At 38.0% G+C, this 113,661-nt stretch overlaps 7 protein-coding genes across 9 annotated transcripts; 5 read left to right on the top strand and 2 right to left on the bottom strand.

Moving 5' to 3' along the window:
* Positions 1–471: 471 nt before the first annotated feature.
* On the bottom strand, positions 472–7,332 carry slc31a2 (solute carrier family 31 member 2). Its single transcript, XM_053478003.1, has 4 exons — positions 7,021–7,332; positions 3,597–3,669; positions 2,078–2,342; positions 472–1,311 (listed from the first exon to the last, which is right to left on the bottom strand). Exons 2-4 carry the CDS (start codon positions 3,667–3,669, stop codon positions 1,140–1,142), a joined length of 510 nt encoding a protein of 169 aa, XP_053333978.1. The 5' UTR covers positions 7,021–7,332; the 3' UTR covers positions 472–1,139.
* Positions 7,333–7,713: 381 nt separating this feature from the next.
* Positions 7,714–22,363, top strand: si:ch211-282j22.3 (ER degradation-enhancing alpha-mannosidase-like protein 3). Its single transcript, XM_053479029.1, has 20 exons — positions 7,714–8,418; positions 10,109–10,154; positions 10,291–10,391; positions 10,491–10,530; positions 10,672–10,784; positions 10,871–11,024; positions 11,184–11,318; positions 11,453–11,558; positions 12,961–13,058; positions 13,150–13,275; positions 13,402–13,485; positions 13,614–13,697; positions 14,646–14,770; positions 14,992–15,157; positions 15,292–15,446; positions 16,323–16,443; positions 16,545–16,721; positions 16,811–16,976; positions 18,067–18,258; positions 20,619–22,363. Exons 1-20 carry the CDS (start codon positions 8,261–8,263, stop codon positions 20,843–20,845), a joined length of 2,574 nt encoding a protein of 857 aa, XP_053335004.1. The 5' UTR covers positions 7,714–8,260; the 3' UTR covers positions 20,846–22,363.
* Positions 22,364–25,454: 3,091 nt separating this feature from the next.
* npdc1a (neural proliferation, differentiation and control, 1a) lies at positions 25,455–49,949 on the top strand. Its single transcript, XM_053479008.1, has 8 exons — positions 25,455–26,093; positions 42,266–42,358; positions 42,756–42,941; positions 43,292–43,358; positions 44,301–44,385; positions 44,581–44,660; positions 46,070–46,169; positions 47,271–49,949. Exons 1-8 carry the CDS (start codon positions 25,988–25,990, stop codon positions 47,340–47,342), a joined length of 789 nt encoding a protein of 262 aa, XP_053334983.1. The 5' UTR covers positions 25,455–25,987; the 3' UTR covers positions 47,343–49,949.
* A 4,512-nt stretch (positions 49,950–54,461) lies between these two features.
* pou5f3 (POU domain, class 5, transcription factor 3) lies at positions 54,462–57,434 on the top strand. Its single transcript, XM_053478688.1, has 5 exons — positions 54,462–55,386; positions 55,538–55,649; positions 55,920–56,050; positions 56,381–56,545; positions 56,632–57,434. Exons 1-5 carry the CDS (start codon positions 54,622–54,624, stop codon positions 56,893–56,895), a joined length of 1,437 nt encoding a protein of 478 aa, XP_053334663.1. The 5' UTR covers positions 54,462–54,621; the 3' UTR covers positions 56,896–57,434.
* Positions 57,435–57,552: 118 nt separating this feature from the next.
* fut7 (fucosyltransferase 7 (alpha (1,3) fucosyltransferase)) lies at positions 57,553–64,571 on the bottom strand. 2 transcript variants are annotated; one of them, XM_053478690.1, is made up of 3 exons: positions 64,548–64,571; positions 60,521–60,629; positions 57,553–59,087 (listed from the first exon to the last, which is right to left on the bottom strand). In XM_053478690.1, the coding sequence occupies exon 3, from the start codon at positions 59,083–59,085 to the stop codon at positions 58,066–58,068; it is 1,020 nt and encodes a 339-aa protein (XP_053334665.1). In that variant the 5' UTR covers positions 59,086–59,087; positions 60,521–60,629; positions 64,548–64,571; the 3' UTR covers positions 57,553–58,065. The 2 variants fall into 2 exon arrangements, with proteins under 2 accessions (XP_053334665.1, XP_053334664.1); XM_053478689.1 differs by lacking the exon at positions 64,548–64,571 and adding an exon at positions 60,735–60,847.
* A 6,120-nt stretch (positions 64,572–70,691) lies between these two features.
* On the top strand, positions 70,692–76,708 carry clic3 (chloride intracellular channel 3). Its single transcript, XM_053478260.1, has 6 exons — positions 70,692–71,051; positions 71,362–71,471; positions 72,719–72,844; positions 72,969–73,075; positions 74,646–74,821; positions 76,132–76,708. Exons 1-6 carry the CDS (start codon positions 71,016–71,018, stop codon positions 76,294–76,296), a joined length of 720 nt encoding a protein of 239 aa, XP_053334235.1. The 5' UTR covers positions 70,692–71,015; the 3' UTR covers positions 76,297–76,708.
* A 2,312-nt stretch (positions 76,709–79,020) lies between these two features.
* pnpla7a (patatin-like phospholipase domain containing 7a) lies at positions 79,021–110,528 on the top strand. 2 transcript variants are annotated; one of them, XM_053478259.1, is made up of 35 exons: positions 79,021–79,166; positions 81,252–81,323; positions 81,514–81,601; positions 82,220–82,299; positions 83,581–83,669; positions 83,815–83,955; positions 84,753–84,912; positions 85,292–85,372; positions 85,531–85,659; positions 87,615–87,695; positions 88,534–88,672; positions 88,753–88,836; positions 90,684–90,769; positions 90,868–91,020; positions 92,001–92,078; positions 92,265–92,470; positions 93,077–93,208; positions 94,157–94,280; positions 96,335–96,448; positions 96,560–96,626; positions 96,802–96,951; positions 97,157–97,220; positions 97,419–97,587; positions 98,714–98,896; positions 99,806–99,924; positions 101,233–101,389; positions 102,810–102,926; positions 103,013–103,082; positions 103,184–103,300; positions 103,589–103,737; positions 103,834–103,986; positions 105,921–106,037; positions 107,147–107,231; positions 107,401–107,507; positions 110,055–110,528. In XM_053478259.1, exons 1-35 carry the CDS (start codon positions 79,098–79,100, stop codon positions 110,208–110,210), a joined length of 4,086 nt encoding a protein of 1,361 aa, XP_053334234.1. In that variant the 5' UTR covers positions 79,021–79,097; the 3' UTR covers positions 110,211–110,528. The 2 variants fall into 2 exon arrangements, with proteins under 2 accessions (XP_053334234.1, XP_053334232.1); XM_053478257.1 differs by having other exon boundaries at positions 90,681–90,769.
* The last annotated feature ends 3,133 nt before the right edge of the window (positions 110,529–113,661 follow it).

The raw sequence follows: 113,661 nt of genomic DNA, 5'->3' as shown, positions 1-113,661 counted from the left end.
TTAGGCTGCAATATCATGGCATTCCCTAGGCCCAATACTTGTGCTAGATGGACACGTCACTGCCAAGGACTACCGAACCATTCTGGAGGACCATGTGCACACGAACAAACTTTGTATCCTCGAGGCAGTGCCATGTGATTATTGCACCGCCTAGAGCACGGATTATTACTGCGAAACTGTAATAAATAATGAGCTCTTTTAAATCCCAAGGATGTGAAAGAAAACAGCTGTCTCATTTTTCTGTTTGCAGTTATGATTCCAGATCTCACATCACAGCGGCAGTGAACTCTGTGCTCTAGGTCTGTGTGGTCAGCTTCTTAACAATCTAGAATACATTTTAAATGAACAGAAACACACGCAAAATAATTTGCCAAACTAATTTAATTAAATTAAAAATAGAAAATTAGTGTAAAATAATAAAGAATAAAAAAAAAATAATCTGATTTTACTAATGTTTTGGTTAACTTTTTTTTTTATTTTTTTTAGCTCACATGATTTTCACATTGTTTTTTCTTACTATTACTTCCTGTACAGGAAAACAAAAGCCACTGACGTGAGTATCGCGTACGTGTGTGTCACAGGCTGTGAAAGCTATGCAACCGAAGGAGTTCACAATATTACTAAATCATTTAAGGAGGAAGTTAAATGATTACGGGTTATCACATGCTCCCTTTGTTGGACACACAGAGCAGAAGTTTCTGTGCACCTACACATTATGTGTATAACTGGATCTGACCTTACTAGCCATTATCAGGTCATCCGACACCAGCAGAACAGGGTGTCCAAGAGCTAAAGCCCTAAATTGGCATACGTAGAGCAAAATGATCATGTATGTAAAAACCGCATTTTTAATTCACAGTGCGATAAAACGTACCTTTTAAAAATTGCACAAAATTTGATGTTGCTTTATGATTAAGTTAATTAACAGGATGACATTATTTAAAAAAACAACAAAAAACATGTCTATGCAAATTTCCATGCACTATAAAAACATCTGACTTCTGCATACTGGCTACTAACACATGACCTACTCTGTCACTAGACCGGCAGCCCTTTAGTGTAACGTACAACTTGTCATTCTAGAACAAGAAAAAGGAAAGAAATCCCTGATTAGTAGCATCGACTTTCCCCCTGGTCAGTTACAACATATAACGTCCCAAAAGCGGGTAAGCAATGAAGTAGCCTAACAAAGAGCCAACAATCACTCCGAGGAATATCCAGACGTTGTAGGACATGACGCAGAGCATGAGCATGTATCCGAGAACCACCTGAACAATATGCAGTAGTGTCCTGACCCCATGAAGAAGCAACCTGTAATAGAGAGAGTCACGGACCATGTTAGTGAACAACGGTGCGTCATTTATAACACTAGTCCATTATTGACATTATTGTAACGCCTGCCATTATTGTACTGTTTTAAACGATCACAGTCAATCACTGCAAAAGGGTACACAATCTGTCCCTTGAGCAAAACAGGCTTAAATTGAGCTCTAAACTAAATAAAGACTAATCAAACAACTGGTCGATATAGACTAATTGGGGCCCAAGCACTATGACATCAGCACCCAGTGGATTTTGATGTACTCCTCCTAGGGGGTTTGTTCAATCGCCAACAAACCGGGCTCATTTAATCTCAATATATTGAGGATGCAAAATTGCGGAGGGATTTTTGATATCTCAAACGGGTCAGCCGTGACGACGCCTTAAACTTATGCTGAATAGTGGTTAATAACTTTTTTCTGTGGTTGGTTTTTCGGCTGCTCTCAGGAAGGGGTCGCCACACGGGACCGTCCGGTCCACACATACAAAAAAAAAAAAAAAAGCTTAGCACAGGTTTTACGCTGAATGCCCTTCCTGGTGCAACCCTCCATTTTACCCAGGCTTGGCACCTTTAAGTGAATGGCATCATATTGAGTGACATAATCTGATGCCTTTCTTCCAGCATCTGGGGCCTAAACATAAAATTCCCCCTCTTCTGAAATTGTCATATGCAGGTAGGCCAATGGCTTTCCCTGGTGCTGGGCCCGCTTTCCGTTGCTTGCAACTATATTTCTAATTTTGAGAAAATATTGCATACCTTTCAACAGTGGAAGTGCCGAGACCAGGGGTAGTTGTATTCTCTGTGGGAGCCAGAGAAACTTGGGAAGGACTGTTGGGTAATGAGGAAGTGCTCTCTGTATGTTTAAGCACTGGAGAATCTGAGCAGGGAGGAGTTGTGCAAGTGGCAGGAACAGAAGTGTCTAGAAGAGGTTCAAAACGTTTTACAAGAACCATACTCCACACCTTAAGGAACTCGTAAAATACCGTGAGCAGCAGTACCACCACGACTGAGAGAAACATTCCTGTAGACAGAAGAAAGCATATCGTTTGCTTTAAAAGCACATGGGTGGAAAAGTTACATTTAAACCATTAGCCATCAGGCAGGTTGAAGCCTGGGTTTATGGAAACCTAATTGCATACAAATCTTAAAAAGAAGGTGTCTGAAATAACATGTTTGCACCCAAAACATGTCTGTAAGCACTGGTGTTTACTCTCACAACACACCTTAAATATACTATGGCAGAACTGAAACGAATGAAAAAATGGGCATAACCTGTTTTTTTTTTTTATGTGCACTTGTCTGTAGAATAACTCATCTATACAAAGGTACTACTTAATATTGTCTCCATCGCAAGCCATGCATTTGCGCCACTGCTGATGCAACCATCTCATTTTATCCCGGCTTGGGACCGGCACTGCATTCAGTGGCTGGGGTTTGGGCATTGGGTGGGAATTGAACCCGGGCTTTCTGCACAGCAGGCAAGAAACCTACTATGACTGAGCCACCAATGCCCCATATCATCGTTAAGTGAACTATAATATTTAAGCTCATCCGTACCAAATAAAATAAAGTGGTATACTGTGTAGATCCTCATATTGCACTGTAGGGCTATTTGACTATTCGTCAGTATCTTTATTCGTGGCCTGACCTTACAAAATCGGTGGTTTTCCATGCCTTACATAGCACTGCCGTATTTTCCCCTAGCACTTCTGCCTTAGCTAATGACATCAGGGTGCGTCAGAGCCACAATTTTACACCATAGGGATTTATAGCAAAGATTGTTTAAATAAATGGGCTTACAGTAATTGTCAGCAAGGCACATTTAAATAAAAAAAAAAAATGCAATAATACTGACCCCTGAACCTTTATGTGCTAATCGCCTGGGTATGAATTTGTTCACCTTGACAAGCATGTATCTTGATTAGTTTGTCCATTGTTGACGTCACAGCGACATGAGAAAACATGTCATTTTACAAGGATCACAATCTTCAGGATTGTAGGTTAACTCAGGTTTAAGATTACAGTTAAATGCCCATGTGACTGTCTAGGTTCCCAGGTGTTTAATTACTGGGCAATAGCGTAATGGTTATGCATTTACACTGCCAGCAGTCATACATTGCTTGAAACTTGCTAGGTAATTTCTTTAAATTGGCTTCAATTTAAGCCCTTTATTTAGAAAAGGTGTTTAAAGGTGTGCATTTTTTTTAAATCCCATCTTAAACCTTGTTGCTTGCTAGCAATTTGAAATTTGTAAACTTTTACGAAAAGTGTATACCTCCAGGTCCATTAACACTCCAGAATTCAAAGAGCAAAGTGACAGTGCTCGAAGCTTCGAAGAACATCTGCATCTGAACAGCAGAAAGAGAGAGAGAAAGAGGGAGAGAGAGAAAAAAAATGGTTATAGTGAAAGTCACAAGATGCAAGCATTTCTCGGATGGAAAAAAAACTAAACGACAAAATGTGATTTTATTTTGCTCCTAAAATCTTACATGACCTTTACCTTTTACTGGTCAAATATAACATTCAGCGACTTTTTTGAATCTATAACGTCCTGACATCATGTTGATTAGAATGCCTTTCAATCCAGCTAGGATCATTTAGGGAATAACAACATTACTGAAGTTTTCCAGTCAGGTTCTATGGGAGTAAAAAAAACTTATTTGACATTATTTGCGTGACCAGATCCTGCCAACGTGTCAGGAAGACTAAATCCCTAATTTAGTCGTGGCCAATTCCTCCCCGTCACTAGGGGGCTCCCACATTAAGGCTACCATTCAGCTAGGAGGGCTGAAGACTATCACGTGTTTCCTCTGAACCGCGTGACGCCAGCCAACCGCATCTTTTTCGAACTGCTTGCTCACGCACCGTTAGAAACACACACTCGGAGGAAAGCGCTAGCCGCTCCTTCCGCGTGCACAAGCTCACAGACGCCCCCGATTGGCTGTAGAACCGTGATTAATGTGGTACCTCTCATCCCTCCCTTCTGAGAGAGCTCGGCCAATCAGCTCTCTCTAGGCCTCCGGCTGCGAGAGGTTGCAGCATCACCCGGGGATCGAACCAGCGATCTCCGGATGATAGGGCGAGCACTTTACCACTGCGCCACTTAGAGGCTCTTTCTTCATTTTCTATGAAAAAGACATTGCGTACAACAAATATTTAAAGAAAGTGAGTAAGTAAACAGCTAATCTATTTTAAACGTAATGTAGCTTTCTCACTAACAAGCTAGCATGACGAAACTAGCTTGCTAGATATTTCCAGAAGCAACATAAACCAACAGTAATCGAGTGAGCATTTGTGAAATGAGAATTAAATGTGTAACAAAAGAAAAGCTATGTGTGGTGCTCAAGCCAATCCGGGACTTTTGATGCAGAATAACATCAAAGGACTGAAACCTTCCTTTTATTTCTCTCTCTATATATAATCCCCTTCTACACTAATGCTCTTAACCCAGGGTTTCACTAGTGCTTAAAAGATGTCAATATACAGTAGGAAGTTTTTTCAGTACACCAGAGCCATGATCAGACTGCTCGCTCTTCACGGCTGAAATGCTGGCCTCCCAGGAACTCCTTTTATGACCGAGACATGTGGACGTGGCACGGAATGAGCTCCGGACTATATGAGGTAGTATGTGGTAACTCCCAGGCAAGTGGCCTTTATGAAAGCTTGTCTATACACTTTCTATAGATGGACGAATTTTCAAGGATCAGGTGGCTCCACTTAATGGGAACGACTGCAATGTGCTCTGAGACACCTCGACCGGGATCGTCATTCACGGACAAACGGCCTTCTTTAAAAAGTTTGCACTATTCAAATGTCTTATTGCGCGCCTTAGAGTCACTCACTAGAAATTCACTAGAAATGTCGTCCTGGTTATACCTGAATGCCTCTTGTACATTTTTTTGTTCTGGGATATTCCTCACCAAGCATGTACATTTAAGCCATTAAAATAACGCACAATGAAATAGAACTGTCACATTGTTTCTGCTCACATTACAAGCACAAAACCTTACTTGTCTATCAGAATGTGCGCACGGTGGTCATGCATCAGGAAAATTCCATGAAACCCACATAGGCTTCATTTGAATACACACTCATTGTTTCAACCTTTACCATATAGGTGTTTGTTGTGATTTTGTGTTCATGCAAGTTGCACTTGGTTCAATTTGGTTAAAACAAAGTAATCCAGTTCCCTACAGGGTTGAGATAAAGCCTCAGGATCGTTAACTGTTTTCCCTATGCCTGTATCCATTTCAGTGTGGCTGAAGCTGTGTTATCAAAAGGGCAGCATGGGTTTGCTTCTTTAAGTCATGTATATCTTGGAGCTTGACGCACTACAACTGTAAAGTAATTTCACCAACACCGTATGCAGTCTGTCCATTTCGGTTCTCTTAGACCACAGCTGTAAGTGAGAGTGTGCTTCCAGATACAGAAGACTTGAATCTCAGAATATTTTGACACGAAATATAAAACAAAAGATAAGATTTTTCATTAAAAAAAGGCTCAGAAGACTTAATGTACTTTTGTTGTGTGCTCAGATTAAAGTTTAAACAAAGAAATGCATTGGTGTCTCATAATAGAATCTTTGTCATATAGAGTGGCATGCAAAAGTTTAGGCACCCCTGGATAATTTTTTTTCTTCTGGTGATTATTTTTAAAAAATTACATCTATATTTATTAAAATATTAATATAATGTGTTATAATTGTTAATGAGGAATCGTATCATGCCAGACTTTGAATCCTTTTACTACTTTTATTGGTATTATTCAATGATTAAGGGAACAAAAAACCACTAAAGAAGAAGTGGAAAAAGTTCAAAAGGTCCAAATGCACACCAATTGTATATTCTACAATAGTAAGGTATGCTTATTAGGAAAATAGCCCGGTTTTTCAGACCTACTGTTGCTAAAACGCTTTTATCTTCAATAAACAAAAGATAAAAAAAGTACTGTTTGCATATGCAGTTAGACATAACTTGGAGCTTGGAGTCTTGCAGCTGACTAAGCTATACCACGGGTTCGCTAGTGTTAATAAGTCAGGGACGTTTCTTGTGTAAATGAATAATAAATAAAGATAATAAAAAAAGCTTTGATAATTATAAATAGGGGTTGACACCAGCATAACTAGTTAAAAATAATACTAATAAAATCACAGCATGCATATAGAGGGTTGCATGGGTCCCAGGAGACTTGGGTACAAGGCAGGGTACACCCCGGACAGAGTGCAAACCCATCACACACACATACACACATTCACACTCTACAGGCAATTCGGGAACGCCAATTAGCCTAATCTGCATGTCTTTGGACTGTGGGTGGATTCATTCAAATCATTATAATAAATTAGACTTCTTCATTGTTTTATTGGGGATTCTGCTAATGTAAGCAGCTTAGACTATTATTTCCTGTATACCGAGCGTGTAATTATGATCATTTCCAGGAGGAAGAATGAAGGCAAGCTGGTATGAGATCATGTTGATTATGCTTATGATCAAAATGAACAAAGTATGTCATCAAGATCCAATAGGATTTGGTCAAAATGTAACCAAGATCATTGAGTCTATCACTGAAAGAAAAGAAAAAAATCCTATATAACACTCCAGATCAAGCAGTGTATTCACTCACTGGCAAAAATATATAGTAATAATATTTTATGTATTTATTAATAATAATTATTACCATAATTAAATATAATAACATACCTCTGAGATGACTTCTGGATCTTGGAGTAAAAAAAAGGCTCTTAAATTCCAGTGTTTGTTGTGTGCTCGGTCAGCAGGAAGTTCTGTCTAAGAGCTGCATTTTATTATTAGCATTAATAATAGTATTATTATTATGAGGCTTATTTCTCACAAACTTAGGCAGCTGTGCAAAAACAAATCAAGTCCCGTTTACATTACGACGTCTAACATTTAAAACCTTATGCGATCAAAACTAGTACATATAAAACTTTTTGGTAAAATCTGTATAATAGTGTAAACAGGCTCTAGGGTGCCTTAATACTCCTAGCTGGACTTACTCACTCAGTCAGTATAAGGGAAGCTCACGCGGTATAAATAAACTTACTGATGGGGTGAATACAATTTTTTTTCTATTCACTAAATAGGTGTACTATTTAGGATATAAAGAATGCTTATAATGCGCCCTAAGAAATACACTATAAAGGCATTTAGAACACAACCGTTAAAGCACGTGACACTTTTAACGCCCTGCTACTTTTATTAGTCGTGCTTTTTATTTGTGATTTTGTTAAACAATTTTATTTAATGTAAAAATGTATTTATAAATTAAATAAAATACATTCTTAGTGTGTGATTTGTTGATATGTCACAAAAAGGCACGTATTATTGGTGTAAAAAAATACTAATAAAACAGCACTTCCGCCTTTCAGTAGCGTCAAGATGGCGTCAATGTAAATAAGTGAAGATTTGGGATTTGTGTAATTTTAGTCTCTGTATCAGAGAAGCCGAGCTTTCACGGAAATATGTGCAGATAAGCTGAGCTGGACATGGAGTGTTTCGGGTGTTCCATCCAGCTGAGGAAACTTCTCTGGAATATTCCTCCAAGAAGGACTTTTCTCACTTCTTGTGTTAGCTGTGAAGGTTCACGTAGTTAGCCTAGCCGGGCACCGGGTTAGCATAGCGAGCTAGCTAAGTGTCATAAATCAAAACTAAACTTCTTAAACTAACTTCTATTAGTTAGGCTAGGTTTAGATAGATATATTGTCTAGTAGTCGTGGTTTACTCTATTTTTAGTCTTTTCAAAATACTTTGTCTAGATTTTATTTAAAGCTTGAGGTTGTTGCTTGATAGTTGTGTTTAATTGTTCCTTGACAGACTAAAGGTTTACTGTTAAAGTGCTTTACTAAATTAAAGGAGAAAGTTAAGAGAAGGAAACACCAAAGGTTCTCATGGTCGGTGGAAGGAAATTTCATTTTCTTTAATGAGTAAAATAAGGTTAGTTGTAGGAGAGAATCCCAGCTCCAGCTGTCTGGTCATGGTGCTGCTGCTGCTTCTTGCTGTCTTTACTGGCATTTTGTGTGAAGTTTCTGCTGCTCAAGATGGCCAGGCCATGTCTTTTGAGGAAAAGTCTAAAATCAGGTACTTTAAAATATATACACACACATCACTAATTTTTTTTAGCATTCGACTCTCATTATTCTCAGAAATCACAGCATGCTACAGAAAGATATCAAAAACAGTGTATAAGCATCTGTCTATAGCAAAGGACATGAATTAAATGAAACGTCTACTTTGAACACACAAATTGTCCGCACTCTGGCTGTCTAATTTATTTTAATTAACTTTTAGAAACCCCAGCCACTGGATGCTTTGCTGGTCCCAAGCCCGGATAAAATGAGACGGTTGTGTCAGGGAGGGCAAGTTGCGGTTTGGATAGTCCGCTCTGTTAATCCCTTGGCGGGAGAGGCTGAAAGACCATTTTTAAATATAGCTTACCTTGCTTTTCAATACACTTTGTCTATCTGTCAACAAGCTTCTATATTCCCCCATTAAAAAAACATTTTAGGCTGTACCGCAAGCCAGAAAATGTACCACTCTCTTTGTTTTTTCATCAGACAGAAGTAAATCCTTGTCTTCATTTAGTAAAAAATTTGGGCAAAATTGTTTTTGTTGTTTCTTTAAGACGTCATGTACACCTTGCTGATGTCGCTTGTAATCCAGTGCTGTGTTTAAGCTGAAGCCGTATCTTGTAATTGTATGCTTTCAACTAGGTAAGGGGGGAACCACACAATAAATACCACATCAACTTAAAATTTAAAAGTCAGGGTAGTCCTAGTAATGCCCGATTCCTTCCCTGAGTAAAGGAATCAGATCAACATCCTGCTTATGATATGAACAGAGCAAAAATATTCTACTCTGAACAAATAGAAACGATTATAAGGCATAATAACAGTGACAGATTTTGCTTATAATACACATATTTCTATACCTACCGGCATATGTTTTCGTCAGCATATTCATGATTAGTTATTAACAAGGTTATAACACTAAATATTACAGTTTTAATCTTCAGGAGCAGTAGAAACTTTATAGTATATATAATATATCATATATATATATATATATATATATATCATATATATATATATATATATATATAAAATTTTTAAATTTTTTAGGTTCTTACAGTTTTTCTGTCTTATTGAGTATGTTTAAGTGTATAGTCAAGTCAAAAAGTTTCAGATTGAATTGAAAACATTTTTTTTTATTTCCATTAAAAAAATGTAAAACAAAGAAACGTTATCTAAACAAAAAAATCAAGATGATGTAGTTAATATTCTGCACTTTTAGATCACTATTGTTTTTTTCCAACCTTTGTATAGAAGGATGTTTTTCTTTGCATAAATTCTGATAATTAAAGTATTTCCACAAATTCTTGTAGATTTCTGGTCGCCACTATATTTAGAGTGAAAACATTCAACATTCCAGATAAACCTAAACTCTTAGAGGTCATTTTTATTAGAGGCTGTTTGTGAAAACACACATCACCTTTTGCTTAGCGTTTGCATTTCATTTGCTGTCAAGCACATCTCAATGTAGGTTATACGAACACTTTGTTTAAACCAAAAACACCTGCGCACATTGTGGGGACATGACCACATTATACGTTTTTGTACAAACTGAAACTTGTAATTGATGATTGATGTTTTTAAACATGCATATGGATGCAACCTGTTCATATCATATAAAATATTGTACATTTATTATTATTTAAACAGGGTAGCCATGCTGTATCAATACTATGTAATGTATCATTTTATGTTTTTAGGGAACAAATTTTGGAGATGTTCGATCATGCTTATGGCAGTTACATGGTAAGTAATAGTGGAAATTTTGTGATGTTTTTTTGATTGTTCATATGATACAAGCCTGACTCCCATGTGAGCTTTAGTTGTTATTGTAGTTTCCACATCAGTTGCTTGATTAATTTTCCTGTCACCCTTACTTTAGAAATATGCATACCCAGCTGACGAGTTGATGCCGCTGAGCTGCAGAGGGAGGGTTCGAGGGCTGGAGCCGAATCGTGGCGACATTGATGACTCTCTGGGAAAGTGGGTTTCACTTCCTACCATATGGACGTAGTAAAAGTCACTACAACACGCTGGTTTTCAACAACAGTAATTGTGTGTGTTTTATTTTCCTTTTTTCAGGTTCTCTTTGACACTGATTGACACCTTAGACACACTAGCGGTGAGTATGTTTATACTTTTATTTAAATGGAATTGCCAGCATTGAAACCTTTTTTTTTGTTTGTTTTTGGGGACAATAACATTGTTCACACCCCTGGCTTAACGTTGCTTAACCTTTCAATTTTTCTTTCATGTTGTGCAGCTGTTGAACAGGATGGAGGAGTTTGAAGAGGCTGTGAAGAAAACCATCACAGATGTTAGACTGGACAACGATATAGTGGTGTCTGTTTTCGAAACCAATATCCGTGTCCTGGGGTATGTGTTTGTTAGGGTGACCTGAGGTAAATTGTTTCTGGGGATTCTGTGTGCCTTGTTTATACCTTCTTGTGCTGTTCATTTAGGGGACTGTTAGGGGCGCATGTGATGGCTGACCTGCTAAAGCAGCGGGGAGAGAGGATGCAGTGGTACAGAGATGAGCTGCTGCACATGGCCAAAGACCTTGGCTACCGCTTACTGCCTGCCTTTAACACCACAAGTGGCCTTCCGTATCCAAGGGTAATTTGCCTGTCTAGTCCTTTCAGATGATTTGTAAACCTGCTACATACTGTAGAAAATAGATTTATTTATTTTTTCTTTAGTGGGATTAAATCTTTTCATGATACAGCATTAATATAAATGTATATTCTGAAATATGGTGTGTTGTCTTCCATCTAGGTGAACTTGCGCTATGGGGTTCTCAGCCCTCTGTCCCGTACAGGCACTGAGACGGACACCTGCACAGCCTGTGCTGGGACCATGATCTTAGAGTTTGCCGCTCTAAGCCGACTCTCAGGGGAATCCGTGTTTGAGGTGCTGAGCTCAAGCATTGTCTCTCACATCACTGTTGGAATAAGTAAATCCAAACCAGCTTTGCAAAACAATAGGTAGCAATTTTTTCTGTTTTTACATAGTGAAGTATGAGACTTGTTTTCTGTGCTCATCAGGAACATGCACGAAAAGCTCTGGATGTCCTCTGGGAGAAAAGGCAAAGAGGAAGTAACCTTGTTGGGACGGTTATCAACATCCATAATGGGGATTGGGTCCGCCGTGGTAAGTTTTCATGCTCCATTACGGTGTTATAGACAGTCGTATACAAATGCTTGAGCTCTCCTGGACCATTTACAGGGTTTTGTTAAAGAAAGAAAGAAAAGTAAATACCCCCCTCTGTAGAGAACAAACCTAAACTACACTACCGTGCAAAAGTTTGGGATCATTTGCAAATGAATTTAATTATTTTCTATATTCTTCAACAATATGGGGATTTCAAAACGATAGAATAACATATGGAACTGGGTAATTATGTAACGATTGTCTTGCAACAACTTGCCTTCAGCATTGATTTACAATGTAAAAAAAAATATATTTAATCAGGAACAATCATGGAATTAGTAATGCCAATATTTTGAGCAGTAGTGTATTTGCATACATTTAAAACAGACCAGTTTGTATAATATATTTTGACATAATACATCAACAAATCAGTGTCCAATGTGCCCAAGATAAGCAAATGTTTTGTCTGGACTATTATTTTTTTGTTTGTTTTTATTTGTCTGGCAATCATGCTATTGATTTCTGTTATACAATAAAAAAAAAAAAGTATGTTTAAATGCAAGGCACCTTATGGTCATCCAGTGCTCCTTGGCTGTATTGTGCGCTTCAGAATGCCACGAATGTTGCACTTTACACAACACCAGAGGCTTGTTATAACTGACTCTATACCTGTTTTTAATTGGTATGAACAGATGATGCCAAAAGCAAATTTATAATGGAACAAAATGCAGTTTTGTTGTATTATACTAAGAGGAGACCGAATCCGCTTGATATAATAAAATTATTATCTTTTCCCTAACTTAAGACACTTACTTAGGTGAGACTCACCAGTGCATAATATTTAGCACTGTCTGGCGCCTTGTAGCTCTAAAGCTGAGGGTTCTGAAAATCTGTCCTGTGTGCACGGAGTTTGCATGTACAGTTCTTGGTGGGCTTCCTCCAAGTTCTCTAGTTTCCTCCCACAGTACACACAAAAGACATGCAACGTAATGCAGTGACTGGGTGTGTGTGAGTGTGTGTGCTTGTGCCCTGCAGTGGGCTGGCTACACTTTCAGGGTGTACTGTTCCTTGTGCCTTGAGTTCTCTGGGATAGACTTCAGGCCTACCAAGACCCTACACAAAAGTTTTATAAATGGTGGATGGATGGATAAATGGATAGGCTCTAAGATGTTTTTGGGCAACCAAAAAGAAATGTATGTATTCCATAATGTATTTTTCATTTGTCCACACCAGCTTGGGCACCCGGTCCTCAGTAGCACCTTGTTTATTTATGGCCTTTTTGCTTTATGCATCAATTTATCGAAGATCACCTTGTATGGAATTTGTGTTTAATGGTATTGGAAAGTTTGTAGCCCTTTATTTATTTGATTTTTATTTATTTCCCTTTCCCCCCTCTCTGTAGATAGTGGTGTCGGAGCCGGAATAGACTCTTACTACGAATACTTAATGAAGGCGTATATTCTGCTAGGAGACAACGTATACCTCGAGAGGTTTAATACTGTATGAATCACACCATCACACTTTGACTTAAGATTTTTAGTTTTAGTTTAATTGCATGTAATTTGAATAATGTTGTTTGTGTGTGTGATAGCACTACAGTGCCATAATGAAATATATAAGCCAGCCTCCTCTGCTGCTCAGCGTGCACATGCACAACCCCACGGTGAACGTGCGCAGCTGGATGGACTCCCTGCTGGCCTTCTTTCCTGGACTGCAGGTCAGCTGGGTTACTATGAGTTCCAATTATACAAACTCAATAAAACTGAACTTCTTTTCTTTACTTAAATGAGACGATGCTGTCTATGTATGCGTGTAATTAAAACGTGTAATGTATTGCACACAGGTTCTAAGGGGAGATCTGAAGCCTGCTATAGAGACCCATGAGATGCTTTATCAAGTCACCAAACAGCACAAGTTTCTTCCTGAGGTATACAGCTGCTGGGTCATTTGACAGACTTCACAGTTTACTTCCAGTGCACATACTGGAACACATTATCCAGTAAGCTACTATGTGTAATCTTGTAGCCTTTAAACGACTGTGTTTTGCTTTAACAGGCTTTCACCACTGAGTTCAAAGTTCACTGGGGTCAGCACCCTCTGCGGCCAGAGTTTGCAGAGAGCACGTACTTTCTTTACAAGGTAAAAGCATGTGGATTGAAAATTACAGAATGAACACATTTACACACATGGTTATCAGCATGGTTTGAGGTATTAATTTGGATTTCCTTAAACCTGGAACCCAAAAAATTGGGATCTTCAGCACTTTTTCTTCTTCACCGTATGGAAAAAAGACTTGTCTTTATTTTTGGGTCAAAAGACAGCATGGTGTGTAATTTAAAAGCCTTAATAATCTATTAAACATTTACTAGAATATGACTTGACAGCTGACGTTGCAACCTGTAACTTTAAGTCATGAGGCACTATAACAAGCTATTGATGCAACTATTCAATTGCCCTTTGTCCCAAAAACACAGCTTCACCTACTGAAATTTATGATCCTGAAAAAACAACCAGCTTACTGATTGATGTGCGGACTCGTATGCAGCCGGTCAAAAGTTTGGACACGTCTTCTTATTCAATGTTTTTTGTTTAGTAACTTATTTTCTACATTCTAGAACAATATTAGATATTTCAAAAGATTTCAAATAATTTGAATATGTATAATTAAGTCACAACAATGACAGTCAGTTGTTATTTTAAGATATGAAGGTCAGCTGTTCATTTGCAAAACCCATCAAGCAAATTGGTTCTCATTAAGACCTTCCCAGAAAAGCAAGATCCAAATTTACCTCTGTTGCAGAGTTACCAGCTTTAAAAATCATCAATTAGCAAACAGCACCTTAGATTAGAGCTGTTATGAAAGCTTTACAGATCGTACGTAGCAGACACATCTCAATGTCAACTGTTTAAAGGAGATTATTGTATATTTTGGACGCCTTAAGCATTGTTTTACATTGTAGAAAGATATACAAATCAGGAAGTAGAAAGTGTGTCCAAACTTTTAACTGGTAACGTATACTTATAACTTTACGCAAAGCATTACAGATTGTCATGTAAATTGAATACCATTTTAATCCTCACTTTCAGGCTACAGGTGACCCGTATTACCTCAAAGTGGGCCAGTCTATAGTTGAGAAGCTGAACACTCATGCACGGGTCCCCTGTGGCTTTGCTGCAGTGCAGGACGTAAGAACAGGGACACATGAGGACAGGTGAGGAGACACACTTTCAGAGGAACGTCTGTATTAATAACAAGGACACCCAGAGGCACATTTGTAACTAAAACACCTATAATAATATGTTCGTTTTAAATTAACCATATACAAGAAATGCATTTAACCACGGTAATCAAATTAACCATGTTTAATCTCTACCTTGCAGAGTAGATGCCAATTACAGTGAATCTGGCTGACCAATTTTTTTCTATTTCCAGGATGGACTCCTTCTTCCTGGCTGAGATGTTTAAGTACCTCTATTTGCTCTTCTCTGAGAAGAGTCATTTGCCTTTCGATATCGATGACTATATCTTCACCACTGAGGCTCATCTGCTCCCAGTCTCTCTGTCTAATGCCAAGACGCCCTGTAAAGGCAACAACACGGTAAAAGGGGATGAGCATACCATCCCAAAATGGGATCTATTTATGAGTAGTTACATGAATGAGTAGTTACATTACTTTTTGGTTGGACCGTATTCCTGTTTTCTAGTGGCCTGATGTAATGTTGATGATTTCAGGGCCCTACCACTGCTCTGGTGGAGGACATGTTTACATATGCGTGCCCCAGTGCTCAGACCCTGTTCCCTAATAACCCCTCCTTCGCAAAGACAATCAGGGACCGTTACAAATACCTCACAGGGGTCGGCAGGCCACCCCATATCTCCTCTTTCAGGTAAGTCGTTCGATATTTAAATAGACATCTGCATACTCTTATATTTCTTACTGTTATCATTCAGTATATTCAGGTCATCAACTGACTTCATTTTATTGTCACATAACATTGCTGAGGCTCAACCAGAGCAACTGAAGTAACCCCAGATCATAACATGGCCTCAAGAGGCTTATACAGTCAGTGTTATGCATGATGGGTTGATTGCGTCATGTGCTTCTCTTCTTACCCTGATGCACCCATCACTCTGTTAGAGGGTCAATCTGGACTTACACCACATGACCTTTTTCCATTGCTCCAAAGTCAAATCTATGGAGGGAAATCCCAGGCATTTTTCAAAAGGAATTGAAAAAATTAAAAAATGTCCGGGATTTCCCTCCATACAAATCTTTATGCTCCCTAGAAGATTGAAGCTTTTTTTTCCTGATTAATCTCATTAACAGATGGTTTTCTTATGGCCACATAGCTGTCTTGTTTTAATTTTGGGGACGAGTCCTCATCACATGTGCAGTGTGCATATTTAAATGTTCTTGCTTTTGCTATTCAGCGTAGCTGTGGTTTTACTGTTGATTTTGCTTTTTTAAACCATGCAACTTGACCAAGTGTTTAAGTGATCTTCATTCATTATTATTATTTTTTCTTTCCAACCACATTTCTTCAGCACTATCCTTCCAGGTTTTTATAATGTGTTGATAAATTTGTCCTCTTAATTTAGTTCCAGTAAATGAAGGACTATGAAGGACTTTTCTTCGTTATCTCAAGGATGCTTAATTTGGCAGGAGACTTGAGATGATAGACATTGATAAAGAAGCAAACTTGGACTGTGTGAAATGGGAGATAGCTTTAATAAATTTTTTCTAACATCTTCTGCATGTTCAGGGGGATCGAGCTGCCTCTTCATGATACTGGAATTGAGCCGGTTGAGTTCCTGAAAAGCATGGGCATCTCTCTTACCCCTCTTGCAGAAATGGCAGCAGCCGGAAGTGGATTGGTCACCCATGTAGGTTCACACACTTTGCTTCATTTTGCTTTCTCTGTTTTCCTTTGTGATTACACAGCAAGCAAAATGCCTTAACGCCTTCGTTTTTACCTTTGCTTAAGGACACTGAGAAAGGTGTGTTTAGAGTAAAGCTGGTTGCCGAGGTCAGCCATATATCTGAAGAAGAGGAGGTGTTGCCACTTGTCGTGCAGCTCATCTCCCCTCCTTATTTGGGGAGAACAGTCTTAACGGCGGGACCAGCTAAATTTGGAATGGACCTCTTCAAGCAAGAGCATGGGGTGAGTGGGATCAGAGGTTAAAAGGATTGTTTTTATGTATTTATGCTACAATAAAATGTAATTTTTCTCTTTCTCTATCGCAAACTTAGGTTAAAGGAAGTATAGTAAAGAGCATTCCATACACAGCATGTGGACACATCGAGAATGCGTTGGAGCTGCAGGGCCACATAGCTTTAGCTCTGAGGGGAGGCTGCATGTTTGCTGCTAAAGCTCGACGGTTACAGCAGGCAGGAGCCATTGGAGTCATCTTTATAGGTGAGCTCATCTATTTGTATGATTATAACCCTCCCAATGTTCTCAGCACATATTGTATTAGTGCTTGAATTCCTGGGTTTTTTCTTTCCCCTACTGTATATTTTCTGATTTTTATTCATCAGATAATTCAAAATGATTCCTAGCAGCTTCAAAACAGTTCCTATGTCTTATCTGAAGTTACTGTTTACTTCAACATTGTTGATGTTTGAAATGTCCAAGTTAATAAAGACACATTTGTTGTTGTTGTTGTTTTTTTTTTGTTTTTTTTTTTACAAATGCATTTGGTATGATATTACAAATGATCATAAATAATGAAAAACTCAGAAAGAATTACAATTTTGTCAACAACATCAAAACCTATTTCTCAAGGCTTCATGTGCTCACTCGAGTCCTCTAGTGGTAAAAAAAAAATCGAATCCTTTTTAACGTGAATTATGTTTTTAGATAAAATTTGAACCAGTAAAAGGGGGAAAAAATTTAAACAATAGTCTGTGCTTAGCCTTGTCAAACCAAGGACACTTGAATGTGTATTATGGTTTTGTGGTATTGTATAAAGTTCATGTCTAGACTATAACAAAACCATAATACACATTTATCTTTCTGCATACCGATAAAGCTCAGTTGTGCTCAGTGAGGTGTTGCTTTTTTAGGTGATGAATGTAACCATAACTGGGAGAATGAATTTCTTTAAATGTGCAGTGTGTGTGTGTGTGTGTGTGTGTGTGTGTGTGTGTGTGTGTGTGTGTATATATATATATATATATATATATATATGTATATATATATGTGAGATTTAGCATATACCACCAAAACCCTGGACCTTTTTAAACTCAGGAACACAATGTAGTCATCGATACAGAGCTATAAGATCCACAGCTAAACTACATAGTGAACACAAAATAATTTTGCTTCACTTGTTGCTATATGATTTCTGACCTCATTGCTGTTTTTCCTGGCCTATATTGATCTGCTGACTCTTTAGGACATTCTGGAATTGTAAGACATCTGATCTGCCTAAACAGCAATCAACTGGCACTTTAAAACATTAACTCAATGTTCTGTTGTATGATGTTTCCTCTCTCTGTCTCAGACCAGCGTGAGGACAGCAGCAGTGCTGAGACCCCTCTGTTCCAGATGGTGGGCGATGGGGAGTCTACAGAGGACATCAAGGTGCCGCTGGTCTTCCTGTTCAGCCGAGAAGGGGCCATTCTCACCGCTGCCCTGCAGGAGCACCACAATGTAGATGTCCTCCTTCTGCCTAAGGAGAGACAGCTGGGGAAAGGTACAGAACATTTATTGTTTAAACCAAGAATTTCACAACTATTTCTATTAATTAACCATCAATTAATTGAGTAGGCAACAAGTTGTCCTTTGCATAGTAAAAGCAAAAACTGAATTAGTAAATGCACACACACACACACACACTGGAAAAAAAACTAGCGTGAGTTTAATTGTTTTTACAAAAACTACTATAAATGATGAAATTTGCAGCTAAGCCAACAAAGAAGTTAACACTACCTGGTTCAACATTTTACTCGTTAATCCAAATTATCCCACTGTGCTAAAAGTCGTGTTGATTTATTTTAAACCATTATTGTTTTTTTTTTTTTTGGTTTTTTTTTACAATGTGTAAAATGGACAAAATCATGAATTGTTGTAAAGTGCGTTGGTTCGCTCATTTCTCCTTGCACGGTGCATACATTGCCCTTATCCTCACACACGGATCTGTAAATAGTTTTGTGGCAAGTTGCTATAAAAAATTCTGAGACATGCCAACAGATGGCAGCACAAAGCTGCACGTGCAGTCCCATTGAGCACAGACCTTCAAAAGTCAGTGTGCCCAATAACATCGTCCTGTGTACATCGGGAACTGTGCAACTGGTGCAGTTGCAGACGTGAAAACACGTGTATTTCATCATGGACAGCAAGTTTAGACCAAAGAGCAAACATGAAATTCTGCGTGAAACTAGCCAAATCTGCCACAGAAATGTTTGACATGATTGGCCAAGTTGATGTTGCAGAAGAGCGGAAGAACATAACTGGAACACGACAGAGATCTGGAAGACCTTTAACAAACTTGAACCCTGAAAAAAATGTTGTCCATTCGGCAATTTGTACATGATGATTGTCGGAGAACAATCCACATTATTTCTGCCATTGTCGGTGTGTCATACAGAACAGTCCAGACAATCATTGTGTGATTTAAGACTGCTGACCCAGGAGCAGAAGGGACATCCCATGTATCAGCGTTGAAGACTGTTAGCGGTTGAGAAACTTGGGTGTTTTAAAACCCTCGTAAATTAGTCTCAAAACTTTTATCCATTAAAAAGCCATGGGCACATTAGTTTCAAAACGTTTGGCTTAAAACTTACGCTAATTGACAACTATGTGCCTGTTATTTCTCAAAACCTGAATGCATTATACTCTTTAACCTTGTGCACATTAAACCCCTCTGGTCAGCTGCCACCGCCTTTAGATTTGTGTTTTAAGGTTTCTATATCGATCAAAAAGAGTCTGCTCAGATGTCCAACAGCGCTCTCCTTATAGCTCCTGAGAAATTATAGTACATATACTGCACTGTGTTACCATGGTATTGTACATACTTTGGTAGAATGGTATATGTACTATAGTACAGTATAGTACTATGGAACACCTACCAGGATGCTTTGAAAATGCCATAATGGTCATATTTATCTCTGCAGTGGAATCTGAATTGTATTATAGTACTCTCCAATGGCTATCAAAGTTCAAGTATTTAATATGGTACTGCTTGTACTATACCACACAAGTAGTATTTATGTACAGTAGTCTTAGGAATATACAAATAAATGCTGTAGAGACAAGAAAAAAAATGTTTCTTTATTGAAATAAAACTATAAAAGCAATGAAGAGTAATTAATGAAAAAAGTCAATAATTGGTGTGACAACCCTTTGTTTAAATTATAGTCTCAGGAACAATTTGTGCAGCTTTATAAGATAATTAGCTGTTTAGGATTTCTGAACATCCTGCAGAACCAGATACAGTCCTTCTAAACACCTGCTTCTTTTTTCATGCATTCAAACCTCAGAAGGTTTGTACATACAGTAATATGCTGCTTTCTCTTCTGGCCTACAGATATTTTCCTGTATGATTGATTATTAGTAGATACCTGATAAATTGTGGGAGCCTCAGTTGTACCCAATAAGTACCATGGTATTCATCATAGTACTATCTCGGTACCCACTAAAGTGCCACATTACTTACATGCCATAATAATATCATGGTACTCTTTAATGTCCTGTGGTGCCTCCCATAGTAATGTCTGAAGTAACACACTTATATTATGGTGTGTACCATAGTAAACAGTAATGCAGAACAAGTGTCAAATTTCTTATGGGAGCTCAGCGACTAGCACGATAACAGGACGTTCACTAATAAGCTCCAGCTTCAGAACTGTTTGAAGTTGATTTTAACTGAAGTTGAATTAAAGTAATTGAAGTTATTTTTTGCTCATTCTCAATAGAATTTAGGGATTAGATGGGAACATGCAAAACTTTTTGATTAAGACATGAGCTCTTATCCATTTGCATGTGTTTACTAACACTGAAAGTGTGTATACATTGTATTTTTATTTAAATCTGTCTATCTCCTTCTTTGCACAGAAAAAACAGAAAAAGTGAACATCAAGTTCCGCCTAGCCAAAGAGGATGAACATGAGGACACGGCAGGAGAGAGAAGTACCATCAGACTAGTGCTGGAAGGAAAGATGGAGCCTGAGGTACAGCCTGAGCAAAACCCAGTGTCCCAATCCCAGTGCACTGTGTCCTCTGAAGGGGAAAACCAGCAGTCCTGCAATCTACAGCAGAAAAACCTCGAGAGTGCCCCATGATGCTAAAATCAAATTAATACCTTAAAACGGCCTCTTCGTTAATGCCCGGGCTGCTCCTCGCCTGTGGCTGATTCAGGATCAGAGACTACAGAAAGACCTGGTCCCAACTCATCGACTTTAGTATACACAGAGTCTAACATGGACCGGACCGGGTTCTCCTCTCTCATATTGAAGAATGAGGTTGACTCATGTAACTTTGTAGTTACCGGGACAATTTATGGTATAGAGCAAGTAGGAGCGGTATGCAAATCTATAGTCTTTCTTATCCACTGCCATGATTTACATGTACTGTAGTGATTGGAATTGATTCATCTGAGTGATTAACAGGTGGGGGGGGAAATGGTTAAGAGGAGCACAGAGGCCGTGAGCTACAGTAGGGCACACTCAGGCCACAACACTATTTGTTTTCATTAGCATTTATTAATTATTGTCTTTTTTTTTGTCAATCAAGTGACTTTAAAAGGAGTTTAATGGGAACAATAATTTGTTTGTTCAGTATTCTTTAAATGTTTACTCATTATAATTAAGACACTTGAAATCCATGCCATGACTCAGGTCGCCTCTGACCAAACCAGAATTTTCAGTGTTGAATATTTCAATATTATGTTAAATATTGGGAACATAATGGTTACACAGGGCAGAATGAACGTCGGTTCAACCATATATATATATATATATTTTTTTTTTCAATACTAAAATCAGGGAAATTAAAGTGCTAAGACTTGAACATGTGGATGTCCGTATGCATGCATGACGTCATGGTGTGTATATGTAAAGACTTCAATGTTCTTACCTTATTGTCTACCCTTGTGCCAGCGCTTGGTTTGTGTGTCATTGCCCATCGTTCATGCACCACAGATGCATTCGTTCCTTGTCACAGAATGAATAATGATAGACGTTTCTGATGTTCAGGAAAATCGATAATGTTTCTCTCATTTGTAGCAGATTTCAGAATTACACCTTCTATCCATATCTTTTAAATGTTCTCAAACACTAATCTGACTATTACGTTGATGAGACCTAGAAGTACACAACTAAAATCTGTAAAGATAAAAAAAATAATCTTTACTTAAAAAGGTCTGGTTCTGGTGGTGAGTAATGTTTTAATTATTATTATTGTTTTATTTATGGCTATAATTAAGACTATTTAAAGCTGAAATGTTTCTTTAAGTATTTAATTTTCTCTGCTGAAACAAAGTCGTGTCCAAATCCAGATCACATTCTCCTAGGGAACGACACACGGTCTGGACGACAGGAGTCGATTATTCGTTTACCATTCAGCAGCTTTTATAATTACACAGAGAACGGTCCTGCATTAACAATAGCTGCGTTTGATTGTGTACAAACATGCATGTGTGAAACTGAAAACGGAATAAGATCAAGTTTGTACATTTTGGAAGTAATACGTGTCCACTGTCTTGATTGTAACACAAAAAAAGCAGAAATTGTGTTTAAATACATGAAGGCAATAGCCTTTCTTGTTTCCTGCCTACCTGAGAATACAATACTACACCACCATTGTTGTGTGCTGTACATTATTTATTTACACTTACATTACACTTCCTGTATCGATGTGAGGGGATTCTCAGGGGGATTTGTTTCTGTAAAGGGCTTGATGACTAATTTACTACTCAAAGCTCAGGCATGACCTATTAAAGGAGGTATTTATTCCTTATATATATATATTTTTTTTTTTTTTGGAACGTATATCATAGACAACAATATTGTTATATGTATATATTATACATAGGGAAACGCTAATTTAAAGGGCAAGATTAAAAAAAATTCTCTTCTCCATCTTCCCAAGTCATTCATTAAATCAAGGTCAGTTTATAAGGGATATTTGTTTTAAAAGAGGAGAGAAATTAAATTGAATACATTATTTTAAAGAACCTTTTGACAGTTTGATTTCATTAAAACTGATTCTTTGCTATAAATACTTACAATGAGACCCATTTAAGTGCAGATTTGTTTGTTCTATCTTTGCCTTTTGATGCTTTTGATTTATAATCACATATAAAAGTATGCATTGTTGTTAAAACTTAAGAATCAGATTAAATTAGGCCAAGAATGTGGGTATCACATGGACACTAAATGAAGTGAGAAACAAGGTTGCTGATACAAGTTGTAGAGTAGATCAACCAACGTAACAAAGCTGGACCCAATTTAAATTTGAAACATTTTATTAGAACTCTGATTAACACATGAGACTAAGATATAAAGAATATCCATCTATCCATATATCTAGGAACCTCTGTAGTCCAACTTGGGACCTTGGAGGCCAGTGGTGACCTTTGTATTTATTCCCATTTGTATGGCCATAGTAGGACCGCTGGTCAACATTCACACACTACAGGGAAATTGGGAATGTTAATTAGCCTAATCTGCATGTCTTTGGACTGTGGGAGGAAATTGGAGAACCCGGGGGAAACCCACCAAGCATGGGGGAAAAAAAACTTGTGGATTAAATCCAATGAATTAAAATATTTCTGGTTAATTTTTAGATATAAATGCCAAATATTTTATGAGTAAGCCTAATTACAAAATTTAAAATGTTTTTTTTTATTTTTTTTATTTACATGTTACAAATGATCTCTCACAACCCACCTGTAGTACCTTTATGGGTCACTAGGGGGATGCAGCCCACACTTTGGAAAACACTGGTGTTAAGGAAGCATTGTTATTTAATGGAAACTAATAGATATAAATATAGATTGATATGACATAGATAATTAAACAAGTCTGATTAATTTAAAAAAGATGGTTTACTGATCAGAAGGTCAAAAATTTAACCCGCATAAACACAAAGCTGCCAGTGTTGGACCAAATGCTATGCATGCATTTATGCCGTTATTTCAAGTAAATCATATGCATTTAAATCTGAAGTGTTATCTACTTTCATTACCTTCACTAATTGTTTCTATACATTTGCTTACCTAAAACTTGGTTGGTCTGATGCCAAAGGTAAAGTCTTCCGAGGTGGAAGAAGGAAATCTCTAGATGAAAATATTAGAACTTAAATTCAAATATTCGACTTTTGTTTTTGAAAAAAATAAAGGCACTGTTATTATAATCCATAAAGATTAATGACAGAATATTTAGGACACAACCCATAGAGATTAATGACAGAATATTTAGGAGAAATAATAAATGTGGTATGCTTAAGGTTGTTTTTTATTTTAAACCTTTTATGCAAATATCTAAACAAAAATCCTAGATGCTTCATTCATCACAAATTGGTTGCCTTAGTTTTGCATTACATTTGTTAAATCAGAGAAGCATTTACCGTCGTTTGCCACAATGGATCCCAATGATGAAAAAAAAAGCTTGGAAAGCTTAGCGAAGTAATGCAAGGCACAGATGGAGAGGATGGAAAAAGGAATGGCTATCTAATGAAATAGGAGCTACTTTGGTTGACCATGGCCTTGAACATGGGATCTAAATAAAAGAGGCTTCAAAAGAATGCAGCCAAATTTAAGCCTCAACAATCCAAATGTTTAGTTCTGCAGTTGTTGCTGTGAACATACAGCGAGTGGAATGACTGATCCTTGAAAATCGACTTGACTGGTGTATCCAGATTGTGTGTGCAATTTTGGGTTTGCTTTTAGAGTTTTGAGAACATGTTGTATGGTATTAAAAAATGCATTCTATTTAGTACAGGTAGTATGTAGTTTATTTTTATTTAATGACAAATGGCTCATTATTGCCATAGTAAGCTAAATGTCCTAGTTTCTAATGATACGGTTGCTTATATAGTTCCAATCAACTCTCAGGCTAAGAATCCATACTTTGCACAGTTCCTAAAGATGTATTGAGCTTGTTTTATTAAAAATGTTTTACCCACCAAGATTTTCATGTATGCATGAAATTAGATACATCAAATGATTTTAATGACTGTAGTGATGTTATACAAACATATGAACATTTCTTCCCCCCCCAAAAAAAAAAATAAAAATAAAGTTTGCCCAAAAAGTCCAATTCGAACGACTTGCTGTATTTGCATGAAACCCAGAAGTATTGTGGAAGATTTGTTTAACTTTTGTAAATTGTGTAAAAATCATCAGACTGCTGTCCTGTGTAAACTCTACTTGTGTAAATGTTAGTGAACATTTAGCAAATAAAAAAAAAGGTTTTTTCATATTTTAACATCATTTTGGGGGCATTTATCATCTACTGCATATTTTCCACCCATCCATCCATCTAGAAACCTCTGTAGTCCAACTAGGAACTGTGGAGGCCAATAATGAATACCATTGTATTTATTTTCGTTTTACGACCATGGTAGGACCTCTGGTCAACATTCCCATGTGCAGTCACACACTACGGGCAATTTGGGAACACCAGTAAGGCTAATCTGCATGTCTCTGGACTGTGGAAAGAAACCCACCAAGCATGGGGAAAACATGCAAACTCCATGCACACCGACCAGAGGTGGGAATCGAGCCCAGTCCCTGGAGGTGTGAGCCCACACTCAACCACTGTGTCGCTTATGCACATTTGAATCATTGTTTATTAATTAAAATATTTTGTTATTTTTTAATGTATGAATTAATTGATTAATGAATGAATTCATCAGCCATTAAAATTATTACACATTATTTGTTCTTTAACACATGTTGAAAATGTAGCTGTTGACAGCAACCTCTCCACCTCTTACCTGAGGGCACGCCCACTTCTACGTCATCGTCTTACGTGTCCCGCCTTCTAAAACTTTACGTACGTACCGTAATTGTTCTTTAGATTGTTCTTTTGTCTGATGAGAAGGCAATTATCTTCATGATGAGGGTAAATCAAAGTTCATGTTTAGAGCAAAGGTGAGGTTTTAAAATGTACAATTTAAGACAGAGATGCAAGCTTTTTTATAAGCATTTCAACAGGTGTCTTGTAAATACTGTTTTGTAAGTAAGCTAAGCATGCAGCGTGTCATCTCCCCAAGTCAATCAAGATTGGCCCCGCCCACCAGGTCGCGCCTCTCTGTAGAGCGGCTAACCGCGGTGTAGACTGTGACAGTTTCAGCGCAGAGACAGCGCTAGTGGATGGTACACTGGAGAGTTTCCCGTTTATGCCGCGCTACAGTGTGTTTCAGTCCGAGGAGGATGGCGGAATGACACCGCTCCGTTAACGTGAGAAGTGGACTCGAGGATGCTGCTGGTTGTTGTGCCCCGGTGGACGGAGCGGCTTCCCGCCGCGCTGCCGCTGCTGCTCTCCGGCGTCCTGCTTCTCTCCGCCGTCACCGCGAGAACTCCCGGTAAGATCCGCCTGCACCGCGCTCACATATGGGAAGATTTCAACAAGCCACAGGAGTTTATTTTTGTTTGATTTAAAAAAAATAATAAACGTTACTGATTTTTGGCAACATTAAAGAACCCCTTCGGATCCTAAAATTAAACTTTATTATACGAGTGTTTGCTTTCCTCGAATGCATTTCAGGAGTCTAGAAAAAGAAAGTTTTTTTTTTTCAGGAGAAAGTACGCACGTTCAAGCCAGGTGACGTCATTTATTAATTTGTCTTTGCCTGAAAAAGGAAGAGACTAGAGTTAATAAATAATATACAGATACTTACAAACTTAGTTCATGCATCCAGTACTGTGCAAAGATTTTTATTTGTTTATATTAAATTAAATAAAAAGATGCAAATTAAATTTAGATGTTTTACTGCGACAGGCTGCCAAGTGCTTAAAGATGTAATTCCAAAAAAAAAAAAAAAAAAATTGTTGTTTTTATACCAACCTCAGCAGCAACCTCATTTCCTCTCTCTTCCAGCCACTCAGCATCAGTAGAATACTTAATCACCAGCCTGATTATCTACACCTGTTTCCCACTGGTTCATACTTTAATTTGGGTGTTTTTTAAGGCTTGAATGATTAATAGGTCACGGTGTGGCTTAACAAGCAAAAACATTCTTCTGAGACTGTTGAGGTACTGGAACTAAAGTAAAAAAAAATGAGAGGCAAAAAAGTCCTTCAGGAAGCCCGATGAACTATTCCTCACTCACTCACTCACTTATCGTCTATACCGCTTTATTCTGTACACAGGGTATGTGAGGGCCTGGAGCCTATCCCATGAGACTTAGGGCATGAGGGTGTTACCAATCCATCGCAGGGAATACACACATACACACACACACATGCTCATTTACACGCTGTGCCAATTAGCCTAATGTGCATGTCTTTGGACTGTGAGAGGAAACCGGAGTACCCGGAGGAACCTCACCAAGCACAGGGAGAACATGCAAACTCCATGAACACAGACCCGAGGTGGGAAGCAAACCTGCACCCAGGAGGTGCGAGCTGACAGTGCTTACCACTAAATCACCGCGTTGCCGCCTGGGGAAGTATTACTCAAACTACATAAATAATACAGGAAAGTCTCGCTTTTTGGAAGCAAAATTTAAAGAAAATTTGGGAGCTCAGTACTTTTTCACAGTACTGTACTGTATATTAAAAGGCAGCCTTGGAGAACTCCACCTCATTTCGTACACGTTTACAAAATACTAAAAAATGTATATAAAGAACTTAGACAAAAAAGGAACACTGGCAGTGAGCATTTGGGAATTAAACTAAAGTAATGTTTATAATTAGAATTATTATTTATTATTAAATAATTATTAATTATTATTATTATTATTAAAGAGCACAGTGGATTGCTTGAATTTAATTGGACGGAAGGTCTGCTTTTTTGGTCTAAATGTTGTTATTTCTACAGTATGGGCTCATTCACAGGGACATGTACAGCATATGCTCCATATAATCTAAGACTAATAGTAAACATTTGACTAAGTAATTCTTATAATGGTTGACGTGGTGACATCCATTAGCGTATATTTAGCAAACGGGCCTCGGTTGTAAGCCCTTTGTAAAAGTTTCACAGCTCAGCAAAGATTTCTTTTCTTTCAGTTTAACGTTAAACAGGTTTTTAAAAGCTATATATATATATATATATATATATATTAGATAGATAGATAGATAGAGAGAATGATTGTTTAATATAAGTGAGAACTTGTCTGTTGGATTACATTAGATCTTACTATAACTGGATAAAATGTGTAACGTGTCATTTAATAATAAGTAGTTTGTAAGCAAAGGGAAATCACTATGATATAAGAGGAATAACTACAAATAGTGCTGTTATGTCAGGAGGAATGGGTATGGAAGTGACACTATGCTGGTGCGTTATGCTGCATCACCCACCCATTCTTTATTTTTAGATTCCTGTTGCCCACCCCTAGTTGATATGATGAGAGTTTTTTTCTCCAAAGAGACATTTATTTTGCATTTTTGTAAGGACTTTCTAGTGTTAGAAGAGTTTTCTGACATGGGAAAGTCTTTGCAACGGGTTCTCAGTAACTTTGTTTTTTTGTATTATTAACTTTAAACTGGAGGAAACAGTGACTGGTGAGGAAACGCATGTCTTAGCTTTATTTATATAATACATTTGCGTTATGTAAGAGTTGTGGAACTAAATTAGTAATAAATATAATAATAATTGAATACAAATAAGTAATTATTTTGGCAGTAACATTTTTGTCACTAACAGATTTCCATTCTAAATAGTCCATATTGTTGATATTTAAATTAATGCTTTTATATCTGAACACCTTAAAGATATTTAAAGTGAAGTTTAATTTAATTTCTTTTGCTTCATTAACAAGAGAACATTTTGCATTTCATATAATCAGTGTTCTGTTCTCCGCGATGTGATGAAGATTAACAGACAAAAGCTTACCCTGAGCTGTTCAGCATTTTATTTAATTTTTTCGGGTTCTGTTTAGTTTTTTCAATGCGCACCCCCTCTGTTAATCTTCCTAAGCTTTAACAGATGTTTTTTTCCAGTCATTTCTGCACCATCTGTCTTTTCATTTGCATCCTTGACTTTTAATTCAGAGCAGCCAGATTGAAGCGAGATTACATTAACCTTAATAAGAAAAAAAAATCCTCCACTTTTTCAAAGAGTCAAAACATGACGTTCGCAGCACAAAATGTTCCTTCTGTCGGAGTGGATGATTATCTTTGTTTAATATTTTCCCAACAAATAAGGACTTAAGGAAGCTCCAGTGTTGGATCTTTTGTTGAAAGAAAGGTTGATAATGTGGTCGTTAATTAAGTTAATTTTAATTGATATTCAACATGATAATGGTTGGATGAAAAATTCAAAAATTTCATGTTACCAATTCTTACTGAAAAATACTTACAGATATAAAAAATATATATATATCTGTTGGTTAACAGCTGAAAGTGAAACCAGCATTTAAATGGACAATAATAGACTTAGCTTCCTAAACTATGAAATAAAATATAAAAACTTTTTTTCCTAGATGTGTTACAGCATTGGTGTTCTTAATGCTAAGTAACAGATGCAAACTGATCTAATCTAGTCTAACTGCCGAACTGCGCCAATTTAGATTTCATTTCTGAGATTGTGCGTTTACTTCTTCAGGGTTTCCTGAACTCCTTAGAATTTTACTTGGAGCTGTTTTGTAGCTAGAGTACACAATATTTCTTCAACCCGATTAAAATGATCACGATTTCGAGATTGCAAATTAAGTGTTTACGTGGATGAGTTTATATCAGAGTATAACTCTTTATACTTTTTGTGAAGCGTCTAATCTGTCTCTTATATATTTCTTTAACTTTGAGATTAGGTTAGGATTTCTGTGTTTTTGTTTTTGTTTTTTTGCGGATATAGCCTACTTTCTGCATTATGAATGATTACGCGAATTTAGTCTCATCTGTGATCGGTTAGATGCTTTATGACATAATGAAATGGCTAGCCAATCAGTGTCCCTTAGCCTGCCAGAGGCGAAGGTGATGAAAGTGAAGACAGGTGGGTTAGAGAAGGAATTTTAGTTATACAAGAAGAATAGATTGATTTCAACAAAATAGAGATTCGATCAGATCAAGTGTTTACATGGCTGATATTTACCTACTATCAGTAGAACTTGGATCAGACTGTTCCAATTGAGTAGTCATGTGTCTTTTCATTCTGATTAAGCGAATATAAGTGAAATATTAGCGACCATGTAAACACAGCTACTGGAACACTCAGTTATGGAAGCTACTGCTACTGGAACACTCATATTTTTGGAAATGCATGTCTTGCATATTAAACTTTGTCCTGTTGCTGTCGCACCATCCTGGCTGCAGTGCTGTAGAAACTCTGCTTGTGATTCAGCACTATAAAGTAGGCTAAATCCCTGTGGATCGTCCCACCACTGTTTTGTTGATCTGTAAGCCTAGTTAATCCCCTCCAGCCCTAAACGGTCCTGGAAGCCTTGACTCATCAGCCAGTAAGGTGTGATAATGAATAACCCATTTGGTGTTTCCATGCAAACCTTAGCCTTCTTGTGGAAAAAGTTAAGCCTTACAGGGAAAAAAAAAAAAAACGTCAGCACCGCCGATAAAGCCTGTAAGCGTGAGACGAGAACAGCTGTATCCTAATCCTTACCCACTGCTGAGCTGAAGTGCAGAGGGCCCTTCCCTTCTGTGTCGTGTACGTAGTTAATATTTTTTAATAAACACTCCTATATGAACTCTGAGATCCATGTGCAAACATTTAAACGATGCACGTCTAACATCAGCATTGCTGAGTACACACAGGTTTATAAGTTCATTGCACACTGTTCTATTGATCTTTTTCTGGAGGAACACCTATAAGGTAAACCTGATATGAGACAGGATCATTTACTGAATCTATAAAACATTGTGGTGGGGTCTGAGTCTGTTCCATGCCCTTCAGTAAAATACCTGGTCTTGTTTTTGAGTTTGTGAACGACAGTAACGGTGTTCACTAGAGCTGTGAATCGTTCGCAGAGAATCAATTCGATCAGGTATTTATTTGTTTTTTTTAAAGGCTGATTCCATAAAAAAGCAGTTCGACTGATAGAAGACAGAAGGCACATGAGCTGGCTATCGAAATGAATGTCACACCCTGGTCTTCCATGGAACTATTAACCATGGGCAGAAGTTTGTGGACACTTGATCGTTAAACTTTGTACATTTTGAAGATTTCATTCCAAATTTAGTTTGCTTTATAACTTCCGCTGTAATATTTACTACCACAATTCTGGAAAGCCTTTCTGGAGGTGGTAGCATACTTTTGGCCATATCATCTGTAGCTCAAGCAGACTTTGTTGCTACACAACAGTTGATGGAAAAGGATGTTGCATAAGAAGCACAGCTCTTAGGATTTCCCAGAAGGAACAAAGTAGTCAAAGGTTTCTAGCACACAGAGACAAGGAGTGTGTAAATGAAGCAGACTCGGCCCGCTGTGTGAACTAAAACCGGTTCCCTTTGTCTACAAACAGAGCTGTTCTTTAAGCAGGAGCGGTATAGAGATAAGATGCTACCGGAGCTGGCCTTGCCCTTTACACTACGTCCTTGTCTTTTTTTTTTTTTCATTATCATACTGATAGTTGGTTGGATTTTCTCATCAGAGTCAGAAGGACAGAATTAGACAGGAATGTTTTAAGGGCAAAATATATTTTTTATGTATGGGTAACGTGATGTTTTCGAAAGAATCTGAGGCTCAGCCACCTGGTTCTTCTGTGTAGTTCTTGAATGGTTTCCATTTTGTTAATTTATTGAGGAATGAATTTTAATGAGGGACAAATTGTGCTAAATTAATGGCAGTATGTTTTTAGTATTAATTAGTTTATTGATTGATTAACTGATTATTTAATTTATCCTGTTCCATCCCCTCTCCAACACATATACAAACAAAACAGCTAAGTTTGATGTGAAAAACATTGAAAAACACACTTGCATGATATTTTAGGCATAAAGTTTACGATTATACATCCAAGCAGACAAAAAAAGGTTTTATTTAGTATAGGATTAATATAATACTGTATAATAAAATTCAGTAATCAAATTTGATGAGAATATGTTAATGTTTGTTTCATGCTTACTTGTATCACATGTAGAGATAAGAAAAAAATATATTCAGCTATGTATCACGATTTCTTCATGCGGTAATTCATGTACAGTGAAACCTCGGATTACGAGTAACTCGGTTTACGAGTGTTCCACAAGACGAGCGAAGATTTTTAATCAATTTTGACTTGGAAAACAAGCATTGTCTTGGTTTACGAGCACCGAGTATCATGTATCATGCATGCGCTTCTTGATTTGATGCCGAGCGTCATGTGATCACAACTGAGCCAACATTTTTTCTCTCTCTGCCCTGCTGGGTCTTAGTGCTTGTCTCTTACTGGTATAATCAACATCCGTGTGTGTGTGTGTGTGTGTGTGAAACAGAGAGGGGGTGCTTCATTTACACACAACCGGCATGGTGTCAAATTACGCGCACACAACACACACTTAGCAGCGCAGGAGAGAGAAAAACACACACATCGCCTGTGCGCATAAATGGAAACACTTATCTGTCGAGATTTATTTTCACTTTTTTTAAGGTAACGTGCAAGTAAATTTTTTTTTTTTTGCTTTATATTTTGTGTTAATTATTTTTATGTATTTATTTTTTGGGCTGTAGAACGAATTATTTTAATTTTCATTATTTCTTATGGGAAAGTGTGCTTTGACTTATAAGTGTTTTGGAATACGAGCCTGCTTTCTGAACGAATTATGCTCGTAATCCGAGGTTCCACTGTATTTAAAATGATCTGTTTGCATTCAAGGGGGTAAAATGTTGCGGGTTCTCCATAATCCTGCAGGGGCGCGCTCTAAAATATTCGTACAGCACAGCATCCTATATGTTAGGAGTGATTTATCCACTAACGTTTTTTAGAATTGTAAATCACCACTTGGGTATCGTGATAATATCAGATTGGTGGTTCCTGGTTGTTCGCATCCCTAATAACAAGTCCTATAGTTATGCATGTTTTTAAAGCAGAGCTTTATTTTTTCACATCATTAACTTTATTACCTTATCTTTATAAAAATATATCATTTATTCATTTCTTTGGAATACAGGGGAAATGGAAACCTTCCAAGGACTGAAGTACCTTCACACGTTCACACATAATGTATGTGTAATATAGCATAAGCAAACTACCCAGCTGTATGTTTTTGGCAGTGGGAGGAAACTAGAGAACCCAGAGGAAGCCCATGGGAACACTGGAACACTCCAAACTGACTGAATTTGAACTCCAGATGTGCGAGATGTGAAGGGTAGCTCTTTATGTTTTGTTGTGTACACAGTGTTCATTACACCTGATGTACTTAGACTTACTTGGTGGTGTAAACATCATCGACAAAATGATAAATCTGGAAAGGGTTTCGTCTTTCTTTCGCTGACCTTCTGAGAAATCTCCACTCATCACTGTTTACTCACATGTGTTCATTGCCCACACAGATACAACGCTTCACCACGCCATCTGTCTTACAATCGTGTGTGCAGTTATAGTACCTTCTGTTCCTGTCCTGCTTCGATTGTTTAGGTTTAGAGTTTAAAAAATTGCGATTCTATAAATATCCCAATTTCATATTCCGTTTTTCCCTGATTTTGTTTTAATTTTAAACCTTTAAAAAAGAAACAATAAACACTAAGTTTAAATACAAGAGTTTTACTTTATCTGTATCTCATTCGCTATAATTATCGTTTCTAAACAAACATAGCAAAAATTTCACTCCTTCCACACAGAATAAAATGTGTAAATAGTTTAGAGTGTGCCACCTGTAGGATTTTAAAGAAAACTGTTGTTTCAATGCCTTAAATGCCTCCAAAGTTTCAAAACTGAAATCAACAGTGATCGTGGGTGCTTGGAACTTTTTACGTGGGCACACAGGGCTTCTAACACACAGGATTTTTTTCGACTAATTTGCACTCACAATGTTTTGAGACTGGTGTATTGAGTGTGTAATGAGTGGGTTTAAGACTAATTTACTCACAGGGTTTGGAGAAAAAGGCAGATCAAAGGCCAGTCAGACTTAAAACCCTCTTTGAGATACTGTAGAGTCATCTCTATTATAAATTTAAATAAATCTATTTTGGAGTCGATGTGGCGATTCGTGAATCACCACACAAAAGAAACACAATTCATAAACACAAATGATTGACTTTTTTCCCATCTCGAAGGCTTTATGATGCTGCAGTGGAATGACTTTAACCCAAGCACTCAGGTACCAGGATTTAAAAAACTATTACTTTATCTGCATAGATTTTCAAGGTTTTAGGATAACGAGTGCAAAAAGTCTGTTCATTCTCAATACTTAAAACTAAAATCTTAGTAATACTTTGTAGGACTGTCTTTGCTCTTAGAGCAGCCTCAGTTATTTGTAGGTTTCCACAAGGTGTTGAATATTTTCCTTTGAGACTGAGACATAAATGGTCACGCAGGTTTGTCAGCTACATAGTCATGCTGTGCATCACGTATTCTATCACATCCCAAATGTGCTAAACCAAATTCAGAGTCTGTGACTAGCAAGGCCAGTGAGGTTCACAGAACTCGCGTCATGTTCATGGAAATAGTCTTGTATGGCTTTGCACCATGGTGCACTAGGGTGCTGGAAGGAGCCTTTGTAAGATTTTGTCAGTGAAAGATGTGTAAAGTCAGCAATAATCTCTGGTCAGGATGCAGTCATTGAGGCGGGAATGGGCCATGCATTCTTTTTGTTGATGTCAAGGTTAAGTTTTGACCATACACCTACATATTCATCAGATAAAGTGATGTTTTTCAATTTTTAGATGTCGTTGTTGTTTTTTTGTTTTTTTTTTTACTTTAAGCATTACAGTTGCAAATGTTGCACATTTTTGGCTGATAATTGAAACAGTGAACAACTAACAGTTGGTTATTCAGTAATAATTAACAGCAACAAGATTCATGTTGTACTCAAGATAAGTTAATAAAGCAAAAATAATTAAAACAAACCAAAACAATTAAGAGTACTACTAGTTCAGAAACAATTCCACTAAAAAATATGATGACCAATACTGCGAACTACAATTCCACCCTCTTGTGGAGCACATTGTAAATTGATATATGAGCTACTGAGAAATATTGCGCAAAACATTACTGGTTGACGCATTTTAATCAGGTAGATTCTAAACTGCAATTAATCCATTATGGTTAATTATTAACATAATAAGCATTCTCCGCGGATTATAGTACAACACTAATGCAGTAAAAGTAACGCTTTGGTAGGCTACGTTTTATTTTTCTGTTGGTGGTACATCATGTACTAACTTTTTTTATGCACCAAGGGATCAAAAGCTAGGTTTACATTACCAGTCTGAGCTGACGGAACAGATTAGTTTTAATCCTATTGTTACACTTTTATAGTTGTCTCAAGCACAAATCTGATGTTTTTCAGCTCGAATCTGTTCGAGTTCCGTGTGTGGTCCTAGATTGAATGCCTATCCGATATGTGGTCACACAACTAGATAACGTTAGCAAAGACATCGCTGTGCGCATACATGCCATTTCAGAAGATTGATGCATCCAAATTAAAATCTATTGTAATAATGAACGTCATGCAAAGCCGATCTGACCGAATGAATCGGAATTAAGCAACGTGGCCTTTAATATGAACGTAGCCAGACGAACACAACAAGGAGATATCCGTGAAGGACAAACAAGAAGGAATTCTCTGTTCGAGCCACCTGTTCCTGTCCCAGTAATTATTAACCGAGTGCGCCAATAAGCGCATTCCAGTGCACACAAGCATGATTAATCTAAAACAGAAACCTTTTCCTTTATGAAGTAGTTCTGTGCATCACATAAGCAGAACTGATAGTTATATGTGAAAATATCTTCTTAACTGGTCTGATTAAGAAATCAAAGTCTGGTGGTGTCTTGTTGAAGGACTCCCCGGTCAGGAAATGGTCTCATTGTGAGAGTTTCCTGTTTTCTCCTTCCCTACAGGAAGTCCATCAATAAAGTGGTCTCAGTGATGTGGGCAAGAACGAAAAGATAAAAATATCAAACAGTTTTCAAAGCTTAGAGATGTTCTGGTGTTTTCCATCTGCTCTGTCACGCTTGCTTCTCATTAACCTGCTGAGACATGGCTTTCACTGGCAAAAACAAATATTAATGTTATAACATAAAAACATAATGTTAATCAGACATAAACATTTTTAAAAAATAGGACTTTTGCCCTTAAAATGCATATGAGCCCTGATCCTTCTGAGACGTCTGACAAGGAAATCAGTCAAAGTCTCACAAAGCAAATAAATAGGGGGAAATAATAAGGAAGTGGAATATAAAACCAGCTCCAATTACATCAAAGTTTTTTCTTTTTTTAACAAGTGTTTGCAGAGCAATTCTGTCTGTAAACAAAGGGAACCAGTTCCATGTCACACGGATGGTTGCGCACACTTGGTTTACCCACTCCTTCTTTCCAAGTCTCCATAAAAAATCTAAACTTAGCACTACTTTGTCACGCTAATCTACTAGGCACATCTATTTCTCGCGGCTCTTTAAATTATTATTCAGAACCAGAAGAAGGAGGTTTAAGGAAATGATCGATGTATGGTGGATGTACGCATAGCAAGTAGTGCTAGGAGCAATGCCTTTGTGTTCAGTGTTGCTGGTTGAACAGGATTCTTCCATAATAAAATCGTCAGTTCTGCAAGCCTGGTTCTTCTTACTGCGGCCCCGTGTATAGAGTCACTGCAGGAGGATGAAGAGGGCCACTGCGTAGCTCCATACCGTCATCATTCTCATCACAGTGAGCTACCTTTACAAACACTAGCTCATGCAGAGAACAGAAATGATCCCGATATTTGGTGCACTAGAAAGCCATTCCTGCTTCATTTAGGATTATCTTTATGATAATCTCGTTGTTACACATTCAGCCTGGCTTTTCTACATTCTTTTAATTAGTGTTGATTGGCAGCTACTTATAGCTTCCGTACATAATATCGACGGACATGTTCTTTTAACTGAACCGAGTGTATTAAAGGAACTGATTGTTGCAGTGAAAAGCTTTGACCACTAGGGTGCAGACTAGTCACTGAAATGTAATGGGGGTATTCAGGTCAAACCTGCACTTAAATGAAGGCATAAAACTGATTGACATGGAAGAATACTTTAAGAACAGCACAGTACAGTTACAGGAGTCTTAGTCGCAGTGAAGCTTTTGAATGGTGCAAAAGTTTTAAAGAATCGCGTAGGTCCGTAAATGACGATCTATGTATGTATAGTCGTGGCTAAAAGTTTTGAGAATTACATAAATATTGGAAATTGGAAAAGTTGCTGCTTAAGTTTTTATAATAGCAATTTGCATATACTCCAGAATGTTATGAAGAGTGATCAGATGAATTGCATAATCCTTCTTTGCCATGAAAATTTACTTAATCCCAAAAAACCTTTCCACTGCATTTCATTGCTGTCATTAAAGGACCTGCTGAGATCATTTCAGTAATCGTCTTGTTAACTCGGGTGAGGATGTTGACGAGCACATGGCTGGAGATCATTATGTCAGGCTGATTGGGTTAGAATGGCAGACTTGACATGTTAAAAGGAGGGTGATGCTTGAAATCATTGTTCTTCCATTGTTAACCATGGTGACCTGCAAAGAAACGCGTGCAGCCATCATTGCGTTGCATAAAAATGGCTTCACAGGAAAGGATATTGTGGCTACTAAGATTGCACCTAAATCAACAATTTATAGGATCATCAAGAACTTCAAGAAAAGAGGTTCAATTCTTGTTAAGAAGGCTTTAGGGCGTCCAAGAAAGTCCAGCAAGCGCCAGGTCTACTAAAGAGGATTCAGCTGCGGGATCGGAGTGCCACCAGTGCAGAGCTTGCTCAGGAATGGCAGCAGGCAGGTGTGAGCGCATCTGCACGCACAGTGAGGCGAAGACTTTTGGAAGATGGCCTGGTGTCAAGAATGGCAGCAAAGAAGCCACTTCTCTCCAAAAAAACATCAGGGACAGATGGATCTTCTGCAGAAAGTACGGTGAATGGACTGCTGAGGACTGGGGCAAAGTCATATTCTCCGATGAAGCCTCTTTCCGATTGTTTGGGGCATCTGGAAAAAGGCTTGCCCGAAGAAGAAAAGGTGAGCGCTACCATCAGTCCTGTGTCAACAGTTAGCATCCTGAGACCATTCATGCGTGGGGTTGCTTTTCATCCGAGGGAGTGGGCTCACTCACAATTTTGCCCAAAAACACAGCCATGAATAAAGAATGGTACCAAAACACCCCCTAACAGCAACTTCTTCCAACAATCCAACAACAGTTTGGTGAAGAACAATGCATTTTCCAGCATGATGGAGCACCGTGCCATAAGGCAAAAGTGATAACTAAGTGGCATGGGGACTAAAACATTGAAATTTTGGGTCTATGGCCTGTGGTCAATCCTTATTGTCGATAAAAGCCTTTGAAACGTATGAAGTGCTTGTAATTATATTTCAGTACATCACAGAAACAACTGACACAAAGATCTAAAAGCAGTTTAGCAGCAAACTTTGTGAAAACTAATATTTGTGTCATTCTCAAAACTTTTGGCCACGACACTAATATATGTATGTATGTATACAGTGTGTGTGCGTGTATGTATGTATGTATGTATGTACAGTCTGTGTGTATGTGTGTGTCTATGTGTGTGCTAGTAAGTTTGTTGCTTGCTTAGAGACTGAACCTTGGTTGAAGTTATGGTCACATGATTTCATAAAAAAATTCTAAATCGGGTTGTGATTATTTTGACACACATACTGTATTGCGATTGCAATTTAACCTGTAATATGAAACTCTTAAATGTGCGATTTAACACTGATATGTAGGTTAACAGCAAATAATGGCACAAATGATCTCATGTTTATTTGTTTAATTATTTAAAAACATAACATACTTACAAATGATTGACAAACCCTACATAAAAGTGTGTATATACTGTAACTGTGTGTAATAAATTGCAGCCCTAACCACTACACCACCGTGTCGCTTACAGAATTTCAATACCTTATATTTTTGCCATCAATAACAGCATCCAGTCAGGTTTTCAGACTAATACTGTAAATATTCAGTTACGTAATGCACTTTTTATTTTTCAGTTTAGTTATATTAGTATGCGATAAGCAAATTCCATCTCTAAACTGTCTTAAATATTACAAGAGACACTAGGAATCATGTATTAGACAAATAACAATATTTATTATTTTTTAAATGGAGCAATCAATTTGTGATAATTTTTTAGATGTTTTTTTTCTTTTTGACCAAAAGAGGGCACTATACTTCTTTTGTACTCTGCTCTAATTGCTGGGAAGCATGCATATTATGTGAATATTTATTATTATTATTATTATTATTATTATTATTGCAAGCAAAAGTGTGAGTTTTGTAAATAATTAAAATAGGTTTGTGTTGCATTTAAACTATAGAAATCTGTAAAAATTCAGACAGATATCTGTAGAGAAAGTAATGATTTTTTTTTTGTACTCTAACAATATCAAACAACGACAACATCTGGGGAATAGATAAATGGTATCTGTTCTCTATCAGCGTGTCTCAAGTCATGCATTTTAATGCATCTTAAAGCAGCCTTGCTCATCTCACACCCGAGGTATTATTTCTGGAGTGCATCGTTCCGTTTTCTTGGTGAAAGTGTACCATGTAAAATGCCACTTTGTCATGAATCAGCATGTCTCTGTAATGCATGCTTATAGTTTATAGTTTGTTTGGAAGGACCAATCATCATTGCACACTTTTGGCAATATTTGGCAGCACACAGTCACCCTTTTTGCTTCGTTTCACTCCTGTGAGGTACAGATGGCATGGCCCACCTCCTCTGACACCTGCTGAGGAGTGCACTATACAGCCCTGATGGAGGGGGGTCAGAGAGCCACAAAGCAGACAGTGAAAGTGCTTCGGCACCATATCAGGCTTGTTATAGGAGCCAGATGGCTGTCCTTCTGGACCGCAGAGCAACTAGTCATCTTGATTTCACATTACACATTATAATCTCTCACTTTCTTTTTTTGAAAGTGCAATCATGGGGAGCCGTAAATGCAAATGCAAGCACTGTGTAAAAGTCGTTGCTATCTTTAACACGTTGGTTCATTTTCTGAGAATCATATTAGACAGGGTGGCGAGCACATCGTTCGGGTCACTGTGTTATTAAAGGCTCCGACGTGGAAAGTTAGAGATGGTTCGATTTGAATCTCTAGAGCCAGAGGGGGTGGTTGGGTGTGAAGTCCTTGGCCCCCTGCGGTGTCCCTCTGCTCGGCCACACACACTCTCCTGCTGGTTGCCAGGAGGGGATCTTCCATAGTCTTGGAATGCAGCTTACTGTCTGGCCAACAGTACCATTAAATGATGCGCTCCTTTTGTTTCCTTTTCACTGCGTCTCAAACAAACAGCACGCCGGCACACTCTTACTCCCCTGGGACACACACTAGCACACACTCCATCACCAATGCCTACACATTCCCTTTTAGTCTGCCAGATTTTCACATGAATGCACTAGAGTTCTTGCATCATCCTGTTACAGCTGGATTACGTACACTTCTCAGAAATGATGGAAAGCAGGAAGAGTGTTGAAAGAGTGTTTGTTTTTTACGCACCGTCATATGTACAGTAAGGGTGGACCGTGTGGCCAAAATATCAAGTCCTTTATTTAATTATTCTCCTTTTTTATGTTTTTAGTAAATTGTTTGCCTTATAAAGAACTAGGATATATATATATATATATATATATATATATATCTATATCCTGAAAATGGCAGAAGAGATGATTAGATAATTAGAATAAAAAAATGCATTAGATATACTAACACTAAAAAAGACATTATTAATATAAAGAAATAAATGGCTTGAAAAAAGACATTTGATGCATGATTAGGAAGAAAAAAGGTTTTGGCCACAACAAGCCAACCAAACAACAAGTAAGTTAAAGTGAACAAAGTAGGTAAGGAAAGTAAGAAAGGAAAGTAAAAAAGGAAAGTAACCAACGTAATTAAAGCAAGTAAAGGTAAGTGAAGTAAATTAATTGAAGTAAGGAAGCTAATTAGTTATTATGTAAATATAAAAGGAAGCATGTAAAGTTTTGACAAAACAACATGCAAACTTGGCTTCTTGCCCAGGCTTTCTTTTACTTTTTTTTTTTTTTTAAAGATTGTGTTGGATAAGCAGCCAGTTTAATCAAACACAGTGGGGGGAAAAAAGTGTGGTTTCCTCAATGAGGGACTTGTTTATTTAGTTGTTATGTGAGAATGAAACAGCCATAAGACTGATTGATTCAGATAAAAATTTCAAAGGTATCTGATCCTCCTTGTAGTACTCGGTCTTACAGCAGGATCTGCACTGCAAAGAGTTAAGGCAGGAAATGGCAGACATGTAGATGTGAAAAGATGATAAAGACATACAAACAATCTGTTTACGAAACCTTCAGACATACCAACACGAATCAAGACGTTTTCAATACAATGTGAAAACATGGTGGACTGGAAAGAGCTTCAGGTGTTGCATTTGAAAAGATGAAAAAGGACAACAACAAAAAAAAGACAATTTATTTGAAGAAAAGTATATTTTATTAAAACAACATTGAAATGTTTCGTTTTAGCTTCTGCTTGTGCGTTCTTTTGGAAAGATGGTGTTTGATAAGCAACTAGGTTGATTAAACATAGCGGAAAAAACATCTGCAGAAAGATAAATAAAGTCGCTACCCGAGTGTGGTTTTCTCACACAGCAAAAGTCAGATTGTCTCAAAGCTACTCATAATATATGAAAGCAGAATAAGCATGAGCTTTGTCATTTCAGATCATTTTTTTTTATCGTCTGTAGTACACCGTCAGTTAGAAAGAGATCTAATGTTTTTTTTTCCTTTTTTCTTTACAGGCTAACCCTACATTTTTAAATTTACAAACATAACATCTAGAAGAAATAAAAATAGATCAACTTATTTAAATAAAACTGTAAAATATAAAAATCGACTTGGTTTTAAAGTATCAATTTAAGATCTTAAAGGGGAAATTAACGTGCCTTGCATGTCACGATCATGATAATTGCATGAGATTATCAAAACAATTCTACAGCCGGAATCAAAGCAAAATGTCGACCAATGAAATATTAGTGTGAAAAAAATTAAAAATTTTTTTTTTTTTTTTTTTTGGCCTGGCAAAGTATATCACCGGATTTGATAGAAATTTCCATGGAGGACGACTTGGGGGGCTTTTTTGATGCTTTCTATTGTATCAAGTTCTGTAAACTACAGCCTTTCCAGAACTGAAAGTGTTTCTCTTTTCCATGAATTTCACCCACAAAGAACATTCTGTGTAATGTCTCGGTCACACAGGACATCTCTCAGTAAGGCTGGTTAACTGAAAATGGAGAAGTTCTTCTGAGAAATACCAATGTGTCAGTTGTCTAAAAGCTGATACTATTAATTGCCTTTGTTGTATTATACGCAAGCCGTAGGATGTTATATTGGTTAGTTTTCCAGAATTCAGCTACAGCAACATCCGATGGGTTTTCTGAGACTGCCACACACACCCACACATCAATATCTTTTGTTTTCTTTAGGTAAAGAGACTTCCTTTCCTGATCTCGAAGAACAAATTGACTACCTGTCTTCAATCATTGCCAAGCAGCAAGTCTCAGATGTCAGGCGTTCAGGTTTGAGTCGCCCCTTTCATCCAGCATATCTATATTATAATGTCAAATCACTCACCGTCTCATTTGTTGTCATTTCAAATTCAAATTTTATTCATCAAACACACACAACCACGCACAGAGTATGATATGCATTGAAATGCAACTTAAACAACTGCCCTTGACATGAAAAGCAGGATGAATGAAGAATGCATGAGTGAGAGAACAACTAAATTAAACTAGAATATAAAAAAAAGGAATATAAGAATATGTTTTTTTATTATTATTACTATTATAAACGTTATAAGGATTCCAAATGAAATAGTCACAATATTTACAGTTATCAAAAATAAACAGAATTCAACTAGCTGGCTATAAATCATGCATTTATTATTTTTATTTTTTTTACTCCTTCTCGCAGACTCTTCTAAGACAAGGAGTCAGTCCACACTGAAGAGTGCGTCTCACTTCACTACAGTAAAACCAGTCACACACAGTCCCTCCACCCCGACCCAGCAAACCCTCAAACCCCCTGTGGCTCAGACGAAAGCTCCGGGCCGTGGCAAACCCATCAGCATGACCTTTCCAGAAGACAGCCTGATCGTTAGTACGTATCCACGCCCAGCTCTCTTAGCTGTAACTGAATACTTATTAGGCTGTAGACATTGTAGTAGAAGTATCAGGACATCTTTAAATTCGGCTATATATAATTGATGGGTTAAATATGCAATCTGTTTTATAGAGGTGATTTATTGCATACCCATTCAAATTCAAATCAAATTCAAATTTTATTTGTCACATACACTGACAAGTGTTTCTTTTAGCCGGTCTCTCCCATGCTACAGTTGTACATTATTCAGCTAATCACAAAAGCAATGAGCCGCTCCAGAACCTGGATGTGTGTCCTCTGACCTCTTTTCATCTCTGCTCTGTGTGTCTGTGTCAAACTCTGAGCAGTCATGATGTCTGCATTCATCATTTTGGGGACGGTGGCTCTCATCATGGCTGCTGTCTGCTGGTTTCGGTAAGAATTCATGCTCGTTTTGCTCATTCGGTGTAATTCAACATAACATAACGTGCATTGGGGTGAGGTTTGATTCCCGCTGCATGGTGCTTGCACACTCTCCCTGTGCTTGGTGGGTTTCCTCCACATATTTGGTTCCCTCCCACAGTTTAAAGACATGCTGATTAGACTATTTGACATCATCAAAATTGCACGTTGTGTGTGTGTGTATTGACACACCATCCAGGGTGTACTCTGCCTGGTATACAGGCATACCCTGTATACAGAATAAAGCGTATAGATGACGAGTGAGTAAGTGATGTGCAATGGTTTCTTTTTTTGGGGGGTTGGACAAGACCAGTAGACTTGCACAATTGCTCATTTCTCTATATTTTGCTTCCAAAGTGAGAAGTGAAAGACTTTTTTATTTTTAATGCAGCCTTGAGGAATAGGTCTCCAGGGATCATGAAGGACTTTCGTTTTAGCTTTAGTTTTTGGCAAGCTTTTGTCTCTCATTTCTCAGTCCAGTCGCTGTACCTGACCAGTTTTAGGAGAATCATGTTGGTTTGTAAAGCCACACAGTGATGTATAAATCATTCAACATAAAAAATAATCCAACTTAAGGCATAAACTAGTCAGAAACAGGTGCAGATGATGACAGATGATCAGGCCGGTGATTAGTACTGATTACTGGTGATGCTCTATACTCTATAAATGAGGTCGCTGCTGAGGTTGTTTCATGAACCACCCATTTTTAAATTGCGTCTTTAGGCACATTGCAGCCTGCCGCAGTAAAACATTTGTTCCCAATTTCTTTCATTTAAAACAATATTTAATTTAATGGGTTGAATTAAAACTTTGTGTGTGTGGTGGGGGGGGGGGGTGATAATCTTTACAATTAAGTGTTGAGGATTTGTAAAGTTTCTAGTGATTTTTTTTTTTTTTTTTTTTTGTTCACCGCAGGATACAGAAGGAAAGCCATTTAGCTCAGAAAGTGGATTATCCTGCATTTCAGGCGGTGGGAAGCAGCTCCTCTAGCAGCAATGCAGTAAGAAACATTACTCAGGAATAAGATTCTCTACTGAGAGATTATAAGGGGGCTTTGTGGTGACGATCTCATTTTTTCCTTTAAAGCTAAAGTAAAACGTTTGCTTATTAATCATCATTAAACATTAAGTCTGTTGACTCAGGCATCCTTACCTTTTCCTGTCTCTTTAATCTCCTCTTTGTGGTTCTGTTTCAGTCAGGGGACAAGAAGCTCGCTCACAGTGCTCAGATGTATCACTACCAACATCAGAAACAACAGATGCTCTCGATGGAAAAGTATTTAACCCTTTGATATATTGACATCTCATGAGACATTTTCATCAGCACTTACTTGATCTCTCTCACACACACACACCTGTACATGTCATTTGTCAGTCATGCATTATGATTTTTATAAAAACGTCTGAACTAGGGTGTCGAATTCAAATGCTTGTTAAACACACATTCGTCTAATTAAACGAAACATATTTACTAAAAACAGGTCAAGTCGTGTCGTTTCATGATGTGGAAAAGGGCCCTAAATGAATGTACAGTACTGTGCAAAAGTCTTAGGCACCATATTATATGCTGTACCAATTTTGTTATACATGTTTATCATGTCTGCATAATTATGTACAAAATCATTCAGTAATTTTTAATCATTATTTAAAAATTTATAAATAAATAATATTACAGGAGAATATATGCGTGACTGTAACGAGAAAAAAATATAGTACAAGAGAGACCAGTTTTCAGATGGAAACAAAAAACCTAATGTACTCATATCCTCCAGCAAGCTCAGTAAAACCTAACAGCTGTTTTACTTATAGTTCTGTGCAAAAGTCTTGGGCTTAAACAACAAACTATGGCATAAGCAAAAGATGCTTTTAAAAAATTTCTGCATAAAAGAAACTTCTATAAAGAGTAAAAAAAAAAATTAATATTTGGAGTGAAAACTCATTGTTTAAAATAAGGAGTTTTAGACACAGATTTGTGCAGTTTTATAAGAAAACAGATGTTAGGTTTCACTGAGCTTGCTGGAAAATGAGTGTTCTTCTGGTAACTTTGTCACACTCGCTCCTTTCTATTATCTCCTTTATGCAAATCCTAGGAGCAGGTTTGGTTTTTTGTTTCCATCTGAAAACTGGTCTCTCTTGTACTAAATATTTTTTTCTTTACAGCCACGCACATATTCTCCCGTAATGTTATTTATTTATTCATTTTTAAGTATGAATATACTTACTTACTTTGTATATATGGAAATACTGAATAATTTTGTACATAATTATGCAAACATGATAAACATGTATAATAAAATCGGTACAGGATATAATATAGTGCCTAAGACTTTTGCACAGTACTGTATATTCATTTATGGACTGTTCTATTCTGACATTTTTTGAGAAACTGGTTTTGTTATTTTCCTCATATACGTAGTTGCTGATTTTTTTTTTATTATTTTTTTTGTAGTTATTTTAGTGACACATTTTCTATATTAGGCGATATAGAGCACCCGACAGTTTATGTAACACCATGCACTTATGTTAAACCCTATGCAGTAAGTAAATATAGTGAATTGAATTCAACTATACAGTGTTTTTGTGAATTGTATATTAAGCAGAAATGTAACATCCTCAATCTCATCTTCTGCTGCATTTTGTGGCCAATTTCAGACATTATTTTTCTTTCTGTGTGTGAAAACACAGGCACAAAGTCGAACCTAAAGCCTCTGAACCTGGAGTCACGTCAGAAGAGGAAACTGAAGAAGGAGACTTCACTGTATATGAGTGTCCTGGACTTGCACCGGTAAGCAAATAAGACGCAAGTTTAGTTTTTGACTCAAAAGGGGAAGTGCCGCCTGCTCACAGTTTGCATGTCGCAATTGTGTAAAACTTAAAGTATGAGTACATGTTAAAAGGTGTGAACCTGACATGTTGTACAATATGTTTTACAGTTTCTGGAAAGTACACTCTATCTTCTGTGTAGGTTTAAATACTGTAGGAGAAAGGGACAAAGTTTATCTGACACCCATGAAGAAACCCGGAGCTCCATATTTGTTCAGATTTTAGTCGTTTTAGTCATTCAGTGAAATATTTTTTTCTTAAGGCTATTAGTTTAAACACTGATCGTTCAGGTCAGACTGGGACACGATGAAATTTCTGAAAATGTAAAACCTATTGACATTTATAGAAGACCTCAGCCACAGTGCGGTGATGAGACTCTCGGTCGCAGTAAAACATTTCAATAATGCAAACATTTTTAAGACGGCTGTATAAACGGCGAGGTCGGCCAAGGTGGTTAGGAGCCCACTGCAGTCGCTCTCCTGAACAGTGGAACGCCTGATCCTTAAAAAAAAATCTATGGATCTGTCTGTAGCAAGTATACACACAATAATTCACCAACACCACTTGCACATTACAGGAACATCGGCATTGAGTTATTGTCACCTCCCCCGTACAGTCCTGAACTCGCTCCAAGCCATTTACACATGTTTGGGCTGTTGAAGGAGTTCCTTAGAGGCCAGCATTTCAAATGTGAAGCAGGCAGTCCTATCATGGCATTTCTACCTTGATGGTATCTAAGCACTAATGAAATGCTGGAATAAGTGCATCAGTGTTGCAGGAGATTATATAAAGGAAATTAAGGAAGTTGTTACTTTTGTAACTGCGTTCCGTTATTCTGCATTATCAAAAGTCCCGGTTTGATTTGAACGCTGCTTGTGCATTTTTTTAAATCTAACTTTTTATAGCATATAGTATATACAGTATGTGACCACTTAAATAATCTGTTACTTACTTTGATTTAAAATGTTTGATTGCATCACTAGTAGATGTTCAATAATAATAATAATGATAATGATAATAATGTTAATAATGTTTATTTCGACTGCTTTACTGTTTTCTTTAGACTGGGGAGATGGAAGTGAAGAATCCACTGTTTGACGACTCTAATTTACAGAATGGAAAGAATCCCAACTGATGAATCCTTGCACAAAAAAAACTTACACTCAAGCTCAATTTCATTTTCGTTCAAGAGGATACTACTTGCATAGAAACATAAAGTTCATAGAAAAACACACACCCAAACTAAACATATCCAATGCTGGACAATGATTCTCTGACTTTTATTAGCTTATTCAGCATCCCTGTTTATTAGTTTAGCTCCTCAAAATAGGGAAGAACTATTTAAACTAGAAACCAAAAGAGGATGAAGACTGGATGAAAATAAATGCAAAGATTGAAAATCAACTGTCCTTTCAATTCACTTTTAATGAACGCTGTGCACGCAGGCAACCTTGAGTTCAACATCACGTTTCCTCATCATACTCTGCTTGTCAGTAAATCATTTCTATGTTATGTCTGTGTAGAATATGATATTAGGTTAAATGCATTTTTCTCTGCATTTTAAGTTATTTATGTCTTTATTGTGAAGCTGATTCATGAATCATTCACACATATTTTGAATGGATGTTTTTTTACACACATTCACTATCTTATGTCATGAATGTAAACCAATGATAAACGTAGGTGTTTAGAAGGGAAGATGAGGAATGGGAATCCCTAGGGATCACACGATATTATCAGGATATATGTGACAATTCGATTCGTATTGCGCTTTTGTAAGTATTATGATTTTTCTAAATACGTAAGATGATGAGCTGCGTAAACAGTTTAGATTAACTGCAGCCTTTTACCACCTAAAATGCAAAAAATCTATAAATTTACAACATTTAAAAAGAAATAAAAATTTCGGAGTCAGTGTGGCGATGCATGAATTGCCGCGGGAAAGAATCCGATTCGCTACTAAATCGAATTGAATTCAAAAAAAAATTTCCTCCCATCTGAACTTTCAAGTTTTATGTCCCTTTTCATGTATGTATGTAAAGCCCTTGATTTTTTTTTTCTTTTACCTGTTTTTCTTTACCACTGTTGTCGTCTTCTTGTCCTCTCCCTCCCTCACTTCCCAAGATTTGTCTCTTGACATGTTCAGGTGAACAGAAGTGTTTTTTTATTGTCTACAAGCATCACTGATGAGTCACATAACTTAAATTATTAGTAAGAATAAATAATCTTATTTTATTTGACTAAATGTAAATGTTACATTGAACCCTGACAAGGAAATGTGATCTCAACAAATACGAATGTCTAAGATAAAATTGTTTAATATGTATAAAATGTTATGACATTTTGGAGGCACAGTGGCTTATTGGTTAGCATTTTGTATTGCACCTCCAGGGTGTAGGTTCGATTCCCATCTCTGGTTTGTGTGCTTGGTGGGTTTCCTCCCACAGTCCAAAAACATGCAGATTACGCTAATTTGCATTTCCAAGTTGGCTTTAGTGTGTGTGCAATTGGAGCCACGTCCAGGGTCTACCGTGCCACATGTCCTAAGTCTCCTGGGTTAGGCTCCAGGCCCCCGCAACCCTGTATACAGGAAAAGCAGTCTAGATAATGAATGCGTGAGAAAATAACATTTTTACAAGGGAAATTTTTACATAGTCCTTAAAAACTTAAAGAAAAAACTAAACATATGCTTAATATATTGTTTTATTTTATTATTAAGCACTGTTGTTCTGCAGTATGCTAGGACAGATCTGATTACACTTGTGTGGTGCTTAGGGTTAGGGTTAGCTGCTTGTCTCTTTGCAGGATCCGTGTCCCAGTGAGCCCAGTATCTCCTTTTTTATCTGTTTAAAATAATTTGATTTTAAATAGTGTTGATGAAGGGAGAAAGTTCAAGTGTACCCATATGAATGATGTGTGCTGTCACATTTCTAGACTGATAGCATTAACAGTGTAAAAATGATGACTTATTATGTACACTTCTGGGTAGCACAATTGACAATTTCCTTATTTTTACACACAATTTCAGTGGAAGGACTCGCCTATCTGACCACTTCTCATTTTCATAAACATCATCATTTGAACAAGTAATAGAATCAGAATCAGATTTTATCTGTCATCTATAACAGCGTACGTAACATAGTTGAGTCAATTGATATCCTCAGTGACAATGAGCTATTATAGATAAGTTTATTTATTTATTTATTTTAATAAGAGAACCGTACAGTATACCACAGTATGTTTAAAATGTTTGCCACAGTGAAGAATGAGATCATGTAATGTTACAAAAGAATTAAAAGCCAGAATCCTGTTAGTAATTTAGTTGACCGAACTTTTTTGGAAATGAATAAATCGATATCTTTAAATTATTGAAATGGGAAAATCAATTAATTAAATTATGTTTTACACCGCTTATCCAGTATCAGTCACAGGGGCCTGGAGAAGACTTGGGCCATGAGGTAGCGTACAGCCTGAACAATCCATCACATGACATATGCAGTGGGAGAACCCAGAGGAAAATCACAGAGCACAGGCAGAACATGCAAACGCTACACATGAGGGTGGGAATCGAACCCTGGAGGTGCGAGGCCACAGTGTTAACCACTATGCCATCATGCTGCCAAGAAAATCAGTTTCAAAAATATTTAGACTTTTGGAACAAATCTTAAAATGATTGTTTACTCGTGGGTTTTAGTCATTATTTAAACTGCAAAAGCAGACATGGCACAAATGGTCAATTTGATGATAAAATGGCAATTTTCTAGCTGAGTGAAGCATAGCATGCACTCTTTCTTTGATATCATAATTTTTTTTTCAGAGGTCAAATATATTTTTAAAAAAAATATATTTTTATCATCAACAGACATAAGATTAAAGAGGGAACAAGGAAGTAACCTAACTTCCTTGGAATGAACATGGAATTATGCTTAAATTATACTGTAAATGACTAAAAAGTTGCTTGTTAAACTTCACTTCATCATTTGTCATAAGCCGTCTTTGGTCAGTTTAAGAAACAGATATGTTTTTTTGCAGTAATAGAAAATATTGTGGATAAACACATTTTTGTCATAGCCCAAATGATACTCAGATCTTATAGACTACATAAAGTACGTTCCCACTCCTGATTACAGTGCCATGAGAATCATCTTATACTATATTTGGAATATTCTCTGCAAATGTTTGATTAATTTGAAAATCACACGGTAAGATAGGATCTTGCTCGCACAAAGAACTTCCTTGTTTCTGATGTGGGGCAACAATAAGTTTGACACGCCGTTATAGTTGACATAACACATTGGGGTCAGGAAACATGCTGAACAAGCTTCACAGGATTGTCATGTGGTAACAAAGATGGGAAAAAGAAAATGTTGATATGGAGAACCATTCTGTAAATAAACTATTATAAAACATTTATGGAAGGAGTGTCCTGATTTAGGGCTTTATTATAGGAAGCCATAAGAGTGTCTTCAGGATGGTGCTGTTAGTTATTGTCTTGTCACTGTACTTTTGGCACAAAGTTATTTCCATATATTACAAATACAATAAGAGATTTAAAAAAAGGCTGGAAATGAAACTCTGTCACTGTCGAGATTGTTTTCCATTAAAGTACATAACCTGTAGTTGAGAATGAAGATTTGTGAATTGAGACACCTTTACTGTAGAATATAATAGTGGCGTGGCACTGAGTGATGTACAGTATGTATTGCAAAAATGTTCAGTGTTCAAGTTTGCATACCTTTATGACAAAACAGACAATTTTTGATTTGAGGGTTTTATGCTTATCATTTCTAATCATTTGTATCCCTAATGCAATTTAGACCAGACCAAGATTGAACATGAAAAAAAGTATAAAAATCTAGTGTACCTATGCTTAGCATTTATAACTCGCTCAATATCTAAATGTCTTTAAATATAAGCCGTTTAAATGCTTTTAATTGTGTTTTTAAATGTTTTTTTTTTCATGACATCCCTATACTTCATCATGACATACCTGTTATAACTTAAACTGACACAGAAGACTTTATATCAAGTCCTCACCCAAAATATTTTTTTATTTTGTTGTTTTCTATCCAAACATAAGAGATGTAAACTTAAAAACTAAAGTCTGTGATAATACTATAAAATGACTGGTTGCTGTGACTCTCCGTTTCTACACGACCGCAGTATCAGAACGACCATCCCCCATCACAGAGTTGCGATGGGGCACTTAAGGGCCTCTTAAGGTGTGGCTCAGAGTCAGCGCATCGTCAGGGGAGCCATTAAAAGCCATTGTTATTGTGAATGGTAAGGAAGGCAGCCATAGGCCACCCGATCGAAATACGTAGGGAGAGAGGGTCGGTGGTCATCAGTTGGGTGTCAAAGCTATCAAAAGACCATCACAGTGGTCATATCAGGAGTCTCGACTGTGGTGCAGTTAAACCAAGAACAGGCAGAGTTGTGTACCCAAAATCTTTTAAACTTAAAAGATAATTTCAGTGCATATCTTTACAGATACCAGATGCCTAAGATTGAAGATTTTGTAATTAGGATTTTATTCGATTTTTTATTGATCTAGATTTAATACATGCATGTAAATGTGATTGATTTTGCTAGCTAGAATATTGATTGGCTATATTATAATACATATTATATTAGCTACATGTTGTGTGCTAAGAGTGGATTTTAATGGTATTTTATAAATATACATAAGTGAAACTTGTTAATTTAAAAAATACAATTTAGATCGTATAAGTTTGCACAGGAAGGTGAGGAATTTCTGTAAGGAAAAGGATAATTTACGTTACAGACATCCTTATCATGGTTTAAACTAATAAACATAAACAGATCAACTATGTCAAACATAATTCCCAGGAGATAACACAATAAGACATCATGATTCCCCCCCCCCCCCTGTGTATAAGCAGATCATGGTTAGGTAACCCCACACAGAAACCCACTACATCCAGCTTAGTTGTTACTAAAATCTGCTTCAGGTTTGGGTGTTGTTTTCTTTTCAGTGAATTGATGTAATGTACTCTAACACCACAGCAAAAGAAGAAGGAACAGTCATTGAAATATTGCACCATTTGACTACATGCTATTGTAAAAACTGTGTGATGTGGTCACCCAGAACTTTCCTTTAATTATTTTTTTTCAAGTGTTTAAAAGATGAGATCTCAAAGAGAAAAAAAATGGCCATATGGGAGCTTTAGAGGTCTTAATCCTCAGTCACCCCTTTGCTGGAGCCCTGGGTGCTTCTTGGTCTTGCTGAAACTCCACTCGCTCCACTTTCTCCTCCACTGTCTGCACTTTGCATGACAATCCCCACCTCCCAAGTCCATGGGCCACTACAATGCCTGCAGGGGTGGTTTGATGTCTTTTAAATCTCTGGCTGACCCTGGGAGGCCTCCTGGGTGCTCTTTCCATAGCTTTCTGAGCAGGAGACACAGAAGCATTACTTGTGGCCTATAGCTTTTGGATTGCTGAAGGTTGTTTGAAGGCAGGGGGTGGATTGTTTGAGGTCTAGAAACTGGTGGTGGTGGAGGCTTGATCTTACAGTTCTTGTGGAAATACAAAAAAATGTGACTTCTGTGTACCTGTGCATGTGCCAAAGTTTTGGCACCCCTTCCTTCTGGAAAATTCCCCCTTCTTTCGATTGTGCTTAATAAAGTGGAATCAATGGCTGGTGTTTGTTTCGGGTTGCAGGAGGGAGGAGAGGGGAGGGGAAGATCGAAATCAAAGGCTAGCGGTTTTATTGTTGGCGCTGAAAAGCAGCTAATGGCCGCCCATCGCAGATCTGCACCATGAATCGGCGGGGCGCCCCGGGTTTTAGGTATCACCCCCCACCCCTGCACCCATCCTCAACGACCCCGCGGCGCGGCTTCCTGCCCCACTCTATCTCTCTCTCTCTCTATTCCCGATATTCTAAATCTCCATTGCATTAAACAGTTTAAATCATACCTAAACTAACCTTTTTTTTCTTTCACTTTTTTCTTTTTATTTATTTATTCCTATTTCACATAAATAAATCTCTTAAATTCAGAGGTGCTCTGTTTCTACACTGATCTCGATGGATAACAAGGTGATTTTGCGTGTTGCAGTGTGTGAGACCCGACACTTCAGTACCCACCTCTCTATCAGTCCGAGCTGAACTATCAAAGACAAACATTTCACCTTTTATTTCACCTTCTTCAAAGAACACTTAAACAAGAAAAGATACAATTTATACACAAGTGTTTGTTTTTAAATGTGATTCCAAATAATCAATGAACTTTACAGAACGGTGAACGTTTTTTTTTTATTTGTTTGATACTTGTTTTGCCTTATGTAAATCATGTAAACGTTTTGTTGAAATCATTAAGTTTTTATAGTTAAGTTGCAAATCTCAAAGTGTCTTACAGAAAATTGTCACTTAATGTAAAAACTTGTAAAAACTTAATGTTTTTTTCTAAATTGTCGTATTTATATGTATAAGTTGTGTGCGGTGCAAAGCGTGTAAAGGTTTTATGCGTACAATTTCTGGAACCTGTGTTTTTCCCCCTACAAATTAGCGTTAAACTAGACTTACAACACCACCTACAATAAATAAACAGTCAACAGAAATACTGACATTTAATGTGATTTTGTGAAACTCTTGAACTGCAAAACAAAACTGAAAAACAAAATGTGTTCTAATGATCAGAATGTATGTAACATTTCAATATGAAGGACAGCTAATTAAGGGGAAATTATTGAAACAAAGTCGAGCATGGTGCATGCTAAACACGTTCCCTGTTTTGCATTAGAAATACAGTGCATGGAGGTGAATTACTGTAACGCGCATACAAAGGTCATGGTTTGAGAACTTTAAACAGAGGGATTCTGATTTATCCTTTACCAGGCTTCATATGAAATAAAAAATGCTTTGCAAGTTCTATGGACATGTCCCATTCATTGGCTATTCTTACATAATGAAAAAGAACCCTCGATACTGGCAAAGTATAAAAGAAAGACTTGTGCACCCAGTGTGTCCAATAAGGTTTGGGTTTCGTTCAGAGAAATCAAGTTCATTCACACACACCCCATCAGCTGGGCCCTATTGTGTGTGGTGACCAATGGGAGGTGAGATCATTAACACTCCTGCCTCCAGCATGGATTGATTAGGAAAACCGGGGAGCAGCCTGCAGTCCACAGTCGGAAGTTTGAGTTTTTTGGAGGAGGTTGGTGGTGTTGAGATGTGGGAGGATTTTTATTACTTAATGGAGTCAAACCAGAGTTGCTGGTATTTTTACAAAGTTTAACAGCTTCACTAGACCTCGGCACTACAACTGCGAGATCATTCCTTCTAAAAAATATAACTATCATTAGTATGGACCTGTTTTACACCTCTACTTAACAGCAGCTCGTCGGGGACTTGTGTGTTCTTCGTTGCTTTGGGATTGCTTCAATTCGGGAGGATGTCCGATCGCCCAGATAGTCCTCCAGAAGACTGCAGTAATCGGGCATACGAGCTCTCCAGGACCATGTCCTCTTCGTACTCCTCAGTTCCGGGACACGAAGGCCTGCAGTTCCCGCACAGCATGCTCCAGGACCCGGGCCTGTTCTTCAATAAGGCGCCATTTAACGGCCTCAATGCTGCTCACACCCAGGCGTTTTTCTCGTTCCCGCCGGTCGGAGGCGACTTCAGGTCCAACGAGGTGCAGGTGGGAGATTTTACCCAGCCCAAACACTGGTACCCGTTTGCGGCCCCTGAGTACACGGGGCAGGTGGCAGGGGCCACTGCGGCCACACAGCCCGCTAACCTGAGTCCTCCTATAGCTGAGACTCGGGAGCAAATCAAGATCCCTGAGGTGAAGACCGAGAAGGAGATCGACGGTGAGGAGTACGGTGGCGCTGAGACCAAACTTCAGCCACAGTTTCTGGGCCCGGCGACCTCCGTGCCCGCCGGGATGTACTACCCGACTTCTGCCTCATGGACTACGTCATTTTGGCCCGGTCTCTCTCATATCGCAGGTCCTGCTACTGTGGCCCAAGCCCCGCCGACCCCGTCTGCTTCATCTCCTTCTTTGTCACCGTCTCCACCCGGGAACGGCTACGGCAGCCCGGGCTTTTACAGCGGAAGCTCTGCGCAGAGTAACCCCGCCGCAGCCGCCGGCCAGGTGCAGACCAGCGCCCGCAGCAGCGGCTCCTCCAGCGGCGGCTGCAGCGACTCCGAGGAGGAGGTAGGCTACAAACCGCTCACTCACGACTGTTTATTATGTCTGTTTTTAACCTGGTCAGAATATTTTTGTTGGAGTTGAGTTGTCAACCTAAATTGCTTTAGTCTACAAAACACGCATACAAACAATTAATGTAACTGGGGTTTACTTTCAGGAGAACCTGACCACAGAGGATCTGGAGCAGTTCGCCAAGGAGCTGAAACACAAGCGCATCACCCTCGGCTTTACACAAGCAGACGTCGGACTTGCCCTCGGGAATCTCTATGGTAAATGATGAAACGCTTCCTAACTTGATTCAGTGGCCAGGTCCCTTTTGGAAGTCATTCAAGATTAATACCTTTTACCAACAAGGCTTGTCCATGGCATGTACCTAAAACATTTTTTGGTGTTTTGTGTGCTGTTGCAATTTTTATTACTATTATTATTTTAGATATGTAACAGAATTGCACTTCATTAACGCCCAATGAGAAGTTACTGCATGTTTTGTAAAAGTTGCATTTATTTGCTAATTGTGTTCTTTCAACGTTTGTGTGCAGGAAAGATGTTCAGTCAGACGACCATCTGCCGCTTCGAGGCTCTTCAGCTCAGTTTTAAGAACATGTGCAAGCTCAAGCCGCTGCTCCAGAAATGGCTGAACGAAGCTGAAACTTCGGAAAATCCACAAGATGTTAGTAGGCCATATATATATATATATTTTTTTTTTGTTAGAGAAACAGACTGGTTTTATATAGTGTCGTTAAGATCTGTGTTGAACAGTAGGTAATTTTTGCAGACTCCCAAAAAAAATAGTTTGACGTAAAAAACATGCTGCTTTAATGACCCTAGTACCTAGTCCCCCATGCAATGCGTTGTTTTAGTAACCACATCATACTGGAGTTTACAGGCCAACGCTAGATTCAACTGTTAGTTAATGGGGAGTATTTTAGAACCACAACTGAAAAACACTATCATTACCTTTTAAATGCCCATTATGCAATAACCTGGCTTGTTTTCACAGATGTACAAAGTTGAGCGGGTTTTTGTCGACACAAGAAAAAGAAAAAGGAGGACCAGTCTGGAGGGTTCAGTTCGCACCGCTCTCGAGTCATACTTTCTCAAGTGTCCCAAGCCTAACACGCTGGAAATAACACACATTTCTGACGATCTCGGCTTGGAGAGAGATGTACGTGAGCTTGATGCTAAAAATTCTTAAGCTGTGACTTTGTCTGTGCTTTGTTAGTAATGTGACTTTTGGCCTTGCATTTTTAGGTGGTGCGCGTGTGGTTCTGTAACCGCAGACAGAAAGGCAAGAGGCTGGCCCTTCCATTTGATGAAGAGGGTGTCGAGGGTCAGTATTACGATCAAAGCCCAACACCACCTCCGCACATGGGTGGAACACCCCTCTCTGGGCAGGGTTACCCAGGACCAGGTCATGCCAATGGCATGCCAACACTATACATGCCACCTCTTCATCGACCGGAGGTCTTCAAACAGGCTCTGCATCCAGGACTAGTGAATCATCTCTCTAGCTAAGGTGGCTGTGTCTAGCCTACTCAAACCCAACACTAGGACCTAGTTCAGTGCCACAAAATGAGAAGTTGCATATTGCTCAACTGGTTTTCCTTTTTGAAACAATGCTGTGCTCGGCTTGCTTCACTGCTTAAAGCATTCAATGTCTTTCTGGTTCAGAAATTAACACTGCTAGAGTATAATATACTCGCTGGATTTTGAAATGTTGACAACTTTATGACCAAATGCATTTGCACAGTTATGTTTGTGATAAAACAAGATTTTTATGGTTTGGTTTAAATGTGCACCCAATCCTGCTTCGTAAATTTTACATCTGTGTATATATTCATCATTGCCTTTATTTTTTTAGATGAACTTTAAATTTTTTATAATTTTTTTTTTTTTTAACTTTTGTGATTGGGCAAGAAGACATTCGTCAAAGGTTTTAATTGTTTTATTCTGGATCATTTATGATCTACATGTATGAATCACAGAAAGTGACAGATTTGGTATGTAAAAATGGATTTGGCTGTTGAATGAGCATTAAACAATGCTTTCTCTAGTCTTTATTTGGTAAATTACCCTGCACACAGTGAACAGTTTGAGTTTTGAATGCTTTATTGAATCATGTGCCTTATTTGCTCACATCTTGATAAATACTTTCATACACAACCCTGTAAATGATGTGAAAATTGATAATTTATTGACAAGTTGCAGAGCTGTCTTTCCTGAAACTTCAAGTACATTTCCATGTTTAGTGTTAGCAATTAAAATGAAATCTTTGATGGTTCAAAATGTGTCATTATTGGGTGATAATGCTTTATGTATTGCAATGGTTTCAGAGTCTATAAATGATAGACAGTGACTATTATAAAATACTTGGAGATGACAGTTTGCTTTGGTGACATTTCTGAATCATATTAAACTTCATATCGTGAACACTCGAACCTGGGACAGATGTGGTTTAATTTATTGCTTGGTTAAAACTAAAGGGCATGTGGTTTGTTAGGTTGGTTTGATTGGCACATCCTGTAGAGACCTCTCCCAGGTATCAGCATGATTTGAATAAAAGAGGAAATGGGGCTTAAGCTTGTAGTTTCACTTGTTAAGAAATTCTTCTTGTACTTCTGCAAAGGTGTTTCTACTTAAACGTAACTAATTTCATTCTAGATCTGTCTAACCCATTTTTGTAGGTCATGCATCTAATTTGTGGTATATTTTATAGTTAGGAAACTCGTCATAAACCTGGCAGATGTTGCAAAGCCTCTCTCTCCAATCTTCAAATAGTTTCACAGTGTAGTTTTGATGCCAGGAGAAATAAGAATCATAGCGTTTTGCATCTCCAGCTAGTTCTGTTAAGAATTTAGCCAGCTCAGCTATGGAGTCAAAATCATCCACGTGTATGAACGAATGTGGTGGTGCAACAGCCTCGTAGTGGCTTCGTGGTGGACCCAACACTACAGGCACTGTACCAGCCATGAACGCGTTACGCCACAGCTTCTCTGTAATATAATGCGGAGATACAGAGTTTTCAAAAGAAAGGTAAAAATAGCAACGGGAAATCGTGGGTAGCAACATGCTTTGTATCACTGGCTTTCTCACAGCACGTCCGTACATCTGCACAGGAATGAACTTCTTAAGCTGTTGGTACACACTTGTTCTCTTGTGTTGATTCTGGTAGTTACTGACCACCCAACACACCAGATGGGTTTTATTCATAGGCATGACAAAATCATCAGTCTCTGTTTTGCTAGATTTCTTTTCGATCCTCCCATATGGTACTGTAACATCTGCACCAGGATGATACGACATGGTCAAGTTGAAGATCCCTGCATACTTGCTCAAATTCCCATTGTTTTGTGGCGATTCCAGAGATAACCAGAGCCATCTTTGGTGATCTGGTCGAGAGAGTTGAAGCGGAAGTGTTTGGCTGCCTGTCTTAAGCTCTTTTTGATGAAAGACAACAATGTCGGCGATGGAATAGAGTGTACGATTATCCACCAGGTGACAACCAGAGATGCTGAAATTCTTCTGACATATGTCCTCCTTCAGGCTGTAGGGAACGTGAAAAGGCCAGTACCACAACAGAATGGTAATGTTGGGTTTCTTGACGCCTTCAAGGTGCTGCAAATGCCAGGTCCATTGCAAGCTTAATAATATGCAGCTGAGAACAAAGAATAGAAGCTTTTTGTTTAGCCTCAGGTTCAGTTTCATTCCTGGAAAGAGTGCAAAGGGCATTTCCATTATAAAAATTTTCAAATGAAATTATGCATTATCATTCTAAAAATACTCTACTTCTTGTACCAGCGTGTGTCTAAGAGTTTCCTTTGATAAGCCCTCTGAGTAAGAATATTTGCACTGGGCTCATCAGATGGAAGCAACCAGCCATGTCACTGGTTGTATGTGTGTGTGATGTAAATGAATAATAGTACCTGCCTACAGTGCATCTGAGTAAATTAGAATATCCTAAAAAAGAAAAAAAAAATTAGTAAACTATTATGGATCATCATCAATCATGGTGAAGACTGCAGACTTCACAGTTGCTCAGTTTCACAGGGAGGGTAAACCAAGGTCATCTGTTGACTAGTTTGATGGAGATGCTGGTTTCTTTTTACTTAGCACCTGTGTACAGTGCCAAAACTACCACTAACCGATTTGCTGCGCATGGTATTACTGTGCTGGATTGGCCAGCGACATGCCAGACCTGGACTTCATTAAGGATCTATAGGATGTTTTTAAGGGAGTTGAGAAATTATATCTTCAATTCTTTAATAATATTTCATCAGCACTGCCATGCCATGCCGCATTGTATGTGTATAAAAGCAAACTTTTCAAAGGTTGGACATTTCTGTGTAGTAAATCCTTCTAAATAATCTTAGGAATTTTAGAGCTCTAAGAGATAATAATTGAAATGAAAAAAAAAAAAAAGACTTAACATATTTTTCTTTATGTGTAATGAATATAAAATATATAATAGTTTCACTGTACATAGTAGGGACAACTTTTAATGACCAAAAAAAAAATGAACATACTATCATATTCTTTTACCAGTCACCAATACATCATGTCTTTTACCAGACAAAAATAAACATATATAATTCTAACACACAGTTTTGCATGCTTATGGACTATTAAATTTGACTATTATGTTTGACTATGAAATATGTATACGACTGTCAGCATTTTTTACTGTATTCAAGTTCCTGTATCAGTACCTCTGATATTTTTGGCAAGCTTTCTTAAAAAAAAAAAAAGTTACATTTGCGAAAGGTTATTTTATTTAAGAAAAAAAAAATTTAAAGAAAGAAAATTTTGATTACAGATTAGTAATATCTAGATTAAACAACCAGTGTTTCAACTGATAATTCAGCAAATCACGAACTTTAGGTGCCTGCATGTTTTTTTTAAAACAAAAATCTTCAATCAGTCCTTTATTCTTACAACATTATTTTTATCTTCACCCTTAAAAGATCAAAGGCTATTACTATTCCTGTTCCAACAATTTCTTAAAGCCATTTAGAAAAGTCTATACCAGTGTCTAAACTTAAGCATTTGCATCATTAAATTGTGATTTGCAGAAGATCTCAGTAAGCGGAGATTAAAACAAATCTTTATCAGGCCAAAGGCAATTCATACTGTTCATGCTTACCTGGCAAGATGCGGCATGTGGCTTTGAATGCTGATTTGAAATGAGCACGACTACAACCATCATGTAAGAACACGATGCAGGGCAGAGCTGTCACGTATTCAGTAGGCAACTGCAGAAAGACACAGTGTTTCCTGTTATTGCTCTAATTTCACACTGCCTTTCCCATTTTCTCCTCCCCTTTTACCTAAATGTCTTTTCAGATTCGATTACCCACCTCAGGAAATAAGTGAGAATGCAAAAACATGCAATGAGCTTAAAGTAGTTTTTACTCCATTAAGAATGAATTGAGAATGAAATGCACTGGATGTACCAGTCATAGCGTATAATGTTTGACGTCTCAAACACCATCACTCTGTAGTGCTGTGATACCAGCGGTTTGTGGGTTGCCCAAGATTCAGAACGAAACCAGCTTGTAATGACTGAGTAACTGCACTAAACTTCTTTTTTTCTTCTTCCGAAATATAAGCTCAAATAAGGTCCAGCGATTAGAACATGTTGCCTTGATGTTGTCACAGAAATCTAGATTTTGGATGAACTCTGGCTTGGATTAAACCAGCACAGTGGTTTCATTATTTATCCATATAAGTCACATTCATTTCGGGCAAAAAGATAAAAAACTACTTATTTGTAGTTGTTAAATTTTTTGTTCTTATTTCAAACACTTTACCGGGGCCTCTCAAGGGTAAGCCCCACACACAACCAGCTGAAAGTGTTCTTGATAACCGAGCTAAATTTAAGTTGTTTTTTTTTCCTCATTAGTCTTATTTATACCAAACAGGTGTTCCCGTCACATTGTGCGTGTGCAAATGCCTTTACTTTGATTATTAATCATTGCTTTACCATGTATCTTATCTCAACTGAGCATTAAAGTGATCTCCATTCAGGAGAAAAGTTGAAGGTTCAGCACAGTCCTCAAATCAACTTCTGCTTCTAAATCAAAGCAGCCTACAAGGGACACAGGGAACAACTCTGGAATCATTTTTAAATAAATAATAAATTTAAAAAAGTGGATTAAAAAAAAAAGTGGATTCAAATAGTGGTCGATAACCTTAAATTTAAAAGAAAACTCAAAAAAAGGGATACATCACTACTTCTGATGAAATGCAAACAAATGTGAGCAATCGCAACAACAAAATAAAGATTACATGAGATTAACACATACAAAATTACAGACACAAATAAGATACACCGTGTATTGCTCTCTAATTTGTTGATTCGTTGGTCTAGCATCATACAGTCACAAAAACACAGAACAGATAGGATGTATTCCAGAGGCTTCTCCAGAGACTCCATGCATGATGAGTGTATCGCTTCATGTTCTTCTACTCCGACCACATTTCTTTGAACACAAAGTTTTAATAATTCGTTGAAGAGCTTCTGATGTTATCTGCTGCTCCATGATTTGTCCACCAACAAACATTTCCACCATTATTCACTCAATATTTGTTAGCTTGAGATAATCCGGATACCTAGATTTAAAGCGTCCAGAATGCTGGAAACAATGTTTTTTTCCAGCAGGACTTACTTAGCACCTGTGTACTGTACAGTGCCAAAACTACCACTAACTGATTTGCTGCACATGGTTTTACTGTGCTGGATTGGCCAGCCAACATGCCTGCCCTGGACTTCATTAGGGATCTATAGGAGGTTTTTGAGGGAGTTGAGAAACACCCGACCCAGACGAGCTGAAGGCTGCTACCAAAGCAACCTGGTCTTCAATAATATTTCATCAGCACCTCCATGCCATGCCGCATTGCGTATCCAGTGTATAAATTTGCAAACTTTTCAAAGGTTGAACATTTCTATCACTAATACATCTTCTCTTTTACCAGACAAAAATAAATGAACTATATAAATCCTACCCACAGTTTTGCATGCTTATGGAACTTGTTTGACTATGAAATATTTATACAACGGTCAGCATTTTTTTTTTTACTGTATCTAGCCAACAACCAAGTTCTGATGTGTACATCTGATATTTTTGACAAGCTTTCTTAAAAAAACAAAAAAAAACTTACCGTCACATTTTATTCAGAGCAAGGTTTTCATATACTTTACTGTATAGATGGAGTTAGATTTCAGCTTTAGTAATACCTAGATTAAACAACCAGTGTGTCAACTGAAAATTTAGCAAATCATGAACTTTAGGTGCCTGCATGTAGTAATGTCTTTTGAAACAAAAATCTTTAACCAGTTTCTTTATCCTTACAACATTATTTTTTATCTTCACCTTAAAAGATCAGAATGTTCTCTGAAGCTGACAATTTTATAGGTAGGAGCCCAGACCCTAAACCACTGACCCCAACCACACACACATACGCACACACACACACACACACACACACACACACACACACACACACACACATTCTTTTTTTCTTTTATGTGTTAAGGTTATGCACTAGAGGGCACTAAAATCTAAAATTGTGACATTCAACAATGTATATATATATATATTTTCACTTTTTACATACTGTAGTTGCACAGTGCAGAAGTTGCTAGTGTTTGCTTGTGTGCACCTGTAATAGATTGTGCTTGTGTGCACCTGTAATGGATTGGCACCCTATCTATGGTATACCTTTTGACTCATGCGCCAAGACTCTGTACAGGACAAGTGGTATAGAGAATGAGTCAGTGTATGCATTACTACATCCATCCATCCATCCAAACATCTGGGAACCTCTGTAATCCATCTAGGGGACACTTTCCGAACTGTAAGCTACCCCTGACCCCAATAAGCCTAATCTGCATGTCTTTGGATTGTGTGAGGGAACAGGAATACCTGGAGGAAACCCACCAAGCACAGAAAGATCATGCAAATTCCATGCATGCAAACTCTACCCCGAGACGGGAATCAAACCCGGACCCTGGAGGTGCAATGCGACAATGCTAACCTGTATTGTAGCTGAAGTTTCACTAGTTTTAATTTTCACAGGATGCTTTATGCATTCTAGCATTAAGCTTCATAGAAAGCTATGTGTATAAACAACATTGGTATGACTGTCATGTCTTCCGTATTCTTACCTAAGAGATAAAATAAAGAAATAAAGATCACTTACAGCAAAGCTCTGACAATAAGCTTAAAAAGATAAACATTAGTAGTAAAATATTTAACATTTGTTTTTTTTCCATGCACTATAGTCTTTCTTTGTGGTAGTTTTGTGATAGGAAGAAGTAAGAAAGTAGGAGAGAACTGATATGTCTTAAGGAATGCCTGGAACCAGAGTGAGAAAATGAGACAGGTTGGACAGGTGAGTCCAGTGGGTAGGTATTTCGAATGCTCAGAAACAAGGAGTACAGAGACTAAGATTAAAAGTGCCACAACAGAAAGCAAAAAAAAAAAAAAAAAAAAGAGTGTTGATTGATTGGGGAAATTTTTTTTTTACAATTTAAAATAAACCTGCAGCTCTGTTAAACAGGAGAAATACCCCACGTGCTAATTATACTGTGGCGTTCCTTGTAATGTATTTGTTTTCCTGCTTCATCTCTTTCAAAAAATTTTCTATTGAATAGTATAGTTTTTTTATTATATGCACCGCAATAAAAAAAATTAATATCCTATACTAATTGCATTATAAATTGCTCAAGAGATTAAAGTTTTTGATCATAGAACAGTTTTTGATCATAACTAAACAACTGGGGTTTTTAAATGCAATCTAAGCAGATTATGAAATATTGGTGTCTTTTACCTTCTTTTTTTTGTGTTTTATTAAGGAAGAATCACCAGCCAATGAAATAACATTATTTTATTCATTTATTTATTTATTTATTTTCAAATTTCAAATTTTTGTTCTTTTTCAAAAATCAAAATGATTCAACAAAGGACATGCATATTGTTTTAACAGCTACCAACATTTTCAACAAAAAAAAAAAAAGAAATTTGGATTTTAAAAACTCCAAAATGGTTTTACGTGCAGTAATATGTTATTAAAATGTTGCTTGCACAAGATTTCAGCAAGCTGAGATTAAAACAAACCGTTTTGTACAGATCATGAAGATGAAGGTTGACGCTGGGGGGCATGCTTACCTGCAAAGGTTGTGGTTTCTCTGTGAAGGTTTCTTCATCAAGCTGTAAATGCTGATTTAAAATAAGCAAAAGTTCAACTCTGTCAGTTACAGTATATGGAAACAAAGGGGCGGGCAGAGCTGTCACACATTGAGTATGTAACTACAGTCAGAGAAGTGTTTCCTGTAGTCGTACTTATTTCACACATGTCTTTCCTATTTTCTCCGCACCTACTTGAGTTTACCGAAATACCTGTTTTTTTTTTTCTCTAGATTTGATTAACTACCTTAGGAGACGAGAGAGAACACAACACATGCATGTTTAATCCATTGCAGCTGCATTGAGAATTAAGTGGTTTGATAATGTACCACCTACAGAATACTGAGGGTTGATGGAGCGTACCCGAGATTCAGAATGAAACCGGCCTGAAATGACTCACAGTCTTGACTAAATTACACCAAAAAATACAAACTTAAACAATGAACAATGACTACAGAAATCCAGATTTCGGAAGAATTGCGGCTTGGAATAAACCAACACATGAGTCACAAAAACATATGAGATCCCCGAGCAGGCCTTTGAGTATGTAAATGTGATTAGTGGTCACCAAATCCAGCCCAATGTTGCACTCTTATGACTTTTTTTCTAGTCCCCCAGTGTTTGCAGTAATGTACTTCAGTGGTGCGTATCATGCCGAAAATGTAAGTTTGCGAATCTGCCAGCCACAATCAAATGTCATTGTGCCCCTCCCTCTGATTGGGGTGCCCTTTAGGCACATTTAAAAACAGACAAAATTTTAATATGCTCTTGAGGTGAGAGAAAAGCTCCACACTTTGAGGGACTTAACACAGAAGAGTTTGCTTTGTGAACCACCACTATAGAGGACATAAACACAAATGAATGTTCAAGATGAATTGAAGGCAGTGCTCGACATAAGAGTATATCAAGGAGCAACTGGGGCAGTTCAGTGGTATTTGCACCCAAGACTGATGGGACAGTCCAGTTTTTTAGGCTTTTACTCAACATTGGATCCCACAAAGGCCTCCTATAGTATGGACTGTTAAAAATGACTTTTTAAACGAATTATCCAAACTTTTATCTTGGGTTGTTCGGGACCCGACAGCCTTTATCTTGGATTATGAGACTGATTCACAACAACCAAATGCAAAAAAAAAAAAAAAATCCTGTCCAGAGATGCACTCATTTTTGTATTGGGATTTTTCTAATTATGACAGAAGGGTCAAACGACCCAGTAAAGTCTCCAGCACAAAGACTTTTAGAGCAGCTCAGGTCAGAATTCTGTGATCACCAGTTCATGTGTGAAAATCATGCCTAGCTCTACTCTCTCACAATTTAATCTTGTTGAATCTTGGCGTTGTCATGTTCTAATATAGCTAACATAACATTTTTCAACCTAGACCTCATCGGTTTAGAAAGAGGGGCCTGAAATTTTTTTTTAGAGTACTTAAATGAGGATTCCGCGATGTAGCAAGAAAGAGGAACTTTGGGCCTCATTTTGCGACAAGATTTCTCTTCTACCCCTTAAAATAACTTTTGTTACGCAGCAGCAAGGCTTATAAACGAAAAAGATGTGTGTATTTCTAAGACCGCAGAAGTAACTAGTATGGCAGTGTTCATTAAAGTGCTCTAAAACACAGTGTAAGATTAAAACTTTCTTTATTCTTTTGAAGGATCAGTATTTCTCAACTGTTTTTTTATTATCTAAATAATAATAATAATAATAATAATAATAAACACCCAGTGAGTTCAGTTTACAGATCATTTCCCACAGAATTTGGATGTATGTATATAACTATAGTGAGACGAGAGTTTCCTGTAATCACACCGATCTTTTTTCAGCTTTGATTAACTAGCTTAGAAGACAAGAGAGAACACAACACATGCAATGAAATTGTAGCTATGTTTAATCCATATTAGCTGTATTGAGAATTAAGTGGTTTGAATGTACCAGCTACAGAGTACCGAGAAATGACAAAGCACACCCTGGATTCATAATGAAAGCAGTCTGAAATGACTCCTAGTCCTCATGTCATAATTTATTTGTTTTGAAGATGCTCTACTAAGATGCCCCATCCATTTTCACCTAACATCATGTTTCACCATTTTCATTCATTTATTTGCATTAAATCTGGTGTTGTTCATCTTTTTTTTTTTTTGCCTCTTTTGTGCCAGAAAAAGTATCAAAAGAAAGCCAGTTCTTAGCCAGTTAACCTATAGGGTGTGGCTCATAAGTCCAATTTAAACACAACTTAATCAGGGTTTTTTTTTTCAATTAGCCTCTAGGGGGTGCTATAAATAAGATATGCATTTAGACCCACAACCTCTTGACATGTGGTGTGCTTCCCTCAAAACTAAAACACCAATGATGGAACTACATTAAACAAATGATAATAAACTTGTTATCTAAATAGAGAAAGGTTGTTGGCAACCACAAGTATTATTTGACCTTCTGTTTTTGTCAGTTTCTTGCACTCTTGTGATCAACTTCCTTTGATACTTAAATTTAATAAAAGCTCATTGAGCATACATGGTTCGATCACGTTTAGCAACTGAAAATGACACTTTATGCACATTGAGAGTCTGTGATAGTGCTTCATGTGTAGAAAATCATTTCTTGCCCTCCTGCAGCAGACTGGCCAAGCACGAATAAACATTCTTTTTTTGGATATTTGTAATATCTTGCTTTAAGAGGGGGAAATAGTTTGTAATATGCTGTACAGGGTACATTTTTTTAACTTTAGCTATACTACGTACATCATCGTAAGTATGCCTCCAAAATGGTGCGTAACTAGCAAAATCCTATAGGTAGACACGACCCAATGTTCTCTTCTGTTATTGTTCAACTTAATTCAATTCAATTTCATTTGTATAGCACTTTTAACAATTGTCATTGTCGCAAAGCAGCTTTACACAATCAAAATAATTATTTAAGTTTGTATGGAACGTGAGTGTGCATGAATCAAAATGGTCAGATATACCTCCATGATTTGGACCAATCAACAAACATAGGATCTAGCAGCCAATCAAAATGTATAATTACTATAAGAAGTAATCAATGAGACTTGGACCTTGTTCAGACTGCAGGAAAATAATTTTTTTTCTTGATCTTTATGACTTCACTGTTATGTGAAAGTGAACAGGTCAGATTAAATTAGCTACATGGACAATTCAAGGGATTTTACATACATGGGGTACAGTGCCAAGTGGAATGAAGATGTTCTTCTAAACTTAAACTTCTAAATAAAGTATACTAACTTACCTTTCTACAAAATTATATTATGATAATAATATTATAATTATATATTTATTTCCATCTCCATTTCGTCCCCCAGTGCCTGCTTGGGATCCATGTCCTATAAAACCTGATTGTGTGGACTGGAGCTTCTGCGTTGGTTTGTGAGTAATGTAATGGACAGTTTAAAATAAACCAATTTGAGTGGGGTGAGCGTCCAGACTAAAACACATGTTTAGGAATCCGAATCTGATTTAAAAAAAACATCAAGAACATCTTCAGGAGAAGACGTACAGAGCAATCTGTCTTCTGTTGGTTCAGAGCAATTGGCCACAAGGTGGTGCTACAGTAACCAAATTTACTTTGGGTCTGCAACTCATGTCAGCTATTAGCTAGAATTGATCTTCTAGGTGCCTTTGAATTGGTGATAACTCCCGCATCAGCTGATATGATTAGTTACAATTTTCATTATCAGAATATTCAATTATTAAACTAAGTTTACAAGCAGGTTCACTATACGCCACAACTATTCAGGCATGTAAAATGATGGCAAAAAGCCAAAACACAAAACAAAAAGCTTAAAGTGTGAAGTCTTCTCATTGCATGTACTGAACTAAAACAAATAATACACAATATTTATGTGGTATTAAAAGTAATTTACTCAATGAAATATTCTGAGGTACTGGATTTATTACTTTTAACAGCTGTAAGCCGTAATCGTTAAAATGAAAACAAAATTGTTTTTTTGTCTTGATAAAAAGATTCACTTTTCGAGTCTGCACTTAAATAAATAAAAATAATAACAAGTAGTTGCACCAATGTGGGAACGCATGAGGGCTTATAGTCATACACACCTACCACTATTATTGAAAAACCTTTGTAGCTGATACACACAGTAATACAGGTCAAGAGTTTCAGTTAATGTTTACATCAAACAGAACGAAGACGAAAAACAAGATCTCAGTCATTTTAACAGGGACTTGATCTTTGGTGCCAGACAGGCTGGTTTGCGTATTTCAGTAACTGCTGATCTCCTTGGATTTTAACTCAGAGCAGTATTCTCTAGTATTTACACAGAATAGTGTATAAAAAAGGAAAATGAAAAAAAGAAAAATACCCAGCAAGTTCAGTTTGCCTTTTGGGGGATTTATCACAGAATTTCCCAAATTTATCAAAGAAATCTTAACCGAATAAATCATCCAAAGAATATCTAAGAAACCAGGGGTCCCAGCCCAACTTCTGGAGAGCTTACATAAATAATTTTCAGAAGGCATTAATCATCAGGTACAGTATGTTAGGTTAGGGCCGTCATGAAGACAGTGACTATGAAGACTGTAAAAACATACAAGGTCACATCCTTTTGATTTTATCTACATTCTCTCTTTCTCTCTCTCTCTTTTTTATCTCGCTCTTTTTCTCACTCACTCTCTTTTACACACACACACACACACACACACACACACACACACACACACACACACAAACGAACCCTCTACCCTAAAGTTGCGAGGCCACAGTGCTAATCTACTTTCATAAATAAATTAAAAAATTATTTATATACACACAGCCTTTAGTGCCATTTTCTTGGGTAAAAAATAACAATAATAATAATAATAAGTGAACAATCTTTTTCAAGAAACTTGTTGGAACAAAAAATGTATTGATCCTTATTGTGAGTTAAATGATCATTTTCCTATGTATATGTATATGAGCTTTTGTTTTATAGATACCTGTACATATGTACAGATACATTTTAGAATTTTACAATTATCCAATGTGATAATTGTAAGCAATTCAAGTAAAATAACAAGGGTTAAATAAAATTAAAAAAAAGGAACAAGCGAAATCTGCATATCACATGAGATAAAACAAAAAAAAAAGACAAATACAGTAAGATAAAACAGATAGTAATATTAAAATATAGTGCACAGCAGGAGATGTTGTATGTGATGTCGGAACAGTGAGGCAGAAATGCTGGATTAGACGTGTTGTTAAAATTGATAACGTAAGTGCATGCAAATACTAGATATTTTGCTTTTATTAATAATGTATTCATACATCCTCATTGGAATGAATTATAATTAAAAAAGTGTTAAAACAGAGAGAATTCCATGATATCAGCAATCATATAGTGATGATCGTGATATCTATTGTTTTAAAATGATCCTGTAATGTCTCACCTTAAGACATATGCAAGTTTCTACTTGTATGTTGCAATTTAGATAAGACAGAGTTAACGTATCTTATTTGGGCTGTCACGCCTTATTGCTGAGTCACATTTTCCTTCGTTTTTTTTTTTCCTGGTTTGATGTAACAAATGAGACAGCTTCTAAAAATGTAGAAACTAACATTGCTTGCTGATGGCTTGTCTAGATCTCGTGCCCTTTAAACACTGCTGCACTTTGTTTTGTGGAAGTGTGCATGCCATGGGCAATTCCTTATGTGGTTTCGGCCCTTTTTTTTTCCCTCGGGAGTTACATACAAAGGGAAACTCAAAATGTGTATTTGATATGCATATGAATTGTATTTGGAAACCTGATCTGTAATTTAGCTCCAGGTTGGTGTCAGATTACACAGGATGTTATCAGCATACTAACATTAACCCCCATAGAAAGCCACGCTTGTTATCATAATCAGTGTAATTGTTAAAAATCGCTAGAAGATGTAATGTGGAACGGTCACATTAAGGAACTTAAAAGCTCTGACGATGACAATGAGAGAATCACAGATTAGTGGGGAAAGATTTAATATTTGTTTTACTCCATGCACAACTATTTTTTTTTTTTTTCGTGGTAGTGTTGTGACAGGAAGTAGTGTTGTGAAGGCAGTAGGAAAGCAATGATATGTCTTAAGGCATGTCAGTGACTGGAGCTAGAGTGAGAGAATGAGAGAATGAGACAGGTTGGACAGGTCAGTCCAGTGGGCAGGTATTCTGAATGCTCATCGGGTGTGGTGAAAGACAGGCAGAGAAGAGACTCTCAGACTGAATCTGGCAAGATAGACAAGAGCAAAAAAAAAGTCAAGTAAACAGGATATTATTTGAGAATATTTGTTTCTTTTTTAAATAAAAGTGCTGCAGAGGATTTAAAAAGTATCAATCCTTATACGACGATTATTGGACTCAAGTGGCTGATTGGGCCTGTTTGGACACAGTGATGTAAACGTTGTTTCTAGGTTAGCTAGTAAAGGTTTGACAGCTAAAAGACCACAGAAAGCGAGGACACAAAACCAGAGACATGGCAGAGGCGCCGAAGATCGAGCTCTTCATCAAGGTCAGAATTGTATTTGTTTGATTGTTGAGTTGATTGTTTTTGTAGAAATCAAAAACACTGTAACTTTTTTTGTAAATATTTACAAAAAAGGTTTAGACAATGTTACATTCTTCTTGTAATGTGATGTAATGGACTGAACTGTATGAGAAATTATTTTTTAAAGTTTGAGGTTATGTCAACAATGTTCGAAATGACTTCTCACTCAGTTTCGCACTCAGTACAGCAATTCTACGAAAAATTTACTTAAAATTTGTTAAAAATACTGTACACCATACTGTACCATCTGAGGTCAGGCTGTTTTCCTCCACAGGCAAGTGATGATGGCGAAGGAGTTGGCAACTGTCCGTTCTGCCAGCGGCTCTTCATGATTCTTTGGCTAAAGGGGATTCATTTTACCCTCACCACAGTGGACATGAAGCGGTGAGAGAAATACTCAGTGATACTATGCAATCATTAAAGAGGGCATTCGCTATGCAACCCTGCTAGCTGTGATCTACCACCTGGCAGACTTTGATCTCAGCTCTAACCATAACATACTGTACCTAATAATTAATAATTTCTCAAAATTATTTTTATAATTATATTATTTTTATAATTTCTCTGTGCCATGTAAGCTCTCCAGACGTTAAGTTGGGTACCCTTTTTTTTTTTTTTACCTCTTCCACTTTAATTTTTTGGAAGAAAGGTACTAGCCTGTGATCTCTAGATATAAACACTTGTCACTGGGAAGTATATCCTCAAGTATACTCGCATACCCTCAAGTGAGGGTAATGCAAGAGGTTTCACTTAAAACCTGTTATGAAACTCTTATATTGAATCTTCATTAGTTTGCCTAAAACTTGGGGGCAAAACAAAGAATGCTTTAAAGTGGAAGAATTCCTTTTTTTTTTTTTTTTTTTTTTTTAAAGAATGTACCCAGTGACCACCAAGAGTCACTTCTATCTTAAAAAAAATTGTTCTCCACAAAATTAGATCACCATATTCAGGTTGGGTGGCGTTCAACGATTCCACTATACAGTATAGGCAAACTGTCGACACCATTAGCGTTTTAGTCTGGTTTTGATAGTTGATCACAAAACTTGCTTAAAATACAGGGTTTCTTATTTTTTTTTCCAGTTTTTTAAACTTTGAACCTGTTCAAATACTCTATGTTGCATTGTCATATATTGAATCTTCAATGGTTCCCTAGTCAGACAAACAAAAGAACGCTTTATAGTGGTATATTTGATCTTTTTTTAAATCACAATGAGACATTCTCAAGTACAGAGAGTTATAAGGTACAAGCACTTAGCATTTAGTTGGTACTATGAAAAAGATTAGGAAAATAAAATTTGTGATTTTACCTTCTCATAAAACAAGAATCACTCAAGACCTTTTGGTTAATCCTTCTAGCTTCTCAAATGGTTCTACTTGTAATCTTGTACTATTAAAAAGGAAATATGTTGACCACCTAGAATTAAGATTATTTTATGTATTTAGAGAAATGTAAATGCAAATCAGCGTATCATTAAGCATATTGTACTATGTGTATATCTAATACCCTTTGCATTATTTTGATAATGTAGAGAAACTGTGCATAATTCCCAAACACAGGGGTTGGTGGCCTTCAGGGTTAAAATCACGAAGATCACTGATTACCATTCGATTGCTACATTTGTTCCCCACAGAGCACCAGAGGTTCTGAAGGACCTCGCTCCAGGCTCTCAGCCTCCATTCCTCCTTTATAATGGTGAGGTACGCACTGACACTAACAAGATCGAAGAATTTCTGGAAGAGACCTTGGCACCCCCAAAGTACGTTCCACCTTGCACCATTGCACCACAGAGAATGTATTATAAAGTAATCATGTCATCCCTAACAGCTTGTATAACTTGAGTGATAACAGATAGGATCATGTGCTTGTATTTGTCATTCCAGATATCCCAAACTGTGCTGCCGCTATAAGGAGTCTAACAGTGCTGGTGATGATATCTTCCACAAGTTCTCAGCTTACATCAAAAACCCCAACCCTGGACTTAATGACAGTGAGGCTTGTTATTTCCTCTTTGTGTGTTTTCATCTCTTTGTCAGGCCCCACTGGGGATCTTTCTTTGCTTTGGGCTAATGAGATTAGAATTAGGGGTAGCTTTAGGTGTCACAAGGCCATAACTGAACTGGCTCAAACCGGGGACCTCGTTGTCAGCAGTCTAACACCTTAGGCGGTAATTAGCCGCATTAAACATTTTTGCAATCGGAGGTCATCAAAAAATTAATATGCTATGTCTATATATGGGTTTGTATACAGATAAGTCTGTAAATTCATGCAGGTTTCTAAACAAATTAACTGGTAGGTTTTCCTGAGCATCATGAAGAATAAAAAATTAAGAATTGTGCCCTTTTTATTTTCAGGCAAAACCCATAAGACTTCCTATTTCTTTTCTTTTTCTTATATGAAACCTGGTCTGTTATGCAACATGTTGCCTTCTTTACAGACATGAAAATATTTTTCTTCCTATTTTGGATGCTCCTGTTAGGGGTCACCACAGTGGACCATTTGTCTCCATCTAACTCGGTCTACCACATCTTCCCTTCTCACTCCAACCTCATGTGATGGGATGTGATGAACATCTATAACTTAATTTTTACTAAAGTAAATAGTGTGCCTAAGACTTTTGCATGTCTGACACCCCATATTCATAGATATCATGGTTAAACATGCCTGTTTAGTGACCACGATTTTTAGTTTGATAAGCAAGCAAGCAAGCAAGTCCATCTATATTAGCAATCTTCACTGCCAGTCCTGGAGGCCAGCCTCCCAAAAAAGTTTGGTGATTCTTCTTCTCAAATACAGATTATTCAGTTAGTCTACTGCTAGATTCAGTGGGTGTGTCAAGGTGTTGGTGAAATTCAAACTTTGCCAACTCACCCTTCAGTTCTCCAGTTGAAGATCTCTGATCTACATCTAAATTATGAAAGCATATAGCATTAGCGGTCCATTGGTTAAACAAAGAACATGTTACAAAGATGAAAGCACAATTGACAGCTCAGTGGTGCAAGACCACTGTTCATGCGGTTATGGAACACTCAACCCTTTAGAGGGAAGTGGATCCTCCAGATTCCCCATCTACACAAGGATCCCTGGATGGTATTATGGGAATGAAAATAATTACAGGTCATCATAAATGTTGTGATAATAATCGAAACAATCACCAGATCTCGACTGAAAAATACTGTTAGGGAAGACATTGGATTGGTTTATTAGAGAGCTCTCCACCAAGATCTTCAAATGGATGGAAATGTAAAGGAGGAATAATGGTCCAGACTTGGAAGGCCTGTGTTCGATTACCAGCCAATGCCCAAATCCCAGCCACTGGATGCAGTGCTGGTTCCAAACCCAGATAAAATGGAAGGGTTGTGTCTGGAAGGGCATCTGGCCATAAAAACCTGTGCCAAGCTTGTATGTACGGACCGGATAGTCCACTGTGGCGACCGTGCTAGGAGCAGCTGAAAGATCGATGACAACTTGTACAATCTGTGCCAATATTCTATATACTGTTTCATTTTCAGCCATGAAATATTTGTATACACATAAGCCTCTATTTTATGTATTCCCAGTGCTGGAAAAGAAATTTCTGAGGAGTCTGATGAAGCTGGATCAGTATTTGCTCACCCCACTTCCATACGAGTTGGACAAGAACCCGAATCTAACTAAGTCCACTCGAACCTACCTGGATGGAGACTCACTCACTCTCGCTGACTGCAACCTTCTCCCCAAGCTACATATTGTCAAGGTTCCAAACATTATGTCTTTTATTATTACTGTCGATCCCTGAGCATGTCCTTTGACTTTTAACTGAACTAAAGCATTAGATTAATGCCATGATTGTGATACAGTTTTTGATAGAGGAATGGGAAAGCATAAACAGGGTTGGTTTTACACTAAAAATTATGACACAAAAAATGATCTAAATATTCTAAAATATATATTTTTGACTCAAATTCTCATCAATAATGAACGAAAGTCACTGTATTAAATGAAAAAAGAAAAGTTCAAAATGTCAATGCAGCTCAGCTCAGACTTTTGGACCCCACTGTGTCTTCATTTGGCATTGTGTTTTAGGTAAAGTGACTTTCACCTGAAACCATTCCAAGCGAAATTATGTATACATGGGCCGTTCAAGTCAAACCAGGACTTCTGATCGTGCAGAATAACTCAACACAGCTATAAACAGTATAAACTACCTTTTTTTTCTCTATATAATGCCCTCATTCCAGCTTTTCACTAGTTTTCTGAGTATGCTGGAGCCATGCCTGGTTCACATCTGAAACACTAGCCTCCCAGGATCTCCTTTAATGTCCCATGTGGAAATTGCTCCCAGCCGAGTTCCTGTAATGTGCAAAGTGGTGTTGGTGAATGATTTTGTGTACGGCCTTTTTAAAAAACCATTGCACCATTCAGACGTTTTACTGTAGCTAGGAATCTCACCACCATACTGACCTTAAAGTTTTCAGTTTTTTACGTTCATGAGAGATTTTATCACAAGTCCTGGTTTGACTTGAACGCCCATCATCAAGTTCATGTAGATAAAGTGTTTTACGGTAACCCTAAAGGACTTTGTGGGGAAAAAAAACTGTTTAACTAAAACAAATGACTATCAGTTTTTCCCCAGGCACCTGCTGGTTATGATAAAAGCCCTATATATAGCACATTGAAGTTTCAATCTTTAACAAGTGACTAACAAGTGGATAGCTACAGTATATAAGGGCTACATAAAAATGATTGCATTATTTATTTTTTATCCCAGCTTTGCTCGATGTGGCTATGCAATATTCCTCTTGAGCAGGACTACTTAGTTTAACCAATTTGTAGTATTTCTTACACAAGTTACCCTTATGCAATGGGCTAAACGAGGTTAAATGCTAATGTACAGTATCTGTACAAATTCTATTTTTAACCAGCGTGTTTGTGTATACTGACTGATAATGTTTCATTTAATCACAGGCTTCTTACTACATATGACTTGACTACACTCGTGCTTCTGTCAAAGTCGTTTTTAAATCACACTTGGTTATGCATTGTTTATTTGTTCTCTTTTCTCAGGTTGTGTGTAGGAAATATCGTGACTTTGGGATCCCTGCAGCACTCACAGGTCTGACTAAGTACCTGAATGAAGCCTATCAGCGAGAAGAGTTCAAACACACGTGCCCTAATGACGCAGAGATCCTGCTTGCCTACCACTCGGTGGCCAAATATCTCAAAAAATAGATCATGGGAGGGGCGGGGCTTGGGAATGGATTGGTTCTGGGCAAGCCTTACGCAATATGTCTTGCAAATAAAATTCTATGTTAGAGGTTTCAAATCACTCGTGGTTTGTAGGTGGAGGTTCTTTTTTGTACAAATGAGACATTATGTGCATTGTGAATGTTTTCCGCCTGTTTTGTTTCATATAAACATGTTTGCTTATTAGTTATTATTGCATTGGGTGCTGCCATATTCTCTGCATATATAAAATCATTGGTTTGTACAATTTAAAGTGTAACAATAACGGTACCCATTAGAGGATTCTATTGGTTCCTGGTGAATTTATAATGGTTTTAAATATTTACTAATGGTTTGTGTATAAGTTATCATGGTTTAAATGGTCCTAATGGTTTAAGTGCTGATGAGGGTAAGTCTTTACTGAGGGTAAGTAGCTCAGTAGTTAAGATATTTAGGACTGCTGTCTCAGAGGTCCCTGGTTTGAGCCATGGACTGTTGAGCAAGGTCCTTCACCCCCAAAGGACTTAGACATAATCGGGTATCAAGCTGGTGTAAGTAATTATTGTAGGAAAGCCGGATATTCCTCCAGGTAACTTGGATTAAGTGACAGGTGGTAGGTGGCATGGGACGGATCCCGTCCCCCTATCCCCTAGATAAGGTCGAAGGTGTTCTAGAAATGTCTGGTGGTCTCTGTGACGAGCTTGAAACCTAGTATAGACTTTATGAATGTGAGTATAGAACAGTACAGGGTTTGATCAAGGTTTTACTGGTTTCCTCCAAATGCGGAAAAACATGCAAATAGGCGGATTGGTAGTGCCAAAGGTATAAACGAATGTTGGACAAACAGACAGGGTGTTAAGGTCCATGATTAGGTCCGGATTCACCTCCACCTTTATTCTTCAACATTAAGCTGTTTTGAAGACGACAAACTTCATTTACATTAAACTTCTTAAAGATCTGTAACTTATTCAAGACCTAAGACCAAGTATTCTAATAAAGGAATGTTTAATGTAAACTATTAAGACGATTTTTACCATAATTTTTTTCCATGCTTTTTTTTTTTCTTTCTGTCTTTTAGTTCAATTCAGTGTAAAAAAAGGCCCTAAAATAATAAATAGATTGTGACTTTTAAACTGTGTTGGTTTAATTTTGTTCATCCTTATTTGCACCTTTTTTTTTGCACAATTTACTAATTTACTAATAATTACTAAATTGTAAGAATTTCCACTGACCAGCCATAACATTATGATCACCTGCCTAATACTAAATAAATCCCCCCCCCCCCCTTTCCACCATAATAGTGGATACACTGTGTGTTCTAAGACTTTTTTTTTAATCACAATCAGCATTAACCTTTTCCTCAATTTAATCTACATCTAACTACATGGGCTAGACTTCACTCCACATGTGCATCAGTGAGCCTTGGCCCATGACCCTGTTGCCAGGTCACCGGTTTTCCTTCCTTTGATCACTTTTGGCATATCCTGACCACTGCAGCCTGGGAACATCCCACACAAGCTACAGTTCTAGAGTTCCTCTGATCCACTTCTGTAGCCATCATGATTCAGCCCTTCTCAAACTTACTCAAATCATTACGCCTGCCCATTTTTTTCCTGTTTCCAAACAGTGGTCAGGACACACCAAAAGTGATCCAAGGAAGGAAAAGGGCAGTGGTGACTCAATTAGTTAAGGCTGTGCGTTACTGATCAGAAGGTTGGGGATTCAAGTCCAAGCAACAGCAAATTAATGCAGTTGCTGGAGCAGATAAGGACCGTGAGCAAGGTTTTATTGTCCTGACAGTTGCGTAAACAGTTATGTTTTCTGTGGCGTGAATCAACTTAAGCTCAGTTCGCGTTAATTAGCAAATTTATGTAGTCTGATATCAGCTTTAATGTTCTATAATGTTACTTTTTCTGCTGTAAACTCATGCCAAGGTCCTTATCTGCTCCAGAGGCGCTGTTTCCTGGCTGAGCCTGTGTTCGGACCACAGCTTCCTAAGTGGGATATGTGAACTGGCGACAGGGTCATGGGTGGCCAAGGCTCACTGATGCACATGGGGAGCAAAGATCCAATAGAAGCGCAAGTCTACAACATATTGATGAAAAGGTTAATGCTGGTTGTGATAGAAAGGTGTCAGAACACCTGACAAAACCTGGCAGGTGGTCATAATATTATGGCTAATCATTGTATTATTGTGTATATATTTCCATTTCGCCTCCTTGTGGTTCAGGAGCTTGTTGCAATAAAGATTTAAGTTTCCACTCCACCTCCTGCGAGCTGTAGGCTGACATTGTTGACAAGGCACTGGGGGAAAGTATCCAGCAGGAGACCGCCGCTAAACAACAGCGTCTCTGATTGGCTGGTTTCAGATTTAAACAGCCAATAGCGAGAGAGAATATTCTCATGTCTCTGACAGCTGGAGTAAACAGCCGTGGTGACAACACACAAGTGAGAGAAGTTTAGAATGAAGGAAAGGCTTTCAAAAAAAAAACCAAAAAAACAAAACCAAAAACCGTATGAATAAAGAAATTTATGTTCTCGCCTCTTTCCATTGGTAAGCATCATTTCTATCGTTTTAAGAAGAGCTGTAACGTTTACAGCGAGCTAACGCCAGTATAAACGGCTAACGTCTCAGTCCTGGGGTTTATCTGAGATCCGCTCCTCAGCCTGTTAGTGAGCTTTGGGATTTATTGTCCTGACAGTTGCCTTAACAGTTATGTTTTCTGTGGCGTCTGTAGCACGTTTATGTAGTCTGATATCAGCGTTAATGTTCTTTAACGTTACTTTTCCTGCTGTGAACTCATGCCATGGTTACTTTACACTCTCCCCTGTGTGTAGAAATGGGTGAAGACGGACAAAAATCGTGCTCATTTCCAGTAAGTGACTTATTATTTAAATTATAATAATAATTCAAGCTTTTCTAAACAACAAAGTCAGTTTTTTTGTGGGAATACTGCTGGGTCTTTTTCCTACCTTATTTAACTACACTACACTTTTACACCTCTTATTCTGCACAAATGACTATAAACTCCATCAGGCTGCTGAGGCTCTAGGGTGTTGGTTTGAGGATCTGATGATCCGGGTTCGAGGCCTGCTGTCGGTGGGTTGCCACACCCTGTACAACCCAGCCACTACATGCAGTGCCGGTTCCAAGCCTGGATAAAATGGCAGGGTTACATTAGAAAGGGCGTCCGGCGTAAATCCAGTGCCAAGTTTGTTGCGGGGACCGAATGGTCCGTTGTGGCGACCCCTGTGTGTACCGTGAACTACAAGGAAAAGGGATAGTATTACTGTTAAATTAGGCCAAGCTTACAGCTACTGAAATCCGGGATCTGACTGCAAATTATCTACAGCGATGCCATTTATATTATCGGTAGGTGGAAAGCCTGTGTTCGATTCCCCGCCAATGTTCAAACCCCAGCTACTGGATGCAGTGCTGGTCCCAAGCCTCGATAAAATGGAAAGGTTGCGTCAGTAAGGGCATATATATCACCTGTGCCAAGTTGTTGTGCGGATCAACTGGTCCGCTGTGGTGACTCTATCGACTTGCTACCGCAAGGCAAACCACTACCACAATTACCTCCCATGATGATATTATCACATTTACATTTGGGAGAGAATGCTCTTATCCAGAGCATATTTTTATCTCATTACACATCTGAGCAGTTAAGGGTTAAGGGCCTTGCTCAAGGGCCCAACAGTGGCAACTTGGTGGTTGTGGGGTTTGAACCTGGGATCTTCCGAACCGTAGTCCAATGCCCTAACCACTGAGCTACCTCTGCCCCACGATACCCCGATTTTGTTAAAACTTTTAAAAAAGTTTAATGATTACTTGAATGTAGCTCATTCCATATAACATTAGTTTTCTTACTTCAAAACCAAGCATTTAAACAATACAAACTAATTTGAATGTAACATTTAACTTTAAATGAATTTAAACAAAAAGCTACATTTTTACTGAACAGCATGTATCTGTCAACTACCATAATTAAATAAATAAACTAAATAAAAAACATTTCTAAACAAACTTATACGTTTAATAAATTCAAGCAAGATCCTAAACATAATCTAGACTAGACCTTAGTTCAGTACCTTTGCAAGGCACTGCAAAATAGATCTATCACTTCAAATGGTGTAAGTATGTACATACATATAAGCTAGTACTGTATAAGCTAGCTGTACATATTACACTGCAAGCTCAGTGTCCAGTGGTAGAGTTCATGTTAACTATTTTAATGTAAAAAAATGTAAGAAGCTGTCTCTCTCTCTGAGGAAGTCAGGAAGGAAACTGCCTGAGGCAAGCAGTAGCTGGTTTGAGGAAGATAATTTCCTCAAAGACCATTTTGTCTGGCTTCAAAGACACTTCCAGCACTTTGAAAGATTAGAATCAGACTGTAATCATTTCATGACCTTACCATATTGTAATATTTTGTCTGTATGAAGAGCCATTTTAAAACATGGGACCTTAGTTTTGATAGTTCAGCCAGTAAAACACCCAACTCAAAAAGGATTTTTAGTTACTTCAAATTTGCTTTATTAAAATTGTAAGACCATTAAGGTTTTTTTTTCTTATTTTTAGGAAACTGTTTCATAAAATAACCAATGTTTAAAATGTTCCTGACGATTAGAATTTAACCGGCAAAAATAAGTTATTAATAATTTTTTAGTTTTAATCTCAGTACCGATATAGTTATTTAAATTTTATTGGTTTGGCAGGGTTTTCAGCACTGTCTTGCCACTTTAACCAACATGCAAGAGTACATGCTAAAAAAAACAGTTTCCACTCAGTAAGGAAGCCTAAATATATAGCAGCATTATTTGTGGTGTCATTTCACACTATGATGGCTAAACTTTGCAGTTAACCTGTCGTTCAAATGCTTATTAAACCGTGTGAAGAATCAACTGTTTTATATGTATTTATTCATTTATTATTATTGGTAATACATTGTGTTTTGCTTCAGGTTACACTAGCTGGAACGGACTTTCGTGCCCGTGTGCAACAGTTTATGGAGGAAAGGATGCAGACCACAATGGTACTTAACACAGAGAGTCCCTTTTTAAACCTATTATTATATACTGTTCCATTCTAGAATTCAAATGTAGGATATGAGAAATACATATGAGGCCCACTGCTTTTAAGCAAGTCATGAGATGAGTCCTCGTGTATAATGTCCCCTCTATTACTAGATTATGCGTCATGTGAATCACGTCTCTGTTTTGCAGCTGACAGGTGTGTTGATGGGGGCCGTTGTGGCAGTGTGCCTTATAGGCATCTCCGTGCTCTTCCTCTACCGTAGATACAAGTTAGCGAGTAAGTTTTAATCTTGTTTATCCTTATAGCATTTTTTTTCTACTGTACCACTTGTGACTTAAATGGCTAGCATAAGATATCACTTTATGTATATATTTGTGTGCCCTTTATTTAACCTAAAATAAGGTTAAAACACATAGGCTGTGCTGATGTAAAAAAAAAAATAATAATAACCAATAGCGCTTTATTCCTCTTATACCACAGTCATTTTCAAACTAATTGTGTTATTCGAAAAAGAACAAGGCATCATTCATTATAACTCTTTATAATTACATTTTAATGTTGTTCGTTCCAATTTTCATAGTATTATAATATCTTAAGCCTTTCTTTTCCCCCTTACCAAGAAAACAATATTTACTCAGAAGCCAGAGAGCACAAAGTCCTCTCTTCTGTGGTGAAAAACATATTGATTTCTTACTGAAAAGTCATTAATTTGTTAAGTCAAGTTGGTATTATGGAAATGATTATAGTACATTAATATAAACCTTACCTGCCAGCACTGCTATTAACTGTGACGTGCTGTTATAGACAACTAATCAGTTATTATTAAGAATCAAGAGGACTGTTGTTAAATATAAATAAAAAAGTTTATAGTTCATTGCGCCGTGTGTTTTGCAGGTCAGCAGACGGGGACGCCTCGCTACAGATTCAGGAAAAGAGACAAAGTTCTTTTTTATGGGAGAAAGATCATGAGAAAGGTTAGTGTGAAGTTTTGTAATACTGTGCGAACTTTCCCATGCCTCTATGCTCATAAATCAACCGCTTCATTGTGCAAATAACACGTGTTTGCTGGAACGCTTTTGTCTAAATCAAATTCAAATTTTATTTGTCACATACACAGTCATACACAGTACGGTATGCAGTGTATGACTGTGTATGTGACAAATAAAATTTGAATTTGATTTAAGTCATAGAGAGGAAATCGATAGGGAACACTATCATTTACTGTTACACAAAAGCATTCTAGCAAATAAAAATACGAGTTGTTTGCACTATGAACTTACATATTAATGACTGGATCTTTAGATGTATGGGATGTGCGTGACACAGGACACCTGGCCCGAAAGCTTAAAGATGCTTTTTTTGTTGATAAAAAACACAGAACGACACATCATGTGTCCGTGTGTGTTTCTCTCTGTGTTATGGTTCGGGGCTAGGAGGTGAGAAGTATCAAAGTGTGGCGGACACAACAAGCAATATGAATTCTTTTTCATAATTTATCCTAGAACTTAAAGTTGTGGCACTTTTCATGCACCTATCAGTTAGCCCCTAACCCTCAAGTTTAAAATCACTGAGCAGATCCTGATCCGTCCAGAATTCAGTCACTAAACAGATTCCGGTTCTGATCAGGTCATGATCACTTCTTGTTCTGTACCTTAAATCCCGATACTAGTCAGTAATTTAATTTTGAAACATGAAATTAGATTCAGTGAACAAAAAAATAACTAGCAGTGCAGAACTGCATACTCACAGAGCATAACTGTTACTTTACGAAAATTCTGATGGCTGCCATGTTGGTAGACAAGCACCTGCTGCTGGTAGATTGTATAATAATGGTATGATTTTGCATGTAAAATCTAACACACAATGAATGTAACCTAGATATTCCTCAACCATAACGTTCTTGGTGTGATTCAGTTGCAACTGACAACAAACGCATTTAGACATAATGATCAGTTTGAAATCTAAGGTAGATCAAAATAAGGTTTAAACGAAACCAGGAAAATGTTCTGAGCAGATGCGAAGGTTGTCCTAGCTCGAGGGCTTAATATCTTTAAAAAAAAAATTTTATACAGATCTTATTCCATAGAAACACTCCTAAATTTACTTAATTCTACTTGTTTCGGAGTCACAACTTTCCTCTGACCACTAGATGGCACTGTTTATTGTGTCATCGCAAGGACGGAATCCTGTCCAAATTTCCGCACATTTCACAGCTCCATATTCTGTTAATTCCTTTTTCATTTGCTTCCTGTTAGGTCCAGACGCTATCCTCCACACCCTCGTCTACATCAGTCTCTAAACATCGCCCCCGGAAAAGACCTAAAGTCTTGAGTATAGCTCGAAGGTATTTGTTTAAAAGGCTCAGCGATTCTTATTGCACAATATTTGGTAACACAGCCTGGGTAAATGTCATAACAGTTTGACGTCAAGTAGCAAATGCAAATTTGTGAATTGAGTTAAAGTTTTGACTCCTGATTGTTGAATTGCAGGATATTGCGGATAAAGAAGGAGCCTCCGACCGTGCAGCACAAGGAACCTCCTCCCTCTTTGCTGGAGGCAGACCTTACAGAGTTCGACGTGCAGAACTCCAACTTGCCCTCTGAGGTGCTTTACATGCTTAAGAATGTCAGGTTGGTAATTCTGACCGGATGGACAGATTATGTTTTGTAGCATGCGTGACTTGGGGGCAACAGTATGAATTTCCCTAGTAGTGAAAAGTTTGTTCAAGCTTTTTTTGGTGTCTTCTTACAGTAAAGACCAACTTAAACTAATGGTTTTAGGGCATGGGAAAGAAGAGCTATCATGAATGTTTGACACTTTGCATATTCAGAAAATGAGTGATTTAAATAAACACACACACGCGGTAAAGAAAACACTCATTTGGCGGGACTATGATTGCATTATTGTGCAGTTTTATTTCGCAATATGTACAAAGTTTTATTTATTAGCTATGCATAGGCTATATTAGGTTATGCTTTTTAGTATTGTTGGGTTTATAACAGTGTAATTTTTTATTTAGTCCTATTTGTGTCAGCGAGCAGTTGAACTAAATCTAGTTCTCAGGATCAGTGTTGAACCAAATACTTCTTTCCTGTAAAACCTGAAAAAGCCATCACCTATTCTGTCTTCATTACACATGTACGCATATACATCATTCCTAAATGATCAGAAAACTATTTATAAGTAAAGTAAAGTCTTGTTTCTTGTTTTTGATCGTGCACTGAAAAAAAAAAAAAAAACACCTCGCCTGCACATCTGACCGAGGTCCAAAATGACTGCAGTGTGGTTTGCTATTTTTGTAATCTGCTCTTTTTAAAGAACACTTTGTTTTTGTAGCTCATGCGACCCCTACCCATTTAAAGATGCTGAATGTTTGTTATAACCGTTTATAATTTTCTTTTCTGTGGTTTTTGCGTGTGCGGTGCAGAGTGCTGGGTCACTTTGAGAAACCTCTGTTTCTGGAGCTTTGTCGGCACATGGTGTTCATTGAGCTGCAGGAGGGCGAGGGACTGTTCAAGCCGGGAGACAACGATGACAGCATCTACGTGGTGCAGGACGGGAGACTGGAGCTGTGCATCCGTGAGAATGTGAGGGTCAACCTCAGAAAAACGTGTCACAAATTGATTTTATTATTGGCAGCTTGAGATACAGTACATGAGTTACTTCGCTTTACAATATGGTAGGGTCAAAGATGAGATGCGCTTGCGGTTGTGGACACTATACCCAGTCGTTGAGATGTAAATCTATATTTGGTGATCCAGGTATATAAAAAAATCTAAATATGAGTAACGACCCAGACTTAACTATTGGACTTAACTTGATAACTTTAATTACATGTAAATAAAAAAAGGGGATCCACTCCATGAACTGTTTTTTTCATCTTTATCCTATACACACTCCAATCCTGTTCTAGCAGGTATCAGTTTCTTACTTGTGTTTGTTTAATCATGTGAATATGTATCTCAGGATGGAACAGATCCAGTGGTGAAGGACGTGCTGCCCGGAGACAGTGTTCACAGCCTGCTCAGCATTCTAGACATCATCACAGTATGTCTCTCTCTCTCTCTCTCTCTCTCTGTCTTTCTCTCTCTCTTTCATTTGTTCTTTGTGCTTTGTCCTTCATCTAGTGCCAGCACACAAAAGTTAATGACTTCCTTACACTTTTTTTTACCCGCATTCTCATCCTCTACTGATTTGTTCCGTAGGGCTATCCTGCTCCGTATAAGACCGTGTCTGCTCGAGCAGCAGCGCGCTCCACCATCCTACGCCTGCCTGCCTCTGCCTTCGAGGCTGTGTTTGAGAAATATCCAGAGACGCTAGTCAGAGTTATACAGGTATAGACTCAAATCTGATCAAAACTAACATCCCATGTTTAGGCCAAATGTTGATTTCAGGTCAGTTATGTTTTATTTGTATTATATCGTTATTATATATTTTTTTATCAGGGGAAAAAAAGCAGCTTTCAAATTTATATGCCAAAAGAGAGTTAAACAACAGCAACATGAGGAAGAAACTTCAAAAGTAACTTAGAATTACTCCGGATATTAGTCGTCGCCAATTCTCACCCATCGCATCAGTGATGCAAATGACTTCGCTAAAGCGCATCTTTTCCAACTTCCGCTCATGTTACAGAACAACATAACTCTCCGCCTGCAATGTGCTCACACAAGACTATGATTGGCTTGTGTCACTACCCAAGAGAGCGGCTATGGATAACTGTCACCTCACCAGGGAGTCGAACTTACGATCTCCGGAGCATGGTGCGAACGTGTTACTGTTGCACCGCTCGGGAGCCTTGAAACCCGGTTCTTTTTGGAATTAGGAAGCATTACTCTTCTACAGTTGTATACTATTAACCAATACTATACAGATTACTGATTTATATTTTATGAGGTCTGTGGTAAGGACGGGAATCACCAGGAGCCTCTAGATATGATATTATTATGATGCCTACAGTATGTGCTGATTTGATTTGTATTGCGATTCGAAAAATATCGCAATTTTAGAAATATTGATTTCATATTTCTAAATTTTTATGTCATTTTTTAAAATTCCAAACATGCTTAGCAAATAATTCGCTCCTAACACATAGGAACAGTCAGAGTGCACCACCTGTAGGATTCTAGTGGAACAGAAACATTTGAACACTTTAAATGCAAAAAATGTAAATAATTGATTATGGTGCCAGTTTGATGATACATAAATTGTCACACCAAAGACTTGAGATGTAACTGAATTCTACATTTTATGCATTCTTCATCTCATGTGTTCCATAAACAACCAGTTTTACCAAGTAATGGGACAAGCTTAAAAAAACAACCCCAAAAAAAAAAAAAAAAAACACAATATGACTAAACACCATAAAGGAATTCACCATCAAAGCCATTAAAGTGCGTCAGCTCTTGTAGACACACACTAACTCTTCCTGTTTCCACAGGACATCATTTCCTTTGTTCTAATTGTTTTGCTAGTCTGGTGTATGTTCAATTATGGGTTTATGTAAAAATTACAAAATGCTCATTTAATTTGTGTGTATAATTGAATTAACTGATAGATTAAAAAAATTGTTTAATAAATTCAATTAGTTATCTAATGAATTGAGCTACTTCGCCTTGACAGCGATTCTGTTAGACACCCATCGATTGAAGATCACAAGGTCACATTAATGAGTCACAGGAATTTACACAAACTCAGGAGCTCTCGTATGTTTCTCGTATGCTCTCGTAAATTTCTTTAAAAAAACTCCTGCAAATAGCTGAGTACATTTTTTTTAGAATCCAGTTTGAGCAATAAAGCCTAATAATTTTTCTTTTGACTCGTACTGTATGATGCTGAATAATAAACTTCTCTTATGTCTTTGCAACTCTACCCAGGTAGCTCCAGGATAAAACAAACAAAAAAAAAAGCTAACTCAAGACACCAGACATGTTTAACCTTGTCTAATTTTTTAATATACTGTAGTTTTTTAAAATAAGGGGAAAGGATTACTGAAATGGTGTTAATTGATGTAGTAGCATCCGTTGGGGAAGTGGTGGCTCAAATGGTTAAGGCTCTGGGTTACAGACAGGTACGTTGGGAGTTCACGCCCCACAACTGCCAAGTTGCCACTTTTGAGCCCTTGAGCAAGGCCCTTAACCCCATCTGCTCAATGCGTGCTGTATCCGCTCTGAGCCCAGCTTTTTAACTGGGAGATGTGAAAAAAAAACTATTTCACTATGCTGTAAGTTGCATGTGACAAATAATTAAAATCTTAATCTTAACTGGGGTTTCTACATGTGACTGTTTTTAGATCATCATGGTTCGGCTGCAGAGAGTGACCTTCCTTGCCTTGCATAACTACCTGGGACTAACCACTGAACTCTTTAATCCAGTAAGGGAACGCACACACACACGCACACACACATGCAACACATACACAAACATACATACATATTTCACTGAATAGAAGTAAATTCCTGTCATCATGAATTGCACTCTGTCCTTATCATAATGAAAATGTTTGTTCTTCACAGAGGGTTTAAAACCTATGCGTACACACACGCTGTACAGTCATACTGAGAATCACACATGCCCATAGTTACAGTCACACATACGTGCACCCTACTGATCCTACTCATGCACAAAGACACACACCAGTTCAAAGTTATTTCATGCTAAATTAATTCCAGCCTCACTCTTGACTCCGGGTCGGCCATAAAGTGCAGTGAGAACGAACGAAAGTGATCACGGGGCCATAGTTCTCATTTAAAGGACACTGGCTTTACTGCCTTCTGGGCCATCGATCTCAGCCATTCCTCTCACCACCTTAACTGTGACTGAAATCATAGATTGTCACCCACCTCCTCATTCTAGTAAACTATTAAAAATCTCACGGCAGTGGGAATGCTCGGATCAGGTCGAGCCGTTTGTCCTCTTTGACTCCTGACTCGTTTTTTTTTTTTTTTTCTTGAAAACATCTTTTTCGCTCCGTCAGCGTATATTAACCACAGACTATCACCGTGTCCTCTGCTGATGTAGAATAAACTGGGATTAATTCCCTCATATCTCTTGTAATTCCATACATCTGCTTGTACTTTGAGATAAACATGTCTTGTGGAACATAATGATAAAGGGTTATATAAACCCCATTTGCTTTTTCATTAAAATGAAATCTGAATGCTGGGAAATAAAACCTGATCAGCTGTCTGTTTTGTGCTTCGGGTTGTTAGGAATCACAGGCTGTACCTCTGACCGCAGTCAACAGCGTGATTGCTGAAGGAAGCCCCACCCGGGTCCCTCGCAGAACACACACTCACACACCGGTAGACGAAGATTACAGCCAAGGACATGCCGATTCTACAGACTCGGGTACAGACACGTACAAACGAACGGACCAACATAAATTACAGCGCATTCCATTGCATGTTTTGAATTTTTTTCCTGTCCAGATGGAGGGAAAACCGCTTCATCAGAGAATTTGTCTGCAGTTATTAGAAAACCTCGGTCTGTCTCAGCACCAGTGGACAGCACAGGTATTGCCTCTTACTGTCGACAAAGTGATGCACCATGCTGTGGCTGCTGTTAAAAAGTATTTTTAGGAAGGCTTTAGAATTCCAAGCAGATGTTTGTACATTCAGCTTACAGCACTCCTAATAGTCTGGAGTCTCCCAATAAGAATCCCAGAAATAGAAATGAATCTACTTATTTAATGATGGTACAGTGATTTCCCCTAGAATCTTTTTTAAGCATGGTGACAAGAGGACGACCTTTGATAGATCATTTCTGTTTAAAGCTTAAGTAAAACAAGGAGAGTATTAATAAGGTGTATTTATTGCACATTACTAACTGTCAAGGCTATAAATTACTGTGTAATTGTATATAAGAAGTTAAATTCATATAATGAAATATCAAATAATAATAAAACTATAATAATCTCGGAAGTTGGGGCAAACTGCAATTTGAAGTGCTCAGCAATTTGAAGCGAACTGCTGATTTTCTTGTCATGAGCACAGTGTGCGTGACTCATTGCTGCACTTCATTTTTCTTGGCCTTTAAAAAGAAGTTTCACTATTGCACCATCCTATGAAATTCTCCCACACGAGGCCCATTTTTCAGGATCTTCTCTAATCCAACAGGCTTTCAAATCTAAGCGTAACGCATTTCCATTTAAAACTTTGTTTTTAATCTATAATACACTAACAGGTTATCTTTAAGGTTCTTTAACCACTTTGGGTCCCAGCCAGATGTTCTATGCTCGCTTGCATTTGACCCATAGCCTGTATACCAGCTGTGGTTTTGAGCTTGTACTAATACCAAAGCCCTTGCTGTCGCCCCCTCTTTTGGCCCCTCTTATCTCTTTTCCTTCTTTTACTTCTTCTCTACCTCACCTCTTTTCTCTCTCTTTTTTTGTTTATAGAGAATAGGAGAAACGCAAAAAATCTTTTGCCTGAGCGTACACTGGTTTTGTCTTCTAACATAGTGTTAAAAGCTGTCAAATTACAAAGGAGCCCTTCTCAAGGAGTGTTCTCCGGTAGTAAAAAGTAAAGCCGATGTGGAAGTGCTAAAATGATTCCTTGAATGTCCACTTGGGGGGGCTGCCTCCAAAAGCAAGTCAATCCCCATAGAGCCCCATGTTAAAATGCCTTTTAAAACAGAAATAAACATGTTTACAGCCTGGTACAAAAATCTCCTATTCTTGACAGCTGTACCGGGGCGATCTTTTTATGTAATTTATCAGTTAAAATTAAATTAAGCCTTAAAGTTATGCAAAATTAGGGGCAAGGCCAATTAGAGTGACAGCTGCATTGCAGGTGTAAAACCACTAACGGTCTGGTGTGCATCAGTATAGCTAACCAGTTACATGGAATTGTTGACATGGCAGGAAAAATTAGGGAGTTGACACGGGATGACGTGTACAGTATGGAGGATGGAGTAAATTCAAATGGATTAGTGTGTAAATTAACGTTAGCTACCATCTTAGTTAAGCTAAATCTAAAATTTCAAAGAACAGTGAGGCTCCTTTTGTTCCGCCCAGTTGCCCATTTATGGATTGACCTGGGTTTAGGTCAGCTCCTGTTATACGGTAGGTAACACTGTGGTACTAATTGATTGTATTCTAAAGGTAAATCTAAACCTGGATAATTCTAGTTTAGGTTAAGATTCAACATTGTCGATGTTCTCTACTTAATTTTGTAATGCGTGGTAAATTTGTAGTATTGAAGCGAATATTGTACAATAATAAATTTAGCGCCACTTGGGGTTTGCGGGCCAGGATCCCATATTTAGATTAAGCCTGGTCCTGGACTAAACCATTATTATAGTCTAGGCTGTCACTAAGCTTAATTTGTCTTGTGGAACCTGGCCCTGATTGTCTAAGCAGGGATAGCTGGTAAGGACCTGAACATGGCATATGAACGAGCCAGAGTGACCATGGATGATCCACTGCCAAGCCCTGTTCACTACAAGGTAATGCTGCTGCCTGATTTTTCCTCTCATATACTCCAACTGTTAAACTGTTATACATGTGAAACTGCATTCACTGCATTTATATTTCTTCTTTTCAGTCCATTTTGAAGAAGTCTGTGACCATGCTTCAAGCTCCATCTGCCGTATATCACTACACGGAGGGTGGGGAACGCTCTGATGTCCCGCCCAGTAAAGTGGGTGCCATCTTCCAAGCAGCCAAGAAAGATTTGTTGGGAATTATCCAGCTGCAGGTGAGTGGGCGAGGAACATACAGAGAGTGTTACGGACACGGTTTAAATCACCCAGTCCTATTTCTCTGCCAGAAATTTGCTGGATTTTTATATAAAAATAATTAATTTGTGTGAATAATATTTACATTACAGCTCTAAACATCATGAAAATAAAATAACGTTTATTATACAACAGCTGTGACTTAGTAATCTGATTGGACGAGAGCCATTCTAGAAGTGATGATGATGATAAAGCATAACAGCACTTGGATGTTGGAGTGTATGTATCACTCCTTGACACAAGTGTTTTATCATTGGTTAAATACACTAACTGACCGTCGCTGAGGAGAGAGCAGCTTACTGCCAAAACCACATTCAAAACCAGTTACTGAGTGCTTTCAGCCTGAAAACACATCTAATAATGTTATGCCATATTAATAAAACACTTTCTCTTTAATAATTAAGATTCTAAGTTGTTCAGAATTGCCTCTAAACTATTGAGGTTGTTCCAGTGTGGAACAAGTGATTGTACACCCTACATAACAGACCAGTTTTCCATTTAACACTATTTGGGATTTAACCAAAAGAACCCCAGAAGTTGAAAGCTGACACATGTCGTTCCTAAGCTGCAGGTGATCCAGTCTCCCTCTGAAAATTTTATTAAATATTCTAAAGCAGAATAAGTAGAAATATAAAGAGAAACCTCAGAAATGTACAGCACCAGCAAGAATTTTTAACTACTTTCATTTCTATTAATTCCTTAATAATTGGTTCCTTCAATTACTGTTAGTTAATTCTCCCAGTGGAAGGATACATGTTAGTGGAACAAAATAACTGGTTAATTAAAGAAACTAATCATAATGCTGATATTTAGTACAACCGCATGACATCGAGTGTGATATTGCCTAATTAACATTTCTGAAATCTTTTCATAGTTGACCCTGATACATGAAAAAGTCCTTATATGGTAAAATATATTATTCACTTCAATGTGTGATTAGGACCCGAGTCTGTTGGAGGGCAGAGTCACTCTGCACCAGGTGAAGGCCGGCTCTGTGGTGGCGTGCCAAGGAGACCAGGTAGAATTATTCTGCAGCTTAATTACTCAGCTTGTGCACTTGGACTGTGGAACCTTTTTTTTTTTTCCGTCAATTGATTTTTCTAGAGCTGTAATGTCCCCAAGGTTTCTCTGGTATATCAGAGCTATAAATCTTTAGTTTTATGTTGTTTATTTGTGTGTCTGTGTATGTGTGTGTGGCCTGCAGGAAGTGAGTGTGCAGTTCGTGATTTCAGGCTTACTGCATGTGTACCAGAGGATGATCGATCGTGAGCAGGAATCATGTCTGTTTGTGACACACCCTGGAGAGCTGGTGGGTCAGCTGGCGGTGCTCACGGGGGAACCGCTCATCTTCAGTGTGCGCGCTCATCGTGACTGCACATTCCTCTCCATTTCCAAAACCCATTTTTACGAGTACGTACCCAGTGCAAACTCATTTGCGGCGAAATACTCAAGTCTGTAGTACAAAAGCTGGTTTAAGTTGGGCACTATTATCTTACTTCTTCATCTTGAAATGATTGCAGACTGCTTATGAATTGTAACTGTGTTTACTTCTTCCTCTTTTTTTGACTGCTTTTCTTTGCAAATTACAACCTGATGTTGTCTTTATACTTTATATGCATCCCACCACATCCTTTACACTTACCGAGAAGTTATGTGCCAAGTTCCACCCATGTTATTTGATGCCCAGCCTTGGGTGTGACTTAGTTTCTCACACATTGTGGTTATGATTGATGTAAACAAGCAAGTACCGTTTTTAGGTGGACTAGATCTGTTTCCTACAGGTTTCACACATTTTCAAAAGTGATTAGTGATGCAAACACCTCCAGTTTAGCCGTAGCAATTTTTTTTTTTTTTCCCCCCACCTTTGTTATTGTGATACAGGAAACACCAGTAAACTCACCTGGTGAAAAGCCAGTTTACTGAAGGGGAAAGGACGCCAGATGTGAAAGACATTAAATGTCATACAAGCTGAGACGATTAATAAAAGTTAATTGGTCTAATTTGTTTGTGTACCAGAATCATGCGTGCAGAACCTGCAGTTGTGCTAAATGTAGCTCACTCTGTAGTGCGCAGGATGTCCCCATTTGTCAGACAGATTGACTTTGCGCTCGACTGGATGGCTGTGGAAGCTGGCCGAGCAGTCTACAGGTACAACATTAACGTTCTGTTCCGAGATTAATTTCCTCGCCTTTTCTAGCCAGGAGTTGCTTAAGCTATCATGTGTTCATATTAAGTTCATAGTAATGTACTTCCCATGAAGTCTGAGAACCAAATTTAAGACCCATATAAGTACATTACCATAGGTCTTGGTCGTCCTTGTTTGCCAGTCGAGAAGTTTATCACTCAACTTGCAAGTACAATGTATGTAATTGGGGCCAAAATCCACAACTCTGGTTCTGTGCAAAAATGCGTTCCAAAGTTCAGGTGAGACTTATATGAAGCTACTGCAGTCCCGCTGTAGCTTTAAATGTGTAGTTAAATTCACATTTAACTTTTTCTTTCTCTAGAAATAGCTCTATGGCTAGTTCTGGTTAGCCATGTGGCTAGTTCCAGGGAAGGAAAAGTGTACTAAATATGCTGTAACTATAAAAGACTTTAACTCGATTTAGCTCAGTTGGAAGGTTCATGCGAGTCTTGGGTGAAATTTTCAGAATACATTTTTGCATGGAATGAGGGTTGTGACTTTTGGCCCCGATTACTTACATTGTTCTTGTTTTACGGATGACGAACTTCAGTCAATATGCAGAGCAGGATTTATAAGGCTTTATACCTATGGTAATGGACTTAAATGCACCTTAATTTTGAATTAAGAAAGATGTGATCCCTTTAAGATGTTTTATTAGGGTTGTATCAGGTATTGTTGAAAAATGGTGCAATTTGTTCTCTTATTATGTGTTGCAACAGTTTGCACTCTGCTTTAACTGACATCATCAATCATGTAATACCTTCAGATGATTGTAATTTCATGTTGTGTGTGTTAGTGCAGAAGTGTGCACATAGTATAATGTGATATATGTTGGTATGAGAACATATTTTTGCAAGTAAGATGAGTGAATGAAAATGGTATCAACAAAGGGTTCTTTTGTCTTTTCTTAGACAAGGTGATAAGTCTGATAGTACCTTTATAGTGCTGAGCGGACGTCTGCGCTCTGTCATTTTGAAGGAAGATGGGAAGAAGGAACTGACAGGAGAATATGGCAGAGGAGATCTAATCGGCGTGGTGAGCACCACATCTCTTTTGTGATTGCACGTGGAATTAGGGAAGGAGAGGAGCCAGTGTTATTCCCTGAAAAAATCCAACACTGTCAATGATAAACAGCAATTTGAACAGTTCTACATACATATTCAGCTCTCTCTTTCTCTCTCTCTCTCTCTCACTTCCTTCACAAGTGTTCTAGTACCAATGTATTTTTTTGAGTTTTCTTTTTTTAGCTTTTCAAAGTGTAGCAGGATTATTGCTTCAAATGGATTGTTTATTTCCCTGGCTCTATTTTTAAGCTGTTAGGCTCTTTGTCCTAATCACAAAGCATTAGGTCATAGTTTCTTTTTTGGGTTTATATTCTACCCGGCTTGCTATACATACTTTCTGCCTTGTGATTGGTTAGAGTCTTGTGCGTCTCCGTGGTGATGCCCATGCTGCTAATAATACCTGTTCATGCTGAATCCATGGTTACACGCTGCAAAGGTTGGCGTAAATGCTTTGTCAGGAGTCACAAGGCTCCTGATGTGTTGGTCCAAATTTAGTTATGCTCTACGTCATAAGCATGATACACTTTAAAAGAAGAAGAAAAAAAAACAAAAGATTTAACAATGCTGTTTACTTGTTTCAGGGAATGAGGATTTGCCAAGTGCCAGTGTGCTTTAAATAAACTAAACATAAATTTTTGGTAGGCTACAACAATGATAGAAATGATTACAGTAGATATCTGGACTGTCTTTACTTACTGGGTATATTTTTGACCATGTTTCTATCAGTGACGTATGACTTTTTAGTATTTAAAGAGATGCACAACATTTTTATATATTAATCAAAGTAATTGTTTTTATCAAAGGTCAGTGTTGGACAAAGAATTAAATCTTTTTCCAACTATTTTAAGTGTCTTGTTAGTATATTAGAATCATAATAGGTTATGAGCGTATACAGTACATAGGGGCTTGTTTTAAAAAATATAATCTTTAGAAGACACATATGTTACACCAGAGTTAGATCTGAGTAAGTAATCTGATTAGACAAGAGGCATTCCACGTTTAATTCCATGCATCACTCCGAGTCACAGTACAATCGTTAATTACACTAATTGTTAGTTACCAGCCTGGGTGAAAGTGTGTTGGTACGAGCCGCAGTACTGGAAAGAAAGGGAAAGCAGCTGCCTGCTAAAGCTCTCATTCAACATCAGTCACATTAGCACTTCCAGCAAGAAAATACATCTGATAACGTTAAATTGTCCTAAACAACACTTTCTCTTTAGTAATTGCTTCTGTGTCAATCTGAATTGCCTCTGAACACAAGCTGCAAAGCTCACAAGCTTTTAACCCAAGGCTGAATCCCAAATCCCTCTCTAACCTCTGAACCCTGGAAATTAGTTCATATGACCTTCATAGTTTATTCTCCTCACCTTTTGGCTACATAATACTGGTCAGAATTACTCCCACCCCTCTTAAAAAACACTAATTTTCAGCTGCTAACTGTGGGTCAACAGCTCCGACATGTCCCTGTTAATTAGTTTTCTTAGTCACGGAAGGGTATGTGTTGGCTAAGCAAAGTTAAAAGTTAAATAAATAAACAAATCAAAATATTTTGATGATAAAGGGGGGTTTGTGGAACCGTTATATAAAAGGTTTGATGTTGGGTGTAACGTGTTACAAAGTGTAGAACTGGGATTACTTTTTTGAATGTAACGAGTAATCTAACGTGTTATGTCCGTCATTTAAGTACTCAGTTATTTAGTTACTTTTTCAAAAATGTAATCACGTCAATCATGTCCCCTAACACTGATCATACTCGAGGTTGTGCTGTTGTACTTAACATCAGCACGACTCAGATCCTGTAACACTTGTGCTTACGGCTACATCGAAGCTCTCGCGTGATATTGCTCAATCATATATGGATAAAAATGTAGAAGTCTTTAAAAGATAACATGCTGATGAACGCATGAATTTATTAAAATTGTCAGGAACAGACTATTACTGAAAGGGGGAAAAAAAAAACAATACTATAGGACCGAATTACAAATATATGCAATATGATACTGATGTGTGTGTGAATATGCACAGGTGGAGGCTTTAACGCATCAGAACAGAGCCACTACAGTGCATGCTGTGAGAGACTCAGAGCTGGCTAAACTGCCTGAGAGAGCACTCAGCTCCATCAAGAGGAAATTCCCTCAGGTGCATGAACCACTACATATCTCGTCTTTTGGATCCTGATTCCATTTACACATATTATTCTTTAATTCATTCAGTATTTTTCTCTTTTTCCTATTCTCCCCCACCCAACAGGTGGTCACGCGACTCATTCATCTGCTCGGGCAGAAGATCCTTCAGCAGGTTAATGGTCCTTTAACAGGTATTTGTATAGAGTATATACAATCAGAATATAATACGTCACTTGCTTTAAGAAATTTGAAGCTTATAAATTGAGAATTAATTAAAGAGTGAATTTAAACAAAGAAAATTCGAGTTGAGTGTTTTTGTGCTGCACGGTGTGCTTCGATGTGATGATAGTTGCTGTGGTTTTCCAGCCCGTAGTCTTTCTCTGCACACCACGAGCAGTAAGTGGGACGCAGGCAATCCTGTCTCGAACCTGTCCACTGTGGCCGTGCTGCCTGTGTCTGAGGAGGTTCCTCTGACCGCATTCACCCTGGAGCTGCAGCACTCTCTCATTGCCATTGGTAAGAGCGTGCCTCTTCATTCACATTCCGCTGGGAAGAGTTATTAAGTGCAGTATGATTTTGTTAGCTTGTAGTGTTTCAGCTTTTTATTTATACAGTACATAATGAAGCTTTCCTACGAGAAGGATTTTTATCATCATGTACAAAAGTTAGCTGCTAATAACAGCTCGTAAATATGATTATTATTTTTTTTTTAACCTGTTAGGTCCTACCCTTCTCCTGACCAGTGACAACATCAAACAGCGACTGGGTTCTGCAGCATTGGACAGGTTTGTCATCAGCTTGATACAAAGACTGATTTGGATTATGAACATTCATTTATTCCAGCACAAGGGATTATGTCTAATTGCCAGTTTATCATCAGCTTGAGGGCGTGGCTTTAGGGTTGGGACTGTTTGTTTTGGATTTCCTGTGTGTTCCTTTGCACTGACAGTATGAATTAAAGCCTTGATGTATTTTTCCCCCAGTGTACACGAGTACAGGTTGTCGAGTTGGCTTGGACAGCAGGAGGACATCCATCGTATTGTCCTCTACCAAACTGACGGCTCTCTAACACCCTGGACCCAACGTTGCATTCGTCAGGCCGACTGCATCATCATTGTTGGTCTTGGAGAGCAGGACCCAGCAGTGGGGGAGGTACACCTTTCAAAATGAAAATGTAGTTGCTGTAGATTACTGTATATCAGTTCTCTATTATTGTCTTCACTCTGGGACCGGTTTTATTGAAAAATAAAAACAGCTAAACAAGGGTGCATCGTGCAGGCAGATTAAATTCACTTTTGTAGTGAAATATGTAGACAGTGTTAATGTTTATATTTGCATAAACCTGCATAATCAGAGGTGTAGTTTTCTACAAATTATCATATCACAGACGAGAACAGTAACCTGCTGTAGTATTTAAATTAAGCTTAGACATAATACTTTGTGAGGTGAATTATGGTAAATGTACAGTACTGTGCAAAAGTCTTTGGCATCATATTATATGCTGTACCAATTTTGTTATATATGTTTATCATGTGTGCATAATTATGTACAAAATCATTCAGTATTTCCATATATAACTTAAAAATTAATATAATAATTAATATAATTTTTGGTATTTAAGAACAGGGTTTCTTTGTGACATGCCGCCAGCCAGCTGCATCTTTATCACAGAGTAGCGGTAGACACGCAGGTCTATCTACCCTATTCTTCATACCCGATGTCACAGATTCCCATGATTGACTAGTTTCATTGTGACTGACAGATTAGGAGACAGTATGTCACTCCTCCCACCCAAAGAACATAAAGTACTCAGTTTTGCTGTCTTGACACTAAGCCATAAGGAGGCTGTGCCATCAGTGGCGGATTTGCGCTTGCATTCTCCGACCAGCAGGGCAAAAGTTTGAAATGTTTCATGTCCAAATGCACACCTCTCTCCTCTTGCCCACCATGCTGATAAATGAAATTATTTCGAAAGGTTAATGAAAGCCTCGTGGCAATATTGTTGAACCTTGCATATAGTGAAAGGAGCATGTAATTATAAAAGTAGTGGTCTGTGGAGAAAGTGATTTGGAAAGGCAGACGACACAGGCCTGAAGCATACAGTAGATCAATATTTAGACGGTCATTAAAACATTTTTGTTTTTACATGTTATTAGTAAAAGCTGCACAGATATTTTGGGGGCATTTTTAAAATATTTTTTATTTTAACAGAATATCACAAGAATAACCCTAGACTTCTCAGAATTCCTATCAAATCGCATACTTGCTGTATTTTTAGCTGGAGCGGATGCTTGAAGGAAGTGCGGTGAGGGCTCAGAAACAGCTGGTTTTGCTGCACCGAGAGGACGGGCCTCCACCCACTGGAACTGCCGAGTGGCTCAACATGCGCAGTTGGATCTCCAGACACCTGCATCTCTCCTGTCCCCGTAGGGTCTTCTCTAAGAGGAGCCTACCCAAACTGGTAATCCACTGGTTAATTTAATACTGAACCCACTGGAATGTTTAGACAGTTTGTCAACATAAATATTATTATTATACTGCTGTTAGTTGCCACTGAGTAATCTAATTGGATGAGAGGCTTTCTATGCGTGAGGATAATAGAGGATAACAGCACTGGGATGTTTTACGTGTTCTACAATTGTTAATTACACCCACTCACGGTCACCAGCATGAGTGAACGTCTGCCGGTCTGTTCTGCAGTACTGAGGGGAGAGTAGTTTCCTGCAAAAACCCACACTCAACTGTCCATGTAGTTCTGCTCACAGCTAATGCAAGCTGCAAAACTAACTAGTTTCTAGCTAATTTGAGTGACAAATCCCAGTCTTACCCCTGATCAAGGCCACTACGTGGTGTGTAGAACAAGCGGTTATATACCGACATGGTAAACTAGCATTCCATTTTATGCCATTTGTGATTCAACTCTGAAACCCCTTAAGTTTGCTGATATTCTGAAGCAGAATAAATGGAAAATAAAGAGAAACTTATAAGATTTACAGGACTCTCCAGCACCTCCATGGTTTCATCTTCATTATTTCATCACTGTCGGTCACTAGCTCAACCAGTCATGGTTAGTTAGTTTCTCCAGTTGGCAAAGCAAAATAACTGTCTCTTTCATAATCTATTAATAATATATGGTGTTTGTAGAACTGTTGGATAAAAGCAATATCACACTCAAGGTCGTTCTGTGGTACTGTGGTATTAGGCTGTGCCCTCTTTGTGCTGGTCTTTGGTACACCAGCATTCCCTCTAGTATGATATTGCTTAATTAAAGCATCACTCTGAAGAGCAGGCAAAGCCCTCTTAAACATTCTGTTGTATGTTTCAATAGCACTCAGATTGATTTTTAATCATCATCTGTGTCTGTCTTTAGAGAGAGATGTACCAGCGTGTGTTCCAAAAGCCTGCAGATCGCCACTCTGATTTCTCTCGTCTAGCACGAGTCCTAACCGGCAATGCCATCGCTTTGGTGCTGGGGGGTGGAGGAGCCAGGTACTCGCCCTTTCAGAGTGGAATTCGACTTTGCACTTGAGTAGATTTAAGACTTAGGCTAGAGACAATTTAAATGTATGTAATTCTGCTCTTACATGAAATATGGTCTCTAAGGCAGCAAGGGTGGCTTTTTTTTATTTTTTATTTAAAATAATTTAATTTTAAATTACGAGAAACTTTTACGGTGTGGTGTTCATACTAAGAAAGTATTTGTACGCCCTCGTGTATGTACAGTGTAATTTAAACCTGAAATATATATTTCAGGACTGTGACCTTTCTATACAAACTTTTTAATTGTCCTTATCTATTATGTTTTTCTTAAACGCCAGGAGAGACACTGGTTGTAATGCGGTGTACAGCTGAGATAAAAATAGACCAGTGTTTCTTTTAATTCTGGTGAGCAGAGCAGTGGCCTGTTTTTCTGTGAGTTTGATAGCCATCATATATCACAGTGTTCCGACCATGCCAGGAGAAGCAGCAGAGTTATTAATGTAACATGTTTGCAACAGTAGATGATTATACAGCCATAGGGTTTTCAATGCAGTTTAGCCCCATGCAAAGAGAAATGGAGGCTGACGTAGTTTGATTTAGTGGTCCTGCAGGAAAGAAACAAGGAATTCTGAAGGTCATGGTCAGACCTACAAAACCAGCAGTCCGTGATTGACGTAAATGAATAAATGTAATCTGTATTTTTCACATACAACTAGGCAGTATGTAACAACCCTGTAATTATCTCCCTCTTTATTCAGTGTCCAAAACTTGTGTTAAACCTGATCGTTAAAGTATTTGAAGCAGAACACATTTGCGAAATGCTTTTGATGTATTTCTCTCTGATTTTCTGTTTAAACATATTTTTTAAGAGCCTTGCCTCAAAGCCTCCCTTCACCTCTGTTTCATCTTGACATTTCTTTTCTCTTTCAAGAGCTTTTCTTCCGTCCTTTCTGTCGCTCTTCCCTTGTAATTTTACTGTTCTGACAGTTTCTTTGTCTATCCCATCTTTTTTTGCATTATGCAGGAGGTGCTTAAAGGTTGGTTTGCTAATCTCTTCCTCTTCTCCCTCTCGAGATCACCCGATAGTTGGATTTGCGCAGTGTAAATATTATTCTGCCGATGCCCCAGTGTATTCTGATGTGAGCTTGCAGTAGGTAAATTTTAATCAAAAGCTTGATGCACTCTGAACCTACAAGACACTGCTATTCAGAAAGAGATTAGCCCTGTTTCATTTAGGCATGCATGTTTAAGCATCTCTAGAGGAAAAGATTGATGTGAAACAAACGCTTGTTAAGAACCTTATTATTATGCTGTTAGGGGCTGCTCTCAAGTGGGTGTCTTGCGAGCGCTTCATGAGGCTGGGATCCCTGTAGACCTAGTGGGAGGCACCTCCATCGGTTCCATGATGGGAGCTCTGTATGCCGAGGAGCGCAGCTACAGCAGAATGAGGATCCGAGCCAGGGAGTGGGCTGTGGTCAGTATGAGCTTACGTAATGCAGAACCATTTACATCCTACACTACACAGATTTTAACTTGTCCTGGATCAGTTGGTGATTAAAACACCTCACTTTCAGGATTTTTGTCGGCAAAAATGACCATAGGTCAGGGTGCGAAGACTTTCATTTATCAGTTTGTGTGGCTCATATGTGCAAGCTTGTACATCTAAGTCAGTGCTTTGTAGTTTTAAGTACTGATAAAATTGGACAGATTATAACTTTCCAGCTATGGAAGACACGACAGATGTAGTATCAACTGTAGCCACAAGCTGTTCAGAAGATAGCTCCATATGCTCCACATGTGGCGTGATGTATAGGACAAGGAGATTAAAGGATAAAGTGGCTTTATTAAAATGGGATTGGAAGGTCTAGACATGCATACAGGTGTGTTGGTTCACTAGAAGGTATGCAGGAGATGATGATTCTTTGGAGGTTATTAAGGATATATATATATATATATATTTTGCTTACACAAGATAGTGGATAAGTTCAGTGTAGATTTTAAGCTGAACTTAAGGTTGCTTAATTAACTAGCTTAATTACTTCATTTTCATAAGAGCATTCTTGCTTTTTAACATTCATATTTAGTGACAAGTGTTTTTACCTGTGCAACTTTGACTATAATTAAATAAACCATACCCCTGTGAGTACAGATTTATTTAATAAGCATAATCTAGTGGTCAGTAGCATTTTATCCATTTACTGGCACCAAAAAGCTTGTTATTCCCCAACTATCCGGTCACTAAATAGTGTATACACCGATCATTCATAACGTGACATCGATTATCAATTATACACCAGTAAACATGGGGATCGGATGCCAGCCTGTCTGGTCCAATCGCACAGGAAAGCCAGTGCAGCACAAATCTTCGAAAAAAGTAATTGCTGGCTATGATAGAAAGGCACCAGAACACCCAGGGCTGATTCGTGATGTGGCTCATGGGTGTATATTTATATGTTTTTTAGGATTAAATCATTATTACATTATGATAATGCTTATTATAATAAACTGATATTTTTTTAACAATTTCGGATGTTTGGATTAAATTTACAAAATGTAAACGATCAGTCAAATAAGCTAATAAATATAACGTAGCAGTTGAATCAATTAAAAAGAAATCTAGATAATAGTTAAGTACTGGAACACTCATTCCTTTGATTTGAACAAAATGCATATTTTCTCTTTTAATGATCAGTCTTTAGAATGAAACAGTAAAGTTTTTATTTTTTCACCATCAGAACCTAACATAATAATTATTTATTTTTAAATATTAATGGTAGGTTGTGATTCACTACCATCAACAAAATTGTTACACAAAAAAAGTGACTTCTTTGCTAAGCTTTAGAGACCCTACTTTGAGAAACGGACAAAGTCTCTTATTTTATTTGTTTTTAAAGGAGATGACATCAGTGTTCAAAAAGATTTTGGATCTTACCTATCCCATCACCTCCATGTTCTCTGGAGCAGCCTTTAACTCCAGCATCAATGCTGTGTTCAAAAATAAGCAAATTGAGGTAGGAGGGCATGCTTACTGTTTACACACAGTTATAGAGATATGCTTCGTATTAACCTCGCTAACGTCCGTCTTTATTCTCCGCAGGATCTGTGGATCCCTTATTTCAACATTACCACCGACATCACTGCTTCTGCCATGAGAGTGCACACCGACGGTCGGTTAGAATCCTGCTCGTTTATTTTCTCTCTTGCCACCTGCGCTGTTTTTATTAAATGACCCGACATAGGCTTTACCCCCTCCTCTGTGTATTTTCAGGCTCTCTGTGGAGATATGTTCGTGCGAGCATGTCTTTGTCTGGTTATCTTCCTCCACTGTGTGACCCCAAGGATGGACACCTTTTAATGGATGGAGGTTATATTAACAACCTGCCAGGTTTGTCTCACTCAGTCCTGGACATTTGAATCCACCTTTGTTCATCTGTCTATTAGTTTTCGTGTTTGCAACGTAACATAAAATGTCCAACCTTACCAATGAAGGCTTTGCTGTGAAAGGAATTGTGTTTATTGATTTATTTCTTGATCATGTTAAATGTCACTGACACCGCATTCCATAGTTTAGTCTTTATTTAATTTGAGCTCAACTGAAAGATGTTCTCTGCTGCAGTTTGCCCTTGGTGTTGAGCGTTTTTATCGATCGATTGTTTTTTTTCTCGCGGTTTAGCGGACGTGGCACGGTCCATGGGCGCTAAAGTTGTGATAGCCATTGATGTGGGCAGCCAAGACGAAACCAATCTAACCAACTATGGAGATGCCCTGTCTGGCTGGTGGCTGCTATGGAAACGGCTCAACCCTCTGGCAGAGAAAGTCAAAGTAAGAGGAATTGCATTCCGGCAATGTGCAAACTAAAATTGAAGCGACCTTCTCTGGCCGCTCATTTCACAGGGTTTTGCTTTCGTGTATGTTTAGGTGTTGAACATGGCCGAGATCCAGACTCGGCTGGCGTACGTGTGCTGTGTGAGGCAGCTGGAATCTGTCAAGAACAGTGATTACTGTGAATATATCAGACCTCCCATCAACCGATATCGCACTCTGGAGTTCGGCAAGTTTGATGAAATTGCTGTGAGTTTCTTCCTGTGTGACTCCTATATGTTCTGCTTTTCCTTTCCGTCCTTAGGTGACTTTTTCTTTTCCCTAAGGTTGTAGTAATACAAGGGGTTGTTTAAGTCAAACTAGGACTGTGATGAAATTTTTCATGAATGAAGGTGTATAACTGAGACTTCAAGCAAAGTATGGTAAAGAGACTCTAAAAATAAAGTAGTAAAGGCCTCTTATCCAGGGATCGCGAGTTCGATTCCCAGTTCCCTCCGCAGCCGGAGGTCTAGAGAGAGCTGATTGGCCGAGCTCTCTCAGAGGGGAGGGATGAGAGGTACTTAGTGCTCTCACATTAATCGCTGCTCTACAGCCAATCAGGGTGCGGATTGCGCTGTCCTAGTGTGTTACTCTGCCCCCAACAGTGTGTGAGCGAGCAGTTCGAAAAGATACGGTCAGCTGACATCACGTGGTACGGAGGAAACACGTGATTTGGCTCTCCCGACTGAGTGGTACTAGTAGCCTCAATGTGGGAGCCCCCTAGTGCCGGGGAGGAATTGGACAAGACTAAATTAGGGACAAAATTGGGAAGCCCCGAAACAACAAAAAAAAAGAAGTAAAATGCTTGAATGGTGCGAACAGTTTAAAAATGCCATGCGTTTAAATGACAATCCTGGCTGATTAGCCTCTAGCCCGCATCAGTGGATTATATAGAAAAATATTATTTGTTTTTACCCGTATCTGTTTTCTGCTATTTTGCACAATCAAAAGTCCCAGTTTGACCTGAACGCCCCTCCTAACTAAGGATGCCTTGACAATGTCTTGGTCCTCAGGTGTACTGATGTTTATATTGATATAAGTAATGTACTTATGATTTATCACTCAAGGGCATCACTGAATATTTGTAGCTGTCTACATCAGTCATTTTATGTCATTTTATTGTTTATTAGTGTGACGTGCACACAACACATTCTACTACATGCTGTCTGAATTGTTTTCATGTGTATGAGTGAGTGAATGAGCACAGTTCTAACCTGTTACCCAATACAGTGAAACATTGGATTGCGATAACTTGGTTTTGCACGATGAGCAATGTTTTAAAATCAATATTAACTCGATAGACTAAGCCACTGCAGGAATGTGTGTAATCATCTCCCATGCTCAGTCACAGTGCATGTGTGTTTGTGTGTAAAGCCTTTTTTTTATTTTGTAACCAAGTGTATTGTATGTTCTTTAGTAACTGCACACACATGCGAAAGTCATCCTATAGAGTAGCCCACCTCCTCCCCCTCCTCTTTCTTTAGTCTTACATCAGCCACAATTTTTTTTAAAGGTATTTGTTTGTAATTTGTTTTACTTTTACTTTATATTTTGTAATAATTATTTATTTAAATTTTTAAGGGGATTTTTCCAAATTTTTTTTCCTAATTTAGTTGTGTCTAATTTCTTCCCATCACTATGGGCGCTCCCACATTAAGGCTACTACTACCCCCCAGTCGGGAGGGCCGAAGACTATCATGCGTTTCCTCCGTGACGCCAGCTGACCGCATCTTTTCGAACTGCTCGCTCAGGCACCGTTGGGGGCGGAGTAACATACTCGGTGGACAGTGCTTCTTCCGCTTGCGTCAGATCACAGACACCCCTGATTGGCTGTAGATTAATGTGGGAGCACTAAGTATCTCCCATCCCTCCCCTCTGAGAAAGCTTGGCCAATCAGCTCTCTTTAGACCTCGGCTGCGAGAGGTTACAGCATCACCCGGGAATCGAACTAGCGATCTTTGGATGATAGTGCGAGCACTTTACCACTGCGCCACATCCGTTCTGGATTACAAGCACCCTTTTGTATCGAATTATGCTCGCAATCCAAGGTTTAACTGTAAATGTGTCTGTATCATCGCACCTTCAGCTTTACAGGTAGACCTGTTCTGTCTGATCTACTGCACATCTTACCATTGTGTCCACAGGAGGTGGGCTACCAGCATGGGAAGACCGTGTTCGACGTGTGGAGCAGGAGCGGAGTGGTGGAGAAGATGCTTAAGGACAGGCGTCAAGAAGAGTTCCACAACACCCACAGCAACAATGTGAGTATCTGGTCATATCCACACTTCCATTTTGTTGTTAATACAGTGAAACCTCGGATTACGAGTAACACTGTTTACGAATGTTCCGCAAGACGAGCAAAGATTTTTAATTAATTTTGACTTAAAAACGAGCATTGTCTTGGTTTACAAGCACCGAGTATCATGTATCACGCATGCGCTTCTTGTTTTGACAAGCGCATGATTACTTCTTGTAATTTTTCCAATAAAACAGACTCTCCGTTAATGTGTGTGTGTGTGTGCAAGCACATAACACACACACACACAGCGCCTGCGTACACAAACGGAAACACTTATCTGTTTGGATTTATTTTTACTTTTTTTAAAGGTAAAGTGCAGGTTAATTTATTTTATTTTTACTTAATATTTTGTATTATGTAGTATTTAGTATATACATAGTATTTTTATGTATTTTTTTTTTTGGGCTGTAGAACGAATAATTTGAGTTTCTATTATTTCTTATGGGAAAATGTAATTTGGTTTACGAGTGTTTTGGAATACGAGCCCACTTCCGGAACGAATTATGCTCGAATCCGAGGTTCCACTGTATTAATTTTCTACATTAGCATTGTAGTTAAAGATCCAGGATAATTTTATAAGAACTCATACAGCTGCTCACTCAGCGTTGCTTAGGAGATGACCCAGACTATTGAGATCAGGCACCAGACCATCATCTCTCATACCGCAGCTTGTCTGTGAAGGACACACTTATGCAATGTTATTGTATATGACAGCAGTCACCTCTATACAAGGATAGTGTCTCAACATGTTTTTTACATGTATGACCTATCTGATTATGAGGTCACGAGTTCAAATCCCACTGTCGCCGATCTGTCCCTGTTGAACACGTCTTATCTTCGTTTTTTTTTGTTTTTTTGATCATGTTGGATAAAAAGCAGTATTCAAATAAGTAAAATGTATAAAAAAGGTAGAAATATTTTATCATCCCTTTATTAAGTTTCACAGTGCAGTGTGATTCTTGAGTAGTGTTAAAATAAACAGACCGTCACACTCCATTCTGTGGAAATGTAACTTATGTTCTGTATCAGGTGTGATGTTGGTTCATACCTTCCATTTGGTCTTTCTTTTAGATGGTGACCTGTCCAAATGCCTCCTTCACTGACTTGGCAGAGATCGTCTCCCGCATTGAGCCTGTCAAACCAGCACTTATGGATGGTAAGTTCAAGAGAGAGAATGGGATCTAAAAAATGTTCCTTTTAGGGGTTTAGACTGTTTGCACATCTCGTAAATTGCCCAGCAATGAGATCTCCAAAGTTTGTGACTTAAAATGTCTAAATATCTTGCCTCTCTCGTCTGCTTCTCTTTCCCTTTGTCTGTCTCTCAGAGGAGTCAGACTACCACACTGATTATGAGGAGGAGCTGGTGGGAAGTGCACTGTCGGACACTAACTACTGCAGTGAACACACAGAGGAGGAGCTGACTGCTGATACCGTGAGTATTCTGAACCAGAATTCCTTTTTTACAAAATAACTTGTGTATGTGTAATTTGTATATTTTTTCCATTGAAGGTAAAAAAAAAAAAACTGCATGCTTGAGTCCTACTTCCTTAATTTTGTATGTTTAAAAGAGTAACTGAAAATAATATAGAAAACAATTCTAAATAAATGCAATTTTTGTTAGACTATATTTTCCTTATTTTAATTTTGTATGATTTCTTCTTTTTTATTAGCTAAAAAAAAAATCGCCATTTATATTCTCACATCTGTGGCTAAATTTGTGGAAATGAAGCATGTAAATTGTGGTATGCCCTATGACACAAGCCTTTATAAGTGAATAAGAAGTCTTTTGAAATTGAACCTAACTTTAAAATGGTGTTTAAAATAATTGTAAAAATCCTGCATAAAAAGATAAAAGTTGTGGATTACTTTAAGGACCAGAATCCCCAAAGACATTTCTACAGTACTATGCACTATGTACTATGTCTTGAGACAGCCTTCATTTCTTTATAATTTGCTTACAAAGAGCCAGACTTTCTTTTATTTTTTTATGTAGTCTTGAATAATTCTCCAGACTCCCTGAAGGACTTTTTTTGGCTCTCATTTTTGGCATGGTTTTGTTTTCACTCTTATTTTTGGTTGAGTCTCTGTGCCTGATCAGTTTTAAAGAAATATTTTATGTTTGCTAATCCTCACAGTGGCCTATGAATCATTTAAGCATGAAAAAAAAATTGCATGAACCAGTGAAAAACAAGTGCAGATGATATTAGTTGTAACAGATAAGAGGGGAAATGAGGTTGCTGCTGAGGTTGTTGCATAAACAATCATTTAAAAAAAAATCTATCTTTAGGTACTCTGTTACAGTAAAACATAGCTCGTGTCATAGGGTATTGATGGGTCGTTCATGAATTATTAGTTCTTTTTGAACGAATCTTTAACGTGACTCAGAAGAATGAGTTGTCTCGGAGAGTGATTCGTTCATTTTCTACATAGTGCAAAGCATTGCAAATCCTCCGTAGGTTATGTACAGGAAACAGAATTGAATGATTCTTCTCAATGAGTCTTCAAGTGCTGAGTCGTTAGTTTCTTAGTTATGTGACTTCTATAGATGTATGCGATGCAGTAGATTCAAAAGAACGAACAACTTAGACTGGAAGATATGAGAGGTGAGCTACTCATTCTGTTTATTATAATAAGTCCTTAGAAGCACTGTAATATTTTGATTACTGGAACTATAGTCAAAATTTGTGTATGTGGACGTATTGGGAGTCTTTTTATTGAAAGTGCAACGTCTTATTTTGTTTCTGATCAAAAGAACGAAATAAACTAAATGACTCAATGACTTTAATTCATTTTAATGAATGAGATTCAAAGAACCGAGTCACTAAAATGATTCAAACTTCCCATCACTATCATAGGGCATACCACAATTCACACGTTTCATTCCTACAAGTTCAGCCACAGATGTGAGAATATGAAGGGTGAATTTTTGTTCCCATTACTTTGATTTATTTCACACTCTCATTTTCTGTACCGCTTATACTGTTTACGGTCATGGGAAGCCTGAGGCCTATGATGGACTTGTGGCACTAGGTGGATTACACCCTGCATAGTGTGCCAATCCGTCTCAGGGCACTCACTCACTCACTCACTCACTCACTCACTCACTCACTCATCATCTCACTTACTCACACACAACACATTACGAGTAATTTGGCAATGCCAATTAGCCTAATCTGCACAGCTTTGAACTGTAGAAGGAAACCGGAGCACCCAGAGAACACCCACCCAGCATGGACGGAACATGCACAACTTCACCCACACAGATTAGACTGATGATTAACACAGGATATTAATTTAATTAAATTTAATATGAAGACTTTTGCACAGTACTGTAGGTAAGTGTGGAGCTTTAGGAGCTTGGGGAAACTCTTCAGATTGCGATTTCTTTATTGAGCATTATTAAAAGTCTCATTACTCCGAAATGGGAAATGGGGAAAAAAAGCTTGACTTCACTGAAGTGCACCGGCACATTAAATGAATTTGCCTTTAGAAAATGTATTTAACACATAATAAATGAAAAATAAATATGACAATGAAACTGTTATCTTTTGTAACCCCCTTTATTCATAGCCTACTAAGAATATATTTCATAACTGTACAGTGGGACTACAGTGGGTTTAGTGGTTAGGACTGTCGCCTCGCACCTCCAGGGTCCAGGTTCAGTTCCCGTCTTAATTCTGTGTGCATGGAGTTTGCATGTTCTCCCTGTGCTTGGTGGGTTTCCTCCGGGTACGCCGGTTTTCTCCCACAGTCCAAAGACATGCAGATTAGGTTAATTGGCGTTCCCAAATTGCCCATAGTGTGTGCCCTGTGATGGATTGGTACCCCATTTTGTACCCTGCCCTGTGCCTCAAGTCTCCTGAATGGGCTGCAATTCCTTATACAGGATAAAGTGGTATCGATAATGAGTGAGCAAGCGAGTGAGTGAGAACTGTAGAGTGTACTAGTGCCATTAAGTGACACACTTTTTTTTTTTCAGGATGAAGAGTTGGAAAGACATCACAATCATCTTAATTCAAAAGACATCAGTGGAAACTGCTCTGCTCAGCTGCAGCAAACAACAAGCCTTAATAACTCTCCAACTGTAAGAGCCAGAAAGGTGCAAGAAGAGCAACCAGTCAACCAGGACTTGTGACCTCTTTCGGTTGGCTAAGGACCAACACTAACATTCCAGATCAGGCAGCACTGCTTAAGACACAAATAGTTTTTCAATTGAAATGTTGAAATGTCCTTTTTTGGTTGTAATTTGTTATCTTTAGTAGAACGTATTACTTGTTGGGATGTTTGGGTAAAAATGCTTTGAAACTCTGAAGAGCATGGTCAGATTGAATATTTAATTAGGATCACAACCACTTGCACCTTGTGCCATGTCCATTCCAGAAGTAGTAGAAGTCTAGAAGGAGATTTGTGTAACCGAAACACTTTTTCCTATCACTGTGAATCATTTCAAAGCACAAACATGCTCAACATTTCACTATGATTGCTCACTATGCACTTTGTTACAGTATATTAGTCCAAAGCCATTTGTTTATGAACATCTTCCCTGCAACAATTGCCTTTTTACAGCCCAGCGTTGGTGTAGTAAAGTATTTAGTTTATAATTTTATTTTCAACCACATCAGTATAAATATGTAATAGGTCTCACCTTTTTGCCACAAAATCACTGATGCACTGTGTGTTCTGACACCATTCTACTGGAACCAGCATTAAGCTTTTCAGCAGTTTGAGCTACAATATCCATTCAATTGGATCAGACTACACAGGCTAACCTTTGTCAAAGTCACTCATCTTTACGATTTCCCATTTTTTCTGCTTCCAGCACATTACTAGAGGAAAAAAAGAATCATTTGCTGCCTAATATATCCCAGCCACTTCCAGGTGCCATTATAACAAGGTATTGTAACTGTAGTTACTGTTACGAGAGCCAAATCGTGATGGATAGACGACTGGGTCCAAACAATTCCAAAACTGCAGCTCTTGTGAAATGTTGTCCGGTCTACAGTCCCCATGACTTTAAAAAAAAAAGTGTTTTAAAGAAGGAAAACCAGTGAACCTGCGACAGGGTCATGGGCAGCCAAGGATTACTGATGAACATGGGGAGCGAAGTCTGGCTCGTGTAGTCCGATCCAATAGAAGAGCCAGTGTAGGTTAAATTGTGAAAAGGTTAATGTTGGTTTCTATAGAAACCAATGTGTCAGACCACACAGTGCATTAAGTGTTTGCTGGTGAAAGGGGGGACTTGTATATCTATAAACTCTCCAAAACCACGCCTATCAATGCAACTTTTTGTACATTTACATAATCGTATTTTGTTAACGATATTTCATGTGTTTGCTTTTTTTCCTCTTTCTCCTCACATTGCCTTTGATCTTACTTTTCTTGATCCACTAACCACAGGAGAGCATTCATGTCTGATTCCTTTAGTACTCCCTCCTACCAATGAGCAATGAGTCATAACACACTAACAGTCTAATCATACAAGTTCAACTAGTCTGTCCTTTTTTTTTTTTTTTTTTTTTTTTTTAAATACCACTGTGGCATAATTATAGTGATTGGAGACGCGTTTGGACAATTCACTGCCTTAAATTTTTCACTTTTGATCAATTTGATATTTCTAAATCGTTACATATGCAAGTGGCATTTCTCGCAGACTGCAAAAACATGCAATCTTTGACATTTACTTAGAAATGCTTGTTCCTGTGCAGTCTGTATTCATGTTTCCATTTGAAAATATGGATTCAGTAAGTTTTGCCACAGAAGTTAGAATTATTGTATCTGACACTAATTACTAATAATGTGTGAAGTATTTCCTGTTTTTTTTTCACCGAGATCAGTGGTCTTCTGTCCTGTACTAATAATGACATTATAGTAATGTGTAACTCTATTATATTATCATGATCATTCTATTTGGATCTTGTTCGATGTGAACTTTTAAACATGCATGACCTACAGAAGGAACATGGAGGATTTGTGCTTTGCCTGAAATGCCAAAGTAGCATACGCCATGAGACGTGTGAACCCAGCACTAATCATGGAGATGGATGAAAGTCTGAGTTTTCTGGAAAGTCAGTTGGCATGCTGCCTAATGGGAACCTTAAGGGTTTCGATCGCCGTCTGTTGTGGATGTTGCTACTTAGTTTGATCAAAGCCACCTGTGCTTATGATTTAGATGTAAGGCACTTATCTAATGAAAGGAGTGGGTAATATTACAAAATAATGAAGGTTCCTGTACACCATGACACTATCATTTAGGTTTATTCTCCAAGTATCTGTATCTCTGTCTGCAGTCATTGCCCGATATGGGTGTGGCATAAACTAGAAGTGATTTACTGGTCATAATAAAACATGAATACTACAACAACTGTGCTTTTTTTGCTTTAGTTTTTTCAGAATCATAACTATAGAAATGCCAGCATTGTCACAGTGCCTCAACCTCCGATTCATCGCTCAAATTCATAACTGGCTTCAGATAGAGATGTCCATGTGATCGTTGTGAAATCTCAGTTGTGCTCACTTACTCATTCGCTATACTGTTTATCCTGTACAGGGTCATGGAAAGCCTGGAGCATGTTCCAGAGGACACAGGTCACGATGCATCTACTTCCATAAACCATTTTTACGTTGCTCAGACTGCAACATGACCAAAGGTAGAAGGCAACTCTGTTCGATTACAAGATACACCATAGCACTGTGCTTTCAGGAAACACCTACTAAACATCTTTGTGATAAACTGGAACAATTTGCCCCATGCTCTCATATCAGTGACTTCACAAGCAAATCCTCACAGCCACGCTTCAAAACCCTCCTCAGAACAGTGGGGGGGAACTACAACACTGAAAAGAGCCTAAATTTAAAATAGGGTGTTCAACAAGCAAAAAAAAAAAAAAGTGGTCATAATGAAGAGGTGTCCACAAACCTTTGAACATATAGTGTGTTTCTGGTAGCACAATGCTTGTAATCTGACTAAGCTGCTTGTATTGGGAACGTCTTTGTCTCTGCTTAGATTCTGCTGTATTTTATTAGCATTTCAACACTTGCTATAATTATTGACCATATTGATGTTTTTCCATTGATAAAAATATTGACCTGAACTTTACATGCACTCTGAGCAAACGTTTAATCGTCAGATCTGCCAGACGGGAAATGAGTGAGTAAAGAAACTCTCATTTTATGATCAGATTTGACTGATAAAGGTTACTGTTTCAATTCTTCGAGAGCTAATTTATTTTCTGCGGGCGTTGAGGGGTCGCCCCAGTGGACTATCCAATCCGCACATAACCTTCGAATTTTATTGGGACTTGGGACTTGAACTGGATCCAACAGCTGGGGTTTGGGCATTGGGTGGGAATTAAACCCGGGCATTCCACATGGCAGGTGGGAAACCAACCACTGAGACACCAATGCCACTTTGACTGTCTATATTCCGTCCAAAAGATGTAATTAAGATACCAAATCAGGGGTGCGGCTCAGTGGACCAGGTGTTGGATTACTGATCAGGTTGTTCTGAGTTCAAACCCCAGCACCACCAAGTTTCACCCTATTGGGACTTCAAGCAAGGCCCCTTAACCTCACCTGCTCAGATGTAC

The sequence above is a fragment of the Clarias gariepinus genome, chromosome 19 (genome assembly GCF_024256425.1).
Source record: "Clarias gariepinus isolate MV-2021 ecotype Netherlands chromosome 19, CGAR_prim_01v2, whole genome shotgun sequence".
Taxonomy (NCBI): domain Eukaryota; kingdom Metazoa; phylum Chordata; class Actinopteri; order Siluriformes; family Clariidae; genus Clarias; species Clarias gariepinus.
Note: the sequence above shows the minus strand (reverse complement) of the source record. Positions and strands in the feature narration are given on the sequence as shown.

Bases quoted from the DNA above. Each gene is read 5' to 3' on its own strand.
- slc31a2 (XM_053478003.1), bottom strand. From the start codon at position 3,669: ATGCAGATGTTCTTCGAAGCTTCGAGCACTGTCACTTTGCTCTTTGAA. The intron at 2,343-3,596 runs GTATACACTTTT...TTCTGTCTACAG, and splicing joins GAGTGTTAATGGACCTGGAG to GAATGTTTCTCTCAGTCGTG. The intron at 1,312-2,077 runs GTATGCAATATT...TCTCTATTACAG, and splicing joins GGCACTTCCACTGTTGAAAG to GTTGCTTCTTCATGGGGTCA.
- si:ch211-282j22.3 (XM_053479029.1), top strand. From the start codon at position 8,261: ATGAGTAAAATAAGGTTAGTTGTAGGAGAGAATCCCAGCTCCAGCTGT. The intron at 10,785-10,870 runs GTATGTGTTTGT...CTGTTCATTTAG, and splicing joins ACCAATATCCGTGTCCTGGG to GGGACTGTTAGGGGCGCATG. The intron at 14,771-14,991 runs GTGAGGAGACAC...TTCTATTTCCAG, and splicing joins ACAGGGACACATGAGGACAG to GATGGACTCCTTCTTCCTGG.
- npdc1a (XM_053479008.1), top strand. From the start codon at position 25,988: ATGCTGCTGGTTGTTGTGCCCCGGTGGACGGAGCGGCTTCCCGCCGCG. The intron at 43,359-44,300 runs GTAAGAATTCAT...TGTTCACCGCAG, and splicing joins GCTGCTGTCTGCTGGTTTCG to GATACAGAAGGAAAGCCATT. The intron at 44,661-46,069 runs GTATTTAACCCT...GTGAAAACACAG, and splicing joins CAGATGCTCTCGATGGAAAA to GCACAAAGTCGAACCTAAAG.
- pou5f3 (XM_053478688.1), top strand. From the start codon at position 54,622: ATGTCCGATCGCCCAGATAGTCCTCCAGAAGACTGCAGTAATCGGGCA. The intron at 55,387-55,537 runs GTAGGCTACAAA...GTTTACTTTCAG, and splicing joins GCAGCGACTCCGAGGAGGAG to GAGAACCTGACCACAGAGGA. The intron at 55,650-55,919 runs GTAAATGATGAA...GTTTGTGTGCAG, and splicing joins TGCCCTCGGGAATCTCTATG to GAAAGATGTTCAGTCAGACG.
- fut7 (XM_053478689.1), bottom strand. From the start codon at position 60,764: ATGTTTTTGCATTCTCACTTATTTCCTGAG. The intron at 60,630-60,734 runs GTGGGTAATCGA...GTCTTTCTGCAG, and splicing joins ATTCTCACTTATTTCCTGAG to TTGCCTACTGAATACGTGAC. The intron at 59,088-60,520 runs GTAAGCATGAAC...CACTCTTTCCAG, and splicing joins CACATGCCGCATCTTGCCAG to GAATGAAACTGAACCTGAGG.
- clic3 (XM_053478260.1), top strand. From the start codon at position 71,016: ATGGCAGAGGCGCCGAAGATCGAGCTCTTCATCAAG. The intron at 71,052-71,361 runs GTCAGAATTGTA...TTTCCTCCACAG, and splicing joins AGATCGAGCTCTTCATCAAG to GCAAGTGATGATGGCGAAGG. The intron at 73,076-74,645 runs GTGAGGCTTGTT...ATGTATTCCCAG, and splicing joins CAACCCTGGACTTAATGACA to TGCTGGAAAAGAAATTTCTG.
- pnpla7a (XM_053478257.1), top strand. From the start codon at position 79,098: ATGGTTACTTTACACTCTCCCCTGTGTGTAGAAATGGGTGAAGACGGA. The intron at 81,602-82,219 runs GTAAGTTTTAAT...TGTGTTTTGCAG, and splicing joins CCGTAGATACAAGTTAGCGA to GTCAGCAGACGGGGACGCCT. The intron at 96,952-97,156 runs GTAAGAGCGTGC...TTAACCTGTTAG, and splicing joins GCACTCTCTCATTGCCATTG to GTCCTACCCTTCTCCTGACC.